General features: G+C 48.8%; 6 protein-coding genes and 1 pseudogene across 7 annotated transcripts; 5 read left to right on the top strand and 2 right to left on the bottom strand.

Annotated features, from left to right (window-relative positions):
- Positions 1-2,973: 2,973 nt before the first annotated feature.
- On the top strand, positions 2,974-6,862 carry Mc1r (melanocortin 1 receptor). The gene has a single exon (XM_052729745.1). It carries the CDS (start codon positions 3,726-3,728, stop codon positions 4,677-4,679), a length of 954 nt encoding a protein of 317 aa, XP_052585705.1. The 5' UTR covers positions 2,974-3,725; the 3' UTR covers positions 4,680-6,862.
- Positions 6,863-7,657: 795 nt separating this feature from the next.
- On the top strand, positions 7,658-19,311 carry Tubb3 (tubulin beta 3 class III). The gene is made up of 4 exons (XM_052729744.1): positions 7,658-7,793; positions 16,160-16,268; positions 16,669-16,779; positions 17,882-19,311. The coding sequence occupies exons 1-4, from the start codon at positions 7,737-7,739 to the stop codon at positions 18,955-18,957; spliced, it is 1,353 nt and encodes a 450-aa protein (XP_052585704.1). The 5' UTR covers positions 7,658-7,736; the 3' UTR covers positions 18,958-19,311.
- Positions 19,312-24,285: 4,974 nt separating this feature from the next.
- LOC128103336 (uncharacterized) lies at positions 24,286-32,838 on the top strand. Its single transcript, XM_052727608.1, is given in 4 exon segments — positions 24,286-25,290; positions 25,293-25,638; positions 25,640-26,768; positions 26,770-32,838. Coding segments are annotated over 4 exon segments (5,202 nt in total). The 5' UTR covers positions 24,286-25,163; the 3' UTR covers positions 30,370-32,838.
- Positions 32,839-42,690: 9,852 nt separating this feature from the next.
- Positions 42,691-64,824, top strand: Def8 (differentially expressed in FDCP 8 homolog). Its single transcript, XM_052727598.1, has 13 exons — positions 42,691-42,801; positions 45,716-45,869; positions 47,722-47,855; positions 48,810-48,907; positions 51,704-51,853; positions 53,024-53,165; positions 54,365-54,529; positions 55,237-55,364; positions 55,476-55,589; positions 57,145-57,225; positions 58,006-58,146; positions 58,302-58,411; positions 59,281-64,824. Exons 2-13 carry the CDS (start codon positions 45,862-45,864, stop codon positions 59,381-59,383), a joined length of 1,374 nt encoding a protein of 457 aa, XP_052583558.1. The 5' UTR covers positions 42,691-42,801; positions 45,716-45,861; the 3' UTR covers positions 59,384-64,824.
- A 3,152-nt stretch (positions 64,825-67,976) lies between these two features.
- On the top strand, positions 67,977-100,885 carry LOC128103324 (AFG3-like protein 1). 2 transcript variants are annotated; one of them, XM_052727594.1, is made up of 17 exons: positions 67,981-68,982; positions 73,463-73,550; positions 74,205-74,279; positions 78,160-78,245; positions 79,591-79,740; positions 81,535-81,603; positions 83,196-83,320; positions 83,916-84,186; positions 87,175-87,312; positions 87,521-87,674; positions 89,620-89,727; positions 90,961-91,086; positions 94,711-94,821; positions 96,343-96,458; positions 97,812-98,012; positions 98,091-98,285; positions 98,456-100,885. In XM_052727594.1, exons 1-17 carry the CDS (start codon positions 68,845-68,847, stop codon positions 98,672-98,674), a joined length of 2,370 nt encoding a protein of 789 aa, XP_052583554.1. In that variant the 5' UTR covers positions 67,981-68,844; the 3' UTR covers positions 98,675-100,885. The 2 variants fall into 2 exon arrangements, with proteins under 2 accessions (XP_052583555.1, XP_052583554.1); XM_052727595.1 differs by lacking the exon at positions 81,535-81,603 and having other exon boundaries at positions 67,977-68,982.
- Positions 85,145-85,245, bottom strand: LOC128104799 (uncharacterized; annotated as a pseudogene).
- Positions 100,886-102,892: 2,007 nt separating the features above from the next.
- Positions 102,893-112,521, bottom strand: Dbndd1 (dysbindin domain containing 1). Its single transcript, XM_052727602.1, is given in 5 exon segments — positions 102,893-104,052; positions 106,119-106,259; positions 106,863-107,012; positions 112,241-112,322; positions 112,324-112,521. Coding segments are annotated over 5 exon segments (672 nt in total). The 5' UTR covers positions 112,465-112,521; the 3' UTR covers positions 102,893-103,894.
- Positions 112,522-114,539: the final 2,018 nt, after the last annotated feature.

Raw genomic sequence — 114,539 nt, 5'->3', positions numbered from 1 at the left:
CATTTTCATGTAGTCAGGGAGAAAACCTGTTAGCTGCCTCCAGAGAAAGTGCAGAGGAAATGAATGACTTTCAGATGAAGACATGGTAACATAGCCTTTTTTTTATTTTATTATGTGTATGGGTGTTTTGCCTGAATGTGTGTCTGTGCGCCATGTACATGAGGTGCCCACAGAAACCAGAAAGGGATATACAGAAAAGGATGTTGGATCCCCTGGAACTCAAGTCGCAAACAATTCTCTCTTTTTCTTTATCTTTTTTGGAGGGTGGGGGAGCGGGGGAGGATGGGTTAGACAGTGTATCTCTGTGTAGCTCTGGCTGTCCTGGAACTCATAGAACAGGATGATCTCAAATTCAGAGATCCACCTGCCTCTGGCTCCCAAGTGCTAGGATCAAAGATGTGCACCACCACTGCCTGGCCATCACAGACTGTTCTTACTCACTATGTGGGCGCTGGAAATCAAACCTGGGTCTTCTGGAAGAACAACCAGTGCTCTTAACTGCCTAGCCATCTCTTCAGCCCCAGGCATGGGCTTCTTGAGTGCTGTCTTCTGTGACCAGAGCCAGAAGGGACGTGTTCACACTGCCTGGGAGCTTGGGGGACCTCCTTGGGGAAGCACTGAGCCTCTCCCCAGTTGGTCTGCCTGTTGGAATGCAGGCTGCTCTTTGCTTCATGGAGAGAGCGCCATTAGCCATTCTACCGGTAGTGTCCCCTACTAAGTAGATAGTCATTCCTGTGTGCCAGTTGTCATGTGCTCTTCCCAGGGTCACTGAGAAGTCACACTTGAAGTATACTCAGGCTTAGGGTACTGGACTCCATCCAATCCAGACAGTCCCGAGACTAACTTTGCCATGTTCCCTCCACAGCCCAGCACAAGCTGACTCTCCCAGCTCTGCTTTTCTCTTTCCTTCTCTGAAGATTCTAGTTGTGACTTTGTGATCCAAAATGAGTCCCACGGCATGGTCACCTTCCTCTTAACACCCCTCAGCAGGGGCTTCCAGGAAGGATGTGGCTCCCTCTGCCAGAGACTGTTCAGTTCTCCCACCCTTTGAAGTCTGGCTGTCTGCAGGGTAAACTGTGGTTGTCTCAAAGACTTCATTCTGAAGCCAAAAATACCAGCATCTCTGAAATGGGACAGCACAGGAAGTTAGGGCAGGGGGCACTTGCTCTTTGATGTCCCAGAAGTGAAAAGTGGCCTGCAGCTACAGGGTGCCCGGGCATCATGTGGCTTTAGGGGCCAGCCATGGCATAGACCATCATGCCTCCACAGCCCATCAGACCTGGGACCCTTCTTGGCTAGAAGCAGAATAAGACCTGTGTTATAGGAGGCAGATAGCTGGGACGAATGTGGCAGTGTGAGCCCTTCTGTGAGGCTTGGGACACTCAGGACACCCAGAGTCACTTTCTCATCCTGAATACCTATAACGCAGGACACCTGAGGATGTGAACACAGTTTGTGAAACAGGTCCACCCGTTTGAAAAATGGTTTGGCCAGATGTACTAAAGCTGAAGATAGACCTCATGCCTGCAATATTCCATTGGTAGGTGTCATTCAGCATAAGCACATGCCTGTGTCTGCTTATGATGTCCAGCAAGACCTACCAACAGCACTGATCCTGATAAGGTTGGCCACAAGCTGCCAAATGTCCAGGATGGGTTATTCACATAATGGACACTACACAACCTGAATGTTTAGTTACCAAAATAACAAGGTGACTCTTAGTGTGAACAGAGTATAAACTGGAAGATTCCATTTTATGTGATTTCCAAGATAGACAAAATTGGTAGTGCTGAGGCCCAGGGAGGCCCAACATAACAGGTGTAAGTTGTATTTTATTCATTGACCTGGGAAAGTAAGTAGTCCTGACCATGCTCAGTTTGGCGTGTGTCACTTTTATAAGTGTCTTTTACTGCAGGGTTGTTAAGTGAAAGCAAAACAGTAAGTGCAACGTGCAGATGTAAGAAACGCCTAACATTGTTAGTGGATGCTCACGTGGTTCATGTGTGCTTTCACAGTGGCTCTTCTCTATGGGCACCTTATGACCAGAGAGTTGCCAGAGTAGGCGAGAGAAAGGACAGACCTTTAGCTGGGCAGGGTAGTGCACACCTTTAATATCAGCACTCTGGCAGCAGAGGTAGGTAGATCTTTGTTTTGGACCGGCCTGCTCCACCAAGTGAGTTCCAGGCCAGCCAGGGTTATATAATAGTGAGAGCCTGTCTCAAAAAAACAAGAAGAATAGACTTTTAACACTAGTGTCACAAACACTGAAAGTGCACTCCAGCTGGTTCCTGCCTCTCCACTGCTGGCATTCTTACCTTATTCTCTTCACTTATATGTGGAAGGGAGCATCTTGTGCTAATGAGAAGGCACTGGGTACCATGGAGAAAGTCCAGCAGCGGCTAGAGGTGGGTTGATACCACCCCTGCCTGCTGTCCTGACCACTATGCGTAGTCACATGCCCAGCTGCTGGCCCACAAAGGCTGGAGACAGAGGTCTGCCCTGATGTGGTTCCTGGCTCCAGGGCTGGCATGTGCTCCACAGCGGAAATGGGGCTTCTCAAGGGAAGGGTTGTGCCCTGGGGAGAGGGGCATCCACGAGAGAAGGACAATGTGACTAAAGAATGCTGGGGGATAGCCTCAGAACCCCCTCTAGTCAGTCAGCTCCCAGGAAGTGGCAAGCTTCCTGCCACACCCAGAACTGTAGCTAAAGGAGGTTCTAGCAAGCTTGGGCCTTGAGGGACATGCAGTGCCATTATCCCTGTCAGAGCTCCCCTGAGCCTATTGGTATAGGGCTCTTGTCTACCTTAGTCCTGCCTGTAGTCCTGCAGTTGCCACTGACTCTCAGAGTTCTCCTTGGTCCAGCCTTGAGTTCAAGGAGCTGAACTGGTGCTATGTGTACACACCCTCAGCTTCAAATAAAAATGTCACTGCCCTTTTCATGCTTCCAGTGGAGAGTGGTGGTGGTGGTGGGGGGGGGGGGAGATGAGGTGCCTCGCTCCCAACCTGTGACTGCCCGAAGCAGAGCAGCATGGGAGAGGGAGGAGGTGGGGACAACTCAAGAAAGGGACTTGGAGATAGTTTGGAGACTTCGGTAGGGCTACACTGGGCAGGTCCTAGTGAGCCAGGATGCCTGAAAGGGATTTGGCAAGTCTGCAGGGGCTTTGAACACAAAGGGATATGCAGTACCCTATGTTGGAGGAGTCTGGAGCTAGGTTTTCCAGTTTCTCAGTGCTGCTTATGCCCCCTAGAGGCAGTTCAGAGTGCTGGGGCACATGCCCATCATGTGGCCACCCTCAGGAGGAGGGCCTCTGGGAACAGAGTTAAAAGATTCAGAGAAAGGCTCCATTCTTTCCCCCGACCTCAGCCTACCCTGGCTTGGGGAAGCAGGGGACCCAGAAGTCGGGAGATGCGGAGCTTAGAAATGTGTCTGAGGCACTTGCTGGGAAGAGGCAACGAGAGCAGCAGAAGGCTGGGCTCCTCAGCGGGACTCCATGAGCAGAGCGCAGGGTCCTAGCCAGGAAGTGTCTAGACTTTGCCTGTGCCATGCCTAGGCAGAAAGAGGGCAAGTGTGAAGGAAAATCGGAGAGTGCCCAGATGGAAAGAGGCAGTGTGAGGGACGTCGGACACCCCTGATCATAACATGAGCTGAGTAGGACGCTGGGAGGCTGATACCACCTGGAGCTGAAGCCTCCTCCACTGACTGCTCCCTGCTTCCTGGACAAGACTATGCCCACTCGGGGGCCTCAGAAGAGGCTTCTGGGTTCTCTCAACTCCACCTCCACAGCCACCCCTCACCTTGGACTGGCCACAAACCAGACAGGGCCTTGGTGCCTGCAGGTGTCTATCCCGGATGGCCTCTTCCTCAGCCTGGGGCTGGTGAGTCTGGTGGAGAATGTGCTGGTCGTGATAGCCATCACCAAAAACCGCAACCTGCACTCGCCCATGTATTGCTTCATCTGCTGTCTGGCCCTGTCTGACCTGATGGTGAGTATAAGCTTGGTGCTAGAGACTACTATCATCCTGCTGCTGGAGGCAGGGGCCCTGGTGACCCGGGCTGCTTTGGTGCAGCAGCTGGACAATGTCATTGACGTGCTCATCTGTGGCTCCATGGTGTCCAGTCTTTGCTTCCTTGGTGTCATTGCCATAGACCGCTACATCTCCATCTTCTATGCACTACGTTATCACAGCATTGTGACACTGCCCCGGGCACGGCGGGCCATCGTGGGCATCTGGGTGGCCAGCATCTTCTTCAGCACCCTCTTTATCACCTACTACAATCACACAGCCGTCCTAATCTGCCTCGTCACTTTCTTTCTAGCCATGCTGGCACTCATGGCAGTTCTGTATGTCCACATGCTCACTCGAGCATGCCAGCATGCTCAGGGGATTGCCCAGCTCCACAAGAGGCAGGGCTCCACCCGCCAAGGCTTCTGCCTTAAGGGTGCCGCCACCCTTACTATCCTTCTGGGAATTTTCTTCCTGTGCTGGGGCCCCTTCTTCCTGCATCTCACACTCATCGTCCTCTGCCCTCAGCACCCCACCTGCAGCTGCATCTTTAAGAACTTCAACCTCTACCTCATTCTCATCATCTTCAGCTCCATCGTCGACCCCCTCATCTATGCTTTTCGGAGCCAGGAGCTCCGCATGACACTCAGGGAGGTGCTGCTGTGCTCCTGGTGAGCAGGGAGGTGGCTTTTGGTCTCAGGCCAGGGTGCTGGGCAGAGGGTGACAATGATATCCAGTGGCCTGCATCCTGTGAGACCACAGGTACTGTCGTCCCTTCCTGACCCCCATTTGTGCAAGGGTGGACTAGATGAACTTTAAAATAGAAACACAAACTGCCTGGGACCAGGAAAAGGGGTCAGTGTGACTGCAGGGGTCATCCGGGGTAGCTGCGGGAAATGGAAGAAGCAGGGGATAGGGATTCTAGCTCTAGGCAAGGGTCAGCCCACAGGCTCCTGAAGAGATAGTCCCTGCCTCCGGAGAGCTTCACCTCTACCCACTGACTAGGCAATCCCCACCTAGTTCTTCAGCGCACTCAGGCTGGGCCCTCTACTGCTGGGTTGGACAGGAAGTTTCTGAATTAAAAGAATGACAAGAGCCATAAAGGCGTGCTTACTCCTGGTGAGGGCTTCTGAAGGCGGAATTTGTGACCAGGAAAATCCAGCCATAGCCATGCAGCAGGCTGCTTAAACAAGTGAGGCCCTTTCTCAATAAAGGGACCAGAATTGCAGAACGTGCATCTTGCACAAGGGATCTACCCATTTGCACTGGGGGAGTGGGGCTGACCTAAAGACCAGTTGTGTGGCTCATGGGTATCCCAAGAGGTGGGGACCCAGCTGCTCACCCCCAGCAGGCTACTCCAACAAGTGCCTCCTCTGGCCTTGGTAGAGGCTGTTGGCCTATTAGTGACCACAGCCTGTGGCTCTGAGCCAGAAATCGGTTGAAATGCTCAGATAGAGCCTCATCATTATCTTCCCTAGCTCTGCCCAGAAGTTGCTTGAAGTTTGAGTAGGAAAAGGGTAGGAACAGCAGTCAGGATAGGAGGAAAGGAGTCTCCAAGCCACAGCTGCCTGCCTGAATTAGGAATCCACAGTTCAAAACACAGCAAGTATCCTAATCAGGCCCTCCTAGCTTCCTCTATAGTACTACAAACTAGAGCAGATCAAGGGGCTGCAGGTTCAAATCCTCCACCTACCTCTATGGTGACAAGGCAGTTCAGGCTCCTTCCAGATCAACCGCAGCAGGACCACAGAGTCTCAGCCCCTGATATGACCCATCTGTAACCTTGGCCAGAGCCTACCCCTTTCCTGGCCCCATTCCTGTAGCACCTTCAGCCATGGCACAGAGTGCTATCATCCTACTCTGAGCTGCCCTGAGGAGCCTATAGCATAGGATAGGCCAGGGGTTGGGATCTATTTCTACTCAACACTGCCCTTCTGGGAGAGGGTGGTGGTGCCAGTGCTCTGCCAGTCTTGGCAAGTATTTAGATTAGGCCTCTCAGAACAAAGGAGGGTGCCTAGGAGCTCAAGGGTATCTGAGTCCTGGGAGTGGCACATGGGGTGAACTACAGTCTTGCTGCTGTGGAATGGCAGACCCCCAAGTCCTTCTACTGCTACAACCTGGAATTCCTACTGCAGAGTCTATCTTGGGTCCCCCATGGATGCTGAGCACGCCACTGTCCTCCCTGGGGTGGCCTCAGTCTGGGCTAATGCGCCCTCAACCACCTCTGAGACAGGAGTGGTATCAAGCCAGACCCTAGGCACACTGTCAGCTCCAGCCCTGTTGGACTGAGGTTGGAAGCTGGTTCCCGGCAGGGCCAGCCTTTGCTGGAAGAGAGGACCATGAGTCAGCCTTTATCCTGGCTTCATAGCTCTCTGGGGACACGGGGAGCTGGCCTGGCCTGATGTCATCTGACAAAGAGGCAGCCCAGGCCTCTGGATATTTCCAAGCATCTTCCCTGTTCAGACAAGGAGACAGAGCCAGATGCTCACCCAGGACTTCTTGAACCAGGCCAGCTGGAAACCAGCTACAGAAAGCCACATCATGGACACGTTGTGGGGGAGGGGCATCTCCTGAGAACAAAAGACCCATTTCTAAACTCCGCTAGCTCAGAAGCTTATCCTCAGAGAAGAGTTGTATGCCCAGCCACTCTACCCAGCACACGCCTGTGAAAACTGGACAAAGGCACCGACAGACTGTTTCTCGCTGCTCTTGTGAAATGAATGAATGTGGACCATCCATGTGTGGTAGTACTGTCTCAGACTCTTCCAGAAGAATTTCTGTCGTTGAAATATCAAAAAGTCCTCATAAGGTGTCACTGACCCTAGATGAATATTAAATCAGTGCTGCATGTGAACACATTGCATGTCCTCTTGTGATCATTTGACTCTTGCTCCCAATGGCCCCCTCCACACACAGTCTCCTTACCTAGGCAGCTCCAGCTCACTCCATTACCCCCTCTTCGCCCTCACTTGTACCAAAAGTGAAAGGGAGGGTACCAATGACATCAGGGATGGTTCAGACAGAAAACACTGCTCAACGTCCTCCACTGACTGGCTTGTATGTCCTTATGTGAATTTTCCACGCAGATATTCACGAAGCAGGGTTGCTTGCCAGGCACTGTGCATCCCCGCATCCCAGGTACATCTGCACCCTCACGCCAGCCCTTTGGGGAGCACTGGGCTGGTAGCCCTCTCTCCTCCAGAAAACAGTGACCTCAGAGTTGGAGCTATAATCCACTACCCTTCTGACATTCATTCCCAGGTCTGCACAGAAGTATCAGGGAGGCTCCAGCTTTCCCAGCCTCGCCCACCCCAAGGTACCCAGCAAACTCAGAAAATATGGGTCTTGATTCTTAAGCACATGAGAGTAAGAAAGACCCTCTTTACAAAGCTGCAGGGTGGGGTTGGGGCAGGGACGAAATGGGGAGGGCAGCTACTGGGGTGGGGCACTGAGGGGCCTGGGCTCTATTGTCCCCAGAGCCGAAGGCCCTCCGGCGGCCCCTCCTCCGAAGGCGCGGCCAGACATGCTCCGCATTGTGCGGGCGGATCTCAGCCGTGGTGCTGATGCTGCAGAGCCTGCTGCATTCTGCAGCAGCGCCCCAGCATTGGTCCGCAGCGCTGACATCAGCTAGCGAGGGCGGGGCTGCCTCTTATAAGAGGGCGCGGCGGAGGCCACCGATCCTCCGCAGCCCGCTGTCCGCCTGCTTCTCAACTCGAGTCGTTTGAAGTCAGCATGAGGGAGATCGTGCACATCCAGGCCGGCCAGTGCGGCAACCAGATAGGGGCCAAGGTGAGACTGAGCGGTCCGGCGTCCTGCGTCCCCATGAGCGTCAGCCCCGGAGAGGGGGAGGGGGAGGGAGAGGCTGTTCTGGGAGCCGCCGGCGGAACAAAGGGTAGAGCCCAGCCCCTTGCCCGGCTCTGGGACCCCAGAATCCCCAATCGGGTCCCCTCACTGGCGTCACTCTGCTCCGCGCCCAGGTTGCTGCAGACAGCTAGGGGCAACCCTTCTGACTCTCACTTACATCCATTCTGCTCACCCCCACACACAGTGGTTCCAGCAGGTACAGAGGATATGGTTGGGGGCGCCGACTGGGCGTGGCCTTCTTGGAGACTGCCACTTAAGCCTTGAGTAAGATGGGTGTGTCGGGCAACTTTGGGTGGGGCTCTCCCCTAAAGCCATAATGACTGTACATGCCCGAACCCCTACTGGAGAACTGGACTGTCTTCAAGAAGCAAGGCCGTCCTCACCTCCTCAGCCTTGCTCAGATCACCCTCAGCTTCCTTGCCCCACCCTGTTCCTTTGTTGGAGGGGTTGGGCCGGGACTCCGATGACCTTGGTCCAGAACTGGACTCTCCCTATCTGTGCAAATCTCCGGTTTCTAACTGTGCCCTCCCAGGGCCTCTGCAGTCGGGATTGAGCACAGAACAAAGCCGACTGCAAGGATGGCCTCTATTTCCCCGTTACTGTCAGCCCACCTCCAGTGTGGAAGCTGAGACACAAAAGGGCTGTTGGTGCGGTAACTCTGCATCCCTACTGTGATCAGGGAGGTAGCTGTCCTGTTTCCAAGTCCTAGGAGGCTGTTCCTTACTCAAGGTCACACAGCAAGTGGAAGACAGAACCACTTGATCGGCGTGGAAGCCCAACCTGGGGTTGGGTTGGGTCTGGGTGGGTGGGGTCAGCTACCTCCCTCGTCTCTCTTCTAGACTATTGTTTGAGCTCCATATTTGAGACGGAGCTTTGTCCAGATGGATGCTGGACATGGCTCAGGGATGGTGGATAGCTAGTTCCCAAAGGAGGAGGTGGGGTAGACAGGTCCTGGAAGGGAGGGGACGAAGCAAAGATTACCTCTGGAGGCTGTTGCCATAGAAACCAGGCAGGAACAAAAAGCTAATTACCATGGGCTGGGGCAGTCACGTGGCTGACATGTAAATTGCAAGTTTGGCTCTAGGGTGGAGGTTCCTCTAGTTAGTGGGGAGGGAAGCAGCACCAGGGAGGCTCCCTAATCACAGAGGAGACAGCTGTTCCTATTCTAGAGGGGAACTTGGGGAGGGGGGCATACAGGGGAAGCCTAGGGCAGGAGCCTCCGATCAAATCAGGACTCCTGGGGTAATCACTGACAGCTGCCCTAGCCTGAAGGGAGGGTGAGGGCTCATTAATGTGGTCACAGGTGCCAGGCTTCCCTGAACATCTGCTCCTGGAAAGGCCAGGGGTGAGTGGGGGAGGGAAGGTCCTAAGGCCCGTTTGGTGACCCTCTTGTGCTGGAACTGGTAATGTACTGTGCTCCATCAATGGCTCCTGTTTAGCAAGGGCCTAGAAGGTCCTAAAAAAGGACCTGATCCTTTTTTAACAATGCAAATAATGGGTAAATTATCTGGGGAGGGGTGTCTTCCTTTCCCATTGTTTTCCTTCACAATAATCAGCACAAGGCATTTTAGCAGTTACCATCTAGCCCTCTGCCCTAGAAGATCTCCCAGAGACCAGACTGAAGGGCCAGGCCCTGTGGGGATTTACCTGCTCAGCATCTGCCCCAGGCGATATGAACTTCCTGGGCTGGATTTACTTCCTATTTTTGTAGCTGGCTTTAGGGTCCCTGGTGTGAGCCACAGTGGGGAAAGTTTCTCCCTGCCACCTGCAGCAACTGAGGGCATGGACACAGGGGGCTGCCTTTGTGCTTATTGGTCCTTGGGTGGTGCCTGTCCCAGCACACAGGGCCACTGGCTTTAGAGAGGTGACTGGGAGGAGGTGTGGGTGGAGTGGAGACAGGAAGAGAAGTGTGAGGCCAGGAGGACATGCTTGGAAGCAGCAGAAGGGGTGCATTAGCAATGCATAAGGTTATCACCTCCTGTGAGTTAAGCACTGGGTCTGGAGCATTATTACACCTTTTGGTGTGTGGTGTGGGTATCACCCTCCCTTAAGGCTGAGACAGATGAAGGTTCTAGAAGCTGAGTCACTTGCCTCGGATCACACCATGGATTTGAGCAAGGCAGGAATTTTAGTATAGGTGTGTGCAGATGTGTCAAGGTGGGTGGTGACATGTGCCCCCACCAACAGGAGCAGATGTGACTGGGCCCCTCTTTTTGTTCCCTTTGCCCGGGCCTGAGATCCTAGATTCATTCTTCTATAAAGGGGGCCCCTAGAAAATGTCTTTATGGTGCCTTTGTCTATACTTCTTGTCTGTGCTCCACCAGCTGCCTGAAAACCACCCCACCCAAGCAGGAGCTTGTGGAAAGTATGACTCACCTGAGAGCCAATGGGCCTGGTGAGGAGGGTCCTCAGGGTTCTAGGGGAACTGAACATCTTTGGGGGCTCTCGGACCTCTCTGGGAGCAATGCATCCCAACTCTGCTTGCACTCATGTTCCCCGCCCTGCTGCTGTCAGAGGCCTGCGCCCCAAGAGGGTCAGCACCTCGGACAGCAGCACCGTGGTTTGTGGGCTGGAACCTCAGGTCTAAGACAGGCTGAACCAGTATGAGTTCAGATTGGGTTCACAACAGATGGGATTTTCTTTTCTGTAGTGATGCTTAATTTAAATAATTCTATTCATTTAATTTAAATAATTCTGTTCATTTGTTTATTAAATATTCTATGTAGTAATATTTCCTTATAAGGTTTTCTTTTATTTTATTTGTGTTATTTTATGTTAGCCTCCCAATATGTAACCCAGACTGGTCTTGAACTCACGATCTTCCAGCCTCAGCCTTCTAAGTACTGGGTTTACAGCTTTTTACCATTGCAGTGGGGAATATTTTATTTTGAATTGCATTTTATTCCTTTTAACTTACAAAAGCAGTTGTTGATATATTTTTTCATGGGAAAATTGAAACACAGGCAGATGTTGCTCAGTGGTGAGCGCTTCTTTCTTTAGCATGTGAGAGGCCGTTAAGTTTGATCTGCAGCAGAGTGAACAAAACGAAGGCTGAAATGCTGCAGAGAGCTGAGCATGTTGCCACACACTCATCGTACCAGCGACTGGAGAGCTGAGGCAGGAGGATTATTAAGAATGCTTCAGCTTGGGTGACAATCAAGAACCTTGTTTCAGTTTTGTGTCTGTTTTTCTAAGACAACATTTCCCTGTGTAGCCCTGGCTGACCTGGAACTTACTTTCTAGACTAGGCTGGCCTCCAACTCAGAGATCCTCCTGTTTCTGCCTCCCGAGTGTTGGGACTAAAGGCGTGTGCCGCCGCCACCACCTCCCAGAAAGATTTTGTTTCTAAAACAAAATAATAACAAAATAAAAAGAACACTGCAGATAAGGTAACCTATCATATATTTTTAATTTAAAATGTATGTGTGTGTGCATGCCTGGTGCAAAGAGAAGTCAGAAGAGGGCATTAGACCTCTGAAACTGGGGATGCAGACACTTGGGAGCCGCCATGTGGGTGGTGCTTGGAGCTGAACCTGAGTCTTTTTTTTTTTTTTTTTTTTTTGGAGACAGGAAGACAGGGTTCTTTTGTGTAGTCCTGTGGAACTTCTATAAGAACAGCCATATTAGACTGGAGAGATGGCTCAATGGTTAAGAGCACTGGCTGCTCTTCCAGAAGATCCAGGTTCAATTCCCAGCAACCACAAAGATGGCTCACAACCATCTGTAATGAGATCTGGTGCCCTCTTCTGGCCTGCAGGTATACATGCAGGCAGAACACTGTATACATAATAAATAAGTAAATCTTTAAAAAAAAAAAAAAAAAAAACCATGTTTCCAGCCCCATTTCTTTTTAAATTAAAAATTAGTACAGCTGGGTCAGTGGCACACATCTTTAATCCCAGCACTCAGGAGGCAGAAGCAGGTGGATCTTTGTGAGTTCGAGACCAGCCTGCTCTACAGAGCAAGTTCTAGGACAGCCAGGGCTACACAGAGAAACCTTGTTTTGAAAAAGCAAAAAGGAAAAAAAAATGTTCCTTCCAGCCAGGCCCTACTATGTTATCTAGGCTGGCCTTGAACTCACAGCTTTACTCCTGCCTGAGGCCTCTGAATCATGGATTATAGGTGTGTGACATCACATCCAGTTTATGTAACATGCCTTATCACCTCCCCTGTTTAGTGTCACACACACACACACACACACACACACACACACACACACACACACACACACACTAGCAGGACAGACAAGGGAAAGTCCGTCCCAGCATGGACATGTTCCCTGGATTACATTTTTTTCTATATTCTTGTCCATTTCATTTAACTTGTATATGTGACTTATGCTTTATGAAGATATATTTTATTCATATGTGTGCCCTCAGAGGCTGAGGGGGCCATGTTGTTTGATTCTTTGGAGTTACAGGTGTTTGTGAGCCACCTCATGTGGGTGCTAAGATCTGAACTCAGGTCCTCTGGTGAGCCAGCTCTCCAGCCTGACTTCAAAACTTTCGCTTTTGGAGACAGGGTCTCATTTATCCCAGGCTGGCCTCAAATTTCCTGTGTGTATGAGGATGACTTTGAACTTCCGGCTCTTCTGCCTCTACCTTCCAAAGGCACTGAATGATTCTGTACACATCAGGCAAGTACTCTACTAACTGAATAGCCCAACTCCAGACTTTCAAACTTTAAATAGCCCCTAGACTTTTTAGCAAATGAAGCGCATGTCTGTTGGACTCTTTCATGGGCATGATTGTCATTTTAAAGTGAGACCCATCCTTGTCTCTGTGAGGCCTGCTTCTCAAGACCTTTGTGGACTCATGGAGAGAACAGTGACCGAATCTCTCACACAGCATTAAGCTCTTCCACTTTTTTTTTGTTTGTTTGTTTTTTTCGAGACAGGGTTTCTCTGTGTAGCTTTGCGCCTTTCCTGGAACTCGCTTTGGAGACCAGGCTGGCCTCGAACTCACAGAGATCCACCTGGCTCTGCCTCCCAAGTGCTGGGATTAAAGGCGTGTGCCACCACCGCCCGGCAAGCTCTTCCACTTTTGCAAGGGTCGGTGGATATGGAATCCCTGGAGCTACAAGTTAGGTACCGAGGACTATGTGTGCTGAGCCCTTGGCTCACCAAATAGCAGCTGAATAGAGAGTCCTCTGACTTGGTCCCATGGGCAAATCTTCAAGATCAAGCCCCATTGCCTCTGACATGTCTGTGTTTTTGTTTTCCCAATTAAAAATTAACATATGCTGGGGCTGGGGATGCAGCTCAGTTGAGTGCTTACTAGCAAATGCAAAGCCCTGTGTTTGATCCCCAACACTTCAGAAACTGGATGTGGTGGTATATGCCTGTGTTGTCAGTACTCAGGAGGTAGCTCAGAAGTTCAAAGTCATTCTCAATACATAATAAGTTCAAGGCCAGCCTGGGATACATGAGACACTGTCTCTAGCTTAAATAAATAAATAAATAAATAAATAAATAAATAAATAAATAAATAAATAAATGTAAATTTTTTTTTTTTTGGTTTTTCGAGACAGGGTTTCTCTGTGTAGCTTTGCGCCTTTTCCTGGAACTCACTTGGTAGCCCAGGCTGGCCTCGAACTCACAGAGATCCGCCTGGCTCTGCCTCCCGAGTGCTGGGATTAAAGGCGTGCGCCACCACCGCCCGGCTATAAATGTAAATTTTTAAAAAGCAAAACACATTTAGTACAGAAAAGAATAAAATTAGCAGTGCCCAGGCGGTGGTGACGCACGCCTTTAATCCCAGCACTCAGAAGGCAGAGCTAGGCGGATATCTGTGAGTTCGAGGCCAGCCTGGTCTACAGAGTGAGTTCCAGGAAAGGCGCAAAGCTACACAGAGAAACCCTGTCTTAAAAAACCAAAACAAAAAGCAAAAACCAAAACCGAAAACAAAAAATTAGCAGTGGCAAAAATACACAAAAGAGGGGCTGGAGTTATGTCTCAGTAGTTAGCGTGTTCTGCTCTCAGCACCCACATTAGGTGGCTCACAATTGCTTGTAACTCCGACTCCAGGAGCATCTGATGCCTCTGGTCTCTATGGACATCTGCACTCACATGCACATACCCACAGTTACACTCAGACACACACACACACACACACACACACACACACACACACACACACACACACTTCAAAATAAAATAAAAATTAAAAATCCACAAAAGAGAGGAAGAAATCCAGGCCCCTCTGATGAGAGATGACCTCCGAGATGGGCCCCTCAGAATAAGTTGTCAGACCCCTCTATGGCCTATAGTCATGATTCTGTTTGGACTGTTTTTTGGATCTTAGAGAATTTTTGTTGAAAGATTAAAATGTTTTATGGGGTGAAGAGATGGCTCAGTGGTTGACTGCTCTTCCAGAGGACCTGGGTTCGATTCCTAACACCCACGTGGTGCCTCACTACCGTCTGTGACTCCAGTTCCAAGAGACCTGACACCCTCACACAGATGTACATGTAGGCAAAATACCAATGCACATAAAATAAAACTAAATGTTAAAAGATGTTTTATGAGTATGGGTGTTTGCCTGTATGTATGTCTGTGTACCATGTATGCACAATGCCTGCAGAGGCCAGAATGAGTGATGGGTCTGACACTGGAATTACAGATGATTGTGAGCTGCCATGTCAGTGATGGGAACCAATCCTGGGTCCTCCACAAGAGCAACAAGTATTCTTAACTGAGCCATGTTACCAGCCCACTTTAAAGAATGTTTTCAACTCACTTTTCTTTTAAAATAAAAGACCAGGCAGTGGTGGCGCACACCTTTAATCCCAGCACTGGGGAGGCAGAGGCAGGCAGATCTTTGAGTCCGAGGACAGCCTGGTCTACAGAGTGAGTTCTAGGACAGTCAGGGCTACACAGAGAAACCGTCTCAAAAAAAAGCCAAATAAATAATGAATGAATGAATGAATGAATGAATAAAGAAAATTAACACAATAAATAAATAGATAGACAAATAAATGAATGAATAGATAGATAGACAAATAAATAAATGAATGAATAGATAGATAGATAGATAGATAGATAGATAGATAGATAGATAGATAGATCAAAGCAAGCTGAGGTGCACATGACAACCATCCAACAGCACCAAAGGGTAGACAGTGAAAATTCTCTTTCTCTAAGCCCCAAGGCCAGGGCCCCAGGAAGTCTCTCTGACATCCAAATATAGACAAGCACATGCAGACTGTTTCCTAACCTGCTTTCAACGTTGAGCAATCTTTTCCTCCACATGACTCCCAGGCAGAGGCCTTTTGTTTCTCTAGGCCTTTATATCATTGACTTATCTGCAAGTCACTCCTGCTCCTCCTAGCTGTAAGAAATAGGCAAGGATGGAGGGTCTCACAGCCAAGGAGGCCGCTGCCGGCCCGGTAGTCTGTGTATCCTGATGAAGTCCTGTGTGTAGGCCTTCCGTTCCCTGACCCCCAGGACTGCATAACAGTGGTTGTTATCTGCCACCGCTACTTACTCCTATACTCTATGAGGTTAGCTGTGTTCTCAACGAGAACCTGTTGTCATGGAGCCAGCCCACCGTACGGAGGACACCAAAGCACAGCAAGCCTTTGTGTGGCGGCTGTGGACCCTGAATCTTAGACCATGCTCTGTGCTGTCTCGCCCTGCTGAAGTGATGGGGGCAGTGTGTGAGGAGCATTGTGTTCTTGTGCAAAGGGCTGGCTACTTTGAGTGTAGCAGCTTGTGAGCCGATGATCCCGGGTGTTAACAGGCTCCTAGATAAGGTTCATGACCTCAGATAAGCCATTCTGCTGTCGGAGACTACTAGGGCTCTTCTGCAGATCCAGCTGTGGGTCACACTGCCTATGACAATGACACACCAGCACCGGTGGAACCCGCCAGCGTACATGGCTTGCACTGGCACCGAGGGTCACATTAGTGCCTGAGAACCTGATCTGACCTGTGTCCTGCTCTGCCACCTGCTCTGGGCAGATTTCTACCTTTTGTGTGCCTCCAGTTCCTTTCCTGAAAAGAAAGAATAAAAATGACCCCGGAAGATATCTGCATTTCCCTTCAGATGTAGAGCTGGGTAGAACCTGTCGGTGTAGGCTGAGTCCTCGTTCACCTGGGGCCTGGTAATATTAGCCAGATAAAGCAGAGAGTAGGTATGCATTTTTTATTCTTTTCTAAAGCCTTGTGTCGAGTCTAGTAAGGCCCCAAAGTTCTACTTTTGCACCATGGACTTTAAGACTTCGGGAGGGCAAAGGCCTACCAGTAGGGTCACAAGTGCCTGCTTGTGACCTTTTCTACTGTCCTCATACAGTTCTGGGAGGTCATCAGTGATGAGCACGGCATAGACCCCAGTGGCAACTACGTGGGGGACTCAGACCTGCAGCTGGAGCGCATCAGCGTGTACTACAATGAGGCCTCCTGTGAGTACCACGCCACATCCATCCTGACCCTGGCAAGAAGGGCCCCTGGGTAAATAGAGTCCTAGCATCTGTTGACCAAGAGGCTAGCAGGTGTGACTGGAAATGAGGCACTCAAACTCATAGTATAAAGAATGACTACCATGGAGTAAGATGCAAATGTATTTAATGGTGGTGATGGCCTTGAGTCGTCCAGGGACAGGCAAGGCTTGATCCTGCCTGTCCTGGGTGTCAGTCATTACATCCATGGCCAGGCCAGAGCTTGCCATGGGTCCATGCCTATGATATGCGTTCCAGCCCTTAGGGTGAGAGTGGGAGACTGGCAGGCTGAGGGCGGGATTCAAGGGGAAGTAGCTAGAGTGCCCTGACTCTAGCTCACACACTGAATCTTCTCTCCTCTCAGCTCACAAGTATGTGCCCAGAGCCATTCTGGTGGACCTGGAACCTGGAACCATGGATAGCGTGCGGTCTGGGGCCTTTGGACACCTATTTAGGCCTGACAACTTTATCTTTGGTGAGTTTCCCTGCTCCAGGCTCTGATGACAGACGCCTGGGCCTGGCAAACCCAGGTCAACAGATGGAGGTAGGATGTCTGAATGGGGATGAAGTCAACTATTCTTCACTGGGACCCTGGAGGGGGAAAATGACTTTCCATTTTACAAATGGCATTGGCGGCCCAGATAAAGGATTCTGTATAGGAAATAATCCCTCTCATCATTTTACAAAGAGTGAAGTATAAAACACAAGCTTTTGGAACTGTTAGAGTTGTGGGGACAAAAGCAGGGTCTCTGGAGGACTCCAGTTTATGAGCATGTGTCAGGAGGTCAGGGTGTCCTCGAGCCTATGCCCAGTGACAGGTCCTCAGTGCTCACCCAGACACAAGACCATCTCACCTCACTTCTGCTTTCAAGACCCTAGCACCATGAGCCGGTGAGATGGCTCAGCAGGTAAAGGGATTGGCCGTCAAACCTGATGATCTGAGTTCAATCCCTGGGGCCCAGGTGGTAGAGAACCGACTCCTTTAAGTCATCCTCTGACTTCCATACGTGTGCCATGGCACGTGCACACCCACATGTGCACACCCACACATGCACATGCACACCCACACATGCACACGCACCACACACACACACATATTCTCTCTCTCTAAAGAAACAAATGTGCTGTTGTTTCTAAAGACCTTAGCACTAGACTCTGGGTGCCAGTTCTTAGCCAGTCCTCAGCTGCCATAGATGCTCAGGGGTTCTTTTTATTCTGGAAAAGAGGAGTATTTGGCTTAGAGGGGTGAGGAGAGTAGGCAAGACTTCATCTCCCTTTAAGATCTCAGCAGAGCAATGGGAGGAAAGGTGAGCTGGAGAGGGAAGGCTGAGCTATTCCTCTGGGATGTTCTTGAGAGATAGCAAGGCCCGGGTCTTCTCCCAGATTCTTCACAGCCTGTTCACAGCTTCTGCAGCTGAGATCCCCACAACTCAGCAGTGATGCCCAGAGTGGAATGAGAAGGCACGTTAGCACAGTGTGCATTTTAGAGACTTTCTTCTGGGGTGTTTGGCAGGTCCTGGAGGTCTGCACTGCAGACCCTGGACTTTGCCTATCCCCTGCCCCTTCTGTCTCTACAGGTCAGAGTGGCGCCGGCAACAACTGGGCCAAAGGGCACTACACCGAGGGCGCGGAGCTGGTGGACTCCGTCCTGGATGTCGTGAGGAAGGAGTGTGAGAACTGCGACTGTCTGCAGGGCTTCCAGCTGACACACTCACTGGGTGGGGGTACAGGCTCAGGCATGGGGACCCTGCTCATCAGCAAGGTGCGCGAGGAGTACCCTGACCGCATCATGAACACCTTCAGCGTGGTGCCCTCACCCAAAGTGTCGGACACTGTGGTGGAGCCCTACAATGCCACCCTGTCCATCCACCAGCTGGTGGAGAACACGGATGAGACCTACTGTATCGACAACGAGGCCCTCTATGACATCTGCTTCCGTACCCTCAAGTTGGCCACACCCACCTACGGGGACCTCAACCACCTTGTTTCTGCTACCATGAGTGGAGTCACTACCTCCCTTCGATTCCCTGGTCAACTCAATGCTGACCTCCGCAAGCTAGCTGTCAACATGGTGCCCTTCCCCCGCTTGCACTTCTTCATGCCTGGCTTTGCCCCACTTACAGCCCGGGGCAGCCAGCAATACCGGGCCCTGACGGTACCTGAGCTCACCCAGCAGATGTTCGATGCCAAGAATATGATGGCTGCCTGCGACCCACGCCACGGCCGTTACCTGACAGTGGCCACTGTCTTCCGTGGGCGCATGTCTATGAAGGAGGTGGATGAGCAGATGCTGGCCATCCAGAGTAAGAACAGTAGCTACTTCGTGGAGTGGATCCCCAACAACGTCAAGGTAGCAGTGTGCGATATCCCACCCCGTGGGCTCAAGATGTCATCCACCTTCATTGGCAACAGCACGGCCATCCAGGAGCTGTTCAAACGCATCTCAGAGCAGTTTACAGCCATGTTCCGGCGCAAGGCCTTCCTTCACTGGTACACGGGCGAGGGCATGGATGAGATGGAGTTCACTGAGGCCGAGAGCAACATGAATGACCTGGTATCTGAGTACCAGCAGTACCAGGATGCCACAGCTGAGGAAGAGGGTGAAATGTATGAAGATGATGATGAGGAATCTGAAGCCCAGGGGCCCAAGTAAAGTTGCTCACAGCTGGGGTGTGGGGCCAAGTGGCAGCCAGGGCCAAGACGAGCAGCACCTGTCCCCCAGAGCCATCTAGCTACTGACACTGCCCCCAGCTTTGCTTCCCACCAGCTCCTTAGGGCACCCTAGGGCTCCCAGATTAGAGTCCTTCAGTATTTATGGCCGTCCCCACCCCACATGAGTCCACTTGGCTCTGTCCTTCCCATTTAGGCCACCTCTGTATTTATGTTGCTCATCTGTCTCTGTTTTATTATGGCTCCAGGCCTGATGTTTTACGGTTTGTTTTGTTTTTTACTGGGTTGTGTTTATATTTCGAGGGGGGGGATACTTAATAAAGTCACTGCTGTCAGATCTCTGCCTGGTCCTGGAGAGTTCTTTTTCTCTGCCTTTTTCTGCCACCCCCCCCCCCCCTTTAAAACAAGGACGAGGCTGAAGCGTGTTTGATATAAAGAAGGTTTATTTTTGCTTTGTGAAAGAGCAATTTAGATCTAGAAGGGAAGAAAACAAACAGGGGCAGCCCTTATCTCCTGGGCGCGAGCCTGGTGGCTAAGGTTTGTGCTGAGAGGGTCTCATGGGGCCTCCCAGAGTGTCGGGAGGGGACTGGAGAAGGAAGTTTGCTTGGTTTAAAAATCCCCTTTTAAATCTTGGTTTAAAAGAACCCCTGTCACATCTGACTCAGAAAGCCTACAGGGTGGAGACCCTGTTCCTGGTCTCCCACAGGGTAGCTCATGTTTAGTTTCCTTCCTGCTATCTATGCTGAAAGTCAAGCAGCCGCATAAGGAAGCTGAAGCCTGAGACTTGAACTGGAGAGGCAAGAAGAACTGTTGGGAAGGCTGGGGCTTGACCTTTGAGAAGGGGCTAGCTGGGAACAGGATCCAACCATATGCTGGTTCCATGCCCCTGCCCCCCCCCCCATGATGGTTTCCCATAGCTTCAGAATGCCCAGTATCCAGTCTCACAGAAAGTATGATACTGCCAGAGATCCTTGCCCATCCTTCTCCCTCCTCCTCAGGGAGAAGACTGAAACCCAAAGAGGCCAGCTGTTCAGAGGTCCACAGTGAGTGTGCACAGCTGGGCAAAATTTCTAAATTCTGAGACTCTTCTGCCACCCATTCCCTTATGGTCAAGGGTGTCGTCAAAGCTTCAGCCCCCACCCTCTGCTTGGTGGCACCCTGAAAGGATTTGGCGTTCACAGCACCTTCTTACAACCTCTCTCCATGTGTGTGTCGTCCATAGGTACTGAAGAAGATAAACAGAGCAGCTGCTGGTCCTGGCTTCAGTCTAGGCTGCTGCCCCTAAAAGGACATGTCTCCAGTTCCGGCCCTGGTGTAGGCTGGGGTCTGGGGTTCAACACAAAGCAAACACAGGGCAATGCTGTGGTGTTTCACCTATGGTGGTAACACTAACTTCCCTGAAGCTTAGTGACCTGACCTGAAATCTAAATTAACAATTCATCCTGTGTTAATAAATTTTTGTTTGTTGTTTTTGAGACAAAGTCTCTTTACATTACCCTGGCCATCCTGGAACTCATTATGTAAACCAGGCTGGCCTTGAACTCACAGAGATCAACCTGCCTCTGCCTCTCAAGTGCTGGGAGTAAAGACTGGCAGCTAAATTATTTTGTACTCTCTGTAGTGTTGGCTGGTATAACTGCAAGGTCCAACATTTCACTTGTGGTCCTTGACTGGATGCAACCAAATTGTCAGTCTCTTTACTCTGTGGAGGCCTGTGCACAGCTACCTAGTCTTTCCAATGTGTATTTTGTTAGAGTCATGGAAAACTGAACAGCATAACCACTTTCAGGGAAGTGCTCCAAAGGTCAGGGCAGAAAAAGACATTTAGTTCCTGCTTGGTTCTCAGAGAGGTCACTCTTGGAGCCCAGCACTGTCCTGGTGGAAGCCCACGCACCTGAAGAGGCATCATACGGGTGTCCACTCATCCTTACTAGGTGACTTCAACCTGAGCCACCCAGTCCCCTCAGGCAGGAGCAACAATGTGCATAGAGCATTGGCATTTAGTGTCCCTATCTACAGCAAAGGTACACCTCCTGTCAGGTGTCAGTCACGTCTTGAAGACCTTGTGTATATAGTAAGGGCTTCTATGTGATGCCAGTGGGCATTTGGGTGGTCTGTTATAAAGCATAGATAGTGGACTGGGAAAGGTCTGGGCTGCTTGACCTTGGAGTCCAGTCTGACAGCACTCTTGGTGTTCTTAAGTAAAAGGTGGGGCAAGTCTAGAAATCAGCCCAAAGTTCATGTACAACCAGCAAAGGCCAGCAGACATTGCTGCTTTCTCTTCCCGAGGTGAATGTAGTAGAAACAGCAGGTAGCACATCCTGGCCTGGAGCCTTCCCCATGTATGTCATCTCCAGTGGCAGGGTGACTGAGTGTGGTTAAAGTTTAAAAAAAAAAAAAAGCAGTGTGATGATGCATGTCTTTAATTTCAGTACTTTGGAGAGAGGCAAGAAGATTTCTGTAAATCAAGGTCATCCTGGTCACCCTAGGGAATTCCAGGACATCCAGGAATATACAGACAGACCCTGTCTCAAAAATAAATAAACAAGCAAGCAAACAAATAAACAAATAAATAAAAAAGTTGCTCGTGGGTGCCTTTAATCCCAGCACTCTGAGACCTATCTCAAAAAAAAAAGAAAAAGAAAAAAGAAGAAACAAACGAAAAGAAAAAGAAAACCGATTAAAGATGTATTTGCCTCCACTGGGCAGCTGCCCATCTGCAACAGAAAGAGCTATATGAGCTGAGGCAAAGGGGCCCTAGCAGGAAAGGCTGCAGGAAGCAGAAATGAGCAAGCATCAGACTGGTCTTTGTTCCTGAGACAGAGTCTCACTGTGTAGACCAGGCTGGCCTTGAATTCACAGAGATCCACCTGTCTCTGCCTCTCAAGTGCTGGGATCAAAGGTGTGCGCCACTGCTCTTGGCAGATTGGTCTTTGAACATCCTCATCTTGCCATGTGACTGGTGCTATAATTGTCCCATTTTGGAAAAACGACCTTTTTTGTGTGTGCATGTGTATATCTGATGGATATGTGCCTGTGTGTGATTGCACATGCACGTGTGGAGGCTAGATGTTGAAGTCAAGTGTCTTCCTCCATTTTTTTTTTTTTAGTGTGCATTGGTGTTTTGCCTGCATGTATATCTGTATGAGGATGCCAGACCTCCTGGAGATGGAGTTACAGACAGTTGTGAGCTGCCCTGTGGGTGCTGAGAATTGAATCTGGGTCTTCTGGAAGAACAGTCAGTATTCTTAACCACTGATCCATATCTCCAGCCCCATCTTCCTGCATTCTTTTAAATACACTTTATTTTGTGTGTATAGGTGTTTTGTCTACATGCATGTACATGCACCATGTGTGTGCCCTGTTGCCATGGAAATCCAGAAGAGAGCATTCGATCCCTTGCAACTGGAATTATACACGGTTATAAGCTGCCAGGTAGGTGCCAGGAACTGAACCCAGGTCCTCTGGAAGAGCAGCCAGGGCTCTTAACTGTTAAGCCATCTCTCTCCAGCTTCGGTTCTTTCCCGTCTTATTTCCTGAGACAGGATCTCTCACTCAACCTGGGACTCAATGGCTGGCTGGCTAGACTGGCCCACCAGTGATGGCTAGGGACCCGCCATCTCAGCAGCCCCAGCACTGGGCTATGAACCCACAGCAATGTCAGCTTTTCATGTGGGTGCTGGGGAGCAGTTCACGTCCTCCCTTTACCCACTGAACCAAATCCTAGACAGTGGGCAACCAACCTGGTTTTTAGGTTCTGTTGGATTATGTGGTCCTTCACCATTGGCTCTGTTGTGTTCTTGTCTGTAGGAGCTTAGCCCAGAAGAATGTCTTCTTCCATTTGTTTTGGTTTTTTTGACATAGAGTCTTGCTTTGTTGCCCAGGGTGGTCAAGGGTCCCAGAGTTCCTTCTGTCTCAGCTTTCTTTTTCTTTCTTTGTCTCTCTCTCCTTCTCTCTCTCCCTCCCTCTCTATCTCTTTTCTTTTTTTTTTTCCAAGACACGGTTTCTCTGTGTAACAGCTCTGGCTTTCCTGGAACTCGCTCTGTAGACCAAGTTGGCCTCGAACTCACAGAGATCCAACTGCCTCTGCCTCCCAAGTACTGGGATTACAGGCGTGCACCACCACCCCGTTGTGTCTCAGCTTTCTGGTTACTTGCTACTACAGGCAATAATCTCTTTTAAATTACAAAGAAGCAATGCTTTTAGATTTTTGGCCATAAAGAAATAGACTGAGGGCTGGGGAGATGGCTCAGTGGTTAAGAGCACTGGCTGCTCTTCCAGAGGTCCTGAGTTCAATTCCCAGCAACCACATGGTGGCTCACAACCACCTGCAATTAGAATTAGATCTGGTGTCCTCTTCTGGCCTGCAAAGACACATGCAGGCAGAACACTGTATACATAATAAATAAAATAAAAAAAAAAAAAAAAGAAATAGACTGAGCTGGGCAGTGGTGGCTCATGACTTTAATCCCAGCATCCAGGAGGCAGAGGCAGGCAGACCTCTGAGTTCAAGGATAGCCAGGGCTACAGAGAGAAACCCTGTCTCGAAAACGAAAGAAAGAAAGAAAGAAAGAAAGAAAGAAAGAAAGAAAGAAAGAAAGAAAGAAAGAAAGAAAGAAAGAGAAAGAAAGAAAGAAGGGAGGGAGGGGGAGAAGAAGAGGAGGAAAGAAAGACAGAAAGAAAGAAAGAAAGAAAGAAAGAAAGAAAGAAAGAAAGAAAGAAAGAATGAAAGAAAGAAAGAAAGAAAGAAAGAAAGAAAGAAATGCTGCAGGCTGCAGGAATATAGCATAAGAACTCAGCTGGTTATGGCAAAGTCACTACCTGGAGGAATCAGGGAATTCCTCCAGAGGAAGCCAAATCCCAAGGAGTTTTTGGTGTTACTTGGCTTGTTATATATCAGCTGTATTCTGTTATGAAAATCATGTGTGCCTTCATAGTTTTCCCAATTGACTTTCCCCTAGAAGGGCTAACAGTGTGGACTGATCACTCTCTGGACATACACATTCCAGGTATTTGGAGAACAGCCTCAGGAAAGGCTTTCTCTGGAATCAGATATCTCCCTTAGCCACTTTCAAGGACTATAGGAAACACACCCAGGAGGGCGCCCAACTTCCGAGGACTAACAATGATAGCAGCCCACAGGCAAGTCTCCTGACTTAAGGTAAATTCCACAAGGAGACACCGCCTAGGAGAGGTGGACGTTAAGTAATAGCTTTACACAATTTAGCTCGGACCCTCCCTTTATATACCGGTGAAAGGCCCCAGCACACTTGCTTAGCCTAACGCCATTTTGAGCAAGGCCTGAAAAGTACAGGGAAAGTTCAGTTAGAGGACATGGGCACAGGAACAAACAGGGTATCTGCGGTCGGCCACCTGGCCCCAGAACAGGGAACTAAAGGTCAGAAAAACAACTTGTACCCTAGATAAGAGCCAAGTCAGCAGGCGTGTCGAGCTCGGGGAAAAACCACGAACTGTCCTGAGTTTGAACCTGGCCTCATACGAATCGTCCAATCAGAACCCTGTAAACCATGCTTCTTGCTTCTGTACCCACCCTTCTGCTGCCCGACCCTATAAAAACCCTCCACTCCAGCCCGTCGGCGCGCCAGTCTCTTGAGCCTCTGGAGTGACTGTGTCGCCCCGGGTACCCGTGTTCCTGAATAAAGCCTCTTGCTGTTTGCATCTGACTTGTGGTCTCGGTGTGATCTCTGGGCGAGGGTCTCTCCAGAGGGAAGACTACCTTCGGGGGTCTTTCATTTGGGGGCTCGTCCGGGATCGGAGACCCCCGCCTCTGGACCACCGACCCACTGTCAGGAGGTAAGTTGGCCGGCCACTGTCTGTCTGTATTGTCTCAGTCTGTTTACTTGTCTTTCGTTTTCGTCGGGCGTCCTAAGTCAGGTCTGAGTCGGTGGGGGCTGAAGGAGCTGACGAGCTCGGACTTCGCCCACCGAAACCCTGGAAGACGTTCCACGGGTATCTGAAGTCCCCTCTGGGGCACGGTTTTTCGGGGCCACCCACGCATCAGAAGGATACGTGGTACTGGCAGGGGACGGAGAATTCAAACACTCCGCGTCCCCATCTGAGTTTTTGTTTTCGGTTTTACGCCTTAGCCGCGCAGCGCGAAATTCTGTGGTCTGTCTTGTCTGTTTGTTTCTCGTTGTGTGTCTAACCCTTCTTTATTTAGAGACCACCATGGGACAGGCTGTCGCCACCCCACTGAGCCTAACCACGGACCACTGGTCCGATGTTAAGGCCCGAGGAAACAATGAAGGCGTCATTATCAGGAAGAACAAATGGATCACCCTCTTCGAGGCCGAATGGGCTGGCCGCGAGAGGGATCTTTTAACCTCTCTCTTATTTCACAGGTGGAGGGCAAGGTTTTTGCCCCTAGCCCTTATGGGCATCCCGACCAGGTCCCATATATCGCCATCTGGAGATCACTGGTCGAGAACCCATTTCCATGGGTTAAGCCTTTCCTTCCACACCCCCCTCCAGTCTCTGGGCCTTCTGCGCCCCCCAACCCGGACTCCTCCCTTTACCCCGTGCTCCCTCACAAGGAGACTCCTAAGCCTCCAGTCCTTCCCCCAGACCCCCATACCCCCCTTATAGATCTCCTGACGGAGGACCCACCACCATATCAAGCCGGACCACCTGGAGAGCCGGCCGAAGCGGGCCCCAGCCGCCGCCCCGGTGGCGGCGCCCCCGGCCGTGCCCGTGGCAGATCCGGAAGCCACCTCGACTCGCAGGACCCACGGGGCTGAAGAAGAGGACGCAGCCCCGTCCCCCATTGCCGGCCGCCTCCGCGGCCGCAGGGATGACCCCCCTAATGAGTCCAGGGCCTTCCCGCTCAGAGAGGGGCCGAATCGTCAGTTGCAGTACTGGCCCTTTTCAGCCTCAGACCTCTATAATTGGAAACAACATAATCCCCCTTTCTCCAGGGATCCTGTTGCCTTGACCGGCCTAATTGAGTCCATCCTAGTGACTCACAGGCCGACTTGGGACGACTGTCAGCAGCTCCTGCAGACCCTCTTAACAGTAGAGGAGAAGCAGAGAGTTTCCCTGGAGGCCCGGAAGCAGGTTCCGGGCGATGACGGGAGGCCAACCCAACTCCCAAATATCATCGATGCAGCTTTTCCCTTGACCCGCCCAGACTGGGACTTCAATACACCTGAAGGTAGGGAGCATCTACGTTTCTATCGCCAGTTGCTCTTAGCGGGTCTCCGAGCGGCCGCCAGAAGGCCTACCAATTTGGCTCAGGTAAGGAATGTGATACAGGGAAAGGAAGAAACACCCGCTGCATTTTTAGAGAGGCTGAAGGAGGCTTATAGGATGTACACTCCGTATGATCCAGAAGACCCAGGGCAAGCACCAGGTGTCATCCTATCATTTATCTATCAGTCTAGCTCAGATATCAGAACCAAATTGCAGCAGCTGGAAGGTTTACAGGCGCTAGGTTTGCCAGACTTATTGAAGGAAGCAGAGAAAGTGTTCAATAAGAGAGAAACTCCTGAGGAGCGTGAGGAAAGGAGATGGCAGAAACAAGAGGAAAGGGACAAGAAACAGCATAGGGAGATGAAAAAGGTTTTGGCCGCCGTTGTGTCTCAGGGACAGTGGAGAGAGGGAGATAGGTCGGGAGAGCGAAGGAGGCCACCCCTTGACAAAGATCAATGTGCTTACTGCAAGGAGAAGGGACACTGGGCCCGAGAGTGCCCCAAGAAGCCACAAGGACCCCGCCGGCCCAAGCCCAAGACCGTAGACCTCCTTAGTCTGGAAGACTAGGGGAGTCGAGGCCAGGAGCCCCCCCCCTGAGCCTAGGATAACCCTCAAGATCGGGGGGCAGCCCGTGACCTTCCTGGTTGATACTGGTGCCGAACATTCAGTCCTAACCCATGCCGGAGTGCCTCTTAGCCGGCATTCTGCACTGGTGCAGGGGGCAACTGGAAACAAGAGGTATTATTGGACTGCCGAGAGAAAAGTCCAACTGGCATCAGGGCAAGTAACTCACTCCTTTCTGCACATACCTGAATGCCCCCATCCGCTGTTAGGACGGGACCTATTAACCAAATTGAAGGCACAAATCTATTTTGATGAGAAGGGACCGAGGGTCACGGGTCCTAAAGGAGACCCTCTACAAATCCTTGCCCTCAGTTTAGAAGAAGAATACCGTTTGTTTGAGCCAGAACCCCCGGAGAAATCACCTGAGGAGCTACAGAACTGGCTGAGAGAGTTTCCTCAGGCCTGGGCAGAGACTGGGGGCTTGGGGCTGGCACACGATCAGCCACCGCTGGTGATCTCACTAAAGGCCTCCGCGACTCCCGTTTCAATCAGACAATACCCAATGTCACAGGAAGCTCATGAGGGGATCAAGCCCCATATTTGAAGGCTCCTGGACCAAGGGGTGCTAAAGCCCTGCCAGTCCCCTTGGAACACCCCTCTCTTGCCTGTTAAGAAACCGGGGACAGGGGACTACAGGCCGGTCCAGGACTTGAGAGAGGTCAATAAGCGGGTGGAGGACATACACCCCACGGTGCCCAACCCCTATAACCTTCTGAGCACCCTCCCACCGACCCACGTCTGGTACACTGTGCTAGACCTGAAGGATGCCTTCTTTTGTTTAAGACTGCACCCTCAAAGTCAAATGCTATTCGCTTTTGAATGGAGGGACCCAGAAAAAGGGCTCTCGGGACAATTAACCTGGACCCGGCTCCCTCAGGGCTTCAAAAATAGCCCAACCCTCTTTGATGAGGCCCTACATGCAGATCTGGCCGGATTCCGGGTCGAACACCCAACCCTGACTCTGCTCCAGTACGTGGATGATCTACTCCTGGTGGCCAGGAGTCGAACCGAGTGCCTGGAGGGCACTCGAGCCTTATTGGCCAGACTTGGACAAAAGGGCTATAGAGCCTCAGCCAAAAAGGCTCAAGTATGCCGAGACAAGGTTACCTACCTGGGCTACACCCTGAGCGGGGGGCAAAGATGGTTAACAAGAGCAAGGAAGGAGACGATAATCTCCATCCCCCCTCCTCGGAACCCCCGCCAAGTTCGAGAGTTCCTGGGTACGGCTGGGTACTGCCGCCTTTGGTTTCCTGGCTTTGCCGAACTGGCAGCCCCATTGTACCCCCTCACTAAACCAGGGGCCATGTTCCAATGGGAGGAGAAGCATCAGAAAGCGTTCCAACAGATCAAGAAGGCCTTACTCGAGGCCCCGGCTCTGGGTCTGCCAGATCTAACCAAGCCCTTTGAGCTGTTTGTGGATGAGAACTCAGGTTTTGCCAAAGGGGTACTGGTGCAAAGACTGGGACCTTGGAGGAGACCTGTAGCGTACTTGTCCAAGAAATTGGACCCGGTGGCTACAGGATGGCCATCATGCCTCCGCATGGTGGCAGCCATTGCCGTATTACTCAAGGATGCCGGGAAGCTGACTCTGGGACAGCCGTTGACTGTGCTGGCCTCCCATGCAGTGGAGGCCTTGGTCCGACAACCACCGGACAGATGGCTTTCTAACGCCAGAATGACTTACTATCAGGCCTTACTACTGGACTCAGACCGGGTAAATTTTGGGCCGACAGTTTCCCTTAACCCTGCTACCTTGCTGCCACTGCCTAGCCCCTCCGAGGAGCATGACTGCCTCCAGATTCTAGCCGAAGTACATGGCACCCGCCCTGATCTGACAGATCAGCTGCTTAAGGATCCAGACGCTGTCTGGTACACAGATGGGAGCAGTTTCCTGGAGGAGGGGGAACGCAGAGCTGGGGCAGCTATAACCACCGAATCGGAAGTGGTATGGGCATCGTCACTCCCGCCCGGGACATCGGCCCAGCGCGCAGAACTGATTGCGCTCACCCAAGCTCTCCGAATGGCAGAAGGTAAGAAGCTCACAGTTTATACTGACAGCAGATATGCCTTCGCCACTGTGCATGTCCACGGGGAAATCTACAGACGGAGAGGCCTGCTGACGTCCGCGGGTAAGGAAATCAAAAACAAAAAAGAGATCCTAGACCTCCTAAAGGCCCTGTTCCTCCCGCTCCAACTCAGTATTGTCCACTGCCCAGGGCATCAAAAGGATGACTCTGCGGTAGCCAGAGGGAATCGGCTGGCGGATCTGACTGCCCGAACAGTGGCTTCCCAGCCAGCAGGGAGCAGCCAGTTGATGGCCATACAAGAACCACAGCCTGAGAGAGACCCCGTGCCCTATAGCCCAGAAGACCATGAGCTAGCAAAGAAAATGGGGGCGGACTGGGAACAAGGAAGACAAGCATATATACTAGGGGATCGGATGGTCATGCCAACCTCCCATACCCGATATATGCTGAGATTCCTCCATGCATTGACCCATTTGAGCAAAAACAAGATGAAGACCCTATTGGACAGAGAAAACACCTGGGCAGTGCTGCTGAACCAGGATCAGGTACTCCAGCAGGTAACTTCTACCTGCCCAGCCTGTGCTCAAGTCAACGCAGGAAAGGTTCATCTAAACAAGGGGGCCCACCAAAGAGGCCATCATCCTGGTGTTCATTGGGAAATAGACTTTACAGAAGTAAAACCCGGACTCTACGGGTACCGGTACCTCCTGGTCTTCGTGGACACTTTTTCCGGATGGATCGAGGCATTTCCAACCAAGAATGAGACGGCTAACGTGGCAACAAAGAAACTGTTGGAAGAAATCTTCCCCAGGTATGGGATACCTCAAATATTGGGGTCGGATAACGGGCCTGCCTTCGTCTCTCAGGTAAGTCAGAAGGTGGCCAAACTATTGGGGGTTGATTGGAAACTCCATTGTGCATACCGCTCCCAGAGCTCAGGACAGGTAGAATGAGCTAATAGAACAATCAAGGAGACTTTAACCAAATTAACGCTTGCAACTGGCACTAGAGATTGGGTGCTCCTACTTCCCTTGGCTCTCTACCGAGCCCGAAATACTCCTGGCCCACACGGCCTAACCCCTTTTGAGATCATGTATGGGGCCCCACCTCCTGTTGTAAACTTTCTCCATCCTGATATTTCATCTTTTGCCACCACCCCTACTTTAGAGGCACATCTTCAAGCCCTCCAACTGGTGCAGAGGGAGATCTGGAAGCCCCTGGCCAAGGCTTATCAGGAGCAGCTAGACAAGCCGGTGGTGCCCCACCCCTTCCAGATCGGGGACTCCGTTTGGGTCCGACGACACCAGACCAAGAATCTGGAACCACGGTGGAAGGGGCCCTACACTGTCTTGCTGACCACCCCCACTGCACTCAAGGTCGACGGGATTGCTGCATGGATCCACGCCTCTCATGTGAAGGCTGCCAGGGAACCCGACCCAGCAGGATCCAGAAAGTCAACATGGACAGTGCGCCGCACACGAAACCCCCTGAAAATAAGGTTGGCCCGCGGCTCCTCTTCCTCCCCCTCCTCTTAATCTCTGCCTACCCCCAGGGGACTAGGGCGGCAGAGAGCCCGCACCTAGTTAAGAGGCTCACTTGGCAGGTTATCTCACAAACTGGGGAGACGGTCTGGCAAACGGCCGCCCTTCACACCCCCTTCACATGGTGGCCTAACTTGCATCCAGATCTCTGCCAACTAGTAGCAGGGTCAGAGGACTGGGACATCCCCACCACTGACCCCATGAACCCCAGAGCACCAGACGTCTGTCAGGATGGTAAGGGAACTTGCAAATGTAGTGACGGGAGATATGGATGTGGTCACCCTGAAACCAGAGCAGCCCTGTCACAACTATCCTTTTACGTCTGCCCCCGGGATGGTAGGGACAGAAAGATGATTAGACAATGTGGGGGTTATGAAAGTTACTTCTGTAAAGCATGGGGATGTGAAACAACTGGTAATACCTATTGGGAGCCTTCATCCACTTGGGACCTCATTAGGGTAAAAAGGACTACCCAAAGAGAAAGCCACTCATGGCGTCCCCTTACCCAAGGACGTTGTTGGGGAACTGTCACGTCAGGAAGAGATAACGCTTACTGGAAGGGGGGGGGGGCCCTGTGTAAATTTCACCTGCAACCCCCTGAATATATCTTTTACTCAAAAGGGAAGGGAGATAACACAAGACTGGATTAAAGGTAAAACATGGGGACTTAGACTTTACATGACGGGACGGGACCAGGGAGTCGTGTTTACGATTAGGCTTAAAATCACGGAGCCCTCCGCCTCTATAGGTCCCAACCAGGTTCTCTCTGACCAAAAGCGCCCCTCTTTACCCGCTCCGGCACCCCCGAGGGCTACCCCCCGACCCAATTCGGCCATTCGCCCAAGCACGGCTCCGAATGCTACTGTAACCCCAGTCACCCTCCAGCCACCCAGGCCCGGTACGGGAGACCGGCTATTGAATCTTATAGAGGGCGCTTACTCAGCCCTCAATGTTACCAACCCAAATCGGACTCAGGAGTGCTGGTTATGCCTAGTCTCCACACCTCCCTATTATGAGGGGGTGGCCGTAGTCGGAAGCTTCACCAATTCTTCTTCACCCCCGTCAGGATGTGCCTCGACACCTCAGCATAAGCTCACAATCTCCGAGGTGTCAGGACAAGGACTATGTCTGGGGACAGTACCCTACACCCACCAACACCTGTGTAATCGCACCCAGGCACTTGTTCCAGGACCCCACTATCTCGTGGCTCCCAACGGGACTTATTGGGCCTGTATCACTGGACTTACACCATGCCTCTCCTCCTCAATACTAGCCAACACGGCCAATTATTGTGTGCTCATAGAACTGTACCCCAAGATAGTCTACCATGCACCTGAAGATATCTATGCCCGATATGAAACAGGGGTCCCCCGTATAAAAAGAGAGCCAGTCTTGCTAACCCTGGCCCTGATACTAGGTGGATTAACTATGGGAGGAGTCGCCGCCGGAATAGGCACAGGTACCACTGCCCTCATGGAAACCAACCAGTTCAGACAACTCCAGGTTGCCATGCATACCGATATCCAGGCACTGGAGGAATCCGTGAGTGCCTTGGAAAAGTCACTCACCTCCCTGTCTGAGGTAGTTCTGCAGAACCGGAGGGGATTAGACCTCCTCCTCCTGCAGGAGGGGGGGTTATGTGCCGCCCTTAAAGAAGAATGTTGCTTCTATGCGGATCATACTGGGGTGGTGAGAGATAGCATGGCTAAATTAAGAAAGAGATTAGAACAAAGACAAAAACTCTTTGAAAAACAGCAGGGATGGTTTGAAGGATGGTTCAGAAGGTCCCCCTGGCTCACCACCCTCATCTCCACCCTTATGGGACCCCTTCTGATTTTATTGCTCCTTCTGACGCTCGGGCCCTGTATCCTAAACAGACTTGTCCAATTTATCAGGGAATGCGTTTCTACTGTTCAGACCTTGGTATTGACCCAACAATACCAACGACTCAACCAGGTGGAAATGGAGCCACATCCCTATTCTTCCCCATGAATGGAGGATTCCATTCCCTGAGATAAGAAAATGGGGGAATGAAAGGCCCCAGCATACTTGCTTAGCCTAACGCCATTTTGAGCAAGGCCTGAAAAGTACAGGGAAAGTTCAGTTAGAGGACATGGGCACAGGAACAAACAGGGTATCTGTGGTCGGCCACCTGGCCCCAGAACAGGGAACTAAAGGTCAGAAAAACAACTTGTACCCTAGATAAGAGCCAAGTCAGCAGGCGTGTCGAGCTCGGGGAAAAACCACGAACTGTCCTGAGTTTGAACCTGGCCTCATACGAATCGTCCAATCAGAACCCTGTAAACCATGCTTCTTGCTTCTGTACCCGCCCTTCTGCTGCCCGACCCTATAAAAACCCTCCACTCCAGCCCGTCGGCGCGCCAGTCTCTTGAGCCTCTGGAGTGACTGTGTCGCCCCGGGTACCCGTGTTCCTGAATAAAGCCTCTTGCTGTTTGCATCTGACTTGTGGTCTCGGTGTGATCTCTGGGCGAGGGTCTCTCCAGAGGGAAGACTACCTTCGGGGGTCTTTCACCGGGACTTCCAGGGCACAAGAAGGAGAAGAGAAAAGAGAATGGAAGAACTAGATGGGTAAGAACTTGAGAGGAACAAACTGAGATGGGGAAGAACTAGATTGAAGGGCTAGAAGAGAGGACTAGAGGAACGAGATCAAAGATGAGGAAGAGCCAGATGGGGAAGAACAAGATGAGGAAGAGCCAGATGAGAGAGAAGGAGATGGGAGAGGAGCTGATAGGGGAAAGGACTAGATAGATGAGAACCTAGAAGGGACAGAACTAGATGAAGGAATTAAGATAGAACCTAGAGGGGACAGTAGATAAATATAGAGAAATCAGGCAAGAAAGGAGCTAGACATGAGAGCAGAATAGAAGCTGTGTGGAGAGAGAACTATCACAGAATAATAAAGTGTATGAACTAAGGAGTTTCATGTACATAGATTCATTTCTTTTCATCAAAGATTAATTATCAGCTGGTTGTAGATTCTTCCCGGACCCTGGGAGGGGACTATCGAGGGGCTGGACCCCCATAGTCCCCGAGAAAGAAAGAAAGAAAGAAAGAAAGAAAGAAAGAAAGAAAGAAAGAAAGAAAGAAAGAAAGAAAGAAAGAAGCTGACCACAATTGCTTGATCAAGATAGAAGCTCCAAATAAAACTGGCAAAAAAAGAAAATGCAGCCGGGCAGTAGTGGTGCAAGGCTTTAATCCCAACACACTGGAGGCAGAGGCAAGCAGATGTCGGAATTCGAGGCCAGGCTGGTCTACAGAGCGAATTCCAAGACAGCCTGGGCTACACAGATAAAATCTCTCTGGAACAAACAAACGGGGGGGGGGGGGGGGGGGGGGGGGGGGGAGGGCGGGGAGGAGGGAGGTCGAGAAGGAAGGACGAGAGGGGGGAAGGGTGGAGAGGAGAGGAGAGAGAAAGAGAGAGAGAGAGGAGAGGTAAGTAAATTAGTTCCTGCAAGGTTTGCGGGGCCGAGGTCCGCCCACAGCTTCTGTTCTTACTCAGGATTTGCTCCAGCCTCTACCCCTGTAAGCCCGCCCTCGCCGGCTTGGGTCAACCCACCCTGCCGCCTCTGCCGGCCTCTTCCCACCCTAGCACCACCCGCTGGCCCCAGCACTCCGGTCTTTTGATTCGCTTTCCAAAGACACGTGTCCAACCCCGGAAGGAGGCCGTTTGATTTGGTCTGCCCTGGGTTGCCTGGTGACCGGCCGCGATGGGTTTGTCTCAGCAGGATCTTTAGGAGTTAAGAAGAACAGTAATGCCTTCAAGGGAAGGGGTGGCGCGTCTGTTGGCGCCTACACGCCGTTCTAAGGGTCACTAGGAGCGCACTGACAGAGGCCAAGGAGGCCAGAGTTGTTGCAACAGAATCAACAGATAATTCCCTTAGAGCTGTGTTTGCACGAACTGAGCAGAATTACCTAGTAGTTTTGGAGAACACTAGTTCAAAGTTGGCAGAGGAGAGTGTCTACACCCAGAGTGACAAACTCCTACGATCTTTGCTAAGCTTCCTTCTAAGTTAAGAACAACCTTTCCACAAGACTTGCTCCTTGCCAGGTGCTCTCCTTGAGGGCTCTACACATATATCTCATTAATCCTTCGTAACCACATTGCAGACATGTTGTAGAGATTCGCTTGACCTGATCATGGTGGGGACTTAGAAATTCCTTTTGCTAAACAATGGACTCCCAGCACTCTGGAGGCAGAGGCAGGGAGATCTCTGAGTTGTTTTGAGGGATCACCCTGGTCTGCACAGTGAGTTCTAGGCTATACATATTGAGGCCCTGTTTCAACAACAAACACCACCCCCAACAACAAACACCACCCCCACCACCCCCACCCCCCAGGAGCTCCTCATCTGGACCCACAAAACAAGTAAGCTAAAGGCCTGGTATTCCTGTCTGATTTTTCACCTGCCTCCTTTGTCTTAAACATTTATGTCAGACATCTGCTTAACCCTTAGGTATCTTAGTCACTCCAGGAATATCTGTCTTCCCAAAGGGGTTGGGGGTGTAGTTTAATTGATAGGGTGCTTATCTACTATGCAGGAAACCCTGGGTTCAAACCTAGATGATGCAAAACAAAACAACAACAACAAAAACATATGTGCTGTAATCTCACTTCCCAGGAAGTGGAGGTAGGAGGATTAGAAATTCAAGGTTAACCTCAGCTACACATTTAGTTAACGGCCAGCCTGGGCTACTTAAAACTGCATAAAAACAAAGAAAAATTTAAAAAGGTGCTTGAAGCTCTCCAGTCATCGCTGCAAACGTGCACATCACCTTGAGCTCCAGCAGCAGCACTTCACGGATGCCTCAGCCCAAGAAGAGAGCACCCTACATAGGAGCCATTATTGCATGGGAACCAGACTGTCTCCTCAAGCAATAATCTTATCCTGCAGACCTAGAATTGGGGCAATGATCACCCAGACTACAGTTTAAGGAAGACTGTTTAGCATATCTCCTATCTCTGTTCCAATTCTTCCTTTGTGTACGCCTAAAGCTTATGTCCACATTCCAAAGATGGGCTGGGGTGCTTCTAATTCTCTTACCTGTAGCTAGAGTTTTCCTGCCTTGCCCACAGTCAGGACAAATCTCTGTCACCCGCCAGTCCCACAACCGCTCAGACCCGACCAAGTAAACACAGAGACTTATATTGCTTACAAACTGTATAGCCGTGGCAGGCTTGTTGCTAACTGTTCTTACAGCTTAAATTAATCCATTTCCATTAATCTATACCTTGCCACGTGACTCGTGGTTTACCCGTGTCTTCACATGCTGCTTGTCATGGCAGTGGCTGGCAGTGTCTCCCTGACTCAGCCTTCCACTTCCCAGAATTCTCCTCTCTCCTTGTCCCGCCTATACTTCCTGCCTGGCCATTGGCCAATCAGTGTTTTATTTATACAGAACAATATCTGACCAATCAGAGCACATACAGACTATCCCACAGCACTTACCAACATAGTTATATTAATTAAAATCCTTACCACCCTTTTTTATTTAATTTTATTTTTGAGTCATGGTCTCATATAGCACAGACCTTACACTCATGGCAGTCTACCTGTCTCAGCCTTTAGTGCGGGGACTGCAGATGTGAGCCACACGACAGGAAGAAAGCTTGCTTGCTTATCTATCTATCATCTATCTATCTATCTATCTATCTATCTATCTATCTATCTATCTATCCATCTATTTGAGACAGGGTCTCACAATGTAGTCCTGGCTGGCCTGGAATTTGCAGAAATCTGCCTGCCTCTGCCTTCTTGGTGCTGGGATTAAAGGCGTGCATCACGCCTGGGCAAGGAAGACATTTCTGAAAAATGCCATACTCAGGGCAGTCTTGGTGGGGTGTGCAGCCCATTTGCATATGCTCCCATGCCTCCTGCTGTGCCCTTGACCTTGGGGTAGGGAAACAGAACCCCACTCACAGGAAACTTCACCAGCAGAGGGTGATTTTAGCTACAGATGGGTGGGAGAGAGCTGGCAGACTCAGCTGGAAGAGAGAAGGGGTCTAAGGGGAGTATGAATGGTGGATGCGGCTGGTGAGAAGGTGAGAGGGATCAGAGCCATGGATGTGGAAGCACCTGGCTCCAGGAGAGGGGATATCAATTGACTGTGTCATCTCTTCCCACTTGTCCTCATTCACCTCTGTTGGGTCCTGGAATTGTGCAAATAATGGGGAGCAGAACACCTGAGTCTAAAAATCAGAAGCAACAATTATTGTAAAACACTGCAGGAAAGGAATTCTGACTAGTCGGGGCTACAGAGATAATTTGACTCCGTATTCCCGAGGAAGGTCTACAAGCTCCTTTTTATAGCCAAAGGTTATACACAGGGCAGAGAGCACATATTGAGATTTATGGCATTTTGGGGGTATTGTGTCTTGAGACTTGAGCTAGCACTCTGTGGGCAGCTCTGAGATCTCTGAGATAGGAGTGGGGATCCAGGATTTATGACCTCTGATTACAGGGTGTTAGCTTAAAATGTTTACATAATTGTGGGTTCATTTAAATTGCCTTTCCCCTGCCTGGGAGAATGCAGGGCAAAGGGTCAAAGCCGCTCTCAGTCCTAATACACTCAGAAATACGTGTCTAGGCTACAAGCATACAATTTTTTTTTTTCATATTCCTGGGCTGTTTACTTCCACACCACATCAGAGGGCTCTTTTGACAACAAAATCATAGTCAGACATGATGGTTCACATGTGTGATCCCAGTATTTGGGAGGCTGAGACAGCCTGGGTTTGGTAGTGAATTCTAGACTAGCCTAGGCTGCAGAGTGAGCCTCTGTCTCAAAAAACCAAACCAATCCAAAATCCAAACCAAAAAAAAAAAAAAAATGTGTTACTCAGTCAGGTGGTGGTGGCACACATATTTTTTAATCCCAGCACTAGGGAGGCAGAAGTAGGAGGATCTCTCTTGAGTTTGAAGCCAGCCTGGTCTACAAAACTAGTTCTAGGACAGCCAAGGCTACACAGAGAAGGCTACACAGAGAAACTCTGGTTTGAAAAACAAAACAAAATGTGTTACTCTTCTGTTCAAAAGACAATGATACACCCAGTGATGTTTACACTAAGGGATCACCTAATGCTAAAACTTTATGTGGTGGTTTGAATGAGAAAGACCTCCATAGGCTCACATATTTCAATGTTCGGTCCCAGTTAGTGGAACTGTTTGGGAAGAATTAGAAGGTGTGGCCTTGTTGGAGGAGGTGTGTCCCTGTATGTGAGCTTTGAGGTTTCAAAAGCCTACACCAGGCCCCATCTCACTCTGTGCCTGCAGCTTGTGGACCAGATGTGTGAGCTCTCAGCTACTGCTCCAGTGCCATGCCTGCCTGCCTGCCACTGTTCTACACACCATGATGGTCATAGATTGAAACTGTGAAGCTGTAAGCAAGCCCCTCAATTTAATGCTTTTTTTTTTTTAATTCTAGACAAGGTTTCTCTGTGTAACTCTGGCTGTCCTGGAACTCACTCTGTAGCCCAGGCTGGCCTTGAACTCACAGAAATCCACATGCCTCTGCCTCCTGAGTACTGGGATTAAAGATGTGGGTCACCAACGCCAGACTAAGTGCTTTCTTTTATAATTTGCCTTGGTCATGGTGTTTCAGCACAGCAATAAAACAGGAACTAAGCACCCTATCAGTAAGAATGTGAACTGGCACAGCACCATTTGTAAATAATAATAATGATAATAACAACAGTTTTCTAGAAAATTAAACACAAGTTTACAATACGAGCTACCTGTTCTGCTGAGCGTTTGTCGGGAGAAATAAAAGCATGTCTCCACACGAAGGTGTGCACATAGACATTTATAGCAGGTTTGTTTGTAATAGCAAACACTGGAAACAGCCCAGATTGTGGTGGTATTGTGTTCCCCAAAATATTGTGTACCTTAATAAACTTATCTGGGGTCAGAGAACAGACAGCCACTAGATACAGAGGCTAGAAAATGGTGGCACTCACACCTTTAATCCTAGCATTCCAGAGACAGAAATCCCTCTGGATCTCTGTGAGTTCAAGGCCGCATTGGAAACAGCCAGGCATGGTGACTCACACCTTTAATCCCAGAAAGCAGCCTTTAATCCCAGGGAGTGGTGGTAGAAAGCAGAAAGGTTTATAAGGCGTGAGGACCAGAAACTAGGGGCATTTGGCTGGTTAAGCATTTTGCCTGGTTAAGCATTAGGCTGCTTAAGCATTTGGCTGGTTAAGCATTTGGCTGGTTAAGCTTTCAGGCTTTCTAGCAGCAGTTCAGCTGAGAGCCATTCAGATATGAGGACCCAGAGGCTTCCAGTCTGAGGAAACAAGACCAGCCGAGAAGCTGACCAGGTGAGGTAGCTGTGGCTTGTTCTGTCTCTCTGATCTACCAGCATTCACCCCAATAACTGGCCTCGGGTTTGATTTTATTTGTAGGACTCTTTAAGATTCATGCTACACCAGATGTTCAACAGGTGAGTGTTATAGCTATACCATGAACTTGACAATAAAGAGCAAGGCTGGCCTAGCAACTGCAAGGCCCTGGGTTCAATCCTCAGCTCTGGGAAAAAAAGAAAGGAAGGAAGAAGGGAGGGAAGGGGGGAAGGAAGGGGGAAGGGAAGAAGGAAGGGAGGGAGGGAGGGAGGGAGGGAGGGAGGGAGGGAGGGAGGGAGGAAAGCATTGCCACCTGTTAGCATTCAGACCCACTTCTAGGAATCCTGGACAATAAGCAGAGAATACCCCGGCCTGCCCAGCATCCTGACGTCATCCTATGTTCCGTTCCCTTTAATAAAGGACTCCTTCCCCTTCACTCTCTCTCTTCCCCTCTTGCCATGAGGTAGCCCGCAACCTCCCTCCCTGTCTCTCTCTTCTCTTTCCCTCTCCCCTCTCTTTTCCCCCCACAAAATAAAACTCTCCACTGAGCGCTGTCTGCATGGTGTCTCTCACCCGCTGTGGGACACCTTGGCTCCACCCGCCAAATCCTCTCACAACACCACCTGCTATGATGTAGATGAGTGTCAATTATGTGGAGTGAAAGAAGGTAGAAAAAATGAGTGCATACTACATGAATCCCTTTTTATAACCTTATAGACAGTCCAGCCTAATGGCCGGGATCGGTGGTTTTCTGGAGGCAGAGGGAAAGATAAGGAGGGGAACTGGAAGATGGCACGAAGAAGCATTAGAGGATGATGGATGGGTCTACTATATTAATTACGGTTTTCTCATGTCTACACATATGTCAGCATTTGTCAAACTGCATACTTCAAGGATAATTTATTGTATGCCTATAGTATCTCAACAAAAAGTGTGAAGAAAAAGGAAAGTTCTCATTTTGTCACAATCGAAGTCAGCGTGGTTACAGCTGGACCGCAGTTCTCTACTTTCACATCTGTTTTTACCTCACCTTGGACCTAACTTTTAATTCTGTGGGTCAACTCCTTGGGGCCTTTGTGGACTCTAGTTTATTTCTTTCTTTTTATTTCTATCTTAGTCAGTGTTCTCTGCTGCAAAGAGACACTGTGGTGATTTGAATGAAAATGGCCCCCATAGACTCATATGGAGCAGCATTATTGGAGATGTGGCCTGGTTAGAGTAGATGTGGTCTTGTTGAAGGAAATGTGTCTCTGGGAGCGGGCTTTGAGGTTTCAGATGCTCAAGCCAGGCCCAGTGACTTTCTCTGCCTGTTGCCTGCGAATCTGGATGTAGAACTGTCAGCTACTCTCCAGCACCATGTCTACCTGCATGCCACCATGCTTCCTGCCCTGATGATGATGGACTAAACCTCTGAACTGTAAGCCAGCCCCCAGTGAAATATTTTCCTTTATAAAAGTTGCCGTGGCCACAGTGTCTCTTCACAGCAACAGAAACCCTGACTAAGACAGACACCATGACCATGGCAACTCATATAAAAGAAAGCATTTTATGAGGCCTTACTTACAGTTTCAGAGGTTTAGTCCATTCTCATCATGGTGGGAAGCATGGTGGCACGCAGGCAGACATGGTGCTGGAGAGGTAGCTGAGAGTTCTACATTTGGATCTACAGGCAGCAGGAAGGGAGAGTGAGACCCTGGGCCTGGCTTGGGCTTTTGCAACCCCAAAGTCCACCCTCTGTGACACTTCCTCCAACAAGGCCACACCTTCTAATCCCTCTCAAGTAGTGCCATTTCCTGATGACCAAGCATTCAATTTTATGAGTCTAGGGGGGGCATTCTCATTCAAACCACCACAATTTCCCTTTTTTTCTCCCCTGAGACAGGGTCTCATGTACTCCAGAGTGGCCTTGAACTCTCATGTAACTAAGCCTAGCCTTGAACTTCCACTGCTTTCTACCACTACCTTCTGATCGTTGGGGCTGCAGGCCTCACTGCCCGTGGTGGTTTGAATGAGAATGGCTCCACAGGTTCATATATTTGAATTCCTAGACCCTGGATCATAGAACTTGTTTTGGGAAGAATTAGAAGATTTTTGTCACTTGGGATGTTTTTTGTGGTTTCAAAACCCCATGCCAGGCCCAGGCTGTCCATCTTTCTGTCTGTCTCTCTATCTCTTTCTCTCTTCCTCTCTTCCTTTCTCCCTCTTTCCCTCTCTCTTGCCTCCAACTGTGAATCAGGATGCAAGCTTTTAGCTACTGCTCCAGCACCAAACTTGCTTCTGAAACTGCAAGCAAGCAGCTTTCTTTTGTAAGCAAGAGCTGTCTTGGTCATGGTGTCTCTTTGCAGCAATAGAAAAGTAACTATGACGCTGTCATCCCCTAAATCTCATTTTTTATACTTTATTTATTTTATTTTATATGTATGAGTGTTCTATCTGCATCTATGACTTTATGACAGAAGAGTATCAGAACCCACTACCGATGGCTGTGAGCCACTTTGTGGTTGCTGGGAATCGAACTCAGGACCTGTGGAAGAGCAGCCATGCTCTTAACCGCTGAGCCATCTCTCCAGCCCCCAAATCTCATTTTTTAAAGTGTTTCTCATGTTCTTACCCTTCAAACCTGAAGTCAAACATCCAGCCTCCCTCTGCAATCACAGGTACTGCTTTATCAGGCTGTGTTTCCTTCTTGGTGCTCCACACTCACCTGACTGATTTACTTCTCTTATTTGTCTGTCTGGTCCCTGGGTGCTGCAACCTCATCAAGGCTTCTCTGTATCGTTTTCTGGTGTTTTGCCAGAGCATGAGATACATGGCCTATAGTTGGTGCTCAATAAAAATGCTATTGAATCAATGGAGGAATAGTCAGCATCTATGGTAATTGAGAAGGAGGCAGAGCTGGGTCCATCCTTGACTCTCTTTGAAGGAGAGGGACAGGTTCCACTGCCAGTGTGGACACTGGTTCATATCAGTAACTGTTACTAACTGGCTATGGAGTAGTCCACCTGCTAAGGAGACCATTTTCCACTCAGACCATCCTCATCTGGGGATTCAATTGTTCCTGGGCCTGTGTGACTGGCACCTTTGGGTCCAAGCAGTGGTCTCGGCTTCCAGCACTGAAGAAGGAGTACAAAGTGCTTGCCTTTAGCTCTTAGCTTTGGGGATGAGGAACAGACAGTGAGTACAAATGTAAGAGGAGGGATTTCAGACAGTGACGAGTATGCTAGGGAAAGGGCCTTACCTTTCAGAGACCTGTGCTAGCAACTGAGGATGGAGGCATTAGGGGAGACATTTGGCTGTCATTAGGAAAGAATGTTTCATAGAGACTGGTCTGGACAGGGCCCCAAGTATGGACTTGGCCTGTTAGGGGCGAGGGAGGATGCTGGTGAGAGAGCTGGGAGAGCGAAGTCTGAGGCAGACTTCTTCCCCAGGACACTTCCAGTTGCTGGGCTGAGACTTGAAGGGAGCTGAGCATGGTGAGGCTACCTACCATGGCTGTGGTGGTTACCATGAGTGGGAGAGGACTGGCTAGTCCTGGGCATTGGCGGAAGTCAGGCCTGACAAAACATCTGGGGAATATGGTCAGGAATGCACTAAAGTTTGGCCTCAGGTGGGAATGATTCACCTGATATCAAAGAGAGGCGTGTGTGTGTGTGTGTGTGTGTGTGTGTGTGTGTGTGTGTGTGTGTGTGTGTGTGTGTGTGTGTTGTTTTCTCAGAATTTTGGAGCTTGAGATGCACCTTAGGTGTCTACATGGTGGTGTCCTGGGGACAGTTGAATGCCAGAGTTGGAGTTGTGGGGAAGTTGAGGGGTTGCCACTGTGGTTGCTCGAATGCAATTACTAGGGGAAGAAAATTTCTCAGAAGCGAGAAAAGACTCATGGCAAAGGCAAAGCACCCGTGACCCTGAGGCGGGAGACTGGGAGGCACTCTAGTGAGCCAGAGGGGCAACCGGTGTCATGAACCTCCTGGCCGGAGGCGGCAGCAGCGGGCGGCGGAGCCGGTACAATGTAGCAGCGACAACGGAGTACAGTGTAGCCAGCCGGTCCGGTACAATGTAGCGGCAGCCAGGTAAGCGGCGGAGCGGCCTCCGCAGGCGACCCGTGGGTCTGGTGGGGAAGCAGGCGAGGGTACAGATCTCGGCACGCAATCGCCATTGGCCGGACTCCGGGATCCGGTTTCTGTCGCGCGCACCCAGGGCGCAGAACTGGCAGAGGCCTCAAGCAAGACGTCCAGCTCCCGGCTGCCGCCTGCTGGCTCTCCGCTGTGCGCAAGGCCTTGGTGACCTCATTGGTCCCCGCATTACGTGGGGCAGAGCTTAGCATGCACAGATGGGGACCCCCGCCCCTCCAGCCCCCCGGGTGGCAGTCAGAGGCTGTGTATGGGACTTCCGACATAAAGACCACAGGGCTGTCCGCCCTCTTGCCATGTTGGGCTTTTTTGAGCCTTCGGTTTCACAGTTCATGAAGTAAGTGAGGAGTGTCATACAGACCTGCCCCAGTGAGGACAGGAGCATCCTCAGAATGAATTCATATTGTAGTGGGTAGAAGTGTGAGCCGCGCTTCTGGGGTGGCTTCGCTGCTCCTGCTTGGGTAGTTGAGAATGGTTAACACTGGCCCTGATTAGCCTGTATTTCCCGTCCATCCCTGCTACAGATAGGATGTACCTTGTACCTTCTCAGGCCCTCCTGTGGCCCTTGGACTAGCACTTTTTGGTGACTGAACCCACAGTAATACATGGGAGGCAGGCTCTTGATATCAGAAACACGTTCTGAACTCCCACCTAGTACCTCTGATGCGTCCACAGTCCCTCCATCTTTACTCAGAGAGGGCTCTGCAGGGGCTTGATAGAATGGAGTTTTGTTTTGTTTTCCCCTTTCTTGAATCTTTTTTCTTGAGACCAGCGGTGAATTCTGGGTGCAGACCTCTGTGAGGTGGGTGGGGAAACAGGAGATGGTGTCATACTCAAAGCCCGCTGTTGCTTCCAGCAGCCTGTGCTGGGATGTTGTCTGTTTGTTCCCAGTTGTCAGGGCAGTATGATTCTCCAAACTGGTTCCAGACAAACTAGGCTGACAGGTCAAATGGCTCCGTTGCTTAATTCATCCCCTGCTTTTGTTCCAGATCAGGTGGTGGCAGTGCCACTCAGGAGATGGCTAAGGGAACCATTTTCTTGGAAAGGCAGCCCAGAGGAGAGTTGCTGGCAAGTATTCTTGCCAAGGTCTTTGGACCCCTCTGACTATGTTCTAAAACATCAGGAGATTTCCAGGGAAGGCTTCTGGGAGTGGCTCCTGCACCCTTTGAGATTGGGCTGGTCACCATAGGATGTCAGTGGCTGCTGAGCAGCTTCTGGTGTCACCAAACTACACAGTCATCCTTCCCTTCTATCTCAGACTACTCTCTTGACTTCCAGGCAAGAGAATAGTATAAAACAAATTTCATTTATTATTATTATTATTAATTATTTTGGTTTTTCAAGACAGGGCTTCTCTGTGTAACAGCTCTAGCTGTCCTGGAACTCACTTTGTAGACGAGGCTGCCTGCCTCTGCCTCCAGAGTGCTGGAATTAAAGGCATGCACCACTGCTGCCCAGCTTGGACCTTTTTATTAATGAATTTAATCATTACAACAATCCTGATACTAGACCCCATGGATATTGTCTCGTGGTTATGGAAATGAAACCAGCCTGTGTGTGAACTCTTAGGCAGAAGTTTTAATTGTAAAGGAGAGAGTTTGAGAGAAAGGGAAGAGCTGGTTTTGAGAAGTTCATGCTGCCAACAGAGAAAAATGAAGGCATTTTATTGTTTTTGTTTGTTGGGGAGCGTAGAAGGTTTATTAGTCCTGAGACTTCCTTCTTTTTTATTTTTTTTTAATTAATTTTTTTTTTTAATGGTTTTTCGAGACAGGGTTTCTCTGTGTAGCTTTGCGCCTTTCCTGGAACTCACTTGGTAGCCCAGGCTGGCCTCGAACTCACAGAGGTCCACCTGGCTCTGCCTCCCGAGTGCTGGGATTAAAGGTGTGCGCCACCACCGCCCGGCTCCTTCTTTTTTAAACAGGGCCTCACCATGTTTCTCTGGCTGGCCTGCAACTTGTTATGTAGTATAGGTTGGCCTTGAACTCACAGAGCTCCATCTGCCTCCACTTCTTAAGAATATAATTTTATGCCGAGGCGGGTGGTGGCGCACGCCTTTAATCCCAGCACTCGGGAGGCAGAGCCAGGCGGATCTCTGTGAGTTCGAGGCCAGCCTGGTCTACAGAGCGAGTTCCAGGACAGCCAGGGCTACACAGAGAAACCCTGTCTTGAAAAAACAAAAAACAAAAAACAACAAAAGAAAGGTTGCCTCCCTAGTGCTGGAATTAAAGGCTTGTGCCACCACCGCCTGGAGTCTTTCTCATTGTTGAAGGGAATTTTCCCATGTAAGATAGAGATAGAGATAGATGGCTAGTTTGTTCTTGGAGACAGCCTGTCATTATTCTGTGCCTGGTGGAATTTTGCAATAAGAGCATGGGCAATGGGCACATCCATAGAGTCTAACAAGAGGGGGAGGGACTGGGTGAATAACAGGCTTTATAGATTAAGGGTACGAGAGTCTGTGTCGTGCCCCCCTCCCCCCGTGGTTATCCCTGTTACTGTTTAACCCTGCGTGGTACTATTACAATTCCTCTTTTGAGACATGAGAAATTGGGAGCAGAGAAAGACTGTGTGGCTGGCGGAGCTCGCACTCAGGTTGAGGTTGTTCGTTTTGTCAACATGAGGTGACTGGAGTGGTCTATTAGAGTGTATTTTGCCTGCAAGAACCAACTCTCCCTTCCAATAGCAGTAGAGTAAACAAGTTTGTTTCTGCCTTACGTGACTGAAACCTAGTGGTGAGCAGCTCTAGGCTCGGTGGGATTGCTTTCGATCTTGTTGCTTGGCAGTCCTCATTTGTGGCTTCTGTCATAGCTCAAGGTGGTTCTGACAGCTTCCCCCCATGACATCTGCATTCCAGACAGAGGAGGAAGGGCGGAAGAAGGATTCTGAGAAGTCCCGAGTGATCTTTCTGCTCCCGTTCTATTGATCGGAACAGTCATATTACCATGCCTAGGTGCAGGGAAGGCTGGGCAATTGTGCGGCAATGATGATTCCTCACTCAGGATGAAAGGGTGAGTGAACACGGGCATAGTTTAATCTCTCCTGCACTCTGGCTAGTCCTTAGAATGCTTGGGAGGTGCTGGTCAGGGACCCCCAACTATAGTGCGCTGTGTGGCTTACCCAAAGTCATCAGCCCAGGGCACCTGCATCCCCTTAGGCAGTGGTTCTCAACTTTCCTGATACACTGGCTCTTTAATCCAGTTCCTCCTGTTGTGATAACCCCCAACCAGAAAATCATTTTCGTTGCTACTTCATAACTGCAATTTTGCTGCTGCTATGAATCATAATGTAAATATCTGCTATGCGACCCCTGTGAAAGGGTCATTCAACCCAACCCCAGACGGGGACGAGACCCACACGTTGAGAACCACTGCCTTGTACCTTCTCTTAGCAGCTACTAGTTCTCACCAGACTATGGCCTTCTCCCTGAACAGAGGCAAAGCCAGCAGGATGTGCTCTAGAGAGGGCCCCTGCAGGTGTCGAGAGGAGCCATGGGTACAGGTTGCCACTCCACAGAGTGAGGACTGAGCAGGGTCAGCCGCTCTGGACTTAGTGCCCCTATTTTTCTTTTCCGTGAAGGAGCGGGGAGGGAGTCACAGGTCGTCTTCTTTCTTTTTTCATTTTTGTTTTGTTTTGTTTTGTTTTTCGAGACAGGGTTTCTCTGTGTAGCTTTGGTGCCTGTCCTAGAACTCACTCTGTAGCCCAGGCTGACCTTGAACTCACAGAAATCCGCCTGGCTTTGCCTCCCGAGTGCTGGGATTAAAGGCATGCGCCACCACCGGCCGGCCATTTTTGTCTTTTTTCACGACAAGGTTCCTCTGTGTACCCTGGCTATCCTGGCACTCACTTTGTAGACCAGGCTAGCCCGAACTCACAGAGATCCGCCTGCCTCTGCCTCCCAAGCCCTGGGATCAAAGGCGTGCACCACCACACCTGTTTTGCTAAGTGTCTACGAACTAGTTTCACCAACCAGTGCCCCGCCTCTGGGTGAGGAAACAGAGGCAGAGAGAAGCTATGGAATGTGGCCCAACTAGATAAGTGGAGAACTGCATTCCAACCGCTTCTGTTTCATTCAGATACAGCCCTTCCCTTTTTGCCAGGGGCCACCAGCTTTGTATTCCCAATGTGGGCTGAGCTCTAGGGAGGGGAAAGAGTGCCTAGTGATCTTGATGCTAAACACTTCCTGCTACATGGGATCCCAGGGCAGGATGCTATAGGAATAACTCAGACCATGTGGTTCTGAAGCAGGACTGGAATGCAGGCTCAAGAGGTACTAGCCCATACTAGAACCTAGATGCATTGTTGGGGCCAGGGAAGAGTGCCTAGGTTCCCCTGCCAGGAGCAGGACAAGGATGGGCCTTGGATTTGGCCCCACCGGTGAACAGGGATGGTATTTTTGGGAGCTCTGCTTTATATAGAACACCCCGAGTAAGGGGACAGGAAGGAAGATCCAGTTCCAAGAGGTGTGTCTTGTAAGAACAGGCTAGCAGCAGGGGCCTGGCTGGCCTGGGGCCAAGTGGGAAATTGGCCATTTGAGGCCCATTAAAGAGCCAGTAGCCCCAGGGCTAGAGCCCTAGGGCATCTGGGGCCAAAGGAGCTCCTGCACAGGAGCAGGCACCCTGGAATAAGCCTGTACCCCTGGGCTAGCCCTCATCACTGGGGGTTCTTCTGAGACAACACTGCCTGTGGAGCCTGGTTAGAGGTAGCTGAGGTGGCCTGTGGGGAGAAGGATGCCTTTGTGGAGTTGCCCTGCACTATCTCCCAGCCTCTGGGAAGTGAAAGAGACCGGGGACTGGAGAAAAGGGATGAGCCATGATGAGCTTGGGACTTGGCCACTCATCTCAGCCTTGCTGGGCCTTGCAGGTGGGATGCTATGGAATATGATGAGAAGCTGGCTCGGTTCCGGCAGGCCCACCTCAACCCTTTCAACAAGCCGCTTGGACCAAGACAACATGAACAGGAGCCCAGTGAGAAGTCCCAAGAAGTCACTTCTGAAGGTGAGCACTGCAGGGTGAGGGCTGTACAGACGGACACCTTACACCAGCCTCACCACTCTGTCTGCCTGTGGCCCTTCCCGTGGGGTGGGCATAGTCACTTTCCACCTGACCAGAATGAACGCTCTAGAGGGCAGGGATCTGAGTCTGGAGAATCACTCACTGTTGAGTCCCAGGGCCTCACACGTATGTGCTTAGTGAACACTTGGAGAAAACTCAGAGCCAGGTTCTAGGGAGAAGAGTCGAGTGAATGAAATATCTGTGGATAGACCTCCGCCTTCTTGGGATCAGAAAGGGAGGAGGGCAGTCATTTTGGATAAGATAATTAGAGTCTTGGGACCAGAGTGGTTGTTTGGGTGGCCTGAAGTTCACACAGGACTTCATGAATTGTGTGATGTAGACAGTGAGTGGTTTTTCTTCAGTCACACAGGAAGCATCTGCCTTAGAAATTGGGACAGTTTTTGTTTATTTGGAGACTGGGTCTCTATACAGCCAAGGTTGGTCTGAAACTGAAACTAGTGATTCTATTTCAGCTTCCCAAAGGCTGGCATTGCAGGCATGTGTGGCCACACCCAGTTTGGGATGTTTCTATAATGCTACCTGTGGACCTCCCTGGGCACTGCCAGTATTGGTTCACAAGTTTTTGTTGTTGTTATTGCTGTTGTTTTGGCAAAGCACAAGAGTCAGACCTCCTACAAGGGGATCAGGACCTGGAACCTTTCACTTGTAACTTTGATTAGTGCTTTCTGGTTTTCACAGCGAGACAGTCACTTACAAATGCCAACCGGACAGAAGCAGACAGCTGAGTGGTGTCTAGCTTTCCCCGGTACCCCCTTTCTGTGGGCTCCCCAACACCTCTGGTTTGATTCTGTCCACCCCAGCTACCTCCCTGGGGAATGAGGAGAAAGAGCAGCAGGCAGACCTTTGCCACCGTTCATGCATGTTTTCTTACTCCAGAGACTCTGCCTGAGCTGCCCACTGGGGAGCCTGAGTTCCACTACTCTGAGCGCGTGATGGATCTTGGCCTGTCTGAAGACCACTTTTCCCGCCCTGTGGTAAGGTTTGGAGTCTAGACCCTTACGTAGGTGTTATCCACATCACAGCACTTTCAGGTGGCTAGCGGTTCAGACACTCTCATGAGCTGGTGCAGCTTCCTTTCTAGCTAGCCACTACTGTTGGGTTCAGTGGCTCCCAAGTCAGCCAAGTCTCCTGGGTTTCGAATCTGAAACATACATGGTACCTGACCCTCATCTTCAAAGTCTGAGGGTCTAGAGACAGCTTGGGGAAGGGAGGTGGAGCTCCTCTTTCATTCATTCATTCATTCATTCATCCATTTATGTATGTATGTATGTATGTATGTATGTATGTATGTATGTATGTATGTTAATTTTTATTTGAGACAGAGTCACACTGTATTACTCTGGCTGGCCTGGAATTCACTATGTAGACCAGGCTGGCCTTGAACTTAAAGAGATCTGCCTGCCTCTGCCTCCTGAGTGCTGGGATTAAAGGTGTGTGCCACTACGCTTAGCTTGTGTATGTATATAATTTTTATGTGTGTGTCTGTACACTAGAGATTAGACTCAGAGCCTCAGGAATGATCAGGAATACAACTGAGCTGTATCCCCAGCCTCAAACCCCTCTTTTAAAAAAGATTTACTTATTTTTATTTTGTGTGTTTATGTGAGTGGCTGCATGTATGTATGTACACCACATGTGTGCCTGTGGGGCCAGAAGAGGGTATTTATCCCTTGGAACTGGAATTATAGGCATCTGAGAACCACTTTGTGGGTACTAGGAACTGATTTAATATCTCTGCAAGAGGAACAAGTGCTTTTTTTTTTTTTTTTTTAGGTTTTTTAAGACAGCATTTCTCTGTGTAGCCCTATCCTGGAACTTGCTCTGTAGACCAGGCTGGCCTCGAACTCACAGAGATCCACCTGCTTCTGCCTCCCAAGTGCTGGGACTAAAGGTGTGTGCTGTACCACCCAGGTAGGAGCAAGTGCTCTTAACTACTGAGCTGTCACTCCAGCCCTCATTTTTTAACTTTTCATTTTGAAATTAATTCTTCCTAAGTTTCTACGGCTAGCCTGAAACTTGCTTTGTAGCCCAGGCAGGTCTTGAATTTTTTAATGCCTCAGACTCTCAACTAGTTAGATTACATGCCCATGCCATCAGGCCCAGGGTGTTTTCTATTTTTTATAACATGTCTCACACTTCTTCTTAGCCTCAAAATGAGCTCCAATGAGGAAGGAAGGGCACCACTACCTTTCTGCCTGGGTGTTTTGAAAGCCCGTCTTGTGGAAGGAGGAGCGTGTCTCTTGAGGGCAGAGTCAGCTGACCCCCCCCCCCCCCCCCCCACACACACACACACACACGCACATGCTCTGAGGTCTGAACCTGGAAGCAGAGCATTCTAGGTCTGGAGCCTTAGCTAGGCTCTGAGCTTCTGGGTCAGTATATGAGATAGCACTCGGAAGTACTGAGTCTGGGGTGAGTACACCTTCAGGCTGCTTCACTAGCTTCTTAGCCTTTAGGCCAGAGACCTCTTCCTCATTTTCTCAGCTTTCTTTTTAGAAATAAAACAGCATGGCTAAAAGGGCTACTGGATTTGGATTTCTAAAGAGGAAGTGTGTGTGTGTGTGTGTGTGTGTGTGTGTGTAATGTTGGGGGCCTCTGGCGTGTTAGATAAGCACTCTACTACTGACTAACACTCCCAGCTCTTAGACGTCATCCCCACCCCCATGAGACAGGGTTTCTCTCTACATAACTTTGGCTGTTCTGGAACTGGCTCTGTAGACCAGCCTGGCCTAGAACTCAGAAATCCACCTGCTTCTGCCTCCCGAGTGCTGGATTAAAGGCCTGTGCCACCACGGCCTGGTATTTTTAAAAACATTTTCTTTATTGTGTGTTTGGTATATGTGTCTGTACATGAGTACATGATATTTACTTGTTTGTTTGGTTGGTTGGTTGAGATAGGGTCTCGCTATGTAGCCCTGGCTGGCCTGGAATTCGCTAAGTAGATCAGACCGGCTTCTAATTCACAGAGATCCACCTGCCTCTGCCTCACCTGCTCCACCTTGTTTATTTATTTTGAGACAGAGTCTCACTGAACCTGGAGCTCACTTATTCAGCCAGCCCAGCTGACCAAGGAACACCGGGGATCATCTGTTTCCATTTCCCCAGCACTAGGATTAGAGACTTGTTCTGCCTTACGAAGCATTTTATCTGTGTGCTGGGGTCCCCACTCAGGTCCTCATACTTGAATGGCAAGCACCTCACTGATTGTCCTCTTCCCAGCCCCTTGTTTTGTCTTTAGGACAGGTTCTCAAGTAGTCCAGGTTGGCCTCAAACTTGTTATGTAATTGCTATGTAACTGAAGATGAATTTAACCTTTTTTTTTTTTTCTTTTCCCTGTTTTTGAGACAAGTCTCTAGCCCTGTCTGTCCTCCAATTTGTTATGTTTAACCCCCGATCTTCCTGCCTCCACCTCCTGTTTGGATACAGACCAAGGGAGGTCAAGGGAGGTTTATTTGGTGCTGGGGACCGAACCCAGGACCTCGTGTATGCTAGGCAAGCACTTCATCAACCGAGCCAGCTGTGGAAGTTGTCTTTTGGAAAGTCTCCCGAATTAAGTGTTTAGAGGCCTGTGGGTAGATCGTCCCAGCTAGGAGTAGGGAGCACGAGTGGATTCTTAAGTGTTGCTAACTCTCCTGGGCCTTGAGCAAGTCTTCATCTGGGTGAAGGAGCTGAGGTCTGCTATGTGCCTACATACTCATGAAGACAGGCCTACCTTCCATGGGGAGGGACTTCCAGGTAGTCATCTGACTGTGGCCTTCCAACCTGGGTAGGGTCTTTTCCTAGCCTCCGATGTCCAGCAGCTGCGGCAGGCCATTGAAGAGTGCAAGCAGGTGATTCTGGAGCTGCCAGAGCAGTCAGAGAAACAGAAGGATGCTGTGGTGAGGCTCATTCACCTCCGGCTGAAGCTCCAGGAGCTGAAGGTGGGTGTGGACCTGCTCTGCCACAGACGTGCCTGGAGCATGGCTGGAACCGTGGGAGGCAGGAGGACAGGGTGCCCTTGGCTCCTTCCAGGGGGTGGGGCGAGAAAAGCAGGGTGAAAGTGTAGGCTAGTCACTTCCCTGGTAGGACAGCCCCTCTTGATTTGGAGGGACAGAAAGCCAATCCTAAGGTGCTTAGAGCAAAGGGAAGAAAGATTGTTTGGTTAACCATTTGCGGGGAGGGCAGCTCCTAACAACGTCAGGAATCCTGTACTCTTTTGATCTACCTTGTGTTGCATCGGCCTTCAGGTAGGCGCTCGGAGGTGGCAGGGATGACCTCAGCAACTGAAACCTGTCTTTCCACAAGTTTACCTTTCTCAGTGTGGCCAGGAGGTCAATGGTGACTGATTAGCCAGGCCTGGCTCACAAGCTTAGGGACATTCACAGCAATTGATGAGACTTGGATTATGTATATGCTTATTCTGGAAACATCACAGCCATTGGTGAGTTTTGTGACCACCCACTGAAGCAAGTGTGTTGACAGCTCTTTGAGTTGTGTGACCCAGGAGGAGTGACAACCTGAAGGTGTCAGCAGGAGGTGACGACAGTGTATCATAGAATCCACCCCAGGTTTTAGTCCCAAGCCTGTGTTTTTTTGGCTTGGTGGTCTGTTGTATCCCTTGTACTGACTCTGAAACTCTGGGAGTTTGAAGTGGAATATTCGTTAGGGAATAGGTAAGGATAGATATGGTAGCAAGCATATGCCAGGAACAGTGGTTGTTTTCCTCATGAAAGAAAGCCACTCACTTGGTCCAGGCAGCAGCCAGAAATATTAGAGCCCTAGGTCGTCCTTTCTGTTACTCTGCCAGATCCTGAAGGGAGTCTGAGGTCACCCTACCACAGCAAACAGAAGGGCCGAGGCAACCTCCCTCCTGCTTACAGGCCCTCGGGACTGTACAGACCTGGATGCAAAGAGGCTGGGGAAAGCTGGGTGTGTTCTTGAGGGCTGGTACCCAGCTACAGCTGTGCTGCTAAGGAGAGAGGGGCAAGATGCATTTGGGCAGAAACTCAGCATCTCTGCTGCAGGCAGTTCCAGGAAGGCATTTGCTGACCTTCTGGAGCAAAGGGAAGGAGCAGCTACAGCTTCGCTCACCTATGACTGTTCCCCTTCAGGATCCCAATGAGGAGGAACCCAACATCCGGGTTCTCCTAGAGCATCGCTTCTACAAGGAGAAGAGCAAGAGTGTCAAGCAAACCTGTGATAAGTGCAACACCATCATCTGGGGCCTCATCCAGACCTGGTACACCTGTACAGGTAGACCAAGACCAGGACCCACTCCTGTAGACCCACTCTTATAGATGCTCTGCTCCCAGACGTGGGCCACGTTCGAGTGACTTGTCCAGGGTGTACAGATGACCACGCATTGCCGTGTGCTGGAGAGGAGAGGAGCAGAGGAGACCAGCGTGCCTGCCTTCACTGGCCGTGATTCTAGATCCGAGCTGTTTAGTATAGTGCTGATGAGTCACAGAAGGTTTTTGAAATTAAAATTCACCTGAGTTGAATATGTAGATTAGTTTTATTATCTACTTTGCAAATGCTCGGTAGCCACATGAGGCTGGTGGTTTCCATATTGGATAGTGCAGAGAGAGTGTTGCAGAATGATGGTACTGTTCTGTATGAGAAGCCGGATTAGGAAACAGCATGCTATGTCAGACAGTGCTAGGAAGGAAAACTGAAAGGGGATAATATTTATAGGGGGTGCAGCGGGTACTATTTTTGGTAAACTGAAAAGACTCATATGACAGTTTAAGCAAGCACTTGGAGGTCAGGGTGCAAGCCAGGAGTATTATCTAAGGAGGAAGGATGTGGTATGGGGGAGTCTTATATGCAAAGGCCCTGTGGTTGATGTGTGTCTATTACCTGTGAGGATGAGTACCATGTCTAAGGGGAAAGTGTAGTAGAGGTACCATCAGAGGAGACCAAGGACATTTCTGTATGTGCAGTAAGGACTATACATGGGTGCTGAATACTTACACTCTGGTTGCTAAGTTGAGCTGGAAGGAAGAGAGGGTCATCTCTGATGAAGGTTGAGTGTTGTGTGAGGAGTGAGTGAGGTCAGTGCTGGCTGCAGAAATAAGTGAGGAGTCAGGATGACTCATGCTGTAGTCTCAACCCCAGAAGGATAGAGTCGCTGAAACCTGAGATAGATGGAGAAGACAGTTGAGATGTAAGAGAGGAAACTTCATTGGAAAGCTTGGGTTTGATGGATGCTAATGGCAGGTTGACTCTAGATGTGTGAGTCATGGTGAAGAGACAAAGCTCGGCATCCAGAGACATGAGGATCTTTGAGATGCTGAGCTACTCAGTAGTGCAAGGAGAAAGTCTTGAGTTGATGTGGTCACTGGAGGGGCACTGATGGAGTATGTGTGTGGAGCAGTCCAGCTGAAGGTCATCCTAGGCTGTGGCGATCCACACCACAACTTTTGAGAGATATGGGTATTTTCCCACTGCAGGGTGTTATTACCGCTGTCACAGCAAGTGCCTGAACCTCATCTCCAAACCCTGTGTCAGCTCCAAGGTTAGTCACCAGGCTGAGTATGAGCTGAACATCTGCCCTGAGACTGGGCTGGACAGCCAGGACTACCGATGTGCTGAGTGCCGGGCTCCCATCTCTCTGCGTGAGTGAACGATGGGGTCCTCTTCCAAGTTGGGGGAGAACAGTGGCAGAGCTGATCCAGGAAGGGCACCTGGCTGCTGTGTGAAAAAGATGTACTATAACAGCTGAGTGAGGGCCTGGGGCCAGCACAGTCCGTGTGCCTTGTTTTGGGGATGTCACTAAGCGAAGTTATTGCCATTCCTTGAGTCCCCATGGGAATAGTCAGTTTCTGGCTGTTTCCTGACTTGTCCGAGTCTCTCCAGGGCTGATCTCTGATCTCTGACGATAGTGCCTTTGTGTTCCCACTGTCACAGAGAGCCCACAAAGGCAAGGGCTAGGGGAAAACAAATGATGCTGCACTGGGGATGTGCCTGCTTAGCATATATAAGGCTCTCGGTTTCATCCCAAGTGTGCAGAAGAAAGGAAAATGAAAACATTCTCGAGATGGAAATATTAACTACTATGAACTTGTGGGGTCCCTTCAGGGGTTCTTTCTGTCTTCCTACTCTGTTGTCTCATTTTGCCGAGACACTGGGAAGGCCAAGGGCCTCCTGGATGAGAATGGGTAAGTCAAGTCTGGGGGGCGGTACAGGGGACCTCTAACTTGGCTCACACTTTACTGCAGCCTTGGTGAGGGAGGATAGACCACATGGTGTGAGTCCTTGGGCAGGGAAGGCAGACCGTAATCCCTCATAGCTGTCTGACCTCGGAACAACCCGGGCCCCGCAGGAGGTGTGCCTAGCGAGGCCCGGCAGTGCGACTACACTGGCCAGTACTACTGCAGCCACTGCCACTGGAATGACCTGGCTGTGATCCCCGCTCGAGTGGTGCACAACTGGGACTTTGAGCCACGCAAGGTTGGTGCGGGAGATACGGTGCTTGTGGGGGTGGGGAGGGAGAGCAGGGCGAAGGTGGGCATGGCCCCACCAGTCCTCGCTCTGCAAGCTGGTCACTCAGCTACCCTGCAGGTGTCCCGCTGCAGCATGCGCTACCTGGCATTGATGGTGTCTCGGCCAGTGCTCCGGCTCCGGGAGATTAACCCTCTGCTGTTTAACTACGTGGAAGAGCTGGTGGAGATCCGGGTGAGGCTGGGCCCTGCTTAGGGTTGGGATGGACTTGTCTCCCCATGGGAGGCTCTGGGCAGAGGAGGTGGGCTATTTCACAGGCTCCTTGCTATCTCTTGGATCAAAATGTTAAAACCAGCTGGGCAGCGGTGGCGCACGCCTTTAATCTCAGCACTAAGGAGGCAGAGGCAGGTTCTAGGCCAGCCTGGTCTACAGAGTGAGATCCAGGATAGGCACCAAAACTACACAGAGAAACCCTGTCTCAAAAAACAAAACAAAAAGTTACAACCATAAACACAATGTTAAATTCTCTAATAATCTCATTGAAAAAGCAGAACCTAGGGTGGTGGCTCATCCTGTGATGTTAGCATTAGGGGCCTGGGTAGGAGGATCACTAGTGTGAGGTCAGCCTGAGATAGATAGTCAGAAAGTGTGTGTGTGTGTGTGTGTGTGTGTGTGTGTGTGTGTGAGAGAGAGAGAGAGAGAGAGAGAGAGAGAGAGAGAGAGAGAGAGAGAGAGAAGGGAGGAGAGGGAGAGAGAGAAGGTGAAATACAATTTTAATTCTATCCATCTGTCAATCAACTGTCTACCTATTTACCTACCTGGCTGGGGATGTAATTCAGATGAATGAAACTCAGATGCAGGAAGCACTGGGTTCAGTTCCCAGCATTGCATAAATCTGCATGGTAGCACATGTAGCTCAGGCTGACCTTGAATTTGATGTATAGCTGAGGCTGGTCTTGAACTCTGATCCTCCTGTCTCTACCTCCCAAGTGTGGGTATACAGCAGGTTTGTGCTTCTACACCTATCTAGTAGTATATTTTCTTCAGCCCAATAGAATCAAAATATTATTATGATACATAATCAACATACAAAATTGTCAAGCTATTTTATTCTCTTTTTATGTGTACTATAACTTTGAATTCTAGAGTGTACCCTATACTTAGAGCAATCCAAGTGAATACTAGACGTTTTCAGCAGCTCTCTATGGCTTTTGGCCACTTGTAGCCGGAAGAGTCGGGGCTGAGGTCAGAAGGTGCTGTAGTTCAGGCCGGGCTTGATGATGTCCTGGGCGAGTCAGTAGAAAGGACTTAGATTCCATGTTTGAGGGGGGGGGGGGGGTCTGAGTCGGAGCAAGGTGAGTGGTCAAGGCCAAGGCACTGATGAGCAGTATGGGATCAGCCTAGGATTTCGGCCCACTGTGTTGGATATGACTTAGTGCTGACCTGAGGCGGTGGGATGGGCCCACTGCTTGTCTCTGGGACTGAGCTAAGTGACATGAATGGGAGCTCTCAAGAGGCATGTTTAATGAACCTCAAGATCCTATGTAGCTCAGAAACTGTGATTTGCATTTGAGGTTGGATAGACCATTCAAATGTAGGACCATCTGGTGGAATTTGAGGGCACCTTCCCCAGTCCCTGCTGACCTTGCTGTCACCCACAGTATGAGGAGAAGCCACCCTGTGCGCATGGCCCCTGTAAAGCCAATACAAAACCAGCCCCTTAGCCTCACAGAAACAGTACCACCAGTGTGCCGTGGCTGAGGTGTCCACCTGTTGTCTGTGTCTGCAGAAGCTGCGCCAAGACATCCTGCTCATGAAGCCATACTTCATCACCTGCAAGGAGGCCATGGAGGCACGCTTGCTGCTGCAGGTCAGACTGCTAGAGGGACAGGTCTCAGAGAGCCGGGGTGATCGGATGCTTCCTGCTCAGATTCTTCAGATAACGCAGTAGCCAGATAGGTTATGCTTCTAGCAGCCTTCCAAACTTTTTATTCTGGGAATGTCATCTAAAACAAACTATCAAATATTCTACACATAACTGTTCTCTGATCTGTTTGGGAAACTAGGATAAGCCATCATCGTGTTTAGCTTTTATGGAGGTGACCTTGACCTTAGCCTCCTCGGGCAGGTTGAACAAAACCGAAGTTTTAAGACTCACCCACTGCTTTGCTCAATAAATAATCTCAGAGACTGTTCTGAATTATGGGAATAGTGAGCAAGACAGGCCCTTGGAGAGTGGCCGATGGGTCCGGAAGGCAAGGGAAATAGGCAGTCTGTCGGAGTGCGAGCACTGTGCATAGAAGCAAGCAGGGCAAGGGGTAGGAAGAACTGGAAGGTGCTAAACAGAGACCAGGAGCAGGAAGAGGCGTGGATGGCAGGGGAAAGCTGTTGTGAAGGGTGAGGAGCCCTGAACAGCCGTCGTGGCTGGAGGGGCATTTTAGGTGTGTGCAATGGGGCATATAGATCAGGAAATGTTGCCCTGGCCATATCTGCCCTTTGGCTTCTCCAGGCTCTTGGGGTCCCTATACAGATAACCTATGAACTTGTGGTTTCCTCAAGAACCCTGGGTCCTGACAACAGGAGTGGCCATAGGTGGGGAATGGGGGACCCTTTCTCTGCATTTGGGGTAAGACCTGCTGGGTCTTGGCAGCTCCAGGACCGACAGCATTTTGTGGAGAACGATGAGATGTACTCTATCCAGGACCTCTTGGAGGTGCACATGGGCCGCCTCAGCTGCTCGCTCACTGAGATCCACACGCTCTTTGCCAAGCACATCAAGCTGGACTGTGAGGTGAGTTTCCTCATCCCCTCTGTGATCATGGCCCTGTCTAGAGGAGACTCTTAGCTGTTCTGTCCACCAGCCCTCAGGGTCAGGATTGCCCAGTGTATTCCTGGCCTGAGTTGGCATTACTTGCCAGTCATTAATACTGATTCCCTTTCCAACAGCGGTGCCAAGCCAAGGGGTTCGTGTGTGAACTCTGCAAAGAAGGTGACGTGCTGTTCCCATTTGACAGCCATACCTCTGTGTGCACCGACTGTTCAGCTGTCTTCCACAGGTGAGTGTGGCTGTAGCTCACTCTCAGGCTAGGTATTGAGGCTGCTCCCTGCCTTCTAAGCAGAATGCCTTCCCTTGTCCCTGGCTGCAGCTGGTCCTGTGAAGCCTGTTGCCCAGGAGAGAGGAGGTAGACATTTGGGCTTTTGCTGTCTGGTGTTCAGAGCCCTTTGCTGGAGTTAGGCCCTGATGTGTCCGTCCAAATTAAAAGTTCCATTAAGGGGCTAGGAATGTAGCCTAGCATGCATGAAACCTTGGGTTTGATTTCTCGTGCAGACTAGAGCTGGGCATGGTAGTACACGTCTGTCATCTTAGCCCGAAGAGAAAAGTTTAAAAACCAAAATAACAAAGGAGTCTGCTGAGTGAGCCCTATCATACTTTGACACACAGTTTGGGAACCAGGGGTAGAAGCTGCCTTAGCGTTAATAAATGATGGAGATGGCCGAGTAAGTCAGAGCTCAGAGGGCTGACTAGATGGCTCAGTAGGTAAAGGAGCTTGCTGCCAAGCCTCGTTACTTGAGTTTGATCCCTGAAACCCACACGGTGGCAAGAGAGCCACCTCCTGCAAGTTGTTCCTGTCTTCCACAAGTGTATCATGACATGTGTGTGCCTACCTTCACATGTACAGGTACACAGACAACAAATAAAAAAAGCCTGGAGCCTGGGGATGATTGCTGGCAGCCTGACTCTCCAGTGGAGGCTAGCACCTATGTACCAGGCTTTGTGGTAAATCATACTTGGGTGCAGATTCTGCTTCTGCCCTAGGGCTGTGAGCATCTCTGAGCTTGATTGCCTGTTCGTAGGAAGATACTGAGAGCTAGCCCGGGATGTAAAATTTTCTGTGCAGAACCCAGCCTATCTTTCTAACCTCAGGGACTGCTATTATGACAACTCAACCACGTGCCCCAAGTGTGCCCGGCTCAACTTGAGGAAGCAGTCACTGTTCCAGGAACCTGGTCTGGATGTGGATGTCTAGAACATTGGAGGAGACAGCAGGCACCATATCCTCCCCTCTGGCTGTCAACCTGCTGGCATTGCCAGCCAGGTGTTCATTCTCCTCTGGAGACCCCGAGTGCATTCTCTGGGCCTCTTCATCTCTTTGGGGCCAGAAGGAAGTGACTGGTAGTCACAAGGACTCTCATTCCCCAGGTGCTTGCTGAGACTTGGGAGTTCTATGCCTGGCTGTTTATTGGGTGTGCTGCTAAAAGGGGTCAGAATGCTGCTCATGCCCCACTGTAGGACTCCTTAGGCAGGGGAGCCTGGGTGTGACTCCCCAGGAAAGTGGGGAGTCATTCTACTATGGCACAGAGCCCTCCAGTCCTTTACAACCAATCCTTCTGGGCCTTAGAGAGGGCCCTGCTCCTGTCTACACTACCCTGACAACTGGTCAGAAACTCCAGAGGCCTGTCCAGGGAGACCAGAGGAAGCCTTCTGACTGAGTTTTATCTTTGCTGTAGATAATTTAGGTTCTACTTAGAGGCTTCTGTCCCTCTTAGCACCTTGTCTCCTTAGGGCTCCAGGTTTTCTCGGACTGGGGCTGTTCACAATGGTGTCCCACGGACTGTCTCAGCATCCTGAGAGTCCTCCTTCTCCTTAGTCTGTCAGTCCTGTGTGTTTCCCTGCCCTGTTTGTACAATAGGGAGGGAGGGGTCTGTGGAGCTTTCTTGGCAGATACACCTGCCAAGCCTGCCGTAGCCTAGTCCACTTCATCCTGGTGCTCTGAGCTGGGCAGCGGGACTCATCCCAAGGAAGATATCGCAGTCTCCAGTTACATAGGTGGGACTGTGTCCCGGGAACAGGTTCAAGGTCAGGTTAGCTGGTCAGTTGTTGTTGGCCAGTGTGGCATTTGGGGGACCAAATTTTCCCACAGAAGTCTGTCCTGTTGCTGCAGAGCTCTGCTTAAAGATGATCAGTTACTGAGTTTTGATTTAGAAGCCTGAGGCCAAGAGCTAGGAATATTTGCTTGAGAGAGACCCAAGCAGTAGCTCTGTGGCCCATGCAGGAAAGTCTAGGCTTTGAAGGTAGGCATGACCTACAGCTTTCCAGTGAGGCACATTCCACCTCCATGCACACACCCCATAAATCTTAGGGTTGAAGGTGTGTAGCGTCAAGGGGCTCTCAGAATCTGCCTTCTGTCTTTCCTAGGAAGCAGGAATCGTTTGCACCTGCCCCTTTACTCCCTGCCTGTGAATTGCCTTTGACACACACAGGTGGTGGGCAGAGGCCAAGGAGTGTCACAACTTGGATTTCCCTCACCTTTAATGAGGCATAAGAAGGGACGCCTCAACGAGCAGGATGAAGCTTAGCTTGCTGGCCTGTCTGAGGGGTGGCTGGACGTACTGCCACCTCTTTCTTGCTCCTCTGTACCATCAGGTAGCTTTACTTTTGCTATCTTTTCTGTTTCAATTTTCCCATCTGGGAAATAGGGAAAGTGGAGTTGACCTGCCTCAGGGTGGAAGAATAAGGGTTCCTTTGCTTGTGATGTGGGTCAGCAGCAGGTCCCTGTCCTGCTTCCTCTTTGGTGTTAAAGAGGGTCTTAAAACCAAATGCCATTTTCCCACACGCCCGAATCTTTGTGTTTCTTACCATTGTATCACATTTCTGTCCTGTGCTATTGGCCCTTCCTGAACCTCCTGTGTAATCAGCATCACATGTTCCCAGCTATAAATCATAGTGTCTAAAGAAATGTTACTAGTCTGGTGTTGGTTGAACAAAGTGTGGGGCCCCCTCTTACAATACACTCCAAACCTCCTTCCTCAATACCTCTTCTCTACCTTCGACTTCAGGATGATGTAGATTTTCGTGGGTCCCTCTGTGAGTCTACAGTTTGGCAAGAAGAGTCTAGCAGGCCAAGTGGCGGCAGTAGTGATGCATGCCTTTAATCCCAGCACTTAGGAGGCAGAGGCAGGCAGATCTCTGTGAGTTCAAGGACAGCCTGGTCTACAGAGAGAGTTCCAGGACAGCCAGGGCTACATAGAGAAACCCTGTCTTGAGAAAACAAAACAAAAAAAGGGAAAAAAATCCAAAATAATAATAACAATAATAATTAATAATAAAAATAATAATCTAGCCAGGAGCAAAAGCCCATTTGCATGGCTAATACTTATGGAAGAGTACACCCAGTGATATCCAGCATGGAACCAGGGAGGCCCTGTCATGACCATGCCATTTTCTCAGTCTCATTAAATATGGGATGTCTGGACTGGTGTATTATGAATCTTGGATAAAGCAGAGTTCAGACATACAAGCCAATTACAGATTTAGGGAAACATCTTGGCCTTCCCTATTTTGTGGGTTTCAGTATGATATTTGAGGATAAATAATATTTAGGGGTTCATTGGGAGAAACATTTATAATGGTGTCAGACAAGGCCTGAGCCTTTTCTGACAATGTGTAGAGAAATTTCCCAATTTTTCTTGGTCTTCATTTGGGTGAGATGGGATGCTCACACATGGGGTTTAGGTTCCAGGAATTTCACCTATTTTACCATTTCTCATGTACTTGGCATGCAAGGAATGCTCTGTAATAGGAACTTTGTTTCTCTGAAGTCCTCGATTGTCTTGTTTACTTAAGTATGAGACCATCTGATTGTATAATCATGACACACTCAGCAAGAGCTCTACTTGAGCTCCTGGAAACATCACTCATCTCTGTAAGCCAGATGCAGGAAAAGTGCCATGATTGCAGTTCAAGGCCATGACCTTTGCCCTTGAATAATGTTTTCAATGCACTGGCTTCAGAGGAACTACAAACACTCTTTCAGTATGCCCCAGCATGGTGGTGTACCCCCAAAGTCTGAACACTTGAAAGAAGGGAATATCCAGAGTCAGAGGTCAGCTTGGGACATAGAGTGGGATAATGTTTTATGATTTTCCCCAAATAAGACACCCTCAAACAATTCAATCTTCATAGGCTAAATTGCTGTTACCCTATGCCAGAGAGAAGCCCACACACCCACAGAAGACTCTGGGTTGAGATGCCTCCAACCACAGGTCGGGGACTGTAGCTGCACTTTGGATGTCCTCCACCTAGGAATGTACAGCTCCCTTTCAGGTTTCAAGTGTTAGTTTTCTTTTGATGCTTTTTTTTTTTTTTTTTTTTTTTTTTTTTTGGTTTTTCGAGACAGGGTTTCTCTGTGTAGCTTTGCACCTTTCCTGGAACTCGCTTTGGAGACCAGGCTGGCCTCGAACTCACAGAGATCCGCCTGGCTCTGCCTCCCGAGTGCTGGGATTAAAGGCGTGCGCCACCACCGCCTGGCGATGCTTTTATTTTAAAGTAGGCAAAACTTCCTATTTGGCCATTTTCTGGATTCCCTAAATGTTAACATTTTGCCCTGTTCATTTTATTTTCATTTTCTGCATGTACACTTGTGAGCATGTTTGTGCATGTGTGTATGTGTGTGTGTAATCATTTGTTATTACTTTTTAGATATTGCCCTTTCTAAATTCACATTTATATTCCTCTAGAATATTTTTTTTGGGAGGCTGGAGAATTGGCTTAGTAGTTAAGAGCACTGGTTGCTCTTGCAGAGGACCTGGGTTCATTCCTAGCACCCACATGGCAACTCACAACCATATGTAACTCTAGTCCCATAGGATCTTATGCCCTCTTTTGACTTTGTAGGCACCAGCCACGAATGTGGTACACATTCGTGTATATATACATGTAGGCAAAATACTCGTACACATAAAATAAAATAGATAAATTTAAAAAAAAATTTTTTTTTCAGCCAGGCATCATGGTGCACACCTTATTCCCAGCACTTGGGAGTCAGAGGCAGGTGGATCTCTAAATTCAAGGCCAGCCTGGTCTACAAGTTCCAGGACAGCCAGGACCACACAGAGAAACTCTATCTCTAAAAACAAACAAACAAAACAAAACAAACAAAACCCCAATAAATAAGGAAGTAAGTAAGTAAATAAATAAATAGTATTTCATGTCTTTAATTCACCTATTAAAGTTAAGATTTTATTCACAGGACTGGGTGTGGTGGTGCACACACCTTTAATCCCAGCACTCAGGAAGCAGAGGCAGGTGGATCTCTGTGAGTTTGAGGTCAGCTTGGTCTACATAGAGAGTTCCAGGCCAGTCAGGGCTATGTAGAGAGACCCTGCATCAAAAAAACAAAAAACAGCAAAGCAGAAAGATCAGTTCACACTGGAGTGCAGCTAAACTGGAAAAGAGCATGTCTAGCATGCATGAAGCCTTGGGCTTGATCTCTAGCATAAACTGGGCATGGTGGCACAGGACTGTAATCCAATACTCTCTGGAGGTAGAGGGAGGAATACCAGGAGTTCACAATGACCTTTGACTGCATAAATATGTCTGAGGGCAGCTTAGACTATATGAGACTCTGTCAAAACAGAAACCAACTCAGGATGCAGAGGCAGGGGGACCTCTGAGTTTGAGGCCAGCCTGGTCTACAGAGTGAGTTCCAGGACAGCCAGAGCTCCACACAGAAACCCTGTTTCAAAAAATAAAAAAAAACAAGGCCAGGTGGTAGTGGTGCATGTCTTTAATCCCTGCACTTGGAAGGCAGAAGCAGGTGGATCTCTGAGTTCAAGAAACCAACTCAGGATGCAGAGCCAGGCAGATCTCTAAGTTTGAGGCCAGCCTGGTCTACAGAGCAAGATCCAGGACAGGCACCAAAACCACCAGAGAAGCCCTGTCTCAAAAAACAAAAAAAATGCCAGGAGGTGGTTGGTGAATGCCTTTAATCCCAGCACTGGGGAGGCAGAGGCAGGTAGATCTCTGAGTTCGAGGCCAGCCTGGGCTACCAAGTGAGTTCCAGGAAAGGCACAAAGCTACACAGAGAAACCCTGTCTCAAAAAACCAAAAATAAATAAATAAACAAACAAAAAACCCCAAACAAAACAAAATACAACCCAAGTTGCCTTTGCTCCTGCAAGGTCAAATATTTGAATGTTTGACAAGTTGGTGGAACTGTTTGGGAAAGATTAGGAGATGTGGCCTTGTTGTGGAAGATGTGTCACTAGGAGTGAGCTTTGCGGTTTAATCAGGCCCAGTTTCTCTCTGCCTCCTGCCTGGGCATCAGGATATAGGCTCTCACCTACTGCTCAGCACCAGGCCTGCCTGCCTGCCTCCACACTCCCGGCCATGGTGGTCATGGACTCACCCTCTGAAACTGTGAGCAAGCCCCCAGTTAAATGCCCTGGTCATGGTGTTTTATCACAGCAATAGAACAATAGCCAAGACACCTGGCTAAGGTGGCGTACTAGTTACTTTTTCATTGCTGTGCCAATACTTGATAGAGCAGCTTTAGCTGGGCATGGTGGCACACACCTTTAATCTCACCACTTGGGAGGCAGAAGCAGGTGGATCTCTGAGTTCAAGGCTAGCATGGTGTACAGAGTGACTTCCAGGACAGCCAAGACTCCACAGAGAAACCCTGTCTTTTTTTTAAAAAAAAAAAAAACTTAAAAGAAGGCAAGATTTAGGCTCATGGTTTCTTGAGTCCACGTCCTTGACTCCACTGATTCTGGGCATATGATAAGGGAAAACACTGTGGTGGGAGAATGTGTACGAGGCTGTGTATTCCATGGCAGAGAGCCAGGACCACATGCCTTCAAAAAGCATGCCATCAATGACCTACTTCCTTCTGCTAGACTCCGGTTCCTAAAGTTTCCACCACTTTCAGAAACAGCATCACTACCTGAGGACTGAGTGTTTAACACATGAACTTGTGGGGACTTTGCATATTCAAACCCTCACAGGTGTGTGCCAGCTTTCCCCATTAATTACTGTTTATGTCTTTGTCAATAGTATCAAATGTGGAGATATTTTGAGACTATGGAATTATCTATCCAGTTCCTGTTGTAACTTCCATCAATTCTAGCATCCACTAAATTATTGCTTAACTTGGAGTATAATAATTGTGAAATGGTGATTGATTATATCTGCGTATATGAGTGAGGTTTTAGTATAGAGGTATCCAACCTTCTGACTTCTCTGGGCCACACTGGATGAAGAACTGCATTGAATCACATATTAAATATACAAATACTAGTGAAGTGTGGAGCCCTGTTTGGAAAGTCTTAAAATCAATGAGCAGGCCGGGCGGTGGTGGCGCATGCCTTTAATCCCAGTACTCAGGAGGCAGAGGCAGGAGGATCTTTGTGAGTTCGAGGCCAGCCTGGTCTCCAAAGCCAGTTCCAGAAAAGGCACAAAGCTACACAGAGAAACACTGTCTTGAAAGAAAAAAAAAAAATCAATGAGCAGGTCCCAAGTTTGTGATCACTGATAAATGAATGTATCTAAGTAATATAACTTTATTGGTTAAAAAACAAATTTTTTAATAATAAATGTAAGGGGGGGCTGGTAAGATAGCAGCACTGGCTGCTCTTCCAGAGGTCCTGAGTTCAATTCCCAGCAACTACAATGGTGGCTCACAACCATCTATAACGTGATCTGATGCCCTCTTTTTTTTTTTTTTTTTTTTTTTTTGGTTTTTCGAGACAGGGTTTCTCTGTGTAGCTTTGCGCCTTTCCTGGAACTCACTTGGTAGTCCAGGCTGGCCTTGAACTCACAGAGATCCGCCTGGCTCTGCCTCCCGAGTGCTGGGATTAAAGGCGTGCGCCACCACCGCCCGGCTCTGATGCCCTCTTATGGCACGAAGGTATACATGAAGACAGAGCACTCATACATTAAAAAATAAATTTAAAAAACAAATACAAACTTCAAAAAAAATAAATGTAAGAAGAGGGACACATAAAACTAGTTAGATGTTTCACATTGTATTTGATAAATCAGTTCATCAATATCTGGTTTGAATGCCAGTGGGATGGTTCAGAAGGAAGGGTGCCCAGCCCTGGGACCACGTGTTGGGAAGAGAGCTGACTCCTGACCATCACTGCATCCCAAGGCACAATGTGCACCCACCGCTGCTTTGGTAAGAGAACAAAAACATAAGATGTCTGGTGTGATGGAACTAGTTGAAATTACGTGAGTTCTGAAATGTCAGATGTTTTGGTTTTAATTTTACTGTTTCATCCTTGAAAATAGTTGCTCACAAATATAAGTACATCTGAGAAGCAATGGCATGAATAAGGCATGATTATGAAGCCTAGAGCATTTGTTCCTGGGAAGATTCCATCTGAAAATTAGTAGGGGTCTACGAGGCTGGTATGATGGCTCAGTGGGTAAGGGTTCTTCCTGCCAAGGCTGACCACCTGAGTTCCAGCACTCAGAATGGTAGGAGAGAACTGACTCCCACAGGCTGACTTCCAGCCTCCACACTCCTCCACTCAAAGAACAAGAGAATAAAAACAAAACAAAATGGCAGGTAACATGTTCCTGGAAACTGAAAATAGGACAAAATATTGCTTTCCCAGAAACCTTGAAATTTGTTTTCAAATTCCTGTATCAAACTGAAAAGCAAAGCTACATATTCACAGGGCTTTGCCTAGATAGTATATAGACATCCATTAAATGGTGTGCCTTAACTTGATCTTGCTATCATTTTATTTAGAATACTGTTATGATTGGAAACATTGTATCAATAAATTGGATTTCACCTTGAAGACACATGTTTAACTCTGGAACTTGCTTTATAGACTAGGCTGGCCTTGAACTCACAGTGATCCACCTGCCTCTGCCTCCTGAGTGCTGGGATAAAAAGCCTGCAGCACCACACCTGGCTAACACTGTCCATTTTATTTTTAAGTTCTGGCACTTTTTAAATTTATTTTTTGTTTTTTGTTTGTTTTTTTTTTTTGAGACAGGGATTATCTGTGTATCTTTGAAGCCTGTCCTGGAACTCACTCTATAGACCAGGCTGGCCTCGAACTCACAAGAGATCTGCCTGCCTCTGCCTCTGGAGTGCTGGGATTAAAGGCCTGTGCTACCAGTGCCCAGCCGGCTTTTTTTTTTTTTTTTTTTTTTTTTTTTTGAGATAGGGTCTCTCTAAATAGGACTGACTGTCCTGGAACTTGCTCTGTAGACCACACTGGCCTCAACTCAGAAACCCACCTGCTTCTGCCTCCTGAGAGCTGAGATTAAAGGTGTGCATTGCCACACCTGGCAAGTTTTTAAAAATTACATTTTAACTTTGTGTTTGAGTATTTTGCCTGCATGTATGTATGTGCACCGTGTTTATGCCTGGTGTCCACAGCGGTCAGAAGAGGGCAACAGGTCCATTTGAACTGGGGTTGCAGATGCTTGTGAGCTGTCACGTGGGTGCTGGGAATCAAATCTAGGTCCTCGGCTAGAGTTCTTAACTGCTGAGCCGTCTCTCCAGCTCCCAAGAATTTTGTTTTTGATATTATAAACTACTTTATTTTATTTTTATTTTTATTTTTTTGGTTTTTCGAGACAGGGTTTCTCTGAGTAGCTTTGCGCCTTTCCTGGAACTCACTTGGTAGCCCAGGCTGGCCTCGAACTCACAGAGATCCGCCTGCTTCTGCCTCCCGAGTGCTGGGATTAAAGGCGTGCGCCACCACCGCCCGGCTATAAACTACTTTATAACATGACACAAATCATAAAAATCTTTTCAACATTTGGTCTTGACTAAGCCATTTACTCCAAAAAGTAAATGATGTCACCACAGGCAGCATAGACACATTGAAGAAATTCTTGGGCCTGACAACGTAGCCCTGGCTGTCTTGGAATTGGCTTATCACTTCTAATTTGATGTCGAGGATAATTACTTCCTTTCCTTTTGGCACTACGGGTGACAATGGCATCCAGGGGCCTTTCCTCAGGCATTTCCACCTTTGAAACGTAGACATAGCAGCCTCCGTGGTTTTAGAATGTTGTCGTTACCCTGAAGAACTCGGGTGCAGCAGATACCCACGAAGGAGCACGACAGGCGTTGTCCAGCCCCACTGTCCAGAAACTGGTTCTTTCTGCACTGCCAGGAGCCAGACGCGCCTCCCTAGTTTCGAGCCCACATTTCTGGTCAGCAGAACTGCAGGCGACGTAAAACTGACGTGGATGCATATACCAACCAGCTAACCAATCAAAACTAAACAAAGGTCTCTGAGGGGTAACAATCACGCAAGACGTGTACCAAACAGTTCCTTTGTTCACGAGAGGTCGAAGCACGTCTAGGCTAGATGAGAAATACCGGGAAACACCTCTAACCCGTACACCCACGGAAGGAGCAGGTGCTAAGAGTTCAGTCAGGTGACCCGCCCAAACCATTGGTGTCACTGACAATGACACATTTAAAATACGTCTAAATGCCTTCGGTGCCTAGGTCAAGCTGCCTGCGGGTCACCGGTCATCAGCCATCAGGCCGCGCAAAGCGACACTCCTGGTCAGGATCTTAGAAAGTAAGGCTGCGAATTGGCTCCCTAGAAAGAGGGTCCGAGCCAATGCTGTGGCCTGCTGCGCACGCGCGCGCACCGGGGCGTGGCGCACTATGACCCGTCTGCTGCGCGTGCGCGCGCCTAGGCGGCGCGAGGTGAGGGCGGGGGGATGTTACTCCGGCTGGTGGGGGCGGCGGGCACTCGGGCCCTGCCCTGGCGTTTTTCCAAGTTGTGGCGATGTGGCGGCTGCGCAGGAAGCGGCGTAGCGGTCTGGAGCAGCGTGAGGGTCGGTGGCATTGCTCGGCAGGTGAGCAGGGAAGCGCCCTCCACAGGTTTCAGGCGGCGTGGTGGGGGCTTCACCGGACGTCGCAGTGACGTCATCCGCCTGCGGCTGGGTCGGGAGCAGCGGCTTCCGGATTTCTGCTTCAGACTCCACCAGTGTCTACCTACCGCTGATCCTAGCACTTGAGGGTTTGCAATATATCTTTCAGCTATTTTGGGGGGCGGGGGGAGGGCCCCCATTTAAGAGGTGGAATTCATTCATTAAAGAGGTGTAGCTCTTAATACTAAGCAGAGAAAGATGGCCACCATAGGATTCGTGCCATGGATGCTTCGTTCTTAGTTCAACCTTATTACATATTTTACCATCCGTCACATAGAGCGTGCATCTGCTACTACAGTAAGGAGACTCACTGTCTTATACCTCATAGAGAAAGGTAGCTCTATTGGAATTACCCATGCTGATTCTCCATCTTTAAATAGATCAATCTGTGTTATCACTCGTCACAGGGGCCATACAGCTGTTCTTCCTCAACTCGTCTTTGCTTCTGTTGCTCCCTTTTTTTTCTTTCTTTTTTTTTTTTTTTTTGGTTTTTCGAGACAGGTTTCTCTTTGTAACTGCCCGAGCTGTCCAGGACTGTTGTTACCTCTTAATATGCCATAGTGTTGTGTAACTTTGGATGAGCAAATGTCCATTAACCTCAGGGCACTCATGACAGGTCAAAAAAAATGATTCCATCTCTCTAGCTTTGTGAACCAGTGAGTTCATTGGAATTAATTACGGGGGCAACTGGGGAAGAATTACTTTCAGGAATGAGTCAGTCAAAAGCAAGTTTATCATTAAAAGCGACACACATAGGCAACATCCCAGGGGAAATGCATTCCTGGAGCTCCCTGCAAAGCCTGCAGTCAGTGTCGCTACAGGGGTTCTCATCTCCGCAGCAGATGTTTGCTGCCTGCATAACTTTGTGGATGGGCCTTGTGAACCTTGTAATTTCCTGAGCACAAGGTTTATGAGCGTCTTGAGTTTTAAGAGCGTCCCTCCTTCCTCCAGGGTCGGATCTTGGGATTTGGAGAAAATAGCGTCACAATCAGGTTAGGAAAATACTCACAGGTTTGTTTCTAGCACTGTCCAGTTGCAGCGTTGTTTTGCGTTCGGTGTTGCAGATCCTGTTCTCACCAGAACAGAATTAACCTGTTGAAGATCAGTCATATAGTGAGTGTTATAGGTTATTATAGCACAGACAGTCAGTCACTGAACTGCTGTGGACCTGTATCTTTGTGAAAGAAGTAAGTTGAATGATCTTTGAGTTGATTGTGTCATTTTCCGTGGGTGAATAAATGTCTGTTCACCTTAGACAGGGAGCACTGGCCACAGACTAAAGAAATGTGTGTGACACTTGTCCTTGGAGACATGAATGAGCATCTGCCCACCCCAGATAGGGAACTGACAACAGACCAAAGTTATGGGAGCATCGAAGTCCAACTTGGTGAACCAATAAATGGAGTTTCTTACAGGAACAGAAATGACTCAGAGACAGAGGCATCACCAAAGGCCACCCAAGCATGAGAGACAGCTCACAAAAGCTAGAAACCTGGAGCACACTGCACAAATTTCAGGTAGTTCAGCAGGTTGGAGAGTGTCCATTTCTAGTGGCTTGGTTGATCTGAGCCTCTTCAGGCATCTCAGATGTCTGAGAGTCTTCTAGGCAGCTTGGACAGCCTCTGCTTCATCCATGTTGCTAGGCTACTCTGCTTCTTCCAGGCAGTCTATCTTTATTGTGGTTTGTCTTGTCTGAGAGTGAGTCTCAGCAATCTTTGCTGATGGTCTATTTTGGGAAGGGAAGGGCCTAATGAGTCTTGTTAACTATGGGACTCATGCTACTGAAGGTAGTCAGACAGATTTTGTCTAGAACATCCTCAGTTAGTTAGCTTGAATTTCTAAGTGAAACTTCATCATTCTTAGATCAACAAAGCTCACTTTAAACACACAACCCTTGAGGCCATCAGATACAGTTTTGGTTCTTAAGGTATTTTCTCTCTTGGGCTGGCTCCCTTCTCTGTACGCAGCTCTCCTTGGCAGGTATCATGGCTGTAGCATCTCTACCCTCTTGGTATCTCTAACACGATCCAGGCGTCACTTTCACTGCTTCACAGAATGGCCTCTCAGGGTTTCTGGACCTCACTGGCCTTCATGTAGGCACTTGGGGTGAGCCTTGGCCCCCTCAAATCACATTTTCAGCTTGCTTGATGTATTTTCCCTTCCTAGGATCAGGAAATCTTTCACAAGTTGGAAGTTTAGCTGGTTGGAGTCTTGCCCTCCCTTTATTCCAGTGCAGATCAGGACACACACACACACACACACACACACACACACACACACACACACACACATACACACACACACACACACACCAGCTCCTTCTCTCTGTCAGCACAAGCCTTGGCTCCAACGTTACATTTCCTGGTGATCTTTTTCTTTTCAAGTTGTGCATGTGTATTTCTTTTTTGCCTACTTAGCTGCAAGTCGCAGGAAAACGTAATGGAATTCAGCTACAATCACAAAAGCTACTACTTGGAAAAGTCAAGGACTTCTCCAAAGGTCAAGCCATGGCTTAAGAAGTCTTGGTGATATTTTAGCTTTTGTATACATATGTATTAGCTGGTTCCTAAAATTATTTTCTTGCGTGCTTCCAAGAACTCCTAACAGTGTATTTATCTAAATGCCTATCAAGCATACAAGGCCATACAAAACAACACCTGTCTCCTAGGTCAGGCGGATAGCTTTATTTCTTGTGCAATTTAGGGTGAGGCCCTCCTTTCTTATACAACCTTACTAATAGACCCCTAACTTCTTACCTAACCACTTCTAGGAATGTAGATTGAGCACATAGATCCACTTTTTGATAAACTAATCAGTCATCAGTCATTAGCACTCAGTTGACCTTTTTTTTTTTTTTTTTTTTTTTTGGTTTTTCGAGACAGGGTTTCTCTGTGTAGCTTTGCGCCTTTCCTGGAACTCACTTGGTAGTCCAGGCTGGCCTCGAACTCACAGAGATCTGCCTGGCTCTGCCTCCCGAGTGCTGGCATTAAAGGCGTGCACCACCAGCACCCGGCCAAGTTGACCTCCTCTTTTACCACTTCCATTTTGGATTGTAAAAGAAAGCCTGACAGTCTCTACCTGAGGAAAATTCTTACATACCTTTATGACCCCATAGAATTCAAGCCTGGTGACCTTGCTTGACCAGGGGCTTGCGATTGCTTGGGTTTATAACTGGATTCCTAGGAGACTTAGGAGGAACGTGGAGAACTGAGAGACAGAGAATGGAGAGGGATAAAGAGGATTTTGACCAGAGAGAACGTGTGGACGAGATGGAAGATGAGGAAGAGTCAGATGGGGAAGTACGAGCCGGGTGAGAATGAGATGAAAAGGACCTAGATGAGGTAGAACTAAGATGAGAGAATTAAGATAGAACTTAGAGGGGACGGCAGATAAATGTAGAGAGAAATCAGGCAAGAAAGGAGCTAGGCATGAGAGCAGAATAGAAGCTGTGTACAGAGAACTGACTCAGAAGAATAAAGTGTATGGACTAAGTTTCGTGTACATAGATTCTTTTCTTTTCATCAAAGATTAATTATCAGCTGGTTGTAGATTCTTCCCGGACCCTGGGAGGGGACTATCGAGGGGCTGGACCCCATAGTCCTCGATACTACTTATTTTCTTTCATTGTAGACTTGTGTAAGGGTGATTTTTAATAACCATCTGGCAAAATCAGTATTAGGCTGTCTTGAAAACTCCTCCACCAAAGAAAATAGTCCATTACTTTCTAATTGAGATGAAGGTAGCCACATTCTTGACCAAGTATCCCAGGCATGCCTCGAGTCCAGCGCTGTTAAATCCTCCCTTCCCTCAGAAGCCTCTTGAGCTAGGCCTCCACAGGGCTTTCGGCCCCACTGTATTCCAGACTCCTACTAGGAGGCCCATTAAGCTCTGCTGGAAACATTCAACCACTTTCTAGTCCACAGTACCAAAGTCTTCCATGTCCCTCAGCCGCAGCGACAAAAAACAAAACAAAGGACACAACCACACAGTCAGGTCTGTCACAGCAATAGCCCACTTCCCGGCACCAACTTCTGTCTTAGGTAGATTTCTATTCTGCAATAAAACACCATGACCAAGTCAACTTACTAAAGAAAGCACCTGTTTTCGGGACAGGGTTTCTCTTTAGCTCTGGCTGCCCTCAAACTCAGATCCGCCTGCCTCTGACTCCTGAGTGCTGGGATTAAAGGCGTGTACTACCACTGCCCGGCTGGATATTATAAATATAAAAAATCCTTTGTGAGTTTTTACAGTGAATTTAGTTCATATTTATTCTGTTTGAATATCTAAGTGGGCAAACAATAAGCCCACACCTCAGTCCGAATTCTGTCCCTTGCGTCCTGACCTGGCCGCTTTGAGAGGATGCTGTGTCGCATTGCAGGAACAGCCTAATCGTCTCTCTTTTCAGTGTCATCAGGGGATACGCTTGCAGCAGCAGTCTCTGCAGGGAAGACTGACTTCATTCCCCCCAAGGCTGTGTTCAAAACCCCCCAAAGGTATGGTACCTCTTTCACTGTCTGCCTTCCCTAGCCGCATGAAGTTTGTGGGACTAGTGTGGCTTGCTCAGGGTGTCTCCCACAGTGACTGAGCAGGTGGCAAGGGGACATGACAGCTAGCATGCTCCCTTTCTTCCCTGTGTAGTCTCCCCACTGAGCCTCACGGTAGCACCTGCATGCCTTTGTCGCTTTGGCACATCACTGACACTGGCAAAAGTGAAACGTCTCAGAAGGGTGTTGCTGGGTGAAGCTTTTGGGAGGCGTGGGAATTCACGTGTGCTTCTGCGTCGTTGATTCTGAGGATCCAGCCTCAGGTTTGGAAAGTAAAACAGGTAGACTAGTTACCTGGAGCACAGTGGTCTATTGGAGCCCTTCAGAGTAAGCCATGGACCTGTGGTAAGTGTTCTGAGCAAAGGGACTGTATTCATAGAAGTGTTTGGAGACCTCTATCTCCAGAGAGTAGAAGAAATATTCCTTAGTCCATATGTCTGTGTGGACCTGGGGCTGCATGTTGTTTGATCAGGAAGAAGAAAGGCAGGAAGGAGAGCTAGCTTTCTTACTTTGTCAGCCAGATTTGACTGTATTCTGCTTTTCTGAGTGTGTGTGTGTGTTTTCCTTTTAAAAATACCACAACCTCTCCCTTTTGTCCCTAAGGGTTTGAGAAATATTTTAAGAATAAGAAGAATGGAAGAAGTACAGACCCAGGAAATTCAGTAACTCCAAAAACAGGTAAGAAGGCCAGTTTGATAAGTCAGACTGTCAAGTTCTACGTTTGATGATTTTAGTTTATTTTTTCTTTTTATTTTAAATGCTTGAGTGTTTTGCCTGCATGTGTGTTTGTGTACCACATGCATGCCTGGTGCCCAGAGAGGCCAAAAAGATCCCCTGGAACTGGAGCTACAGACAGTTGTGAGCTGCCAAGTGGGAGCTAGGAATCAAACCTGGGTCCTGTCTAAGTATCCAGTGCCCTTAACCACTGAGCTCTCCAGCCTCTATGAGTCATTTTTGACTCTATGCATCACAGTTTGGTGATTCAGATGGGTTTAACGGGTGTGTTCCACCTGCTTAGGTACCTAGGAGCACTAAATACTAAGAAACACATACAAGGGCTGGAGAGATGGCTTAGTGGTTAAGAGCACTGACTGCTCTTCCAGAGGTCCTGAGTTCAATTCCCAGCAACCACATGGTGGCTCACAACCATCTGTAATGAGATCTGGTGCCCTCTTCTGGCCTGCAGTCGTACATGCTGTATTCATAATAAATAAATAAATTAAAAAAAAAAAAAAAAAAGAATGAAACACATGCAAGCTAATTGGGAGGTATGGTGGTACATCTTGCTACTGGTTTATCTTTTTTCTTTTCTTTTTTTGGTTTTTCAAGACAGGGTTTCTCTGTGTAGCTTTGGATCCTGTCCTGGAACTCACTCTGTAGCCCATGCTGGCCTTGAACTCACAGAGATCCACCTGCCTCCGACTCCTGAGTGTTGAGATTAAAGGCGTGTGCCACTACCACCCGGCCCTAATTGATTTAATAATAAAAACCCGGAGCCAGATATGGGGTAAATGCTGAAAGATCAGAGAAGTAAAGGAGATGGCCACTAGAGAGACTCCTTACCTTTCCCGAATCCTCAGCCTGAAGGGGGGGCTGAGCTCCTGTCTCCTCCTGCCTTATATTCCTCTCTCTGCCCAGCCATATCACTTCCTGTCTTCACCTCCCTAGTGCTGGGATAAAAGGTGTGTTACTCCCGAGTACTGGAATCAAAGGCAGGAGATCCCAAGTGCTGGGATTAAAGGTGTGCCACCACTTCCTAGCCTCTATGGTTAACTAGTGGCTAGCTCTGCCCTCTGATCTTCAGGCAAGCTTTATTTATTAGAGCACAAACCAAATATCACCACAATCATTCATTCATGTTGCCATTTCTGGTGTCACTGCAGCCTTTTCTGGACTTGTCTGATACTGTTTTAGGGTTGTTGGAGGGGTGATATGTAGAGAAGGACTGGTTCTGACCTAGAACTTGTGTGAATATTGCAGAAAGAGGCTCAGGAGACTCTACTTCATTATTGTCCATAAGTCAAAAGTGTACACATGGGCTGGACATAGTGGCGCACGCCTTTAATCCCAGCACTCAGGAGGCAGAGGCAGGCAGATCTCTGTGAGTTCGAGGCCAACCTGGTCTATATAACAAGTTCCAAGACAACCAGAGCTGCATAGTGAGACCCTGACTCAAAAAGAAGAAAAAAAATGCACATGGCAGGTTTTTCTGCATACTGATACACTGTTCTTGATTGCAGGCGACATGCGTCTTGAGTCTCTCGAGAAGGGATGGGCCTGTGTCAGCCTGCTTCTTTTTTTCCTCCCAGCTATTTTTAGCTTAAAAAACAAAGAAAAGAAAAGAAAAATCTTGCGGGCCGCAGGAATATATCATAGAGATTCAGCTGTGTATTAAAGCTGAACTTTGACTGGCCAAAGGTCTGTCAAAAGGCAAAGCCGTTTATTATGAATATTTGGTGCTACCCAGCCTTTAATATTTCAGCTGTCTTCTGCTATGAAATCCTTGTGTGCCCAGACCAATTGGTAAACAGTTCAGCTCCCCAGACCTGCTGAACCTACTAAGTTACTAACTGTCCTACAGAGTTTAGGAGACAAGCTGGTGGGCAACGCCTAGCTTTGTTTCCTGTGCTAATGAAGCTCAGACCATTCCCTGGCCTTGAGGAGGCCTAGTGGTTCTCCAGAGCACTTTGAAAACAAAAGAGGTTTTTACATATCAAGGTGAGAGATAAAAGAACATTCCTGAGGAGGCAGGGAACCACGTGCCCAGGGAAAGAAAAGGCAGGTATTTTCTGTAGGCAAAGAGAGAACAGCACGGAGAAGAGAAAAGAGAATGGAAGAACTAGATGGGTAAGAACTTGAGAGGAACAAACTGAGATGGGGAAGAACTAGATTGAAGGGCTAGAAGAGAGTACTAGAGGAATGAGATGGAAGATGAGGATGAGCCAGATGGGGAAGTACTAGCTGGGTAAGAACAAGCTGAAAAGGACCTAGATGAGGCAAAATTAAGATGAGAGAATTAAGATAGAACTTAGAGGGAGCAATAGATAAGTAGAGAGAAATCAGGCAAGAAAGGAGCTAGACACGAGAACAGAACTGAAGCTGTGTATATAGGATGTTATGCCAGAGGAATTAAAGCAAGTGGACTATAGAGCTCGGTGTGCTGAGATTCTATTTCCCGAAAATAGTCCTCGCCGTTAGTAGTTCTCTCTCCTGAGCCCCTGGGATGTATAATACTAAGGCTGGTCTCTTACACAGAGTAAAAGAAAGATTGCTGTTAAAATTTAGGCCTGCCTGGTATTGTGGTACATATCTGTAATCATAGGAAGCTGAGGCAGGAGGATTGCAAGTTCCGAGTTAGCCTGGGCTGTATAATGGTGCCCTGTCTCAAAAAAATAAAAACAAACAGGTAATGTCTGAAGCACACTAAGTAAAATTTAAAATTTAAGTGATTTTTATATGTATCTGAAGCTGCTTTTTTTTTTTTTTTTAGTGTGCCTATTTGTATGTACATGACAAATCATATGTGCATGTGTTTGTAGGCTAGAGGTGGATATTGGGTATCTTCCTTAATCACTCTCCACTTTATTTTTAATTTTTTAAACTACATTTGTTCATCTGAGAGAGAGCGTGTGTGTGTGTGTGTGTGTGTGTGTGTGTGTGTGTGTGTGTACACATATGTACGTGTGTAAGCACGCATGTGTGTTAGTTACTTGGCGGCACTCTTACCCTGCGAGGAAATGTCACGAAACACGACAGAATCCACTAACAAGAGTTTTATTAAGATAAGAGAGAGAGAGAGAGAGAGAGACAGACGTGACAGGCCTGTGGGAAAGACACGTGCATGAGGAGAGAAGCCGGGAATATGGCACCAGCTTATAAAGGCTGGGCCGCACCTGCGTACACAGGCTCATGTGGCTACTCCACACATGCGCATAGATCACATGGTTGCGCTGCGCGCTTTATGCAACCATGCAAAGCCATGGGGTCCTGGTCACACGAGACGTTTTGACCCGGTAATGGCTAGGCGGAAGTGTCTAGGTCCGCCGGGCATGCCCAACCTGGGGGCATGTTGTGAATCTATCAGTGTGTACCACTGAGCTCATGTGGAGGTCAGAGGACAACTTGTGAGACTTGGTTCTTTCCTTCCATCCCTGAAACCAGGGGTGGAACTCAGGCTGTCATGCTTGGTGGCAAATAGCTTTGCCCGATGAACCATCTCACCAGCTCTCCGCCTTGTTTTTTGAAGCGAGGTCTCTTTCTGAACCTGGAACTTGCTGGGTGGGCTAGACTTGCTTTACCAGACCCTCAGGGATCCTCTTGTCTCTGCTGCTGTAGCACTGAGTCTACAGGAGCGCATGCCACTGCGGCTGGCTTTGAACATGGGTGCTGGAGACCTGACCTCAGATCCCTGTGTCTGCACAGCAAGCACAGGACTGAACCAGTTCTCTGCCTCGTTCTCTGTTCTCTGAATTCTCTTTCTCTGGAAAATGATACATCCTCCTTTTTCTGTTGTAATAGAAGACTTTTCTTTCTTTTTTTTAAATCTCATAAACTGTAGAACCAAAGAACGCTGGGCCTGGAGGAGATGGAGGCAAGAGAGGAGGGAATCGAGATGACTTTGCCTGGTGGAGACGGATGCAGAAGGTTTGTGTGCATCTAAAGACCAGAAGCAGCCATGTGTCACTTCTCCAGAGAGTGTGGTTGCTACAGAATGCGGGCTTTGTAGGGTCTTTGTCTTATTTTGTTCCTGCTCTTAGACAAAATTGCTGGATAGTTTGATTTCTTATTTGTTTTGGCTCTTTTGAGACATGGTCTCCTATGTAAAGTTGGCTGGCCTGGAACTCAACTGTGTAGCCTAGGCTTGTGGTGAACCTCCTGTCTCTGCTTCTGAGTGCTGAAATTACAGATGTGCACCGCTGTGCCCCTTAGACTGTTGAATTTGTAAATAGCGTGTATTTATTCACAGTTGAAGAGGCTGGAAAATGCATGATCAGAGTGCTGGTGTGTCCAGGTTGTAGAGGCTTTGGTCTCTGTTTTCAAGGCTCCATTCATGGTGTCTTATATACTGCTTTGTTCATAGAGGAGCAATAGTGTATCCTTATATGACAAGAAGGAACAGAATCCATCCTTCAAGACCTTTAATGTTAGCATACAAATTCCATACGTGAAGATGGACCGCATATGACTTAGTCATTTCCCAAAGGTCCCACCTCTTTAATGCTTTCACTGTTGGTGTTGATTTCCAGGATGGGTTTTTGAGGGACCTAGACAGTTCAGAGTTAAGAAATTTATTAAAATGTGTCAAGACTTAGAGTCCAAGATAAGAGAGAACCTTCTTCAGGGCATGGTGGCACATGCCTTTAATCCTAATGTATTTTAAAAAACGACGGGAAGGGGTCAGCCATTCCACAGGCCCACATGGGAGGTTTATTGTGGGGAGGGGAGAGAAGGGGGCAGAGACCCGTTCCTGGGGACCAGAGCGAAGGAAAAGGAAGAGAAGAGACAGGAGGTGGGCAGGGCCACCTTTTATAAGGAAAGTTAGTGAATGCACACAGTGGGTGCTCTTAGTGGCTGCAGCTGAGGAGGTGTTCTGTCAGGACCCTAAGGGCAGGCCAGTACAGATTCCTGAATGCTCACACCTAATACTCCAGAGGCAGAGACAGGCAGAGCTCTGTGACATTGAGGCTAGACTGGCCTACATAGTAAGTTCCAGGCCAACCAGGGCTATACATAGTGAAAAGAGAAAATTGTCATTTTCATAGAGAAATTGTCATTTTCATGCTGTTCAGAGGATACAAGTTTGGCTTACATCTGCTTGTAGCTCCAGTTCCATGGAAACTCCCTCTTTAGGCCATGGGCACCCCCTTTCCTGGATACACACACATACATGTAAATAAAAATTAAAGAGAAAAAAAATTTAAGCAAAAAATGAAACCACCTTATTTGTTATTTAACTAGAAAACGCGTTTTCTTTTCTTCCCTTCCATAGGGAGAGTTTCCTTGGGATGACAAGGATTTCCGGAGTCTGGCTGTTTTGGGGGCAGGCGTGGCTGCAGGATTTTTATATTTCTATTTCCGAAATCCTGGAAAAGAGATCACCTGGAAGCACTTTGTACAGTATTACCTAGCCAGAGGTCTGGTGAGGAGATTTATAGACTGTCTTCTTGGGAAAGAGGGTGCTATGCAGGAGGTTTACAATACCCTGAAGGAGCTGTGAGCTCTGGGAGGGGCTGAGAGTCAGGCTGCTGTGTGATGGAGTTCTGAGCAGCCCACCTGGGGACAGGAACAGCTCAAGCAGAACAGAACAAAGTCAGTCCTGCTTTCTTTCTGGTTGGGTAGAAAGTGCCTTAACACCATGTCCTGGCATTATCAAAAGATAAAACATGAGCTTGTCTTTTAAAATTCGGCTCTATCCATTACTCTTTGAATTTCAGTCTCTTGTCTGATTGAGAACTTTTTTTTCTCTTCGCTGTACCCCTGGCCCCTGCTGGCCAGCCCTAGGCTTGTGAGATCTGTCTTGTGAGAGTTGCTTGGTAGCTCCACTAACAGTAGTGGGAGACAGAGCTGCTACAGCCCTTCCCTGCCTATGGACCTGCTGTCTGTGGGCTTGCTGAGGAGAGAGAGACAGGTATGCTGAGTGCAGAATAGAACCTGCAGGCAGGTTCCAGAGTGTCCCGAACTCAGGCAGATAACCTGCTGTTTACTGTGTTCGGGAGGATCCTTATCAAAGAGCAAGTTTACATTAGTCATTTATTTTGTAGTGGTTCAAAATTGTTTGATGATGGGCTGAAAAGATGGCTCAGCAGTTAAGAGCACTTGATTCTCTTCCAGAATATCCATATCAGGCAGCTCACAACAGCCTGGAACTCTACCCCTGGGGTGTCTGATGTCTTCTTCTGGCCTATATGGGCACCTGTACATATGTAGTAGACACACAGACATGTACACATAAATAAAAACAAATTGAGCAAGAGGAACAATACTGTGTTGTCATAGTTACAAAGTGGATTGTATCAAGTTGTGGTTTCCTTTCTGGTTGTTTTTGAGGCAAGGTTGCCCTCTGCAGCCCAGTCTGGCCTTGAACGTGCAGCAGTGCTCCTGCTTCTCAAGTCCTGGGCTATAGGTGTGTCTATTTTCTTTTCTTTTTTCTCTTTTTCTCTTTCTCAGAGGCATATCAGTCTGTTGTACAGCTCCTGGTAGCTCATGAGCCTCTGGGACTGCTTTTAGTCTTACTGACATTGTTTTTGTTTGTTTGTTTTTTTGTGGTGGGCAAAATGTTTCTGAATCAGGTTTATACTCAAGATTTTACTGTATTGTGTATGAGAGATGGCTTGTGGGTGTAGACACTTTCAGAGCAAGCATGAGGATTTTAGTTTCAATCCCCAGAACCCACATGAAAGCTGGGTGCCTAGCAAGGATGTCTGAGATCCTTATGCACCTACTGGGAGATGGGAAATGGAGAGAGGAGAATCCCTGGAAGCTTGTGGGCTGGGTAGCCTGGACTATGCAATGGGAAAACAGAGACACTGTCTAGAAAAGGTTGGAGATGAGGGCTGGCCCCTGAAGTTGGAGTTGTCCTCTCCTGTCCACATATGGTGGCATGTGCATCCAAGTTCATACACGTCATATACTAACAGGTTTTAATCTGTTGTAGTCATTTAGGGTTTCAAGTAGTCGAGTATGGAGCTCAGATGTTCTAAATTGGAGAGGCTTCCTAAATTTAATAATTTCTTTATTGAAATGAGGTAGATTCATGCCCCAAGCTTACAGATCCAAGGGAACAAGAAACTAAAACTTACTTAGACTGGGCTGTGGATGGTAGGGAGGATATGTGGTCTTTAGGATGTAGGTGTGCCTGTGACTACACTGCTTATGGTTGGCCTGAAAGTCCTTACTGCCTTGGCTGTTACGACTGCTTTTCTCTTTTTCCAAGGTGGAGCGGCTGGAGGTTGTGAACAAGCAGTTTGTTCGAGTTATTCCTGTTCCTGGGACGACATCCGAGGTTAGGGGCCGATTTGAGGCCAAGTGTCCTGGATACCTTTTGTTTGTTGTTTGAGACAGCCTCACTCTGTAGCTCTGGATATCCTGGAACTCATTATGTAGACCTGGCTGGCCTCAAACTCACAGAGATCTGCCTGCCTCTGTCTCCCGAGTGCTGGGATTAAAGGCGTGCGCCACCACACCAGATCACTTTTTTTTTTTTTTTTTGGTTTTTTTTTGAGACAGGGTTTCTCTGTGTAGCTTTGCGCCTTTTCCTGGATCTCGCTCTGTAGACCAGGCTGGCCTCGAACTCACAGAGATCCACCTGCCTCTGCCTCCCGAGTGCTGGGATTAAAGGCGTGCGCCACCACCGCCCGGCCAGATCACTTTTTTAAAGAGTTGATTTTTGTTATTTTTAAATATGTGTCTGTGTGTCTGTGTGTCTGTGTGGTATGTGCATGTGAGTGCAGGTGGCTGCTCAGGACAGAGGTATTCCATCCCCTTGGAATTGGAGTTGTGAACCTCCTGACGGGGTCCTCTGCAAGAGCAGTACTGCTCTTCCTGCTGAGCCATCTCCAGCCCCAGGATAGGTTATTTTTAAAAACTGTAAGCTGTTCAGTAAACTGTTCAGTAAAGTACCTTCCCAGTTGTCCATCGGTCCATGTTGTTTGTGATGGTTTGGGCTAGAGAGATGGCTCAGTGGTTAAACAAGCACTGGCTGTACTTCCAGAGGACCCGGGTTTGATGTCAAGCACCCATTCAGTGGCTCTGAAGCATTCATTACTTCAGTTCCAGGAATCTGCTGCTTTCTTCCGGCCTGCACAGGGAACAGGCATGCATAGAGTGCACAGGGAAGAGGCATGCATAGAGTGCACAGGGAAGAGGCATGCGTAGAGTGAACAGACATCATGCAGCCTGCACAGGGAACAGGCATGCATAGAGTGAACAGACATCATGCAGCCTGCACCGGGAACAGGCATGCATAGAGTGCATAGACATTATGCAGGCAAATGCCCATGCACAAAAAATAATTTTTTTGTTGTTTTGTTTTTTTTGAGACAGGGTTTCTCTGGGTAGCTCTGGCAGTCCTGGAACTCACTCTGTGGACCAGACTGGCCTTAAACTCACAGAGATCCACCTGCTCCTGCCTCCCAATTAAAGGTCTGCACCACTCCTGTCTGGCCACAAAAAAATAAAAATAATTTAAAAATTTATCTTGATAATTATGGTTTATCTCATTGTCTTAAATAGATAATGGCTAGTGCAGGAAGCCTTTAAGACTACTATAATTAATTTTTATCAAGTAATATGTAAGAACCACTTGCCAAAATTTCTGAGGAAAGGTAGAAAAAGACAAAGGGAGACTTCGGCTATTGTGGCAGCATTTTATATTTTGTCTAGAACTTAAAACCTTGAAGTTTCGTGTACCAGAACTGAATGAGCTGCTGTTTGCCTACTTACCCTTGGAACTAGCTCCAGGAAGGGATTTGTCCCTATCTGTCTGTCAGAGCTAGGGGAAAGAGGCTTTTCTGGGAGAACACAAATGTGGATGAGTGTGTCAGCAATCCCCGTGGGACACAATGGTGAGCCTAAACTTCCTCTTGGTCTCTGCAGAAGTTCGTGTGGTTTAACATTGGTAGTGTTGACACCTTTGAGCGGAACCTCGAGTCTGCTCAGTGGGAGCTGGGGATTGAGCCCACCAACCAGGCTGCAGTAGTCTATACTACCGAGAGTGATGGGTGAGTTCTAGGGATGTGGAACTCCAGTGTAGGGCATCTGATTCTGAACACAAAACAAAAATTCAGTGTTTAACCTATTTTGGGGTGTGCTTATTTTTTAAAACATAGGCATCTGCTAATATTTACAGTATCAATACTTAAAGAGTATTTTGATCTATTTTTATTTTTAAAATTTTTTGTTTTGAAATGGCCTCACTCAGCCATCTAAGTCTCAACGCCTGGGTTTAAGCCTCCCAGGTATACACCGTGGCACTGGCTTATGTCTGTTCATTGCAAAGAGAATGCCAGGCGGCCTTTAAAAAGTGTATAGGAAAGTATATAGGAAAAATAAAAATAAACGTATTAGGTATTGATACCTTTGCTGAACCAGAGTCTTCTGAGGAAAGCATATGGCTAAGGGTCTGTCAGACCTGTTTGGTCAAAGGCTAAGCCTCTGCTGTGGGTCAGGGCAGAAGCAGTGCTGTTAGGACCTTTTAGAAACTGCCCCTTTTGTACAATGAAAATCTTAGACTGGCTTGCTCTTTCTGGGTAACAGTGGGACTTCCGACCTTTCTCTTAAGTGAATGTAACAAGTGGTGTTCTTGGGTTTTTGCAGCTCTCTTCTCCGGAGCCTGGTACCCACCCTGGCCCTGGTTAGCATCCTCCTCTATACTATGAGGAGGGGTCCAATGGGGACTGGTCGTGGTGGCCGAGGAGGAGGCCTCTTCAGTGTTGGTGAGACAACAGCCAAGATCTTAAAAAACAACATTGAAGTGCGATTCGCAGATGTGGCTGGCTGCGAAGAGGCCAAATTGGAAATTATGGAGTTTGTGAATTTCCTGAAGAACCCAAAGCAATATCAGGACTTAGGAGCCAAAATTCCAAAGGTAGTGATTTTAGGAAACAGTGATACAATCCAGGCTGCAAGTTGAAGTACAGATTGCTGTTATTTCGAGGAGATAAATATTTAACAGTGTTTTCTTCCTTACGTTTGTATTTCTGTGAACCACAGTAGAGGATGGAAATTGTGCCTGCAGTGTAGAACATTAAAGTCTTCCTGTTTGATTGGTGAGATGGCTTATGCCTATAGTTCTGGCCCTGGGTTGGTCAAAGTTGGAGAACTCGTGAGAGTTCAGAGCTGGGTCGTGAGTCCACGGCCAGCCTGTGCTGTCGACTAAAGACACTCTCTCAAAAAAGCCCACGTTTGCTTTTTGTCTGTTTTTAATGTTACGATTTCATCAACAATGACCTGACAGTAACCCAGCACTCTGAACTCTACATACAAGCTCTGTTGTTGGGACAGGGTCTCTCTGTAGCCTTGGATGGCCTGAGACACTGTGTAGACCAGGCTGCTTTCCTCACAGAGATCTCCTGCCTCTGCCTCCCCAGTGCTGGCGTTAAAGGCGTGCGCCACCATGCCCAGGGTCTTGATCTTTTTCAAGGGGCCAGTGAGATGGCTCTGCTGGTAAAAGCATTTACCACCAAGCATGATGAGCCGGGTTTGATCCCGAGATCCACATAATAGGAAGAGAGAACAACCTTCTGTGGGTTGTCCTCTGACCTCCGCATGTGTGCAGTGGTGAGTGTGGGCACACATGCACATTCAAGAACAGTAAGCTAGCTGTGGTGGTAAAGGAGCTTTGCCTTCAAACCTGACAGCCTGAGGTCCCCTGTCCCCCCCAGCAGAGACAGGGTTTCTCTCTGTAATCCTGGCTGGCCTGGAACTAGCTCCCTAGACCACATTGGCCTCGAACTCTCAGATATCCATGTACCTCTGCCTCCAGGTGCTGGGTTTGAAGGTATGATCCACCACCACCTGGAGACAGCCCAAATTCTTTTTTTTTTTTAAATATGGAACGCTTCATGAATTTGCGTGCCATACTTGCGAAGGGGCCATGCTAATCTTCTCTGTATTGTTCCAGATTTAGTATATGCGAAGCGTGCACAGACAGCCCAGATTCTAATTCCTGGGCCCACGTGCCCTTTTGCATGGTGGAAGGAGAGAACTGACTCTCGCAAGCTCTTCTCTGACTTCCTCAGATATACCATGGCGTGGCAACCCCCCAAACACAACTAAATAAATGTAATCACTTTTTTAAGAAGTCCTTTTAATTTTCAGTCATAATAGTTCATAAAAATGAAAATGAAGGTGTTATACAGATGTGAATTGGTGGTGATCTTGGTTTCTTTTCCTCCAAGTGTGTGCTCATATGTGTGAGTGTAGGCATGTACGTGTGTCTTAGTTTAGTTTCTATTGCTGTGATGAACACCATGACCTAAAGCAGCCTGTAAGAGATTTGTTTCTTCTTGGACTCCAAGTAATCGTTAGTGAAGGATGCCAGGGCAGAGCTCAAGCAGGGCAGGTACTTGGAGGCAGAAGCCACGGAGGAATGCTGCTTACTGGTTTGCTCCCCACGGCTTACTCAGCTTGCTTCTTCTTTTTTGTTTGTTTGTTTTGTTTTTGTTTTTCTGGGATTTTGAGACAAGGTTCTCTGTGTAATAGCACTGGCTGTCCTGGAACTCACTTTGTAGACCAGGCTAGCCTCGAACTCACAGAGATCTGCCTGCCTTTGTCTCCTGTGTACTGGGATTAAAGGTATGTGCCACCACTGCCTGATTCTCAGCTTGCTTCTTTATATAACCCAGGATCATTTGCTCAGAGGTAGCATCACCCACAGTGGGCTAGACCCTTCCACACCAATCCTCAATCGGGGAAACACCCCACACTCTTGTCTACAGGCCGCTTTAATGGGAACATTTTCGCAATTGAGGATCCCTCTTTCCTGAAGATTCTTTTGTGTCAAGTTGACCAAACTAAGCAACACAGCGTGCCTAGCACGTGTGTGAAGGTCAAAGGACAAGCTCACTTTCCACCGTGTTTGTTTGAGACACGATGTCTTCCTGTTTGTTGCTGTGTATGCCAGGCCACAGTTCTGGGGATTCTCCTGTCTCTGGCTGCTGTCTTATGTAGGAGCACTGCTATTGTGCCGGGCTTTACATGGATTCTGGAGATTCACACTCAGGTCCTAGGTGCCTGGCCTGAACAACTGATGGAGCCCCCCAAAATGAGTTGTGTCCACCCTTCAAACCAGCTGTGAAGCTGGACAGGCTTCCTGGCTAGATTTCAACAGGCAATTGTGTTTCACTCCTGGGAAGCTGTGCAAAATGGTACTGCTGTTTTAGAGAGCAATTTGGCAATAATCATTAAGGAAAGCATTCTGAGCCAGAAGATGGTGGCACATGTCTTTATTCCCATCACTTGGGAGGTAGAGGCAGGCAGATCTCTGTGAATTTGAGGACAGCCTGGTCTACAGAGTGAGTTCCAGGACAGCCTGGGCTGCACAGAGAAACTCTGTCTTGAAAAACCAAAAAGAAAAGAAAAACAGAAAAGCACTCTGGTTCTTTGAACCAGTAGACTGCTAGACTTATTCCTGCAGAAGACAACTTCGCCAAGTGAGGGTCTGGATCTGGGAGTTTTCTATTTATTTCTTTATTTATCTACTTATTTATTTATTTATTTATTTACTTATTTACTTATTTATCTACTTACTTATTTATTTATTTTGGTTTTTTGAGACAGGGTTTCTGTGTATAGTTTTGGTGCTTGTCCTGGATCTCTCTCTGTAGACCAGGCTGGCTCGAACTCACAGAGATCCATCTGCCTCTGTCTCCCAAGTGCTGGGATTAAAGGCATGCGCTCGGTGTGTATTAATTTTTTAAGGAAAGAAGATTTTCTAAAAACCCTAGGCTCTAAAAGTGGTAGATTTAAGGTTCTTTTTAGCCCTAGAAGTTGCCTCTATGTATTAGGAAACCAGGCTTGTTCCCAGTATTCTGTCTGTCCTTCTGGAGAGCTAGGTGTCCCTTTTCTCTTGCAGGGAGCAATGCTCACTGGCCCACCTGGAACTGGCAAAACACTTCTTGCAAAAGCAACTGCTGGGGAGGCCAATGTGCCCTTCATCACTGTGAATGGGTCGGAGTTCCTGGAAATGTTTGTTGGTGTTGGGCCGGCACGGGTAGGTGGATGGGTAACCAGCTATAGGAGGTGCCAACACCTTCTTGTCCAGGATTGGCCATTTTGTGTAGCTGTAGGCTTTGTGTGGGACAAGCACTGAGTGCACCCCATCAGGGAGGTCCTGATGTATCAAAGGGAGGGCTAAGGGTGAACTGTTCTCCTGTGTGATAGGAATGGAAACAACAAAAAAGTCTGCATTCCTTTTCCAGGTTCGTGACATGTTTGCGATGGCCCGAAAAAATGCTCCTTGTATTTTATTCATTGATGAGATTGATGCTATTGGCAGGAAGCGAGGCCGGGGTCACCTGGGAGGCCAGAGTGAGCAGGAGAACACTTTAAACCAGATGCTCGTGGAGATGGATGGTGAGTGGACACTGTAGCAGGTCTGCAGGGACTCAGTTTCCACAGGAATATATATTCATTCTTCTCTCTATTTAACCTGACTTAGAGGTCTGATTCTTCCTGCCTCCATCTCCCGAGGGCTGGGATTACAGGCATGTGCCCACTGTGTCTGGCTGATGCATTCTGATTTTAAAAAAGAATGTTCTCAAGCAAACATAAATAAGAAATCAGTGTTTGATCCACATAGAGCTCCTCACTGCACAATGGGAGATTTGTTTCCTACCTGCCAGGCGGGGGGAATTAGCTGGGATGAGGGCACCTGCTTCTCTTGGGAGGTAAACATGTATATGAGCATGAGTGTCCCTGTTGGTTCACATAGGATAGAGGGGACTCAGCCACACACCTTTGGCTCTGAGCCTTGTTCTGCTGATCTCAGAGGGATTCTAGCCAGGGTGTACCTCCATGGAATACTTGCAGTCATCCCACTTTTGAGTTTGGTAAAGCTTCCACCGGATCTTTGGCAGATTTTGTCTTCATTTTGGCTTTAGTGTCATGTTGAGGTCCCTAAGTCCTCTCTGGGTTTGGTATTTTACCAGGGAGTCACAGAATCAGCTGTACTCAGGTATGATCCAACACAAAGGAAGGACACACAGCAAAATCAGCGAAAAGGGAAGGCATAGGGAATGGTCCATTAACCAGATGCAGCTTCTAGAATCTTCTCCAGGAACACACTGTGATGGCATGTAGGAATTGCCTTGGTCCCTGGTGTTCTCACTGGGTGTTGGCCAGGTGCCTTCTGCTTAGCATGTACCAAGATTCCAGACTTCTGGGAGGAAGGCAGGTATTGTGCATAAATAACATTGTTTGCACTAGTAGTTTGGGCACCAGGAACCATTGTCAGAGAAGGTGGCAACCACTCATGTGGTCCTTAAGACAGCCAAGCCAGTTATATGCACTTCTCTGCATACCAAAGTTGTTCTGGAATCCTGTCCTAAATCTTTAGTACCCAAAGGTGACTGAAGTAGGTTGTTACTATGCTTTCCCCTGGCGGGAACTGAGTGGAGACGATAAAGGAGAGGAAACGCATGTGCACACCTCATCGCCATCCTCATGGGCTCGCCTTGGATGGGTGTTCTTGCTTGCCATCACCTGGCTGTACTTGATGAATCCTTCAAGCCCACAAGGACTTGGGTGGAAGGAGGCAGTGAGCCCTGACAAGATGGTGTCAGGGTAGCAGGAGTCAGAAATACAAAGAGACTCCCCATGTTCCAGGCTTTATCTCTTATCCTTGTCTCAAATTATAGAGTTCCCTGTAGATGTAATTCGGTGTAGATGTAGCCAACGGTTTTATCAGACAAGAACACAGAGCCGATTCAGAGAAGAAAGCCAAGAGGTCAGAGCCAAGAGCCTCACCCTTCCTGATTCAGGGATCCTCCTCAGCCCAGAGAGCTCTCCGAAAGAGAGCCCTCCTTCCTGTGTGTCTGTCTCTATATCTCTCTGTTCTGGCTTCTGATTGGTTGTAAACCCAATCATGTGACTGCCTCGTCACTGCCTGTATGTACCGCCCTCCAGGTCCTTAAAGGCGTACACCACCACTGCCACGCACTTGCTATGGCTCTAATAGCTCTGACCCCCAGGCAACTTTATTTAAAATACCACCACAGTTCCCTGTTGGCTGAGAAAAGGTCTGCTTTCCCACCAGCAGAACTGTACCTTACTCACAGCAGAATAGTGAGAGCTTAGAGCCAAAGATCAAGTCTTTGTGTATTGTCTTTCCTAGAATGGGGCAAGCCTGGGCCCCTGGGGCAGCTGGGCAGGGCCTCATGCCCGTTTCTTGGCACTTACAGAAGGATGTAGGGCAAGCAGCAGGGAAGTAGAGCCAGCATGGTGCCTGACTTGGAATGGTCATACAGATTCTGGTATTGCCTGGGCCTTCCTCAGATTAACCAGCATTTCTTGTGTTTAGGGTTCAACTCTGCCACTAATGTGGTAGTGCTAGCTGGCACCAATCGCCCTGATATCCTTGACCCAGCCCTAACACGGCCTGGCCGGTTTGACCGCCAGATCTACATTGGTGAGTGCCTGTCATGTAGGTACTTGTGTTTGGACCTCAGCCCCTGAGGTTAAGGGTTTGGCTAACTCACTTCCTGTGCTTTTGGAGATGTTGATGCTGGGTCCCATCTGGGAATAATAGGCGTGGTTTGGCTGTCCACATGTCCTTGTACTAAATACAGGTAAGAGTGGTATAGCATGTTTCTATCTATTCTCCAGATTTTATTTTCATACATTTTTGTAAAACCTTGATACTTTAGGAAAAAAGGATTTATCCCTTGTCCTTCTCTGTAGCTATAAGTTTCTCTGGTCCCGCCCGGCCCTGATGTCCCACAGCCGCTTATAAAATAATTACTCAGAGGCTTAATATTATTTACAAACGGTATGGTCTATGGCAGGCCTCTTGCTAGCTAGCTCTTATATATTTTTGTTTGTTTGATTGTTTTTGTTTTTCAAGACAGGGTTTCTCTGTGTAGCTTTGGTGCCTTTCCTGGAACTCACTCTGTAGCCCAGGCTGGCCTCGAACTCACAGAGATCCGCCTGCCTCTGCCTCCCAAGTGCTGGGATTAAAGGTGTGCGCCGCCACCACCTGTCCTTAGCTTTTATATCTTAAATTAACCTATTTCTATTAATCTATGTTTTGCCATATGTGTTGCATGGCTTACCGATCTGCTGGCATGTTGTTCTTTGGGCAGCAGGCTGGAGTCCCCCCAGACTCCGCCTTTCTCTTTCCCATCTCTCTCCTTGGATTTCCCTCCTGCCTTGCCATAGACCAAAGCAACTTATTAACCAATGGGAACAGCATATATTCACAGCATACAGAAAGACATCCCCCAGCACTTCTCCCCAATGGTCAAGGATAGTCACCTTCCCTTGACGTTTCCCAAGTAGAGCACATTGATCTTGGGTAGATATTACCTGTGTCCAGGACAGTTTCTATTGGGTCACATGGCCTTGGGGAATAGATTTAATATTGATTAAAAGGTAGGTATGTGCATGTTGGTTGTGTGTGTGTTAGTGATGATTGAACCAGGGCCTTGTTCATGCCAATTCTACCAATGAGCTACATACCTAGTCCAAGAATGTGTTTTAATGTATGGCATTGCCCAGTGCAAGTACACTTTGGGCTTGTTTACCATTTCCACCTTGCTGCAGGCAGCTGATACAGGCAGGGAGTTCTGCTGGCTGTCCTTGAAGTTTTGCAAAGTAGTTAGCTCTGAGAACATAATTTTGTATGTCTCATTTTCTTCATTAGGTCCCCCTGATATCAAAGGCAGGTCCTCTATTTTCAAGGTCCACTTGCGTCCACTCAAGCTAGACCAACGCCTCACCAAAGATGCTCTTTCGAGGAAACTAGCGGCTCTCACTCCGGGCTTCACTGGTAAGTGTTGTTGCTCAGCCATTCATCGCACAGGGCCAAGTGCATTAGTCTGTATTGACTGGTGGGTGTCACACCTGCCTATTTGGTCCTGGCAAATGGTCACCCTGATCTATAGAACTTCGAATCTCCTGAAACATTTCAAAGGCTTCAGATCTTCTTGACCTAAAACCTGTTGGTACCCATTTGAGTTTGTGGATTTCTATTTAGAAATTTACTACAGAGATGAAAAAAAAATCTGAGGAGGATCATCTGAAGAGATGAATCATGTCACACTTTGATCTTGGCTTGAACTCCCATCTGGAGTGATTGTTTGGCTTTTCCTTTTTCAAAACCTCATCTCTGGTGCTAGGATTCTTGTTTTCCTACCAGAGTGGTTTGAACCCCAGAAATGGGTGGGAACCTACAGAGTGGGTTTTCTGACCTCTTTGCCTCTCCATAGCAGCCCTTGGAAGACCACAGTAGGAATAAACACAGGCCCCCACACAGTAAGACTCATAAGTCAAGTATGAAAACCAAAGGTACGAGAGAGACTCTTGAAAGTATCAGAGAAGGGCACATACAGTTCGGGGGTTCCTCAGTGATGAGCACCTCGCTTTTGTTTAGAAACTAGAGCCCCAGAGGCACTGCTGAGCTGCTGAGGAAACCGTCAGTTTAGTGTGTTGAGACCGCCAACACTATTGTTTAAAGTGAGGAAAAATCAGATTATGAAGGACAGAGGACTGTTTCATAGTAGATCTGCCCTGCAAGAGATGAAGGAAGCTCTTCAGGCTGAAGCAATAGGGTGGTAGATAAGAACTTGAGGCCATAAAGAAAAACACAGTTACAAAGGTGACTCTGTAGGTAAATGTTTTGTTTTGGTTTGTAACTTTAAAAAACAAGGACATAAAACCAATTATAGATCTGTGTTAAAGGGCACAGTGTAGAACAGTGTTTTCATGCCTACAGATTCCACAAGGAGGAGGAAGGAGGTGAAATGAAAGCCAGAAATGGAAACACTGATTTCTAAAATTCAAGTGGACCTAGCTGCAAGGGCCCCTAATAACCAAAGCAGTCTTGTAAAGGTTGAAGGACTCACACTTTGCTGTTTCAGAACTTCCCACAGAGGCACTGTAAGCAAATAGTGTGGTCCTGGCAAAGGAGAGACAGTGGCCAATGGAAGAGAGACGAAAGTCCAGATAGAAGCTTTACGTCACTAGTCAGATGATTTTTTGACAGTTGGGGAAAGAGCCATCTCGTCAACAAATGGTGTTGGGACAACTGGGTCTTCACAGGCAAAAGAATGAGGTTGGATCCTTACTTTACCAGCTGCAAACATTAATTCAAAATGGATAAAGGTTTTAATTTAATAGCTTTGACTATATGACGCTTAGAAGAAAATAGGTGAGTCTTTATGACATTGAATTGCCAATGCTTGCACAAACAAACAGAAAAATAGACATATTGATATTAAATCTTTATGTTTCAAAGGATAACACTCAGGAGAATGAAAAGATAACCCACAGAATGAAAATCATGTATCTGATAAAGGTATGGTATGCAGAATATTTAAAAAGCTTTTATACATTAGGAAAAAAAGAGGAGGTATAGTAGTACACACCATGATCCTCACAGTAGGGAGGCTATCTTTGAGACTATGAGACCCTTGGAAGGACTTAAATACACAATTCTTCAAATAATGTCCAGTAAGTACATTAAAAAAGTGTTCAACATTGAGTACTAGGGAAGTATAAAGTAAAACCACAATGTGTTACAGCTTCATACCTGAAAGGGTGGCTATACTACAAAAATAAAAAGCTGAGAACAAGAATTGGAACCTCATGTTGCTGGTGGAAATATAAAACGGAAATGGTATAGCCACTATAGAAATCAGTTTGATAATCCAAAAGCAAGACAGAGTTAGCATATGACCCAGCAATTCTTCTCCTATGTGTATTTTCAAGAGAACTGAAAATGTGTTTCAGACTTGAACATGCATGTTCATAGCCCCATTATTTGTAATAGTCCCTCAGTAAAACTCAGTCAGCTTTCTAACAATGGATGGGTCGATCAGCAATATATGGTATATACTATATCCAACAATTTGTAGCTGTAAAAAAGAATGAAATACCAGGGGCTAGAAAGATGGCTCAGAGACTATAGGAATACTTACTTGCTCTTGCAGAGGACCTGGGTTGGTTGGTTCCCAGCACCCATGTGGTCACTCACAACCACCACTCCAGTTCTGGCCTCCCTGGGCACCAAGCACACATGTGCTGCATATTACAAAAATAGAGACACATACTCAAGAATTTAAAATAAATAAAATTTAACAAAAAGGGCTGAGGTACTGATGCACACTACAACATAGAAAAGTCTAAAAAACAATGCTCAAAGAAAGAAGCCAGATATAAAAAGCCACATCTTATATGAGTCTTTTTCTCATGAGGGTTTGGAGTTTCAGTAGTGATCCAGAAAATTCAAGTCCACAGAGGTGAAAACAGACTAGTAATTGATTGGGGTGGGAATAGGAATTAAAAATAAAAGGCATAATGTATTTCCAATGATGGAAAGTGTCTTAGAGCAGGATTAGGGCCATAGTTGAAAACTTTGGTGTCTTCGTTTCTTTTCCTGTTGCTGGAAAAAAAAACCCTGAAAAAAGTAACTTAAGGGAGAAGGGTTTATTTTTGTCTCAGAGTTCCGGGTTACAGTCCATCATGATGGGAAATCATAATGACAGGAACTTGAGGAAACTGGTCACATCCCACCCAGGAGTGGAGAACAGTGAGTCCATGCATGTTAGTACCCACATGCTGTCTTAGTGACCTTTCTCTTGCTGTGATAAAAGACCATGACCAAAGCATTTTGGGCTTCTGGCTTTAGAGTCAGTGATGGTGGAGCAAAGGCGTGGCAGTGGGAGAGAGTTGAGAGCTCACATCTTTTTTTTTTTTTTTTTGTTTGTTTGTTTGTTTTTTTTTGTTTTTCGAGACAGGGTTTCTCTGTGTAGCTTTGCGCCTTTCCTGGGACTCACTTGGTAGCCCAGGCTGGCCTCGAACTCGCAGAGATCCGCCTGGCTCTGCCTCCCGAGTGCTGGGATTAAAGGCGTGCGCCACCACCGCCCGGCCGAGAGCTCACATCTTAAACCACTAGTTGGAAGCAGAAAGAGCTAACTGGGAATAGTGTGGACTCTGTTGAAACCTCAAATCCCAACTCCCAGTGACACACCTCCCCCAACAAAGCCACACCTCCTAATCCTTCCCAAACACCTCCTAATCCTTCTCAAACAGTTCTGTCAACTGGGGACCAAGTATTCAAACATACAAGACTGTGGGGGCCGTTCTCATTCAAAGGACCACAGAAGTCCAGAGATCTGTCCCTCATGTGATTGCAGAGTCTTTCAGGTTGCTAATACTAACCATCACGTTGGTAAGTTTACTAAAAGTTAATGTTGCATATGCCTTTATGATACATGGATTATTTCTCATTAAAGTTGCATGACTAACCAGAAACTTTGGTGAAGTAATTTCTGCCTACATTTTCTGCTGGAGTTTAACCTGGCTTCTACTTGAGATTTTCCTTTAATGAAGTTGATCTTGGTAGAACTCCAGCAGCCAGAAACACTGACTTTACTTTCTTTTTCTGACTCAGGTGCTGATATTTCTAATGTGTGCAATGAAGCAGCACTGATTGCTGCCCGCCATCTTAGCTCTTCTGTCCAGGAGCGGCACTTTGAGCAAGCCATCGAGAGGGTCATTGGAGGTGAGCCCACATCCCCTGGGACAGGCATTTTTTGGATAGCTCAGCCTCACTTCAGCATGTAAAGACATGATCAGTTTTTTGAACCAGTTTAGAACTAGGGTTCTCTTAGCAGCGTTCACTCCCCCTGAATTATATGCAGGCCATTTGCAGACCTTGGGAAGCCAGATCTAGGCGTGGATGTAGAAGACAGGAACATCTACTTGGAGGGAGGAAGAGCAGAGCTTGGAAGAATGATATTTACAAGGAAAAGCCCGTGCTAGGCAGAGGCCATCCTAGGACGCCTGCTGCTTGAACTCTCTTGGGACAGCACTGTTACAGGAATGACGGTTACGTGTTTCTGTCTCCAGCCAGTATACAGGCCATCTGGGTAGTTCATGGAGCAGCCTGGAGCAGCTCAGCTAGCTGTTGGGTGAATTAAGGGTCTCATAGGGCTTTGAAACTAAGAGGGTACCTCATGCTGCCATCGGCTGGTCTGGTGTGGTTCCTAGAGAGGGGAATCAGGCAGATGGTAGTATACATCCCTGTGCCAAAAACTGAAGTTTAGCCAGGTTGGCAGATATCCTTAAGCTTCATTATTGAAGTTACACTTTTAAAGTTTAACTGCATAGAGGAGTACATACAATCTTGAGGGCTGTCCAGTGGCTCTGGTGAGCTAATTAATCAGTCCTTGCAGTGGCGGTCTAAACAGCTGAACACATGATGTTAACTGCTTCTCTTTGTCCTGTACCTGCTATAGGTGTGCAGATTGGACATTGAGAACATCCCCCTTTGTCTCGCTATGCATGGGTGTTGCTTCTTGACACATGACAGAAAGTGACCCCGTGCTTCTGACTCATAAGTTCATTGGCTGACAGTGGCTTGCTGTTAAAATTTTTTTTTAGATTTATTGACTTACTTTTACGTGTATGGGTATTTTGCCTACATGTTTGTCTGTGTATTATGTGTGTGTAGTGCCCACAGAGTCCAAAAGAGGGTGTCATGCTGGGTGGTGATGGTGTACACCTTTAATCCCAGCACTTTCGAGGCAGAGGCAGGCGGATCTCTGAGTTTGAGGCCAGCCTGGTCTACAGAGCGAGTTCCAGGACAGCCAGGGCTAATAGAAAAACCCTGCCTCAGGTGTTGGGGGTGGTGTTAGATCCCTCTGGAACTGAGTTACACATGGTTATTAGCTGCCATGTGGGTGCTGGGAATCAAACCCTGGTCTTCTAGAAGAGCAGCCAGTGTTCCTAACCTGTTAAGCCATCTCTCTATCCCTAAAAATGGCTTTCTAAAGCAGGATGAGTCAGGTTGGTTAGACTGGAAGAATGGGGTGCTCTCCAGTGCTGGGAGATAGGTTTCACTACAGAGCAGAGAGTAGGATGGAGCTGGTGCTCAAGGAAGACTGTCTGATCCAGAGGGAGGGAGAGGTTCCTCACAAGACCATGGAATGGAACATGGCAGTCAGTCCAGACTGTTGGGTGCCCTTGGGGGTTTGTGGGTGTACATTTTCCCGTTTCTCACTACTTGGACTGTGGTTTGTAGGCCTTGAGAAGAAGACCCAGGTCCTACAACCCAGTGAAAAGACAACTGTAGCCTACCATGAGGCTGGGCATGCAGTGGTGGGCTGGTTCTTGGAACATGCAGATCCTCTGCTGAAGGTCAGTTTCTCAGGCTGAGTGTGTCTGCTGATGGCCTTGGCAGCCTCTAGGCCCGGGTGCCATCTCTGGCTTTCTAGGTGTCAGCCCACACAGGTACAGCACCCTCAGAGACATGGCCCTTTACTCTCCTTTTTCTGCATTTGAGAGAGGGAGAGAAGGAGGGGGAGAGAGGGAGAGAGGAGAGAGAGAGAGGAGAGAGCACATGGTGGTCAGAAATGGGAGCCAGTTTTCTCCTATATGGGTTCTGGGGATTAAACTCAGGTCCTAAGCCTTGGTGGTAAGTGCCTTTACCATCTGAGCATCTCACCAGCCCCCCTTTTACTTTTCAAGGAGTATGTTGGTCTATAATTTGTCCAGTTCCTTTTGGGGTGGAGAAGCAGAACAGGAGGTATTGGCTCTGAGTGAGGCCTTGCTTAAGTCTTAAGCTTTGGATCAGACTCTTGTCAGAGTAAGTGTGCGTTTAGTTCCTGAAGAGCCTCGTAGACAGTCAGACACTGAGGCTGTGGTGTGTTACTCCTCAGGGTAACTCCGTTGGTCTCTAGTGGCTCAAACTCAGGGCTCTTACCCTGCCTCCCTCAGTCATAAGGGAGACGTGGCCAGTATAGCTCCTGGTGGAACAGTTAGTTTGTTTGAGGCTGACAAAGACAAGGTTTTGGATTTTTTTAAAGATTAATTTTAATTTTTTTTTAAAGATTTAATTTAATTTTATTTTATGTGCATTGGTGTTTTGTCCACATTCATGTCTGCTTGAGGGTGTTGGATCCCCTGGAAGTATAGTTACAGACAGTGGTGAGCTGCCATGTGGGTGCTGGGAATTGAACCCGAGTCCTCTGGAAGAGCAGCCAGTGCTCTTAACTGCTGAGCCATCTCTCTAGCCCATAATTTTAATTTTTTTAAAGATTTATTTTATTCATGTGAGTGTTTTGCCTGCATGTTTATGTGCACCAGGTGACCAGCAGAAGAATGTCAGATGCCCTGAATCTCAACTTACGGAGTTACTGGTGGTTGTGAGCCACTGTGTGGGTGGTGGGAACTGAACCTGGGTCTTAATTGTTATGTTCTTAACTGTTAGCCATCTCTCCAGCCTCTTTTTTTTTTTTAAGAGTGTGTGTGTGTGTGTGTGTGTGTGTGTGTGTGTGTGTGTGTGTGTGTGTGTGTGTGGTTGTACACATGAGTGCAGTCCTTAAAGAGTCCTGGAGGGGGGCCATCTGATCTGGGGCTGGAGTTCAGGATGGTTGTAAGCCACCTGATACCTGATATGAGTGCTGGGAACTGAACTTGGGTTTTCTGCAAGAGCAGTCCATGCTCTTGACTTCTGACCCATTTCTTCAGCTCCAGGCTCTTATTTTTCAGGTGTCCATCATACCTCGGGGCAAGGGGCTTGGCTACGCCCAGTACCTTCCCCGTGAGCAGTACCTCTACACACGGGAGCAGCTCTTCGATCGCATGTGTATGATGCTGGGGGGTAGGGTGGCTGAGCAGCTGTTCTTTGGTCAGATCACTACAGGGGCTCAGGATGATCTGAGGAAGGTCACCCAGAGTGCCTATGCCCAGGTAAGGAGCAGTGTCCTAGTGTGTGACTCTGCCAGTTGCATTGGACACAACTAACCCTAGGCTCCTCCTATACTTCAGATTGTGCAGTTTGGAATGAGTGAGAAGCTAGGCCAGGTGTCCTTTGACCTCCCTAGACAAGGAGAAACCATGGTGGAAAAGCCATACAGTGAAGCAACTGCCCAGCTCATTGACGAGGAAGTCCGGTGCCTTGTCAGGTCTGCCTATGATCGGACCCTGGAGCTGCTCACACAGTGCCGGGAGCAGGTAGAGAAGGTGAGTGGGGCTCCACTCAGAGATAGCCAGGTCAAGGGTCCCAGGTTGGGGTATGGTCAAGCCATACTGATCTTTGTGGGCCTCCTTAGGTTAGGTTATGTCCTGCATCCGGACCACTAGTCCATCCCTGTCCTGGGCACAGCAGCCTAATGGGTAACTCTCCTTTTCAGGTGAGCAGGCGACTCCTGGAGAAAGAAGTGCTGGAGAAGGCCGACATGATAGAGCTCCTGGGCCCTCGGCCCTTTGCAGAGAAGTCCACCTATGAGGAATTTGTAGAGGGCACCGGCAGCCTAGAGGAGGACACAGACCTTCCTGAGGGGCTGAAAGACTGGAATCAGGGACGGGAGGAAGGAGGCACTGAACGGTGCTTACAGGAGAGCCCTGCATAGCTGTGGCCTGTGGGTGGCCACTGTGACCACTGTTGACTGGGAGCTGCTCAGCCTGTGCGGAGCAGCTGTCAGAGTAACTGGAAAACAAATTAAAACAGGGACAACTGCAAACAGATGTTTTAGGTGAGACCATTCAGAATCCACAGAAGAGGGAGCTGGGACTTGGCAGCATCCAGCAAGGTAATAGCTGAGGGATCAGAGGTGATAAGACCATTCAGAATCCACAGAAGAGGGAGCTGGGACTTGGCAGCATCCAGCAAGGTAATAGCTGAGGGATCAGAGGTGATAAGACCATTCAGAATCCACAGAAGAGGGAGCTGGGACTTGGCAGCATCCAGCAAGGTAATAGCTGAGGGATCAGAGGTGTAGCCTGAGGCCCCGGCCCTGAACCTAGAGGTCTGTCAGTTCAGATAAGAGAGGGAGTTGGACGCTGGCTTCTATGAAGCCATGAGTGTGTGTTGTCTTTTTGGGGATTCTGTGTGTAGGACCATTAGGAGCTATATCACACTTCCAGTGGACACAGAACTGATGGAGTTTCCAAGTGTGCTGTAGCCTTATAGCTGCCTCTGAGGTGATTGCTCAGAGGATGAATGTTGAACCAACACAGATGAAGTTAGGTGAAGAATTAATGAAAAATGTAAACCAGTTATCAAGGGAAGGCTAGCTTCTTAAGCTGATCAGCCCTTAGGAAAGAAAGCCAGCACACCTGCAGCTCTCTGGCTAAGGAGAGAAGTGTGGCCATTCCTGGCCTTGGTGGCATCATCAGAAATTTTATCAGTCAGACCTGGAGCCTAGCCTTGGGAATTGTCTGCTTCACTGGTGGAGTGTCAGATTTAATTCCATTTTACAGCAATCCTCTCTCCGGTACCATACCCCCCTTTCTTTTTTTGAATCTCTAAAAGGGTTGTTTTGGGCTGAGCCCTCTGTCTCTGGTGCCTATTTATCAACCATTTGGTTGTAGGACAGCTCTTGAGTAAAGGAAGGGCTTTGTGAGTCCAAGCCTCCTGGGGCTAAAAGAAGCATCTTTTTCCTGTTGATCCTGGGGTGTGGTGAGGCCTGCACTCAGACCTCAGTGCTTGGGGTCCTGGAGTTCCATGAGAATGTTCTTGCATACCTCCTCCAGGACTCCCTGGGAGCACCATCAGCTGCATCAGCCCACTCTTCAAGTCTGCTCATGGCCTGGGGAGGAATCCATTGGCTCCCTTGACTTTTTAAAGGTTTTTGTATGTGTGCCTACAGGTGTTCATGTGTGTACATGTGTGCATATGATTATGTGGAGGCCAGAGGTTGGCATGGTATGTTTCCCTCGATTGCTTTCTATCTTGATTTTTTTTCCATTTATTTAGTTGTGTTGGTGTCTGCACATGCATGTACACAAACACATATGCACCATGGTATACGTGTGTAGGTCAGAGGACAACTTGTGAGAGTCGGTCTCTCCTTCTACTGTGTGGGTTCCAACAGTCATTAAGCTTGGCAGAAAGTGCCTTTACCCACTGAGCCATCTTGCCAGCCAATCTGCCTTGTTTTTTGAGATGGGGTCTCTTACTGAATCTGTCTAGATTTGCAGGCCAGCAAGCTCTAGGGATCCTCCTGTCTCTGCCTCCCGGTGCTGGGATTACAGGCATGCATTTGTACCAGCAGCTCTAGGGATCCTCCGGTCTCTGCCTCCTGGTGCTGGGATTACAGGTGTGCATTTGTACCAGCAGCTCTAGGGATCCTCTGGTCTCTGCCTCCCGGTGCTGGGATTACAGGTGTGCATTTGTACCAGCAGCTCTAGGGATCCTCCGGTCTCTGCCTCCCGGTGCTGGGATTACAGGTGTGCATTTGTACCAGCAGCTCTAGGGATCCTCCGGTCTCCGCCTCCCGGTGCTGGGATTACAGGCGTGCATTTGTGTCTGGCTTTGATGTGGATGATGGGGAACTGTACTTAGATTTTCATACTTGTGCAGCTGAACTCTCTCCAGCCCTTTAACTGATGTTGATGGGCTTCCTGGGTGACTAGTCAGGAGAGTGGAGACCTGCTCTCTGCCTCTTAAACCTTTTTATCCTTCATTTTTCTTTGGGGCCTGGTTAAAGAGCAGACACACTGGGTGTACATAATATGGTACATTTTCTAAATTGTATTTTCCTCAGAAATTTTATCAGGGGACAGATACTTTCCACTTTTGCTGTTTGTAAAATGTACTTTATTAAATTTTAAAAAATGTTTTTTAATTTCTAATTTTATGTGTATGGGAGTTTGGGCTACATGTATGTATGTATGTGCACCATGTGCTTGCAATACCCATTGGATCCCCTGGAGCTGGAACTATAGGCAGTTGTGAGCCCCTGTGTGGTTGCTGGGAATTGCACCCAGGACCTCTGGAAGAGCAGCTGGTGCTCTTAACTGCTGAGCCATCTCTCCAGCCCCACATTATTGAATTCATTTTAAATATATGAATTTTTAAAATCTTCAGGGCTCACAGGTGGATCTCTGTGAGTTCAAGGCCAGCCTGGTCTACAGATTGAGATCCAGGACAGGGTCCCAAACTATACAGAGAAACCCTGTCTCAAAAAAAAAAAAAAAAACTTCAGGGCTCAATGTGTATATCATGATCTCAACCAAATCATTATTCACTGAGCTACTTAGGGCCCTAGAGGTCTTGTAGTAGGTTCCCTCTCTGATGAAGTGGGGGCGATTCCTTGGCCCCAGAAGGCCTATGACATCGTAGACTCTGGCAGAGACTCTAGGGCCAGCATTGTCACAGGGTTATTTGAGGTTGCTACTTTGGCATATCTGTGGGACTCTTTTTCCAAAGTCACTGACCAGTGGTGGGGTAGGGTGGGCTGGTCCTGAGGCAGATCTACAGTGTCAGAGCATGCCATCAGAGCATGTGATAGGCTGTGGGGATGGAGGAGCTGGACAGTGGGATGTGGAGGACAGGCAGTGTACGCCTCTGGAAGACTGCAATTACCATTGACCCTAATCACAGCAGACCACAGTCATCTACTACCCTTTGAGATGATCTGGGAGCAGGGCTCCTGTGCACCCCAGATCCTGAGATGTTAACATACTTCTAACCATACTTGGGCTGCACCTCCCATCCTGTTTGGTCAGTGTCCCTGTGGAGGTTTGCCACCCCACATTTTCACTTTGTTTGATCCAGATCCAAACTCCCAGAGATCCGCCTCTGAGCCCCGTGCTCTGGAGAGCTATAGCATCCTCTTGCTCTGCTGGTACTTTATCAGTGGAATCCATTTTCCTATTTTATGTGACTTAAGGGGTGTGTGTCACAAAACTCCATTTCTAGACAGCAGAACAGGTAACACCATACTGGTGCTGCTCCACCTGTCATGGAAACCTGAAAGTATGCTAGCAGGTAAAGGCCAGCAAGGGGTGTGAGCCAGGCATCCTTCCCTGCTCAGAACTAAGAGCCACTAAGGTTGGCAGGGCTTCTCCCTGCCTGCCTCCCTCTGGGGGAAGGGAAAGGGGACATGGGTGTTTAGAATGTGCCAGGAATCACACCATTCCCAGAAAATGTACACAGTAGACCTGGCTGCCCATGTGGAAAGTTATGGTCACCTGAGCCTGCAGGAAGGTGGTCACTCCTGGCTGGCTTCATAATCGCCTCATTTCACTGGTTAATTTAAGCAGCAAGGTTTGGGCTTCCCTGTGGCTTTTGGGCAGAGTGCTTCAGTTCAGGCCACCTTTGTTGTCTGGAAGAACTGGCAGGATTTTATTTCTTAGAGACTAGAAATTCAGGGCACCTGCCCCTAAAATGCCGCTCAAATAAATACAGCCTAGAACAGCACAGGAGAACCCCAGTGGCACTTTGATATCAGCTAGAAGGACCACTGGTCCAAAGATGGTGAGGCTTTAATGCCACTCTGTAAATGTGCCCCATGGAAGCTCCAGCGGAAGAGTGGGTGGTGGGGGTAAGACCCTGGTAGGTTGGAGGGTGGCCAAGGGTACACAGCTACCTTGGGATTAAAAGGCAGCTGCTGGGTTGTGTCCTTTGGAAACCAGGGTTGGTTTTCATTTCAGGAGACAGGCAGAAATAACCCACATTTAAGGGTCAAGCAGAGGCAGGGTGGCTCTGAAGTGGAGCATCCTGGATGCTGCTCCCACCCCCCAGAAGAATCCCAGGGCACTTTTTCCTCAGTAGCATTCACTGCAAATGAAGATCAAAAGCCTTGTCTCCCGCAGAAGACAGTGGGCAGCAGGGCAGGCTGGCCTGGGGACAGAAAGCAAGTAAACCTTTATTTCAAAACCAGTCTTTGATTCATGGTCAGAGCAGCAGTCTGTTTTGTCTTTGAGCACATGAAAGCAGTGTTGAGACATCTAACTGAGTGTCCAACATCTCACAGGAGAGTGGGTGGCTAGATTGGCCCTGCCTCCCCTGAGCTGCTCCCAAGACATCCACAGTGTCAGAGCTTCCCAACTGAGCATTTGACAGGCTATGTGGGTGGTTGAGCTAGGCAATGGGATGTGGAGGATAGGCACAGTATATGCCCTTAGGAGAGACACAGGAATGGGGAGCCAGTACTCTGTACATCCGAGCAATGTGGGAGTTGTCACTGAGGTTTGGTGTTCTGAAGTAAGGAAGACATGGGACAATTTCTCAGCCTTTGAGCTGTCACACAGACCAAGAGAAGCAGGCCCGGAGAGGAGACTAGAAACAGTGGTACCTGCCCAGGGCAGAGGAAGGGTGCAAATTTTAAGGTGGAAATTTTAGCGAAGTAAACCTGTCCTCACCACTTGGCTGGACAGCAGAGCCAATGCATGACTGACCACCAAATCTACTTTGGGCTTATGAGCTCACTGAGGTTGGATATACACCCCTACAGGTTCCTGGGCAACTCTCATGGGCTTGGATCCCCATACATTGAACCTATTTGGAATCTCACAAGAGACAAGAAGTCTTGTCCTAGAGAGTTTTTAGAAGACCGAAGCCACCATTATCCACTCCATCCCTCCTCTCATCCCAAGGCAGAGATTCCATACAGTGTCATCCCTGATTCAGGGTCCAGGAACCAGCTGGACCTAAGGCCACTGGGCTGTGCTTGTGCTGGGGTGCCCAGAGGCCTGTGCCTGGCACCCAGACTTTGACCTGTTGTCAGGTGATGGCTGGAGTCTTGGAGTTGACGGAGTACATCTCTTGTGACAGTACTGTCCTGATTCACCATCACAGGGGTCTGGCCCAGCCCTTCAGCAACTCTCGAACAGATGGAGTTGGGCTAATCTTCCTTGGGCCCCTCCACAGTGAGGAATGTGTCCACAACTGTGCCTTGCCGTTCTGGGTCACTGGGGGGCTGTTTCTCGCGGTTCTGCTCTGCCCTTGCTTTTGTCCAGGAGGGGGAGCGTAGGCAGCCAGCTCGAGAGAGTGGGTGCAGACCTGTTGAAAACAGAATCTAGAGTTCAGTAAAATTGGGGGCCAAAGGCTGAGGCTCCACACTGTGCCTCTGCCAATCTTGTTGATAAGGCTTCTGGGTATACATATGCTTCTGGGTGTCTGCCACAGTACTGAAGATTTTATATGATCACCAAGGACTTTCCTGATGTCCCTTGGAGTCACTGGAGTCAAGGCTAAGTTTTTTGTTTTTGTTCTTTAATTTGTTTTTTGAGACAAGGTCTCACTATATAATAGCTTTGGCTGGACTGGAACTTACAACATAGACCAGGCTGGCCTCAAACTCAAGAGATCCACCTGGCTCTGGCTGCCGAGTGCTGGGATTAAAGCCATGCACCAAGATGCCTGGCTCAAGTTAAGTCCTGAGACTGTCTTCCCTATCCCCTATGTGAACCTGACAGGGCACTCACTACCAAAGCTTTGACTTCCTAAGTGCTGTAGTACAGCTAGGGCCCTGCAAGCCTGATAGGCTCTGCCCTATCATGAGACTTCAGTCCCTTTCCAGGGTTCAGGCTGTATGGGGCTAGGGGTACAGGTGGAGTTGAGCTCCCCACTCTTCTTGTCCAGCCAGAGCTGTCGTGGGGCATTCCTGGCTCACCACACACACATGCAGGCTTGAAGGGAAGGTAGAGCTAAGGAATGCCACCAGATCAGGCAGAGCTCCATTTTGCAGGAAAGATGGGACAAGAATACCCATGAGGTGGAGCCAGGGTCTCCCTTCATGTAGCTGTCCTATCTCAGAGCCCACAGCTCCCCTGATACATATAGGCCACACCACCAACCTCCAGGAAGCTTGTGAGCAGCTCCTTCAGAGCCTCCCTGGGGCTGGTGGTACCTTAATAAGGGTAGTGATTTCCCAGCAGTTGGTGGGGCAGAAAAAGGTGGATCTCTGAGTTTAAGAGCAACAGGCTACATGGTGAGACCTTGTCTCAAAAAGAGAAAAAGGATGGTAACTGACTTTCATGAAGTCCTTGGTGTATAGGTCTTATCCCAGGTCATGTGTGCATGTTCTGACTTGGGGGTGGGAGTGGAGCTCAGCTCCTTTGATTTTCCTACCCCACAGCACAAAGTGGACAGCTGAAGGTCACCTTGGTATCTTTTTTAAAATGTTGGGAGACCAGGTGTGGTGGTGACTTTAATCCTAGTACTTGGGAGGTAGAGGCAGTTGAATCTCCAGAGTTTGAAGCCACCTTGGTCTACAAAGAGAGGTCAACCATGTCTTTTGTTTTTCTAGACAGGGTTTCACTGTGTAGTTCTGGCTCTCCTGGAATTTATTGGGTAGACCAGGTAACCTTGAACTCAAGAGATCTGCCTGCCTCTGCCTCCTGAGTGCTGGGATTAAAGGTGTGCGCTACCACCGTCCAGTGAGATCATGTCTTTAAAAAAAAATCAGCACTTTATTCCCAGTACCCAGGAGACAGAAGCAGGCAGATCTGAGTTTGAGGCCAGCCTGGTCTATATAATAAATTCCAGCACAGCCAGGACTACACAAAGAAACCCTGTCTAGAAAAACCAAAAATATTTTTTTCCCCATTGGAGACTGATTGAAGGCTTTGTCCCCAATTAGGATTTGTGGCAAACTGTATGTTCTGGCCATAGGGATTGGAACATTTGCTGCTGGCATGGGGTTCGGGAGAGCATGGGAAGACGGTGAGGCTGCGGTCTTCACCACACAGCCGGCTCCAGGTGATAGCACCCTTCCAGAGGCTTAGGCAGTCAGGTGATCTGAGGAGGGGCCAGGTTGGTGAATGTCCCCCTCTCTCTGTGCGTGGCTTAACTTAAAATCCACATCCAGTAAGTTATATTTTCAAGGAACAATGGCTTTAGCTTCCTGTTGTTCATGGGGAGAAGTCAAGGAGAAGGAGACAGGAGGGAAATTCCTTCCTATGTGGGAAATAGCAGTGCAAGATGTAAATAAGGGACACAATGTGCGGACAAGTGCTACATCCACAGTTGGGTGGAAAAAGTGTTTTCTAAGTCGGAATCTGAGGGGAACAGGGCCCAGACCACCTCCTCTATGTTTCCTTTCCCCCAGACCACTGCAGCCTCACCTGCTGGGGATTCAGTGGCAAGGTTCTCGTCGTCAGAGTCTGCAAAGACCTCGGCCAGCTCCTGGTCAGACATGTCAGTCAGCTCAGTGAGGTCCAGGAGATCGAAGTGGACCTCCAGAGAGGAGACACTGCTCAGAGGCTCTGGGGGTGCAGGAGACACCGTTACCCTCAGTCCCGCGTGATGAAGGCTTCTTCCCACAGGGAGACCTGACACTTGGTTATGTGTGTGTGTTTTCATACATGTGTGCATGCATGCAGGCCAAAGCTGATGGGTGTATAACTCAATTGTTTGCTGCTTTACTTTTTGAGATAGGGACTCTCATCTAACCAATGTGGCTATACTGGCTGGCCAGGAAGTCCCAAGGATTCTGTTCCTGCCTCCCCGGTTCAGGGATTATAAGCATGTACCATCATGCTTCGCTTTTTTTTTTTTTTTGACAGGAGTGTTGGGGATCTGAACTCAGGTTCTTATGTTTGCACAGCGATCAGTTTACCCATTGAGCCATTCCCTGAACTGGCACTTTCTGTAAAGCCAGTACTAGACAAGACCCAGGCACACTTAGATCCCCAGTCGGTCTGCACACTCCAGACTGGAGAGCTTTCTCAGCTCCTCCATTTTGCAGATGGGCAACTGCATGCCTAGCTGCCCATCACTGGGTGGTGCTGCTGCCTTTTGCCCTCAGCCTGCTCTGTCCCCAATGACTGGGGTTCTTCTCTGCTGCTGGGATGGTCAGTGATACTTACGCCTCCTCTCCGTGACCTGCAGGAACCCTGGTGCTGGTATTGGGATGCCAACTCCCTCTTCCTCTGTCACAGGTGTATGGCAAGTGTCCCCTGTCTCATGAGTTGGGACATTCAGGGCAGCCTGTGGCACCTTGACTTCTTTAACAATCTCTGCAACCAAGACACTGTGTCACCTCCACACGCATGGGAACCCCCACATCCCTCCAGGACCAGGATCTGCGGCGAGTGGGGAAGAATATGAGGAGCTGGCATGTCAGGTCCTCGGACATTCTGCTGTGGCCAGGGGTTCCCAGACTCACTTGTGGCCCTGTCCTCTCTGGGTGACTAGGCAAAGGATATCTGCCAGTGGACAGACGGACAGTGGATTGACAGACAGACTACTCAGCACTGCAACTTGAGGGGGCTCTTAGTATGGGAATTCCACATCAGGTTTGCCAGTGTAAGGCTCTACTGTCCCTATACTGCGGTTTGTCTAGGTTTTGGCTGGCCTAGGGTTTAACGAAGGAACCTGTGAGTTCTTGTCTTTCTGCTGGGGACTGACTTCCTTCTGAAAATCCTATGTAGTGTTTGGATTCAAATGGAAACTGAAGTGAAGTAAGAGTTGGCATCCTTCTATTCCATCATCCTTCACTACCAGCCTCGCTGCAGTTTGGTGAATGCGCTTTTCAAAAAGTAGATTGTTTGTTTTTCTTATTTAACAATTTTCTGTTGGAGAACAAGAGTCCCTCGGGGATCTGCTGGGGTGGAGACTGCTCCTCATCTCACACTAGGACTGGGGTCTCCTTTCTAGTGCTTGGTGTCACGACTTAGTGGAGTTCTGGACTCTCCTGTACCTCCATACGCAGTCATGGCAGCTTCTCCTATGGGACAGTTCAGAGCCCTTAGCAGGTCCCTTTATTTCCTTTCCCATCCCATTCCCCTCAGCAGCCTCCTTGCCATTCCTCAACCCCTGCCAGATATCTCAACAGCTACTCAGGTTGTGTCCCCTTGTGCCTGTCCCCCGGGTCACCATCTTCCCAGAGGAGAGCATACCTGCCTTCCTTACCTCCCTGCCCTGTCCTCCAGGGCTCTTCCCAGACCCTCCAACTACCCTCTCTGGTTTCTAGGTCCTTCATGGTGTGTCTGACCCCCACCTGAAGGCACTCGGTGAGTACCTGGGTGAATGAAAGCCCTTGTGTGATTTGTGGATCTGTGCTGGGATGGATTATTTTTGACAGCCCTGGGTGATGAACACCGAGCACACTGAGAAGAGCAGCTGCTGCTGCTGTGAAAAAGAGTTGAACTGAGGAGGCCACAGCCCAGGCTCCCACTGTTGACAGCTGCATGTCAGGCTAGCCTGCCTTTCCTGGTGGAATGTGCTGGCAGCAGACGTGGGTCTGGAGCATCCATGAACACTTCAGTCTTTCCCCATCGGAGGCAAGCTAGGTGGGTGTGGATCTCAGGTGGGGCCAGGAGTGCAGGAGCAGGGGATGGGGAGAAGGCCACAGTGGGGTTGTGTGCAGGACCAGTGGACCTCCTCTGAACTATAGCTTCTATTGGAGTGTGCTGGGAAAGGTACTGAAGGGTTCTGAACTCCAAGTCTATCTGTATTGTTATGAGAGGTCACACAGTCTACGTGGAAGGGAAGAAATGCTGCTTTTCCCACTTGCCTCTGTTTTCTGAGGTATTGTGCTTAGGGACCCCATCTAGGACCTTAGCTATATAGCAAGTATGACCCCTATCTTGCACCCCTCACTAGAGATCCTGGGATCACATGAGTCTTCAGCCCCTAGGACAAGTGGCCTTATTAATCTTTTCGAATTTTGTCCATAAAGTTTTAGAGTCAATGAGATGCAGGACCTCTTTTGTGTGGGGTCCTGGGGATCAAACCAAGACCATCATGCACACTAGGTAAGAGTTATCTGTAAAGTCTTTAAAGTAGCATCATGTATCTAGTTTTGTTTTTTTCCATCTTGCTTTGGCCTTGGTCCTGTCTCTATTCTGTAACAGAATTGTCACCATCAAGAATATTCTTATGGTACACGCCCATAGTCCCAGCACTTGGGAGGTAGAGGCAGGGCTCGGTGAGACTGTCTACAAACAAGTCAGTTGACCAACCTTGAGGCTGGTGTGGTGGCCACACTGACAATTCCAGCAGTTGGGAAGTGGCAGCAGGTGGTTCATGAGTTTGAGGCCAGAAGTCAAAATATACCAGGTCAGAGGAAGCCTGTGACCCCCATCTGTGTGTATGTATCAATGGATGACCCTCATGTCTGTCTGGATTGATGACCCCAAGGCCCCACAGTTAACAAATGACTGTGCTAAGAATCATCCAGGTTAGTCTGCACCTTCTTTCCAAGGTATTGTAGGGAAAAGGAACAGATTTTCCACCAGCAAAATCTGTTGTCCTTCCCAGGTAGGAAGCAGAGCCACTGTATTAGGCAGGCCAGGGCAGGGTCAAATACTGGCCGACTGTCTGAGCAATAGCTGAATGGGCTCAGATCTTCTCGAGTCACCCTGGACAGGGTAGAGAAAAGAGGGTGTCTGATGCCCTGGAAGGACTCCACAGTGATCCTTGGCTCTGGTCCCATACCACCTGTATGGCGGGGTGGGGTGGGGTGGGGTGCTGCTGCTGCTGCTACCCTAACCTGTAGGTGGAGACTGGAGCTGGGTGCCGAGTTTCTTGCCTACCAGGTTTCCTAAGGGCTAACTGGTCACATAATGCTTTGCTGTTGCCCTATTTCTAGCACATTTGTTACTTGGAAACTAGGCTCAAATCTTGCTGGGCTCCAAAGGCCTGGCCACGCTTTATGCCATTGGTCAAGTGAACAAATGAATTAATGACATGAATAAATAAATGTAAACAAAATGACCACCAGGAAGGCGAGGTTGTCGCAGTGGTAGGGGCCGCCTGAGCCACATTCCCCAGCATCTCTCCCTGAATGCATACCATCACATCTGAGACCCCACATCTACTCTCGTGTTCTCAGTGCAGGGCCACAGCCTCTGTTTCCCTGACTCTGGGGATCCCTTGGAGATGAGGAAGAGACAGAGACTTGGTCCCTCAAGGCACCAGGTGGGCTTCTCAAGGAGGGCATCTTTTACACTTTCATGCACATCCTTCAACTCCATGGTCTGCACACTTTTAAGAAATTTATTAGTAGCTGGGCAGTGGTGGCGCACCCCTTTAATCCCAGCACTCAAGAGGCAGAGACAGGTGGATCTCTGTGAGTTCAAGGCCAGCCTGATCTACAAAGTGAGTTCCAGGACAGCCAGGGCTGTGACACAGAGAAACCCTGTCTTGAAAAACCAACAACAACCACCCCAAAATTTATTAGCTGGGTCTGGTGGGGCCCACCTTTAATCCCGGCACTCAAGAGATAGAGGTAGGCAGATCTTTGTGAGCTCCAGGTCACTCAGGGCTATGTAATGAGACCTTGTCCCCCCCCAAAAAAATTTAGCTACAAACATTGCATATTAGGCTTGGCCTGGTGGTACACACCTTTAATCCCAGCACCCAGGAGGTAGACAGATCTCTACGAGTTTGAGGCAAGCCTGGTCTGCGTAGGAAGTGCCGGATAGCCAGCACTACAGAGTCGGACCCCCAGCTTAACGATACTTTATAAAAATTTCACTTTTGGGAGGTAGTTTCTTCAATGGCTATTGATGAAAATGAGTCTAGATTTGATGCAAAATACTGAAGGTATACTGACAAGATCTGTATGAGCTAGCCTGGCTGTGGTCCTGGGAGGTAGGATACAGACCTCCATCATACTGGGCTTTGCTTTGGTGTGTGTTTCACACTCTCCAAAACAAAGTGTAACTCAGATATGACAGTCATAGTTACCCACATGAGGCCTTATGAAGTCCCACCGAGTAGAGCTCCCTAGCTCAGGATGCAGACAAGTAAACCCTGTTAAAGGTCTCAAGAGCACCAGCCCTTTGAGTTTGTGCCTCCTACAAGCAGGCACAGTACCTGCACAGAATGAAGTAGCTGGTATTCACTGAATCAGGTGTCTGAGGCCCCCAGCCCCTCATTTACACATCAGAAACAACTCGTTCCATCCCCGTTTAAGCTTTTGGGCAAGTTCTTCCTTTCTCCAGAGAAGGAAAGAAAAGCCTCTGCCCTGTACAAGGGGCTGTCGTCCGTACTGACAGCCAGGCTAACGGAGGTTCAGGGGGCACAGGCAGGTTGCGAACATCGCATAGCTCAAAAATAGCCCTGAGCTCGCTTTCTCGGCAAGCAAGTCCTTGCATCTACCTTCTGGCACCCACAGAGCTGGTGCTGGAAGACCCAGAGTCCTGGGGCTGTCAATAGCGCCAGTTCTGAATCCCCCGCCCCCCAAAACAAGGACAAAGCACAACCCATCCCACTGGTTGGAGGGTGTCTAGTGCTTAGGAGGATAAGGGTTCTCAAACAGGACATTGCTCCCCGCCTGCAGACACAGGAGACAGCTTGGGGGACGACTCCCAGTGGGCAGCCCTTTGGGCTTCAGAAGAAGCCATCATGTGGCTGGGCTGTCAGCAGAATGGCAAGCTGGCCAAATCCTCAGGCACCTGGTGGCTCTTTGAGATGGGACCTTCAGGAAATCCTAGAGGTGTTGGGCATGGTTAGGCAAGCGAAGGATTGTTCAGCTTACATCCAAGTTCCCACAGCGATTGATCCCTGAAAAGCTTTCTGGAAAGCTGAGAAGGGTTGGGGGGTGGGGGTGATTTTTAAGAGTTTCCCCCCTATTATCAGCCACCTGCGGATGGGCAGACTCCAAGGAGGGCAGACTCGCGGTAGGATATTCGTCCTCAAGGGTCCCCAGCTGCTGAGAGAGGGAGCATACCATTCACACCTTCCCTTCCAAATATGTGGCAGCTGGGCAGCACGGACACCGCTGCCCTGCAGCACCAGGAGCTTGGGTGCATGCGCCATGACCTCACCAAAACCCCAGCTCAGCCCGGAGCCCCAGACCCCCTTCCGCCTCTTACCATTCCTCCTGGTTTCGCCGCTGGGGCGAACAAAGCCTACGCGTGAACAAGCGGGTAGCATCGCCCCCACGGATCGCCTCTCCAGACCCCGAACTCGGGTCCCGGCATGCCCCTCCCCCACTCCCAGCCTCGACTGGTAGGGGGCTCGGGGCGAAACCCCTCGCCACCGCCTAGGAAGGCAGTTAGCAAGGCTTCCGGAGCTCGAAGAGCCGGGGAAGAGATGCAGTCTGTGTTTCCCGAGCCGGGTCCCCGCACGTTTCCAAGGCGCCGGCCCGGCCCCCTCCTCTGCCCCCAGCTCTGAGTCGGACCGGCCGGCTCAGGAGGCATTTGCAGATCTCCAGGCCCCGGGAGCAGCGGGCCAATGGGTAGAGGGAGGGGCTGCGGTTTGTTGCTGGGGTTCGGGGGACCCGGATCGGACTCACCTCCCCGACCAGCGCCCTCCGGAGACTCCATGCGGCCAATGGGGTCCGCGAGGGGTGTGGGCAGCGGCGGCGGGAGCCGGCCCGGGTGCTCCAACCGCTCTGGCGACTACTGGGTCCTGGCTTCGGGAGCAGCGCATCGGGGCAGCAGCTAAGGGGCCGCGGCGGCTGGGAGGAGCCCGCGGGGCGGGGCGCGCAGCTGCTTCGGGCGCCGGTCCCCTCCCCATCCCTAGCAGCCAGCAGCACAGGTGCGGCTCCGCCCTGTTCCTCGGGCGCCCCCTGCCGACCTGGCCGACAACAACCCACACCCCCACACCCTTACCCCTCCAGCACGGAGTAGCCCTTAGAGGACCCAGGGCTACAGCAGTCCAGGGCTCCTGCGCACTGACAAGCTGCACGGGCTTCTGTCCATCCATCCATATACCCCCTAGGCATTTGTGGGGCGCCAAGTACGTGAGGGGCCCAAGGGGCTAAGAAAGGAGGTGGCACAAGAAGGGTCAAAGCAGTCCCGGAACTCCCAGCTTATAAGCCTGGAGTTGTGAATCTAATTAATGTTATATGAATCCATACCGAGAATGCGAGGCCCGGGAGGGGGTGTGACCTGGAAAAAAGGAGGCCTTGGACATATTGAGAGCCCACAACTGGAGTCCCATCTCTAAACGCTAGTCCCGCATCAAGCCTGCTTGCTTTGCACGGTGTGCTGGATAGTTTTGTGTCAACTTGACATAAGCTGAAGTCATCTCAGAGACTGGAACCTTAATTAAGAAAATGTCTCCACAATGTCCAGCTGTAGGGCATTTTCTTAGTTATTGATGTGGGAGGGCCCATCCCTCTGTGGGTAATGCTATCCCTTGGTTGGTGGTCCTGGGTTCTGTAAGAAAGCAGACTGTGCAAGCCATGGGGAGCAAGCCAAGTTCCTCAATGGCGTCTACATCAGCTGCCGCCTCCAGGTTCCTACCCCGACTGACGTCCTTTGATGGTGAACTGTGATGTGGAAATGTAAGCTGAATAAACCCTTTTCTTCTCCAAGCTGTTTTGGTCATGGTGTTTCATCGAAGCAATAGTAATCCCTAAGACACACAGTATCTCTCTACTCCTGCCAGAGATCTGAAGATACTGAGCACAGAGACGGGAAAGTAACTTTCCTCACGTTGCACAGTCAGGGCTAGAAGTCAGAAGGCCCAGCCTAAAATCCTTGTGCTCTTTTACAAAAACCCCAAAACAACAAAACAAAGCAAACAACCATCCGGGAGAATGAGTTACTCGTAGCTGAGAAGGCTGAGAGGAGAATGAACCGACGGGCAAGGCAGGCAGACTTGGGCACACTGGATGGCTAAGAGGACAGTAGCCGAACAGTTTCATTCATTCAGGAGGGTCTGAGTCAAAGTTCCGGCTTCCTGAACAGATCTAGCGGACACTAGGTAGCCTGTGGCCTTTGAGCCTGAAGGGCAATTCCAGACAGCTAATAGTTCTCCTTTTCTTTAGTTTACAAAACAAGGAAACACACCCACCTGCTGGTGAAAGCCCTCTGAAGCCCCACCAGTACTAGCTGAGCCAATGGTCACTTTTTTTCATTACTTCCCTTCCTGGGGCAAAGCTAGGGTATAGGGTTAGCACAAGTGACCACTGACCACACTGGTGACCACAACCACAGTGTTTGGGCATAGGCCACTCCTAGTCAGCTGGGGCAGCATGCTGTGTTTTTCAAAATGACTGTGGCAGCTAAAATGTCGTGGAGCAGATCATGGTCCTACACACCTGTAATCCCAACACTTCACAGGCAGAGGCAGGAGGAACAGGGATTCAAGATCCTCCTCTGTTACATGGCAGCTTTGCCGTCAGTCTTGGCTGCATGGGACCCTGCCTCAACAAACCAACCAAACCCACTGCAAGTGTTTCTTCCAGAACCAGTCTACTTCAGAGTTGTCAGAGCCTGTGACTGCACTGACCAGCGGAGTGTGGGAGATGTGTACCATGTGACTTCCAAGGCTAGGTCATTAAAAAAAAAAAAGTTCAGCTTTCTTGGAAGACTCTTGTAAAAACCAGGTCACCATGTGGTGAGAAAACCAGGCTACCCAGACTCCACCTGTGTACATTCTGGCTGACAATCTCTTTGAAATCATCGCTAACAGCTGGTCTGACTATGCTCAGGTGGTTCCAGATGCTACTTTTGAGTTTTCCAGAAAGAGGGTGATGAGGGGATTGGGTAGGCTACCCCACTAGTCATAGCCAAGTTTCAGATTCACACGCAAAACAAATTAGGTCACTGCATTGTCACTGTGCTTTAGGGTTCTCTGTTACA

This window comes from Peromyscus californicus, unplaced genomic scaffold (assembly GCF_007827085.1).
Source record: "Peromyscus californicus insignis strain IS unplaced genomic scaffold, ASM782708v3 Scaffold_8__1_contigs__length_139910024, whole genome shotgun sequence".
Lineage (NCBI taxonomy): Eukaryota > Metazoa > Chordata > Mammalia > Rodentia > Cricetidae > Peromyscus > Peromyscus californicus.
Note: the sequence above shows the minus strand (reverse complement) of the source record. Positions and strands in the feature narration are given on the sequence as shown.

Bases quoted from the DNA above. Each gene is read 5' to 3' on its own strand.
- Mc1r (XM_052729745.1), top strand. From the start codon at position 3,726: ATGCCCACTCGGGGGCCTCAGAAGAGGCTTCTGGGTTCTCTCAACTCC.
- Tubb3 (XM_052729744.1), top strand. From the start codon at position 7,737: ATGAGGGAGATCGTGCACATCCAGGCCGGCCAGTGCGGCAACCAGATA. The intron at 7,794-16,159 runs GTGAGACTGAGC...GTCCTCATACAG, and splicing joins GCAACCAGATAGGGGCCAAG to TTCTGGGAGGTCATCAGTGA. The intron at 16,780-17,881 runs GTGAGTTTCCCT...CTGTCTCTACAG, and splicing joins GCCTGACAACTTTATCTTTG to GTCAGAGTGGCGCCGGCAAC.
- Def8 (XM_052727598.1), top strand. The intron at 47,856-48,809 runs GTGAGCACTGCA...TTCTTACTCCAG, and splicing joins CCAAGAAGTCACTTCTGAAG to AGACTCTGCCTGAGCTGCCC. The intron at 58,147-58,301 runs GTGAGTTTCCTC...CCTTTCCAACAG, and splicing joins ACATCAAGCTGGACTGTGAG to CGGTGCCAAGCCAAGGGGTT.
- LOC128103324 (XM_052727594.1), top strand. From the start codon at position 68,845: ATGTTACTCCGGCTGGTGGGGGCGGCGGGCACTCGGGCCCTGCCCTGG. The intron at 83,321-83,915 runs GTGAGTTCTAGG...GGGTTTTTGCAG, and splicing joins TATACTACCGAGAGTGATGG to CTCTCTTCTCCGGAGCCTGG. The intron at 87,313-87,520 runs GTAGGTGGATGG...TTCCTTTTCCAG, and splicing joins TTGGTGTTGGGCCGGCACGG to GTTCGTGACATGTTTGCGAT.